The sequence below is a fragment of the Aythya ferina genome (assembly GCF_964211825.1).
Source record: "Aythya ferina genome assembly, chromosome: 4".
NCBI lineage: Eukaryota > Metazoa > Chordata > Aves > Anseriformes > Anatidae > Aythya > Aythya ferina.
Window position 1 is genome coordinate 28470702 of NC_140300.1, and position 144179 is coordinate 28614880.

Sequence of the window (144179 nt, forward strand, 5' to 3'; positions counted from 1 at the left end):
AATAAAGATCCCTCCCTTCAAAACTGGCACAAGGGTTTCTGCCATGTCTGTAGGGTCACCAAATCCAGGCCCTTATCTTGGAATAAAAAAGTCCCCAAACTCGCAGATATTTAAAGGTCCGTGTCATGAAAGCTAGCAGTATTAAAGCAAACACATTTTAAGCATGTTGTCTTCTCACCTCCTTCTGAACCCCTCTGTGAAATTACGAGGCTTTATATTTTCCTTTCTTTGAGGTCTCTTTTTCAGCTCCCCTCCTTGTTGTGTGAACGACCCGCACAGAGCAACAGGGGAAAACACGCCAGATAACAGATACACAAATAACACTATCTGATGTGCAGATACGAAAAGTTATCTTTTTATATCATTTCTCAGAATAACCTAAACTTCATGCAGCCTAGAAAGGTTTCTTAGAAGTCTGAGGGAGTCCTGCGAGGGCAGTCAGAGTGGAGCTCTTTCTTCTGGTGTCCTCTCACCATCTGGAGCAGGAGCAAGGCCTATGGGGCTCCTGAGGCCTTCCCCTAATTTCTGAGCTCCCACAGCAACTGTACAATGATAGACACGAGAAAGAACGTGGTTTGATATTGTTTATGAGAGTTTATAAAGCTAGTTTGAAAACATATCACAGAATATACAAATGAAAAAAGAAATGAACCTTTGCACCTATGTCCTCGGGCTTCATTTTATTCTGTGACTTCGGGGTGCTGCCTTTTTCAGCCGGAACATAACTTCCCGGGCTATAACCTAGCTTGCTCAGTGTATAATTACCATGGCAACCACGAGTAGAAATTTGTAACAGAACTAGTTAGGAACTGACCTTTTTTTTTTTTTTTTTTTTTCTTTTTTTTTCAGCTTCAGTGCATGTGTTTGCTATTTGCATTTGGTGGTGTGTTTGGGGTATGCACTATGTTTTTGAGACAGGGAGAGGAAGATCCTACATGCAGAGATTGTCTTCCTTGTTTACACTGATATTCTTGGCCGCAGTTCGCTTTATCTTGGGCTGTAAGAGCTACAGCTAAAGTTAAAGGTCATGCTGCACAAAAAAATACAGCAAAAAATCGACCCTGCTCTAAGGATCCCACAGTCTAAACACACAAGGCAACCAAAACAAAGAAGGAAGAAAGCATCATTGTTACGCAGACCATATAAGCATATTCCTGGGGAATAAACTTCCAAGTCAGTGAATTTCAGAACATGATGTTTCTTTCTTTAAGATTTATTTGACCCGTACGTTGCAATGTGGTTGGAAATGTCGGGCGTCTCTCCACTGGAATATCCACACAGAGATACTGTAAGTAAACCTGATTTTCACCAAGTATCAATGGTTAGAGTGGCATGAACATGTCCCCAGGTAAGCATCTGGAATAGCTCAGCGTGTTTCACCAGCTTTCTGATGTCTACGAACATTACAGATATCCTTCTCATGCCTGTTGCTACTGATGGCATTAACGCTTTTCTGAGTAAAGTTCACCCTTTGGTTTGGCCTGTGCTGCACTTATAAGGTGCTGCCAGCATGGATGGCAGCTAGCAATGTGAGTAAATAATAAAATCGGATCCTGACATAGCAAACTGCTGAAAACTGTATTGTAGAAGAAAGACCACAAATAAAACAACTTTTTGTTATACAGCATATTTTGATTGGCAAAATAATACAAACTGCACTGACACAAAACCTCTTTTCTGAACATGAGCTGATTCAAAGCAAGAAAGGTGTGCAGTTCGTATAAAATAACAGCAAACTTTGTCTAATATAAACGGGGTTTGGAGGCCAAATTCACAAAGATATCCAGGTACGTAAATCCACTGAAATTAGGTGGAAACACTGTTTAGCAGATCAGGCCTTAGCATAGTTTCTCTCTATAAACTCTCATGTGTGAGCTAAGGAAGACATGGCAAACCTTATTTCTGCAGCCTCAAAATGAAGTTAACATAAAGATTGCAGATGTATACAGATGGAACGAAATTCACTGGGAGACCTTAAATCTGACTATGTATATCTTGGGAGCTTTTGAGCTTTCAATATTCTTGCAGTACCTGCCTAGTCTTGCTTGGACAGGAAAATTAACCCCTCAGAGATAACATTACAGACCAGGTTCACCAGATGGGAATAAAATCGCGGGTACCTGTGTAACCTTGGCATCATCATTTTGTCTCTTCTGTGTTTCCCAATCCTGCCTTAAGACTCCCAAACATTTTCTATTCTCCAAGTAGCATCTAGTTCAGAAATGAATTTCTGTCCAAAATAAATAAAAAATTCCCAAACCCACATAAAGCAGGAAACAGGGTAAGAGGAGGCAGCACTTGCATGTTTATAACTTTAAAACCCTGCTATACGAGGATTAGCGGGCTGCCTGGAAATGCCACGTCTGCCAGTTTCTGAAGGCAGACAAGCATTTCCTCAGACTGTGCACTTCTGATTTGTCAGCCATTTCACCAAAATTGACCGGAGACCCCAAGAGGCAATAAAATTGAAACTAAGCAGGAATGACTGAAATAAAGAAACGGGAGCAATGTGCACTGTGGCTAGGAAATCCTGGCTGAAGTTATTCCCAAGTTTATCTGATGACTCTCTGTTTTCACTGTTCAAATGTAATTTAAATGGGGAAATTCAGGTACCTAAACATAATGCCTTTGGAGATGACGGCAGTTGCTGGAGACATCTAAATGTGTTGGCAGTTTTGACATGGGATTTATGGAAGGATTTGTGCCCTGCTGGAGCAGCAGCTGCAAGCCAGACGGGCAGCTCAGAACATCTCAAATGACATTAGACAGCTCTTATATTTAGGCACCTGAATCTCTCTAAATGTTCCTTTCTTGGAAATAAATGTTTTAAAATCCATTCAACGTTGCTTCTAAGTTACAGGAATGGTAAAACTGTGTAATCAAATACAGATCGGAAAGCGACTGAAAGAAGTCACCTCAGGCAGTCTTAACATGTCTTTTTGCAAGTGTGCATCTTGACACAGTCCTTATGATAGCACTTACATTTTGCTACAAAACCCACGTCTCGTTCAGTCTTTGAAAGGTAGACGCTCACTCAAACCTTCCCATCTTTTAATTACTGTGTACCTTTCAGACTCTGCAGCGAATATAAAATTATTAATTTCCTCGTGCAAAATTATTAATGAATATTAATGAATACAGCTTTACAGTAGCTCTCCCTAAAAAAAAAGAAAAATAAGACCTCAGTTCTCAGTTACTGGAACAGCTGTGATATCAAAATGCTTAAACCAAAAACAGGGATAGGTAGTGTGGACAAAACACCTTGATGCTGCACCTGTGTCATGTTCACACAAGTCTCTAGTAAGCTGAGTTCAGAAAATCATCTACATTGGAAAAACTTCAAGATCATCATGAATCAACAGGTTTGACCTATTAATATGTTTCAGAGTTGCCTGCTACAAGCCATGGCAAATTAATAAAGATTACAAAAAAATGTGTTATAACACCTTATTGTAGGGAAGGATATTAATAAAAGGGGATCATAAAGTTCAAGTCACTACGTTTACATTTGCAGTGTAAGCAAATTAGGAGAAGGAAGACAAATTATTGTTGTATAAGAGATGAAATGGAGACAAATGATTCAGCTGAGAAGAGGTAGGAAGGGAAAGGGGAGGACAGAAGATGGATGTCTGCGGGGATGCTCACTTCTCATCTTTGCAGCCAGGACTTGCTGGAGGACTTCTCGAGGAGACACACTGAAATGTCACGGAGCCTTCTGCAGTGCAGAAAAGCTCCATGGTTTATGTTTTATTTGATCACAGAATCTCTGTTCCTGATATTAATATAATCAGTCCTAGAATCCAAGCCTAAAATATGTCCTATACTAAAAAGGCAGGGTTAGCCCCTGGAAAATGGGCAGTGGTGGGGTGCAATGTCTCAGAAGCAGCAGTGAATGAGCAGAGAAGAAGAAGCTGAAGTGCTGCTCGCTGCTGCAGCTCAGCAGAAGGGAGCAGGAGAGAGGACTGAGTGCTGATGGCATGCAAGAGGCCAGTAGAGCCATTTGCTGGTGAAACAGGCAATCCTGCCTGGGAAGGATGCTCCCACACAGTCCCTGCAGCCACAGACATGTTCTGCAAGGCTCTGGGCAAACCCTGAGATGCCACAAGCATCAGGTCCACAGGGGACTGATGAGGTTAGTCATTAGAGGTCTCCACTGTAACATGCCCCCTCCATGTTTTTTCTGAGTTTTTACTCTTTGGCTAATAATCATGATGACCATCATGATGGCTTCACCAGCCATCCCTGCACTGAGGGCCTGGCTGGAGTGTTGCAGTCCAGCCAGATGCTGTGGTGCTGAGCAGAACCAGGCTTAAATCCTTTCAGACACAGTCAGTAGCCCTCTGGGACAACACTCAACTGCTTCAGCTATGCGTCTGTCCTTCTTTCCTGCAAACCACTGTCTCCTTCAAATTATGTCCTTCCAGCACCTTCAATAAATGGAATAGATCCTGTGGGGTGAAAAAAAAGTGTTGTACAGACTGAGGTATGAAGTATGTGAATAAAGCCAGTCAGATGAAAGCTGTCCAGGAACTCTTAATTTTGCCATTTCCTAATTTATTAATTTAAAATTCTTGAAATGTGACATTTGGGAAAAAAATGCCATTTCCTATTTTCTCTCTTGGAAAAAAAAAAAAAATCCAGACAAACCACAGAAAAAAAAATAAAAATAATTCCATGATCCATTACGTGACTCTATCTTGACTCATACTGGTGGGGTTGGGACATTTTGAATCCATAACAAATCTTCTATCCTCTGTCTTTTTGCTTTTACATTAAGGTTAAGAAAGGCATGCTTTTTATGCACACCTCTGAGACAAGAAAAGATTCAAGTCCTGTCCAGGAGGGTGATGTGGTCTAATGGCCCCATGATCTCTGCATTTCCTCCTCCTCCCCATCTTATCTTCCACTCGTGCACACTTCTTTCACTGTTTCTGCCCCCTCCCATGTTAGCTGCTGCTTTCTGTTCTTTTATCTGATTTTCTGGCTCTGTTTTTTGCCTGTCCTATCCACAGCACTTTCTGTGTCCCTTCCCTTCTACCAAATGCGTTTCCTACCTTGGCCTCTGCCAAGAGGTTCAGCCCCTACAAATACAAAATGTCCAGGATATAAAGGAAATCTTTGCTCTGAAAAGATGTAGCAATGAGCATTGCAGCAGCATGTGTGGGTAATGCGATGGCAGCAAATAAATAGGAGTTAGGATAGAAAGGGTTTTGATTAATGTTGTTCCTGGTTAAATTGCTCTAATAATTTTTGTTGTATATGTGAGGAAAGATTTTGTGCCACATGTTGAGAAAAGACTGTTTGTTGGGCTGCTGTTGTCTTTACAATGTATGTTGTTGGCTTGGCAAGAGAAATGCAGTATTTGCTCCAGAAGCACATTTCCTACGGCAAATTTAATATTGAATTAACAGGGGGCGAGATCCATAATGAGACTGGAGCTCCACAACGCTCATTGTTGTAATGACTAACCAAGTCACAGACCCTCCCCGAGACCCAGAACAACCATCCAAACTGTTTTCACAGCCTGTCATGCTCTGAGACTGAGCTCATACTTGCTTGGAATCACACCAATGGCAGCCCCGCAGCAAGGACAGGTCACCTCTTCTACCCAACACAAGCACACAGGAGGCTTTATAGGGTGTCAGGGACATTTACACCACCCAAAAGTGTGCATCAACAGGAGGCAGAAACACCACAGATTGATCCTCGCTTGGGAAAGTTCGTGCTTCTTGCTCTTGGTAGATAATGGTAATGGAGATGTATTTCCTTGTGGTTTTTGCTCTTTAGGAGCACAGATGGGGCCTGAGCTCCTCAAAGCTGCTGCACATGGGTGTTTGGTACTTCCTTTCTCTCTCCTGTCCTAGCAGTTTTTCACTTGGTCATGTGTTTCATTTGTAGCTGGGGTCCTCCAGGGCTACTGCCAAGAGGACCAGGAGCTAAACCTCCTCCCAGTGCTCATCTCAGTGCCACAGTATGTGTAAAACCTTAGCTGCAGCTGCAAGGCTTGGCATGCGTACCCCTGAGCAGTTGTGGAAAATGTACTTTATTGTATCCTTGATGCTAGGAGCTGAGCCAGCTTCCTTGCCAGAGGTTGCACCCTTCCCAGGGGCTGCACGCTTCTCTGTGTTAAATTACAGTTGTTCTGGTGGAAGAGGCTGAGCCGTGCCTACTCCAGCCACACTTTGCTAGTGGTTAGTGTGGGAGATGTTGGTTCATGTCTCTCCTTCATCCCAAGCAAGGTGGGGATTCAAAGCTAGTGCCTCAGTGCCATAAGGGTTCATCCATCAACGACCTGAAGATACAGCTGCCTTCCTTGCTGCCTTTCATTGAATGGTTACAAACCCCTTACTCACAAGGAAAGACAAGGTAGGAGAGGCTGTGCAGAAACTTGTCAGGACTTCACTGTGAACTAGGGCTGATTCTGAGCAACTTCTGGAAAATTGTGCATGGTCACTGGGAAATGTGGTCTTTGCAAAAGCTGGATGTAGCTTTTGATGTTCACCAGTGGGTTTCAACCCAATAGATACATATGTAATAAGATCCAGTGGCAGGAAATCGATGATCAACTTGATAAGTCTTGAAATGAGCAGATTTTTAAAGGTGAAGGTGATTAACCACTAGAAACCATGTGCTTGTATCTTCCTGGAAATTCTTCATCACTTCATTTTGAATGTCCTTCCCTTAAGGTAGACAGCTATCATCTGCCACCAGTTACACCATGCACATTTAGTTCAGATCTTGCTAGTCAAAGTAGATCTCATTTCATTACAATAGAGAATACTTTTTCCTCTTGCCCCAACCCATCTGGCTTACCCTGTTTCCTCAATCCCAGTTCCAGTTTAGTCAAACCTTGTGCCATAACTTCCTTCTTCCTTCAAAAGGAAGTCACAAAAAGTTAATATTAAAGAGCTTGTGACTTTCTTTAGGCAAAGAAATATTGCAGACAGAGATTTAAATTTAATATGCTGCCCACTTTTGTATTTCTTCCCTTAGCTGTATATTGAAATGTCTCTGCGACTACAGGTAACTATGTTATAACTGAATTTGCTACAGACCAACGGATCAGGCAACCATGTGTCATCACAGAAGCCTGTGAGGAATTTCCTGAATATGAAAGATACCATATCAACTCACATCTATTATTTTGGTGAAATCTGAGTGTGATTATTTTTAGATTTTTTTTTTTTTCAGTAATGCAATTCTGAAGTTTATTACATAAAATGTCATGTTTAGCTTAATGCTATTTGCATTTTAGCTTAATGCTATGTGCCCTCCTTGCTTGCATGTCTGTGGTAGGGGAGACCAGAAGGGAGCTGGAGACCCCACCTGTGGGCTGGGTCTGCCATGAGATGGGATGTCTATGGTTGTCTATGGATGTCTCTCTGAATATTTTTGGATTTTGGATAGTGAATGGGTATGCAGGGCTTGGTCCAGGAAATACTGGGAAGCTGATTCTTGATCTTCACTTTACTCTTACAACTTTCTTCTTTACCTGTTCCTCTTTCTTTCAAGCAGCTGGAGAACCTTTTGCTGTTTCTTTTAATATTCTCCTCAGGTCTGACTCAGCTTGACTTTTGGCAATACTCCTTTTATTGAACACAGATTTCTTTGCTGATCAAATCCTTTTGCAATACTTCTGAGCTCTCTGCTACTCTTAATATGACTGCTGAGATGCTGACTCAGTTTGCTTAGTCTGGAGTCCTTCATAAAAGATTTTCTTTTGCTTAGAATAAAAGTTGCAGATACTACAGCAACTTTGGTTTAAATGTGAGCTACTTTCCATTCTTGTCATCTATTTCTTCAGTCAGTTGAATTAATTTCATTCCACAAAAGGTACCTTTTAGAAATTGAAAAACTTTTAAGTCCTCCACCAAATTTAAGCTGAATCAGGTTGTAATCACGAGCCACTTTTTATAACCAGAACATGTAGAGTATAATCTACATTTTCTGATGACTTCTCTATTATCTAAGCACTTTTTCTGATCACTTCCCTAGAGCCCCTCTTCTTACTTCCTTGCCCCAGTGCAAGTAGACAAGGCTCTCCTGCATTTCACTCCCCAGGGGTGTCCTGTGATTACTCTTTGCCTTTCCCAGAAAATCCTGCTCATATGCCTGACCACAAAACCAGGTGAAGAACCTGCTGTCCTTCCCTCTCCCTCTAAACAGGGAGCATCTGATCTCTAATCTCCCTGCAGGAAATCAGGATCTCTTGGTAAGACGTTTCCCAGTTGCATGGGCCAGCTGCACCTGGTTGCTGTGACCTGTACACACATGAGTGTGCCGGGCTTGGAGCGTGAAGCTACAGGAACCACCTTTTTCTCCCCTTGTGACCAAAGCATTGTCTTATCCAGGCTTTTCCTTCTTATTTCCTGCAGTCCGGTCGATCTGTTGTGTGTATGCCAAGGCACAGCCCTTTGCACCTGAGCTGTGGACGAAGCCTGGGCTGGGGATGAGTGTTCCAGCTGCAAGACAATGCTAAGAAGGGCATGGCATTTTAATCTTATTTCCTGATGCACCTCCTAAATCCTGACGGAAGATTGTGATTCTGAGGATGATGTCTCATCATTAGCAAATTAGATGTTGTAATCTGCTTCTAAATGAATCTTCTCAGGGGCGTTACTCAGGGTCAGATTAAAATTAAGTGAGGGAAAGACTGATTAAAACATAAGGTGAGTTTCCATTCTGTGTCTCTGGTGGGTGCAGCACAAAACCTTTGAAAAGTCAAAGGTACTTTTATCCACCTTTTTTTTTTCTTTCTCTTCCAGCTCTTCCAACCACCCCAGTATTACCATGCAAGGTTGTGGGAAATTGGGCTCTCCAAGGATTTTGTCCACATTAGTGGTGATTCCTTTAACAAACAATATCCCAAGATAGATGACACATTGCTGAGTGAGAAAAAATTATTTCAACGTCTTCTGTTAGTTGAGTCTTGGTCTGGCTTCTGAGAGGGGAACAATCCAGGACAGCTCACAACAGGCTGACAGAGGCTGGTTGCACATCACCAGGCACCCAGCTTCTTATCTGGGGATGTCTCCTGGCCACTTTTGTGTTCCCTGACCCACATCAACCTTTATTTACCTTTTATAATCTTGGATTAATTCTGGCTGAATTCAGATGACTGGGACACCAGGCTGATGCCATCAGAGTAATATAGAGCACTGCAAATGGGCCAATAAAATAATATTTGCTTTTAATTTTGACTGAAATAAATGACTTAGTGAGCCACTGCATTTCAAAGCTTTGCTACAGCAGATCAAAACTGTCCTGTTAATTAACTGCCATGTTAATTAATTAGACGTGTGTTTAGCTGCAGTCAAATAGCAGAGTATTTATTTTTCTCACGCTTTACAAATGGCATTAGCATTTCAAGTTTATTGTCTCCTATCTACTGTGACTGAACACAAAGGGTGTTTATGATGAACAGTGCTTTAAACTGTTCTGTTTCATTCTCCTTTCTGCTCCCACCCCATCCACTGGCACCCAACCTGGGGCCTTTTCTTCCATGCCCACCTCCGTCCCACACGGCCCCAAGACCACTGGGACAGCTTCATGTTGTATGGCAAGCAACATTTCCCCAGACATCTTGAAAATATTCAGCTTTATATGAGATTCCTTACAAAGTGCTCTGATAAGAGTCATTAAGCAGTGAATGCTGCAGAGTGACCTGTCTTCTTTCTCCAGGGGGGTAAACTGAGGCAGGGGGCAGTTGTCTGTGTTTATACAGCAGGGAAGATGTGCCACCATAAAAAGCCCATACTTGATGCCTCAACACACCGTCCTGTGAGGCATTGGTTCCCATCTCAGCTCTAAACTCTGTGCTTTGGTTTCTGCTCCTGTTTCACCTGTTAAAGCTCCTCGTAGTCTTGGTAACTGGAGAAATTGCTCTTCCCCACCGCTGGCAAGTCTGCACAGGGCTCTCCGAGCCAATTAATACTATCTTATTTAAAGCCCTCCTAATCTAATTAGGTGTCTCTCGTGAACGTACCAGCAACAAAGGCTGCACATCCAGAACTACTATGCGATGCATGGAACAAAGAGCGTTTGGAGATTTTTCTGTTCGGGGCCTCTTAATGTAAGAGCTCCAAATAGGCTGGGTGATACATGACATTTTCATGCCAGTGAGGCGTGATCCAGTTCCTACTGAAGACCATAAAAAAGGCCCCTGCTGACATTTGGCTTTGACTCAAGGCCTACATCTTTATCAGAAAGCTCTGCTGTCTGCCAATTTTTGGAGTCTAATGCACATATTCAGGAAAATGCAGGGACAGATACAAGAAGCACACTAATGAAACCAGACAGGTATATCAATAATCCAGTTTAAGTCTTTTTAGATTAATATTTGGCACAATAGGCTCTATCACAACAGATATTCTCCTTATCTCTGAACTCTCAGAAAAAGAGATTTAAAATTTGGCTGATTTTGTAGACATCATGATGGCATTAGCATTTATTTCTAGGCTACAGGATATATTGTTGCTTGTAAGAAAGATAACTACTTGAAAAATGTCTGTGTTGTCACTTGGACCCCAGGCTGATCCGGCGATGAAATGAGCTGTTGTTAAACAAAAGCAAGATCTCACCAAGAAATGTCCACAGTTACTCAAGGTGCAGCATTTTCTTCTCAGAGTCTGGTAGAAATATTTACCTCCATTGCAGAGTGCCAAACAGCTTCTGCTGTACCTGTTGTCTTTCTTTTAAGCATAGATTTGAATTGTATAAAAGTATTGTATTAGTGCATATATCATCACATAGATCTAGGTATACGGCTAGTAGATGAAGGTGTGTGTATGTCATAAGTCTCTCTACAGGTCAACTTGAAGCGTAGAGTATAAAAGCAGGGATAGCAGGGCAGGAGGATAGTTGAGGACAGGTTCAGATGAGCCTCGTGAAAGAATGGAATAAACAGGGAGGGACAAAGCAGGCTGAACACATTCAGAATCTTGAGGCAGTAGGAAGTACGGACGTCCGAAGGACACACTTCAGGCAGGCTGTAAACCAAATCCAGGATGAACAGTTATATCCTGCCAGCTACGTGCAAAATGGCTGGGGTTTCAAAGCCTTCTTTTTTAATCACATGGTGGTTTTTTTGGTGAATATATAGAGGAAGTCAATTGTAGAAAACATTAAGAAATCTTTCATGATCAGGTAATGGAAGGTCCAGGATGAATGAAATAACTTTGGTAAATGACTGGTAGAAGTTATGGGTTGGTTCTACTCTGATTTCCACTGGTATGAAGTAGAAATGTAGCCCACCAATGTCAGTGGGCTAAATCAATGAAAACGGGAGAAGAATTAGTGCTTTCACAATGTTCCTCAGTTTCAAAGTCCTACTACATTACAGCAGTGCTTTCAGATCCAGAGCTGCATAGATGTAAATGTGTCTTACTATTAAATGTCTGCTAATTTTACGCAGGGAAATAATCCTTGCTGCTCTTTGTCCAGCAGAGTTTTGCATAACCTAAGGTAAGTGAATCAGAAGTGTGATTTAAGAACAAGGCTAGACCCTAAAGAATTTAAAACTAGAAGGGACATTAAACTACCCAAACTCATCAGAAACGGCAGGTGCTTTTCTCTATATTTCATCTTTCTAGAGGCATCTTTCTCCAGCTGCGTAAAAGGAATGGAGGAGTGGGGGAAGATTGGAAAAAAAAAAGCAAAAAAAAAAAAAAAAAAGCAAGCAGAGTGCTTGAAGGAGAAATGACATAAAAGAAGAATGAAGAACTACAAGCTTAAACAACAACAAAAATAACAAAACAAACAAACAAACAACAAACAGACAAACAAAAAAAAAAAGAAAACCACCCCTTAGAGAGCAAGCATTACTCACAGGAAAATTACATTTACTGTGTCATGGTTAGATGGAGAATTTTTTTCTTTGAGCTCCATTCTAATCCCATCATCTTTGTTTTGGCAGGTTTTCTCTCTTTTAGGGCATTAATACACTTCGACCATCCCACCGGATTCTGCCTGTTTCTCTGAGATGTGGTCACATAAAACAAGATAGTGTGGATATCAGAAACATTGGGAAAAAATAACTTGAACTCAGGGATACTACTCACCCTGCTTTACCTTCACTGAAGCCAGGATTTTATCTAGGGAATAAGATTACTGAACACAGCACAACCCTTCATGTACCCTGGGTGCTCATGTCATCAACTAATTGCTCTAGATTTCTTTCTCCAGATTTTACAAATGGCAGAGACCATCTATGAGAAGCAGGCAGAAAGGAATTGTCTGGCTTCAAATGATTCTTCAATGGTCTTTGGGTTTAAAAAAACAAACAAACAAACAAAAAAAGGTTTAGGGTCCAGGTAAAGGGGTGTGCCTGTCACAAGGCTGTAAATATGAAGAACTGATCTTTTAGCAACAGGTTACTTTCTCCATTATTGACAAATATCTTCTTAACAACAAAATGTTGACTTTTCCATTTTGTCTGTATTCAAGAAATTTCTTCTGAGAATGAGAACTTGCTTTCAAATTCCCATTCAGAATTATTCATCGTCACTTTACTCTCATTTGTCCCTGTGCCAGTGTTGCCATCTTACTTAAATAGTACTTAATCTTTTAATGACTACCTGGTGATTAGTCATTTAACAGATTTATACAGAGCAATCATAACTCCATTTTGCAGTCTAAGCCGCCCACACTCCTTTATTCTGTTCTTGTGTGATGAGTTCTCCATTTCTCTCTTCTTTTTAATGACCCTTCTTTGCTCTTCTCCCACTTTGAATTTACGTTTTTGAGTATGGGCTTGTGTGGAGTGGTGTAGATCAGACTGTCACAGTCATTTGTACAATAGCATGAACACATCTTCACCTACAAGAAACACCAACATTATGCACCCCACAATTACTTCTGTATTTTTCTGTCTGCATCACAACAGATCATCTAGCCCTGAGCACTCTTGTCCCTGGTTTGTCTTTGTGGCTTTGGGTCTTAATGCAATTCAAAGAGGAGTTTTGGTGTTCTGAGTGAAAAAGGTCTGTTATGAGGAACCATGGAGGTCAGCCAGGCTTCATTTAACTTTCACAAGGGGAGAATTGCAAACTGGTAAGAGCTGCAATCCCTTTACTCAAAATAGTACTTCTGAGCCACATGTACCTACAGAAGAACAGATACAGGACCATGAAGAACATAACATGATGTAGTATTGTGCTCTACTGGTCTTTTCACAAGTTGTACTGGCACTTAAGATGCCAGTGGGGAAGTCTGGGACTTTGGGAATGACGGCTGTCACTAGACTAAGAAGGACGAAGGAGTTCTTGACTATAAGGCACTAGTAAGAAGGCAGTTGCTGGTACAACCTTCTCCTTACTGCCTGAATCATGCTGCCTGATACAACTTTCACAAAGAGTGTTCATATTGTTTAAAAAAATGTGCATGCAGCCCCTCTCCCTGTTAAAAATCCAAAGGCAGTGCTCCTGGAACTGCAAGTGGTAGATACTTGGTAGTTGAAATATGTTTGAGAAGATTTCCTGTTATCATCCTTCCTTGCTCCTGCTGTTCTGCTACCATGTTTTTATTACAAAAGAGGTGATGATTCTTAAGAAATAAGGAGACGGTTATTATACATTGGAAAATGTCCAGCATTTCTTCTAGGATTGTTATTTAGAACAAGTCTCTGGCATCTAGTCCAGTCCTAGTGGTAGTAAGGGAAAAGTCAGATCTAGCTGACAGAGTAATGCAAACCAGATCGGTGACTTGTAGTTAACAGCACACATGGTGGAGGCTGCAAAATGTTAATGAAGAAAATAAGCTCAAATTCCTTCAGCATAAATCATGGTGAGCTGTAACTGAAGCAGGCTACAACCACAGTCCAAAGTGCAAATCTCAAAGGAATAGCTGTTACCTGTTTTTTATAATGTCTTCTTTACCCAGCCATTAGAAAGACAGCAATGATAAAATGGAAATGATAATGCCTTCCACCTGAAGCAATGCCAAGCATGAGTTTTAGGGAAGATAATGAGCTTGATGGGAAGGCCACTTTGAAATGGGCTGATGGATGGAAAAGCCCATTCGCCAGGTCTAAAGTAGCTTCTAGATCAAAAATGAGTCCACTGGTGTGGAGTTTATCTGATCATATGTGGATAGCTACAGTGCAAATATCTGCATCTGAGCTGGTTGTTTAGCATATTCATTGGAAGAAAAGAAGCATTTGGGGGGTTATGATTCATTTGATCCTAAAGCAAATGTCTACAATATTGATTATTCTCTAAAATTATTCCCTAAAAATACCTGTTTCTATTGACTTTTAGGGGTTCTTAAATTGGTAGCCGGGAGGAACACATCTGTATTGTAGATATAAAGATATATGAGATGAGTTTATCCTGTTGCCTGCAGCTCATTGACAGTTTGGGAAACCTGGAATAGATATTGCTGTTCAACAAATAATCTCCTATACTATCTATCTTGTGAACAATAAGACCTTGGGACTTGTGCAGGATCTTTCCAATGATTCAGCTTCTCCTACAAAGGGACAGATGTGCTACAAGTTATTGGGTACTGCAATCTAAATTACTAGTGCATTGTACCCAACAAACTTTCTTATTCTTTACCCAGATAGTAACATAAAAGTTACATTACAGTAAAGGAACAGAGAATTGGAGAAAGACAAAAAGGAGTTTATGCTAATTAAAATCAAAATAGATCAAGAGTATTTTGGAAACTGAGGTTAAAGATATTATTACCATGCCAGCTTGAGCTTGTACCTTGCACGGAGCAGAAGTACTGCACTAGAGTCACAGAAGATGTATAAGCATATTCCTCAGCTACAGTGACAGTGCAAATCCGCCATAAAAAATTGCATGAAAAGATTAAGTTACATTCCTGCAGCAGAAAGGAGAGAAATAGTTATGCTCCTCAGCAGACTACAGTCAACTGTTAACACTGCAGTCTAAAAATGTTGTTGCAGGTATTGCAACTGCTTGGAATTTGCCGTGGCCTCTGTGCAGAAACCAGCAAAAGGGAAAAGAATACACGTCTTCTGTCAAAAACAATTTCACTGGGGCATGACGAGAAAGATAATCTACCACAAGAGAAATCCACACTGAAAAATACTAGCTGTAACTGAATGAGTGTCCAAATAGTATATATATACATATATGCTTTTGTCACAGATAGGGAAAAAGGAATCAGCTACTGTGAAGTAGCTAAAGTGGAGTTCAAGGGAAAACAAAATTATATTTTTCATCTCTTTCATTTTGTGTGGATGCAGCAGGCAGGTGGTGAAAGGTAGTTGTCTTTGAGCAAAAATGTCTTTTTCCTTTGCACCTTAAACTATTTTTCTTCAAAGTATGGTGTTGCTGGATAAGTGCTTCTTAAAGTATAGAAAGTGAGGTTTTTTGTTTTGTTTTGTTTTGTTTTCCACAGGTAAGATGGCACCACCTGAGAGCAATGCCCACTGATTTACAGGCAGATACAGCCCTTGCAAGACTAACATGACAAGGGAATCTTGACATGAGAGATTCACTTCAGACCAAACAGCTCTCCTATCAGCTGAACACCACTCAGTTGGTCTGAGTGGACCAACAGTAGAAGTAGGTGCTTGCAGACAATGAACATGGTCTCAAATCTTACTCCCCCAAAACATAATCATAATCCACACTCAAAGAGAAAAAGAATTGCTCTAAAGAAAACAAAAAAGATGCTGATGAGCTGCTAGCTCTGAGCCCCATGTCCCAGTAAAGCAGTGACCTGCACTCTTTACTATATGGCACATTTGATTACACGGAATAAACCCTTTCTCAAGCCCTGGGGAGACATCAGCAGCCAAACTGACTCCAGCAGCCTCAACCCCAGGAGGAGGAGTCCATGTTCACAAGTCCAGAGGTAGGACTGAGGTCCCAGCTTTTTCACAATGTGGGGATTTTCTCCTGTTGCTGCATCAGTCCCTGAAGGTGAGAACACCCTTGGTTTCTGTGCTGTACCTACCGAGGAAGCAACCCCAAAATGGGGGGTTCACAAGTAAGCAACTGAAAGCAGACAAGCCAACACTGATCTACTAGTATTTATAAACACACAGGGTTCCTGTTATTTGCTGTTGTTTTTTTTTTTTTTTTTTTTCTTTTTTTCTTTTTTTCCTGCTCTTTGAGGCTTGTAGTATATGCATGGCACATATCTGAGCTTTTATCTACAGCCATTAGGACTGGAACTTTCCTCTTTTAAATGAACGCTAAGATTCTCACATAATGACAAGAGCTGGGGAAAACATCAAATATCATGAGACATGTGAAAAACATCTTAAGTTGGCAGTACTGCACATAAAAAGAGATAGCTCTTGCCTTGAAGAGCTACAGTCCAAACATGAGACAAAGAGTGGTGGAAAGTAGCATTACCACAATTTTACATATACAGCAAGATTAAGGAAGAACTCGTCAAAGGTGAAACTAGGCACAAATCTCTGGCTAGAGATCTAGCTATTGGGATACATTTCTTCTTCGTTATGCAGTCTTAATCGTCATAGGGAAAATAAAATATTGTGCACGTTGCCAGAAGACTGTTTTCCTTGCTAAAACAGGCAAATTATGCTATTGTTGTGACAAATCATACTAACAAATTGCTTTAGTGGGCCATAAGCTTCACAAATAGAATTTGTTGCAGTATGGGATGTACGTATTTTTCAGTGAAACCAATTAAAACATTGTTACAGCATCCAGCAAAAAATAATTTTGAAATAGATCCAGTGAGTATTTCTCGAATTATTTGCGAGGGTGTGTGGAAAAGCAAACAAAATCACATGCCCTGCAATTCCTCAAAGCATCAGGAAGGTGACAGGCTGTGACCCTTCCTCTTGCATTGCTCTGCAGAATCTGGTCGAAGCACTGACCAGAGCATAGCACATAATAAGCCCCTCTTATCCACTGAAGTGACTGCATCATTTTCACTATGGGGTTAACTTGCTTCAGTTTGCCAGATTATTATAATCAGAAACCTAGCCAGTTCTCAGCTGTAGCTTATTTTGACAGCCAATGACAACACAGTGTTCCTTCAAGTTGTGGGAACATTGATTATGGTGGTTATAGAGATGAGGTAAAGCTATATGCACTTGTTCTGTATTATTTAATGAGTCATTGAAATTAATAACTGTCGTGTCTTATCTTGCATTACAGTTGAGGAGCACATTGGTTATAGCCAACAGTAAGTTGAAAGTCTGGTTGTTTTGCTAATAGATCTGTTGTACTTGTGAGCAGTGCTGTTATTGCTCAGTCCCTAGAATTGTACTGTTTTTGTGTTCTTGTAAAATCTCATAATATCCAGAGGCTATTTTTTAATTACTTCATTGTACCTTCTTTCAAATTAATGGAAGTGAATACATCTGTGTTAGTATTAACACAATTCAATTAATCATATTTTAATTAATTTGCTGGTAGTTGCATGGAATAATGAATTGATTAGAAAGGCAACATATGCCATCTTCATCAATTACTGAATTAAAAAACAAAACCAATACTAAAGTGAAATTTTGAAGGTTTAATTCTTATAAAATCTCTGAACATTTTATCGATAAATGGTATTATAATAAAATTATCTAATTAAGCACAACCTAACACTGTATATATACTGTAGCTCTTCATGGCACTTACCATTGCAGCTTTTGTTGCTGCCTGATCCTATTCCAGTTAAGCTGTCATTTAAAGCATGAAATGATGAGTGCATAAACTAAAACTACTTGATAATTACTTTGTGCTGCTTTTTCTTTTTTTCTGTTGAAAAACTGCTTCTGAGAGCTGACCATGAAAGAGCCTGTGCTGGTAGGACATGATGTGTGAAATGCAGAGGGCCTTGACTTCACCAGAAACTTGGCCCTGGTGACACTCAGTGTGCTTCTTTTGGCTTCATTCGGGGGAAGCAGACCTTTTGAAACATACCATTACCATATTCTTCCTTCATGCATTGTCTTGCCTGAACAGGACTCATGGCTCCACTCTGGAGTCCCTGATAAAAACACACAGAGAAAGAATTTGAAAGACGAGGGAGCACTTTAAGTCCTGTGTGAGATTGGGTTTGTCCTTTTTTATGAACTTAATAACAAAGTACTTTTGAAAATTGTTTCTTCGATTGCCATAGATAAGTACCATAAAACATACCCAGCAGGTAAATAGATATTTTCACACCAGTGTTCACTTCCCTCCCAATTTGCTCAGCCCAGAACTACTTCCATCTCTCCTTTCCCCGCACACAGAGCAATGCTGTGGTCAGTCAGAAATCTCATTGTTACAAAGTAGGCCAAAGAATTCACTTTCCTCGAGAAGTCAATCTGATTGATTTTTCTTTCCGTGTCTATTGATTACAAACTTTAAGGAACATTGCTATTGTCATGGTTGCCTCAGTAAGAGAAGATGGAAGGGAGACATAATAAAACTGTCTTCAGATATGTAAGAAGTAGCTGGAAGGAGGACAGAGAAAACAATTCTCATCCCTGGTGGGCAGGGCAAATGGTTTAGGGGCTTAAATTGCAGCAAGAGTGGTTATGTCAGCCAACAGCAAGACTGTTCTCAGTGATGAAGCACTGGAAGACATTGCTAAAGGGGGCAAAAGTTCCTTAGCATTGGTGGTCTTTAAAATGGGCCCGGACAATTGTCTCTATCAAATTGCTTAGGAAAAGATATAAGTGTCTTAGGATAGCAGAGAGATCTGAGAGATTCTCAGTTTTCTTTCCAAGCCCTGGTGTCCTGTGGGAGTTGGGCTCCATACTTGGACTCTCCTGAGGCTCCACTACAAGTCACTGTCAAAATGGGCATAGCTTGCTGTGATCACCTAGGGGCAGGATTTTGTGGAGGTACCATTGGGGGTACCATTGGCAGGCAGGAAGGAAAGGAGGTGACTGCAAGTTTCCACCACCATTCCCCTTTCCAGCCCTTTCTTGGCTCCCATTCTTGCACTGCATATTCCATCTGCCCCCAACCCAAATCCAGCCTCGCCCCCACTACCACCCCTTTGGAGCTGCAGTACCACTGCATGTATGCATCCTGCCATGCAACCTCACCGCTGGGGCTGCTGCCTTTGTTGGGCACAGGTGGGACATTTTGATGTCCATGTGCTATGCATGCTACAGAAGCAGGCAACCTTCCTGCACTGGCCGATGCTACAGATAAAAAAAAAAAAAACAAAAAAAAAAACAAGTAACGCCACTAGACCATTCAGCAAACTCCAAATAAATACCATGGGTTAATGAAAGAATAGAAATAATTAATTTAATTAAGCAGTACAAGTCAGGACAACTTTTTTTTTTTTTTTTTTTTTTTTTTTTCAAGGGAGATTTGCCTGGAGCATGAAACTCTGAGGAACATCCTAAATATGGCATTTTACTATCAAGTTTTATGGGCACAGGACAAGGAATACAGTGGGAGTCTACTTTCATGGTCAGCCAGATAAGAGGATCCTCACTTTCCATGTTGGACAATCCCAGCCCTGCGTGGTACCAGAGTCCTCTCTGAAATTTTCACACAACATTTCTGCTGGGAACACTTCAATACCTACGTGCTTTGTGGCATCAGTGCGGCTCCATGGACAGCATCAGCTGGCAGCCTGAGCCTGCTTCTTCCCTGAGCCAAGCACGGTGCTTTTCCACACCTGCAACACCCGGGCTGATATTTTTCTATGCTATACCCCAGGTTGAACGTCTTCATGCTCAAGGTGTCCTGGTTCTGGCAGTAAAACCAGTGCAGACTAGGGCGGCTTGGTGGCTGTTGTCAGACGTCTCAGCGCTCTGTGCCGAAATGACATCTCGTCATCACATGCAGACAGGAAGCAGCAAGCAGGCGAGAGAGAAAATATAACAAAAAGGATTTCTGTGTCTGCCAAGGGAACAGTCCATGCGCAAAATCCTGGCTGCTGAAAAGGTAGGCAGCAGAGTCAGAAATGACAGCTTTGGTTTTTTAGTGCTCTCTTCTTATCTGAATGTTCATTATGTATCTATTAGTGAATAAAAAGTAAGTGAATGCAAATGTCACGTGGATATCCTTACAGGTTTCCAACAATTAGCTTTTTCAAATGGTAAATTTCTACATCTGCTTCTGCATTTATGCATCTAGATTTTAGCTAGCTCTATCACACTGAAAGCACATCATATTTTCTCTCTGATTTTCAATGTATTAAAAAAACACACACACACACACATAACAACCTAGATATGTTAAATGTGTGAATTAAAAATCACTCCTTTTTTACCTTACAAGTGGAATAAAAATTGCTAACATTGTCCTCCATTTTTGTTTCACCTTTGAATTGAAATTCACACTCTTTTGCTCTTAAAAAAAATCCATAAATTTACTTTGTGACAGTTGTAGTAAACTATAGCACTTTAGAAAAGACCTTCTGTGTTTTCTTTTAACATAGATCTTGTTCCCAGTAAGATTTATGCATAAGCAAGAGGGAAAGTCTTGCTAGGTTTTTTGGTTAAAAATTCCCCCAGATTTTAAGCACTAAACTGATCATAGGCTGAAAACTTCTGAAAAAAAAAAAAAATAAATCTCATGAGTTTTGTCAAACTTACAGCCTTCCAAAAAAAGTTTCTATTTTTTGAAGCAGTCAATTCTTGTTAAAAAAAAAAAAAAAAAAAATCTGTGTAAAATTCCATTTTCCTGATGAAAAAGATTTGGACACTACATTTGACACTTACCTAACCAGTTCCTTAGGGTGCCTTAGGAAGTTATTCCTTTTAGCCACAGATGCTGGGGGGCTTGGAGAGGAATAAGCAAGCCCATAGCAGAAAACACTCTACGGGCTGAGACTCAAGACTTCTCTCTGAGGAATGCTTCGTGGTGTTTTCTTGCTCTCTCCTGTGTCTCTTCACTAAATCTCCCTTATTTTATTTCAGTTTTTTTTTTTGAGGAGTTTTTTTTGTTTGTTTGGTTGGTTGGTTGTTTTTTTTGTCTCTAATAAATGAACAGTTTTCATCCATAGTATATGGTTTGTGTGCGTATGCAGCTGGAAGACAGAAGGTCCAGTTTTGTTTTACACAGAGACTAAGGGTGAACAGCAAAGCAATTCAGTTTTGGTGCAGAGGACCTGATGTTCATGATATAGATGGTTATGGAAGTTTTACTTCAGACTAGCTCTAGTGTGGCCCTCTCCTTCTTTTGTGGCTGGGTCCCAGTGGCAGTGCTCCTGGCCAACAAAATCTGGTTTAGATCGATCCCAGAAGAAACCAGTTTGTGCTTTCCAATGCAGCTTCAGAAAGCATGCCAAACAGGGACATTCAGATCAAAAGGGCATTCCTGATCTGAACAGAAACACTGGTGTTGTGGCACCCCGAGCTGGATTGAGGTACACTTCAATGCAGAAGTTGCAAGGCCACCAGAAGAGTCCTGTGCCCAAGTATCTTCATGGATCTTAGATGTGGACCTTTTGGGTGGGGTAAGATGGTGGCAGGTGGTGGTCAGAGAATTGGAGATACAATCACCCTAAACCTGGGCTTCTCAGGCCACTAAAAAGCAGAATCAGCTCCCCACATCTCCTGTTCATGGTGGCAACCCACAGCCAAGAAGCAGCAACTTTTTGAAATGTACTTATTTCATCCTTTGTGTTCATTGGACTGTGTTTTTGTTTTGTTTTGTTTTGTTTTGTGGGGTCACCTGCAATGGCAAAAATGGACATCAGCTAGTGCCAACTCTCAGCTGAGTCTGAGGGGTGACTGCTTCATCTGGCAGTGAATTAAATTAAGAAGCAATAAAATCAATCTCATTCCATACAGGAATGACTATACAGGATTTTAACAAGGATTCCTTCACCTTTTCTCAATTTACAGGTCTGGTGAGTTCAGACCAAGGTAAATCCTACATCTCTATGTGTGTACATGCAGACTAGCTCCCTTCCCCTTCATTCAGTACCAGTGTGATTGCACTAATTTTCTCCACTTTCTCTGGCAGTGGGGAAATTCAGCCATTCTGTCACAAATTAAACGCGTTCTTCATAGATAAGGCAGTCATTGCAGCTTCCTGCATGGAGCCCAAAATTTTCATCCTATTTAATAATCAGACACTGTAAAATGGCACTTTAAATGTATTCACAGCTTTCAAACATCTGGTGCATATTGCTGATGTGCAGCAGACGACTAAGTTTTATTTATTTTGGAGCATAATACCACAGCCTGACTATTTAAGAGAGAATATATGAGAGAGAACATCCCAAACAAAGGCTTATTGGTGAACTTACCTGCCACTGCCCTTTATTCATCTGCTGAAACAGTATGTACATATTTGCATAAGTTGATCTGCTCAACAACAATCAAAGCCATCAGCATCCTGCTATCATTAGTTTTTGCCTCATTTATGCAAAAACTCCATTTATATGGGTGAGCAGTATGGATGAAACTTACTATTTCAAAAGTGCTTGCAAAGGAAGGGAGGTTTTGTCAGAAGTGTTTAGTCAATTTGGAACCTGAGAACTATTTCTATAAATTTTGGCTAAGCAATTTAAGTATTTATACATCTTTTTCAGTTTCAGTCTAAACATGAAATTTTTCATGCTTTATAGTTTCTGGAAAAATAGTACTACTATGTCTTTTCCTTTTATTTTAATGACTTTTGTAATTGATTGTTCTAATGCATGTGTACTTTAAAGATATATTTTATCTGAATGGGAGTATCAGTGAGCAGGTAACAGTTCTGTGGATGTTTGCATTTGGGGGCTGATATGAAACAGTTTGCTTGTATTGGTGAATGCAGTCCTAGCATTCATGCCATATGGACTGGTGAACACATATAGCCTACAAAACAATAATCACCTAGAAGATATCATTCGCACCTTCACTGCTAACAAGAACAAGAAGCTCAAAAAGAAAAACAAACAAAGAAAACAACAACAAATGTATGTTGTTGTATGATAACTGAGATCTTAAGAATAGCCATACAGTCTGAGACAAAAAAATCTTGCCTCCAACAATAGTCTGTAGTCTAGTTCCAGAAATATATTATTTTAGTTTGACAAGGTTTGTTTTCCATAAACTAATTTGGACTGGAATCAGTTTTATTTTTATCCGTAAAATCAAGTCCTATACTCACAATGCAACATTTTGTTTTGCTTCCAAATAGTTCTGATATGCTTGTAATATCAAAGCTTCATGCTATGGGGTTTTTAAAATACTGACATGCCATTGACTTTCTTCCAGTCTTCTGGAAATCACTGGAAGTTTTCCAGCATGCTGAAAATCACCATTTCTGCTCCTCAGAGCTCTTCACTCATCTATCTTAAAAATCACAGGTGTAGGTTATCCAGACCTGCTGATTTTAGATGTTTAATCTTTGTAGCTGCTACTTAACTTCTTCTAGCTTCATGCTTGGAATGCTAGTCCACACATAGAGCTGCAATATCACCAGATTTAAAGTAGTACAAATTTGCATGCACACTGAACCAAAATGCTCTATCAGAGATAGCCCAATATCAAGATAAAAGTCTTAGCACTATTTCTGAGATCTAGACCCTTAGTAACTTCTTCAGTGGTGCTGTGCTTCCACTTTCTCTTTCCACTTGCCTTGGCAGGTATATTTTCCTCCAAGACGCAGGGAAGACATGGGTAACGTTGCACATAGCTGTGTTTGCCTCTCCAGTCAGACTGGCCAGGTCTCTATCTGCAACCCAAAGTGGGAGTCAGCATGTGTCCAAACCAAGAGCCATATTCAGACTCAGATAGCTTCTGTACTGCCCCTACTCAGACAAATGCACATACAAGCCAGCATTTCGACAGATAACAATGCCCTCTTTCTCCCCTGACCTCCCCCACATTTTTTTATTTGCAAGCAAATAAGAGGAGTTCAGTAAGTATATCGGTTTAAGCATTATTATAAGCCATCAACACTTTGTTGACACCACAGTTTATGATGGGAAAAAAAAAAAAAGAGAGTGCTCTGGGTCACCGATCAGGTAATGACAAATGTTGCATGCTGTCGATGCTATTCTAGTTTAATGTGGTTTACCTCAAATACTTAATGCTGGGCATTATGTGTTACACACACAGACATACCACGCAAGGAAAAAAAAAAAAAAAAAAAAAAAAAAAAAAAGAAGCTTATTTCATTCAGAACAATTCAGGACAAGACATCTGACTTAAATTTTTCTAGCATGTAGGTCTTGCCATAGCATTTGTTTTTGAAGTGGAATATAACTGCAGCTGATAGAGAATGTTTTGATGGGAAATTTTCTCCTGAGAAAATGCAGATTCATAAACATGGATTTTTTTTCATTGAAATACACAGGGAAAGAAAATCATTTAGGACCAATATAGAAATCCTGGGTCAGAGGGAGAACCCCACAAGTGGCTGAAAGGCTAGTTTGGATGGGAGATATAAGTGTCTTTCACATGATCTCAGCAGTGCATCTCAGGCAATGAAACACACTCAGGCAGAGCCAGCACAGCCAAATGCTCACTGAATGCTTGAAAATGGCAGTTAAAGTATTAGATACAGGTAACGTTTTTCAGTACAGAACTGGCTGCAGATATTGCTGATCAGCTCTGGGTAAATTTCTGGGACTGACAGCTGAATTCTGGTGATAGTGAGTATTACTGAGCTTTTGCAGTGGATAAGCTGTTGGCCTTATACTGGTTAGGGAAATTTACCATGCCAAATAACATTTGTCACCTGCAATAAAGGAGTAATGCTTTCCTTGTCCACATTTGCAAGTTACTCAGCCACATGCCATTATAGCACATCAAAGAGGCTGTGCATTACCGAGCTTAAGAGCCAGAATCACTGAGTGTGACTGAAAGTGTTCATAAAGAGACCTAAAATTTCACATCGCCACAGAAGCTGTGGGCAGGGGGGGCAGGAAGTAGTGTGCTATGATTTTGCTATGTCTCATCAAAGCAAGCTTCTTCTCCAGCCAGGCTCCTGTCACACATGGTGCTCCAGTCATGGAGGTGGCAGAGCCCTGGAAGCAGGACCCAGACCATGTCTGAGCAAGTGAGTCCACTGAAGGGCCTAGCAGGGCCTGAAGGGCCTGAAGGACCTCTGAGAGATCCGGGTTGTGTCCAGCCAGCTTTGGGTGCAGACAGAGCTAATGTGTGACGGTTCCCTCACCAAGCTGGCAAGCCCTCACATTTTCATCAAAGGGAATCTGTGTAATGAGTCCCTTCTGATAAATGCTAAAGCTGTGGAAAAATCCATCTTCAAAGTTTTCCTCCAAGCTTTGTATCAAAGACTTCTGGAATAAGAAGCAATGAGGCTGCAGGTTTATGGGATCTTTATCCCAACAAGTTTCTTTCTCTATAGAAACATGGATAAAACATAGTGGTAACTTTTCTCACAGTAGGTTCTTGTCTCATTGCTGAAAAATATTTTTTTTTTTAAAAAAAAAAGGTACTAGTAAATGCCTGTCCCCATTCAAAAATCACTCAGTCACAGCAAACCCTCACTTCCTGAGACATCCCTAACCCCTGAGATGTTCCTGGGCATCATTGACTACTTATGAGTCCTTTCCAACTCAGAATATTTTATGATTCTATATTATGATTCTACACTGTGATTTTGGGGTGGTCCTGTGTGAAGCCAGGACCTGGACTCGATGACCCCTGTGGGTCCCTTCCAACTCAGGTTACTCTATGATTCTATGGTTCTCTCATCTGTAATTTTAGCATTATCAGTCAGCTTGCAGTGAGGTCTCCAGGTGTGCTGAAGTGCTGATGTAGTTCCATGTCCATCCCTACACCAAACTTGTCCTGTATCTGAATGACAAGTCCCCAGATGAGCTTAAAACTCTGCTCTGAACTGCTTCTGAAGGTCACAGAGTCAATCTCCAGTTTCAGGATGAGCTGACATCTTTGGCCTCTGTGCCTTACAATGGAAGGGCAAAAGTATTTACTTCTGACAGCTTCCCTTCCTCTTTCTCTCTTTTTTTTTTTTTTTTTTTTTTTTTTTTTTTTTTTTTTCCCCTGGGAGGGCATTTATTTAGGAGCACAATGTTTGTTTTCTCACCTCTACAGACAAAGAAGTGAGCCGTTTCCTCTAGGTAAACTGACTTTAATTGCAAGTGGTTAACATCAATCATTGCACCCCTGTTAGAAGTAACCTGCTCTTTACCTGGCACTGGGAAGTTCTCTCCTGTTGTACCTCAACAGCATCAGCCTGGAGTGTTGACTGTCCTTATAACCTCCTGCCTTGTTTATTTACATTACAGAAAAGATCAAGCAATTCTTTCAGTGGTGAAGATTCTCTCTTTTATTTGCTTGTCCTGATTGCCACACTACAATATACATGTATAGCTGACCAGAAAAACTGCACCTGGAAGTACATATTTAATTTGATATATGTCCATAATCAAGTGCATTTAACTACAAAGAAATGTATGTCTGAAGGTATAATTGTTACTGGAAGAACATCTGAGACTTATTGCCACAGGCTCTAGAGATGCAGAAAATGCTCAGCAGTCCAGTGACATAATAGTGATTAATTATGCCTGCATTTCTAAAGTATCTTTAACATACTTCAAAGGGGGTGCCAGAAAGACCCTTCCTTTGAAAACTAAATTTCCTTTTCAGACAAGTGGACAGAAACAGAAGACTATGTCTAAAAACTTGGTATGCTAAGCATGACATTTATTTATTTATTTATACTCATCCTAAATGGTACCAACAATAATTGTATTCAATTCATGAGGGATCAAATAGAGCAATCTGATGGAGGGAACCCTGAAACAGCAAGAAAAATTAATGGAAATAAGGCTTGTGTCAGTCAGAGACCTGAAGGAGTTCAAAATAACAGAATCCTGGTAAATCTAGATCTCCCAAGGGGTCAGCTAATATTGATTTGGCTGACGTCATCAGAATAGGAAAGCATACTGTGATTGCTTGTACAGAACAGTTACAGTTTATAAGCTTTAGAAGAAAACTTGGGTTCTCATGTCATGACCACAGCTCTACAAACAAGGAATGATTGTGTTTTGAAAAGTTTTTCCCATGGAGGAAGAAAGGCTTGCTGGTTGTGAAAACATGATAAATGTCCAGTTTGGTTATGCTTAAGGCTTTCAGTTTTCAATTTGCATAGCATTTTTTATGCCCAAGCTAATCTGAATTCATTTTAAGAGTGAGACTTTGTAAGGTGCTGTATCAAATGTTGCTGTTGTTGTTGTTTTTAATTCAAATTACAAACTACCAGGTTTTCTTCAGTTGTTAATTTACCAAAAGAATTGAGAGCCTCCGAAGAATAGCTATCAAGTTTCCCAAGTAAAATTTGATCTTTATGAGGAAATGCCTGCACAAGTCTCATTCTTATTAAGTACTGTTGAGCATCCAAGATAATGAAAAATTAGGCTACGTCTTCCTGATTTCAAATGGGTAGCTCAGAGGCGAAGGGCGCTTTGAGGACGCATCACGCAGACGTTGGATCTGCGAGCTTGACATTAATCGTATTTTTTCTGTCATGCTTCACGCTTGCTGTATTGCTACATTATTTGCATTATGCAGTAAGCCACAGTCATAAACAAATATATCTGAAAATCTGTATTGTGAAGGCTTCAAGAACTGCTTGAAGACATAATTCATGCTACAACACTCAGATGCATTGGAAAACTGCTAGTAATTATTGGAAACATTTTGAACTTTGCAGCAATTTCACTCTTCTCCCACCTTTTCCTTCACAATCATTTCCCTTTGGTTTAAACCCTCATCATTTTAGAGATGTCTGTAAAAAGCATTCTGTAAAACCAATATTATAAAGTTTTCCTCCAAAACTAGGTCTGCTGGAGACATACAACATATGCAGAGAGAAAGTTAATAAATTATATCATATCTGAATCCAAAAGCGTCAGGCAATGTCTGAAAAAGCTGCAAGTGCCCAGAGGAGCTTCCACTGCATGTTATGGTGCTGGGCATATTGGACATATCAGAAGTTTAGTGCCTTTTCCAGACACCTGGGAGAGAAAGGGAACTTCATGTTCACATTTCTTTGCAAAAATTTTTCTGCAGGAAATACACGCTGCAGAATCCACTTGCCACTGATGTATGACAGCTTAATAGACAGGAAGATGTTGGAATCTGGAAGCTAACCAAGCTTTACTTAGGTCCTTGTTTTTGCTGGAAGAAAATGCTGGACTCAGATCTTGCTGTCTTGCTTTCAGGGCTCAGATGGTCAAGGCCAGCCTTGCACAGCATCACATGGATTGACCTGTGCTAAAGCACAGAAAAGGGCTCTCCTCTCTAGTTTCTATCCAAGAATTATGGAAATTCTCTCAAAATGCAGGCTTTGTGGTATAGGAGTTAACAGAAAAGTGAGGAAAGACCATGTGCAGTTCGCATGTACAAATTAATGCCACCTTTCCATGTATAAATCCATGTTCCTGCCACCAGCCACAGTCCTACTCATTAAAATGACCCCATAAAATTCGAATCCACTTGAATAAATGGGATTCAGGCAGTATACCTGCCCACAGGCTCCTCTATTTCATCTGGAGGAATACATGTAGTTATTAGCCTGCTTTATTCCAACCTTGCGCGAGCAGGATGAGAGGTCAGGACAAACGATCAGTGTCTCATTTATAGTACACTGCTGCTTTCCAAGCTTGAACGAGCTTGCAGCAGCTCTTTGCGGGGTCGCCAAGCCTGGCAAAAACTCAGCTGTTTATGCTAATATTTGAAGTTGCAGTGGGATTCCCATGGGGAAGCTCCTGCAGCTCTGTCCTCCGATATTAACAATGAAACAATGCTGCCAAAGTGCATCAGCCAGAAGAGTATCTGCTAGAATCGTTATTTCTATAATCTGACATCAGTTTTAGTAAACTTTGTCTGTCTAACGTGCCCAGCGGGATTTTGCAGAGGTTAAATCCTTCTCACACACAACTGTGGCTTTGGCTTTTGTTTGCAGTTTATAAAAGCGTGCAATGCCATAGTTTCTTAATTAACAGCCTCCTAAAAATGTGAGCAGGAATTTCACCACTTACAAATCCATATTAGCATGATCATAATACATATCATGTTACTAAGTGTTTGTCCTTTTCACCTGATTTTGTGTTGCCACTTTAAAATGTGTGCTGTGTTGTTAGTATGCAACTTAATATTTAGCACATTATCCATAAGATTTAAACACCATGCATGCCCTTTTAATTTTGGTTATAGCTTCTGTGATATTTATACTTACTTTCCCTTTTTCCTATGCTGATAAGTTAAAAATGCCCCCAAGCATTCTGCAGTTTATGTCTATGTGTTTGTTTCCATGGAATTACACATCTCATGTTGCAAGAAAATTTATTTATCTGTAGACTTAATAGATGTTTATTATTTTTTTTAATCTCGTAGATATCAATAAAACCAAATCTCTGTTTCCCTTTTACATTAAAAAAAAAAAAAAAAAAGTAAATCTCTTTCTGTTAATGATCACTATTAGTGGTGGTTTCAATCCCTCAATGTAATAGTCACCTCCTGTGTTTACAACTCTTTCCTCATAGAACAAAGCATCTCATCTAGACAGAGTCTATGACAGATTGTCCCTTTGCTAATGGGGGCTCCAGATATATGGCTGAAGCATTTGCTTCAGAAATGGATTGCCTAGAACTAAATTTTTCCCACTTCAAAGCCGGAGGGTGACCAGATCAATTTACAAATATATCTTCCTTTTTTCATTTCCTTACTGTGTCATCATCACATGAAACTTTTAAAAGGTTATATGAGAAATAATTAGGAAATTCTTGTTTATAATGGAGTAGAGAAGCAAAACAAAAAATAATCAACAACAACAAACCAACAGATGAAAGAAACCAAGAAGCAACTAGGGGAAGTCTACTCTCCTTAACAGATAAGAAAGAGGTCAAACAAAGCAGGCAATTCATGTATGTCTGGGAAAGATTTCCTAGGGTTAGCAGAGATGCAGATTTACTAGGAGTACTGGAAACAGGGAACAACTTCCTCCAAGCTGAATGTACACCGCAAGGCAGGATGGGGAGCAGTTTCTCCCATGCTGCTCAGAGGAGCATCCTGCCCTGAATGCCCACAGAGCTGTTCTTATTTATCAGCTGTTGAAATAACCTGGGAAAAGCCATTGCTGTTTTTAGCTCCTGAAAGTTACTGATTATGCTGACCTTCTATTTTGATGCTGGTAGCTGGTAACTACGTTGCTATAGCTTTTCATGTCAGGAACAATGCATTTCTGTGACCAGACTGTTGACACCTATGTTTGCCTAATCAAATTCAGGTCTTGTTTGCCCGGGGTTGGCACGAGTCAGAGCAGGGTGTGCCCAGCAACCCGAGACAGACTCAGTAAGAGATGTTTCGGCAGCAGGAGCTGCAGAGACCCAAAGTAATGCAAGACCTGCAGTAATGCAAGAGGGATTTGAATGATCCTGCGAGCCTCCCCGTGAGTCATGGGTCATATTAAAGGTAGAGATCTAAGGGTATAATTTTAGGCTCTGATTATTTGTCTCTTTCTACAGCTAACCAAGCACAGTCATGTGCCTCTCATTTAGCTCATATCCAGTCTGTAATCAACGCTGACTAGTGCCAGAGACATCAAAGTCCCAGATACTGCAGCCTTCCCCTGAGTCAAAGGTAATGCTCCATCTCGTTATTACCATGTGGGGGAGGAATTCAACACTGAACCTTTTTTGGGGCCCTGAGGTATTAGCATCATTCTGAAGACAACAATTCCACAGGGGATGAATTTTTGACCTGGGTCATCAATGGCTGAGAAATTTTGCACAAACTATTTTGGTGGATTTTTAGCTAGATGTGGTTTAAGCTTTAGCTGTGCTAGTTGAGTGGGAATACTGCAGCACTGTTTACAACAAGAGACACTGGTCATATGTTGTTTTTTTGTCTAGAAAACCCAAGAAGCAAGTTGCTTTTCAGAACTTCAATTTTGCCACAGGCTATGTTCTCAGAGAACAACGCTACGTTTGAAGCAATACTGAAGTTATATATATGCAATGTGTGGCTCTGTAAAGGCATACTGTAAAGGAATTCAGGCCCAGCATGTAATTTTGCAAAAATAACTGGAACAACAGTCTATCTACAAACTTAATATCCTAAAGAAAAATATTCTTGTTGCCCATTTTCTGCATACTCACTCCACGTGTAAAATGAATATCAGTTACTCAATAATTCTGTCAGTTTAAGCTACTAATTGCAGGATTTATCTGGGTCCAAAATTTTTGCTGGAATAATTATGTCAAGGAGGAGTCAATAATGCACAGTCCTCAGCAGTACAGTTGTGCTAGCGAATGCTGCTAGGCTGGCAAAATCATTCTTGGTATTGCTGCTTCTGCTCAGAAAACTGAGACAATCTCTATTAGGAAATCACTTTATTTTGGTGCAAGTGGTGGTTTTTCATGAGGGTTTGCTGGCATGTCTCTACCAAAAATAAAATTAAAAAAAAAGAAAAAAAGAAAAAAGAAAAAAAGAAAACACAAACCACTTCTGGGGTAGACAAAGACTTTGCAGTGAATTCTTTTTTTTTTTTTTTTCCAGAGATGTCTTACAATTCTGCATTGTACTTGCATGTCTTGACTCTAATGACATTCTAGTTAAAAGTAAAAACATTCCCTGCTGCCTGGTTTCATTTAGCACAGAAATTAGATACAGTTTGTTTTAAAAAGAACTTTTAATTGTAGCTCAAAATAGAGTGAAATGGCATAAAAAACTGATGTCATGGTCCAAAAATATGATTCTATTTTGAAATCTAAATGATATCTTTTCTTATAAATGTTTAGATTATCATAAAAGTAAAAGAGAATCAGAAGAACAGTGAAACTGCTCTTTTATAGATTGGGAAAAATCTACAATAATTTGCTTAACAAAAAGATGCCCTCTAAAGATATGCTTGCTTGTTAAAATTGAAACACTTCTTATATCTGTTGCATATTTGTCTAAAAAGGAGTTAGCAAACATTTTTCTTTTTATCCAGCTGCAGTCAATCAAATGGTACAAGAAGGCTATGAATGAATATGAATTAAAGTTGTCTGTGGAAAACATAGGCTGTGAATATGAATTTAAGTTGTCTGTGGAAAATGTAACATATAGGTTGAGGCTTTTCAAAAATGTTATATTAGGGAATGTGCTAATGTCTACCAGCAAACTGTGCACAAATGGTTCATTTCCAAGACAGGTGCTATTTACTGTAGTGGCATCCACCCAAACAGGTCATACAGCCAGGGGTGACAGCGTTTTGGTAACATCCCCTGCAAGGGGGACCATGCCGATGAGGCACAAGCAGCATTAAGCCTCTGCTCCCAGCCATCCGGCTGATGCAGATGCGGGTGCTTTGGGTATATGTTGGAGCACACTCAACAGCTAGGGACAGGAGGAAATCGCTTTTTCAAACATTTAATGCTTCCTGCCTGTTGTGCAGTGGCTAGAGCTGTAGCTGTAGGAAAGGTAATCTGGTAGCATTTCTAACTGCTGGGGGAGTCATCTCCATCCCCTCCTGTTCTCCTGCCCCAAGGTGCATCCTGCTGGGGGATGCTTTGCACCTGCCATCAGTAGGAGATTCAGTGCAGATGGGCTGGGAAGAGCGTTCTCTGTGCCTGCTTTCTCCTTTAATATGCCCACGAAAGAGAAGCTGCAATTTGTCTCAGACATCTTCGGTAGAAGGAAATTAAAAAATCTGTGTGGAACTACAGTCCAGCCAAAGGAACTGAAAACTTTATCAGAGGCAGCGGCCAGAAGTTGTTAGTTTCAGGAAACAACAAAGACCTAGAAAACACCTGCATGGGCTGCAGCACACTGTGCACCTCTTTGGCTGTGGGGTTAATTTCAGCAACTTTGCTCTCCAACTCCCTTTTCTGTATTATGATATTAGCTAGCTCCCTGACTGGCCACACACAGCTTTGCCCAGCACAATTAAGGGAAGAAAGCCAAACAAGTTATGGAAACGGCAGCACAACCAGCTTGAGAATATGTTGTGCTGGCGCATCTTGGTGATGCAGGGATGCGGAAGACTCTGGTACCACCTACTGCTGCTGGTCCAGCTTACGAATGCACAGTTACTTTCTGTCTCTCTGAGTTTTAAGTGCTCCTGGAGGATTAAGCAAGGTAGTGTGCACCAGGAGAGGAATTCACCTACAAATGTATTTACTGGGTTTGCTGATTGCATCTGGCAATTCTTTTTGCTCCGTACCACTGTTAAGGCAAGGATGACAGTTCTTGAAGAGTGATAGTGGGAAATGGCATGAGAGGGCATCTACAACCTGCAGCCTTTGTGCTACGATCATCTTGATACAAAGAAAGAAGAGGAGCTTCAGGCAGGCATGCATACCAGCCTGCTAGTGAGGCCCAGAGGCATACTAGAAATGAAAATGGTACAAACTGGAGATGCTCAGTAACTGCTCTTTGAGGGTAGTACCTAGCTCTTACGCTGCCCTTGATAGCCACAGAGTTCAAAGCATTTTGTGAAGGAGGTCAGTGCACTTGATAGCTGGAGACACTGTGACACAGAGAAGCTTCACTGACGTTCTCCAAAATCCCAGTGCCAAATGGTAGCTGCAGGTCCTTTTTGTGTCACATTGAGCCAGGGAACCTGCAGACCTGCACAATGTTGTGCCATCCACAGCTGATAGCCTTGAAGTGGTGTGAAGACCAAGTAGCTGATAGTGATGCAGGACATGGATAGATCCATGCTTGTGATGGAGAATCCACGTCTAAATATTCTGGTAGCACTGCTGCAGGTTTATTTACAGAGGAAACTCCTCATTGATCATCTTAATCCACCTTGTTGGCTTTAGGTACCAACTTTCACAACACTTCAACCACCTACAAGTGAGGTGATGAAACCCATTGGCTAGACTCCCTCTGAGGAGAAGAAAGACATCTCCAGAGCGTGACTTATATCCTCTGCTTCAGTTTGGATAACTATCACTCCATAGATGTCTGCAATTCTGCACTGGACATAGACAGCCCCTCACTAGACCCAAGTGAGCTTCTGCCTCAGCTGGCTCTTTACAATAGGGATCCTGCTTTCTTTAAAGAACTAGGAGGAGCAGAAGTCAATGAACTGTCAATTGACACTGTTTTATCCAAGGTAGCTGACCAAACAGCAATATGTCATGAATACAAAATGAATGGGTATTTGACGTACTGAGCAGGTCCCCGTTATCACATTGGGCATAGGCTGCAGTTTTCTGTTTTATCGGTGGCTGATAGCATCAGCCAACTGTCAAACCAAGGTCTGTGAGCTCCTGCTAGCTCTGGATATCTCTAGTGTTTGTGAAAGGATTTCTGAAGTGTTTGGAAAGGAACTTGAGATGCTAATGTTCTTCCAGGTTTTCAGGGGTCAAAATGACACGTTTCATCGTGTGATCATGTTAGAGAAACTCAGAAATCATCTGTGAAACAAAATGAAAGAAGAATTCTAAATATTATTCACCATGTTTCTGCATACTTCTGCTTGCCAGGCATACAGTGGTTGCACAATAAGAATTTTTAACATGGCATCAAGTTTCTACATATAAGATGCCCCCAAGTTTTAAGCCAGGTTGAGACTCTGACTCACATTCAGCGAACAGCACCTGTTAAATTTGTCTTTGAAAGGAGCTATCCTACCGTGCTATTTGACTTCTTGCCACTGCAATAAATCCTGAGCACGTTGTCATAGACTAATGAGTGGACATTTGCCACCACCACATTCTAATTGGTGTATTAATTTCATCCCCGAAGCCCCAAACGAATGATCCCCTTTTTGACATATGAACTCAGGCAAAAGCTGGGGGGGGAGCTCGCCACTCTCTGAGGTGTAGCTGGGTACACAAGCTGCTCCTGGGCTGACATCTGTGTTAACAATGAGCCATATGTGGTCTGCACGGAGAGGGTCGCTAGCACAGCAGAGACCATGCATTTCACAGATTGCACCTACAGCCAACATCTCGTGTGATGTTTAATATAAGGATAAATAAAGGCGGCAGCAGCGCAGACTGGGCACAGAACAATCGGCCAGCTGACGTGAGGCAAGGGACACAGCTCCAAGATAATCAAGATATCCAGCCCTAGGAGTAGGAATTGCATTGTGTAAAGAGCCCTGCCTGTCTGGGTGCCCATCCAGAATGGGGAAATCACCTGTAAGTACCTTCATACCTGGCTTCAGATAGAGGCATCATGGCATTTGCTTTGGTATTAACAGGCTCACCCATGCAGAATAAAAAGGGTTTACCCCTGTGTGGGGCTGGCTTTGGCGGCAAGCCTGCCCAAGTTCCTCCTCACTGCTTGTTCTCATCACTTTTCCTCCCTCACTTTGGCAGTAGACCTGTTTGCAAAAGCCACACGGTAAACCAGATCACAGAGTAGATTAAGGGTGAAAAATAACCTTTTTTTTCTGAGGTTCCTCAAAATAGCTGTGGCAGCAAAACAAAGAACTAGCAAGTTCTTTGTGTAAGTTAAAGTGCCACAGCGGGGGACAGAATTAGGGAGAGAAGGGTCAGGACCTTCTTAAGCCCATTTTGCAGCCAGTGTCTCTCAAACTGATGCAACAAACACAGACCTGAATGATATGGGAGTAGTTCAGGAAGGCTGAGGCAGAAACCATGCTATGAACTGTGTAAGTCAACTCCCAGGGGATGCACATCCCCTCAGCAAGAAAGGCTGTATGCCTGGAGGGGTAACAGGCTCCTAAATTGAAACAAAACCTGACTTTTGCATTTGCATTATTTCCAACCAGGAACAGATGGCAAAGGGTGCTGTGTATTTCTGTGTGAACCCCAAAGAATCCCAAACCTCAGGTTTAGTGGGATAATTTCTTGCCCAAAAGTGGTTCAGTGTGATGCCAGGTAACTCCAGCTTTGCCTCTAGTGGCAGACCAATCTATATTCACTTAATAAAGTGTTTTGGCACCTGGGCTGGGGAAGAGGGGCTGTTGCCTACAAACATCTGCAAGTTTTAAGAAGGGCAGAAGTGAAAGCAGGTCTTTTACACTGGAAGCACGAAGACCTGGTGATCTCTGAGGATGCACCTTGGTACAGATGCTGGGAGTCACATCCTAACAGCAGCAGCCACCGAGCACGGGAAATTGTACACAAGCCGGGGTCTGGCCCCATGCAGGGCCAGCAGCTGGGATTAGGGTTTTGCCAGCAGTGTTCTTGAATTTGGGAGTAGAAATGGCACATAAGAGGGAAACAGCTGAACATATCAGAAAAAAAAAAAACAACACCACACATATGGCCTTTAGAGTATATTTTTTACACTAATGCGGTTGTTTATATCAGATACTTCAAGAAAAATGTGCAGAAACATCTACATAAACATTGTGCACCTGGATAATGCATCATTTCAATATCAACTCCCTAAGAGAACTGTGATAAAATAGAAAAAGCATCCTAGAAATTGTATCCGAAAACTCATTTGACTGAATTTGAGTATATTAAACTCCTATGGCCCCACTAAATCTGCTTAAACACAGAAAAGGAGGGGAAAAATGGAGAGGTAGCTATTCCATTTAACAGACTATTGCCTCGTAAGGTCCAAATTTAAAGCCTCCTAAAACTAGACGATTTCATTAATATCAGCAGGCTTTATGACACCTGTCTCACAGTGACAAATACCATTTCGATTCCTGGGCATCTTCATGAACTGACTTTTTATTTCTGGCTATCCAGCCTGGACCAACTAAACCATCAAAATGCAAATTCATCAAGTGACAATTCCAGGCATCCTTCCCAGGATGCTGGGACAGCCAACATCCACTGGGGAGGTGGGCAAAAGTGTCTGCAAAAGCTCACTTACACTGAATAACAGGCTGCAAATGGAAATTTCCGAAGGTGACAGAATCATCTCAATTTGAAAACTCTTATAGATGCACTTATCAAAAAGGCTGAAAAACACTTCTACAGGTTAAAAAGAAAAAAAAAGAGGATCGGATGACAAATGTGATGGGCATGACCTTCCAAATGGGGACGCACCCTCGACTCCCCCTTACTCCACCAGTGGCATGTATGTTTTTCCTGCCACCTATCAGCACTGGGGGTTTGGGGATTATAATATACACTGCATTAGCAAATAGACATCGCTGACAAAAAGCCCCAAAGGCCCCTGGCAGTACAAGATAGCTGTATGAAAATGGAATAAGGCTGATAGGAAAATAATCTCTTGGAGACTTTTGGTTAGCAAGAGCTGTGAAGTTAGATTGCAACGAAAACATAAATAGGCTCATACCTGCTGCACGGTACTCTGGGACACTGCGGCACTGCCCTGCTAAGGGTGAGCTGCCACACACAGAAGGGTAACAATGTCCTTAGGACATCCCTACGGTATTTCAGTTTAGTATTGGTTCCTCAAAAAAATTTGCAGGGGCAGAACAGAGAGGCGATGGAGAAGCTGCTAGCTCTGTGGGTACTTCATCTGTTACCACCTCAAAGACCGATGCGCTAGCAGAAAAGTGCCTCGGTTTCTAAGAAGATCTGTTGCCCATGACTTTCATGGGAACTGAACAAAACTCAGCAGAAACTGCAACAAGATTTGTGGAGAAGCAGATAGGGAGAGCAGACTTCTCAGTCTTTCTAAGAGAAATATTAAGTGGGTCACATGTGCTGGCTGTCTACTATTTTGAGAACCTCCATCTCTGGAAGTCTTTGATGCTAATAAGTGCCGGTTGTTTTGAAGGGCAGACACTGGTACCCTTGTTCCATATGAGGTGGCAGGGCTGGGACAGATCTGCCCTGCTGTGCACAGTGAGACCAGCAGGGCAGGCCTGAATCTGGGACTGTGAGGGCACAGGAGCCTCACATGATGCTCCCCTGACAGAGACTGAGGGCTTCAGGCTGGACATGTGAGAGAAGTGCTTGCCGAGGGAGTTGAGAGAGGGAATTTGCCCCTGAAGCACTGCCCAGGTTAGCGATGAGTTTAGAGGTGAGCAAAGGGCAGCCGGCACATTTCCGTAAACGACACGGGGATGTAAACAAAAGCGGACCTTGTGAACTTTGAAGGCTCGGAAGGACCCAAACAAATTCTGACACAGTTTGATAATGATAAATTAAAATATGGTAAACACAGATACTTGGAGAGGTAATGCAACAAGCAAGAAGTGATAAAACAAGCAAGCTTCTCAGTTCATCTATACAGGGCGTACAGACACGACGAACTCCCTGTTCTCCAAAGCACAATTTAGACACATACCATCTCAACCAAGGAGGGGTCATAGGCTTTACATGCAGGTGGATGCAGCCTCTTATTTATTTGACCCCCAAAATCATACACAAAACACTGCATTTTAACAAAAATGCCAAAGGAGTCAACTGGATCTCATGTGGCTTTAATCGCCTCAGAAGAGAAACGCCTGACAAAGCCCCTTTCCAGACATGCATTTAGATTTCAGATACAACAAAGGCCTGTGAGAAAACACAGAAGGATTCTTTATGAACCGCAAAGCAAAGTTGGTTCTTGTCACAAGATGCAGAGCCAGGATATGTTTCCAGCAACCGAGGAATTAATATCCTGTTCGGAGCAGGCAGAGAGGGCGAGGAAAAGGCTCTGTGGGTTCTCAGGTCAAGCTGCCACACATGGGAGATTGGGCAAGGATAAAGAGAGCAGCTAGCTGAGAAAAGGGGAGGCTTTTCAGGAATCTGAATCAGATGTTTCTCTACAATTAATTTGGTATGTTACACTCACTCAAAAAAACAACCCAGTGACAAAATGAAATAAGACAAGAAAGCACTTGAGAGGACCTTTCAAGCTAAGGTAGTGCACGGAGTTACAGTAGTTTTACAAACTAATCCTACAGCTGTAGCTCGCAGCAGTGGCTGGGGCAAGCAGAGCAGTACGTGATAAAGGCGAGAATCATACTCAGCCGTTCATAAAGACAAATCTTTTTTCCTAGTAAGAGTGTAGGTTATAAACTAACAAAAATGCCATCGAGAAGATTAGAGCCTTTATTTTCCACTTAAGCTTGTAGTGATAAGACAGTTTTTACAATAGTGTGCTGTGCATGTGATAATGCAAGATGTCTTTTAAAACAGCATATATTTCAAGCTTCAGTGATGATTGTATCTAGGCTCTTGACATTTGATGCTGGAAAACTCTTTAATTAACTAGGATAGCAATGCAGATTTAAGATCACGGGCACAATGGGATTTAGAGAATATTTTACAAAATTGGATTAAAAGGGGAGTAAGAGATACCTCCCACTTTAGTAAGACTGAATGGATTCAATTTGAAGGCTCATATTCCTGAGGGGAATGCGATAAAGGTGTCCACTTCATCTGCATTAATTTTAGAGTCTTTCCTGCTAAAAATAACAGAAATTTCTTTTGTAAAGCTGCATGAAAGACATTAAAATCCTACTATATATAGATGAAGTCTGAAGACATATGCCTGTCAAACCCCACACTTCTCCCAACTCACCCACCCTTACTTTCCAGTGTGAGGATACAGAAGATTGGAAGTTAATAAAACTAAAGGCAGTGGGACATCCTGAAACCTCAGACCTTCTAGAAAAGAGGCCCGGAGAGAACACAACTTGCCATGGCAACAGGTTAGACTAGCAGATTTCACATGTTGTTTTTTTTTCTAATTCATTTTAAAAAATAAATAAATAAAAGAGGCTTGGATAATTCATAGATAGACTTTTGTGGATTAAAGTTAAGATAGAGCAGAGTGATGCATAAGAATTTCTGCACGGTGATCATATGACATTCCTGACAACGAGGCTTCAGAGCTGCCGTTTTAGATCAACTCAGAAGGCAGAAAGTGAATCACTTTTCACTTTACAGAAGTGAAGCAAACTTACAAGCCACTGTTTAAGCCAGAGAGCTTTTACAACAACATTGGTAAATCGATAGATGTTTCTCATAATTTCTCAAAGCCTTCAGGAATCACAGATGAGTTAATTCTGGAGCTCCCTACCTTGCTGGGGCTTCCATTTTATGTGGAATAGCGATGTCCCACAGAAAAATCTATTAATCTGCAATTTAGAGACAGAATATATAGCTTTATAGAAGGACTCATTATTGCTGTTTATCAGGAGGGATTCCTGCTGGCATCGATTGGCTGTATCAGAAGGGCATTTTCCTCTCTTCCCATTAAATATGTTATGCCATAGATAAAATAAATCCCACGGATTATTTATGCTGTAAAGGTTTAGAATAAAAAGGTTTTCATAGCCCTTGCAGATAAACTATTTGAAACCATCAAACTAGTTAATTTCCAAATGGATTTTCATTCAGATATAGAAATAATGCAAGTCCTTCATTAGGTCACCCGTTGTTCAATGACATTAGCTTAATCTTACGAATGTTATCGATCTGGGCAATGTTTACTTCAGTAAGCAGCCCCACAGATGTGTAAAAACAATCTTGTGAATTGACTAGTTGAAGGAGCTGGTCCACAAATGTTAAATCACTTCAAGGATTTCAAACTGAAGTTAGCTTTCCAAATAGAGGATTTCAGGTATTTCTCCAAGCCTATCATTTTTATCTCCGAATCTGTATCCATTCTGTGCAAAGTCTGTGGATCTCTCTTTTTCCTCTAGCACATCCACCTACTGCAAGTTGGTTGCAGCAGGCAATGAGAGGAGATGGCGTTACCTATCCCAACATACGGCCACGGTGCTATGGGGACAATTAGAGGATTGTGTGAGGTTGGCTGTAAATGCAGACAAGAACCGTGTTGCCTTAAGCTCACATATTTCAGATGGGAGTGGTAAAAGGACTAAGAGAGTCCTTCACTGTTTAAGAAACTTTTATTATTATTATTTTCTTTCTATAATGCAGAAAGAACATGGACAAGAGAACTTACAGCTTTCAATGCAATACATTGGGATAAGGTGAAAAGGGCAACTATATTTATTGTTATGATTATTAAAAGTAAATGAAGTGGCAAGGTTAAAGCCAATTCACCTGTGTCTCCTTCTTACAGTAGCTATTTATAGCCAGGCAAAATAGATGGAGAATATTGTTGCCATTCTGATTTTGAGATGTCTAACATTCAGCTAATGCTTGTGGAGATGAAGCACATGATGCAGGGCCATGCAAGTTGAGCTTCATGTGATCAGGGATGTGCAGGACATAAAGGCAGGCCACTAACCGAAACAGCACTAATCAAGCAGAGCAGGGAGAAACCTGTCACAAAACCAACATCGCATGTTCCTTGATAATGTTTTAGGGGAAACCTCTCATAGCATATTCTTTGCTGCCTTTGCGTCTTTAAGAAATTAAACTGTAAATGTTCCAAGCATTTACACGTATAAAAGTCCTTTTTTCTCTCCTACAGAAAAGAACATGGAAAATCTGGAGTGCAGATTTTAATTCTAAAATTTTAAGTATTTCAGCTTTTAATTTTTTTTTTCTCACTGCCCAGAATTAATTTGATGAGGCTAGCACCTAGTAAGAAATATGACTTAAAAATTATGTTTGATTTTGAAATTGTCAGAGTGCTAACAAAAATGTATTCCATTTTGCAGCAAGGGAAGTACTCACCCATCAAAAGAGACTGGCTGTCAGAGATGAAAGAGAGTAAAGAAACGGAGAGAGCCATTTTAAACATATAAGACAAGACTTTCATCTAATGCTGGACCATATGGGACAGTGCTATTAACCTTGGAAAAAAATCTGACAGTGCCAAAAAAGAAAAGAAATAAAAAAAGGAATAACTTACCTTCAATAACTTTTCTGATCTGTACTGACATGTTTCAAGAAGTCTACGTTTATGTTTTGCCACGGGTGAGGGCTTTGCCATGTGTCCCCTATCCCCTTCTGTACATTCAGGGCCGCGGCTGTGGCTGTGCCAACAGTCATGACCTTGCCCCGCTGCCCCCTTGGGTGCTGCCAGCAGGACCCTGGCCACGGCCATGGGCTGTCCCACAGCCAGCACTGTCCAGGATCATGCATTGCCTGCCTTCCTTCGCTCCTGCGGAGTGGCACTGGCTGACAAAGCAGCGTTAAGGCAGTGTTAAGGCAGACATTTCTGCAGTTTGCGTTATTTCTGCCTGCAGAGCAGCTCCGCTCTGGCTCCGTAGCTGCAGAAATAAGCAAGTGCTCCTGGATCCTCCTTGTCACTTGTCTCATCCGTGCTTAAAAAACTCCCTCTGTGGGATTCCACCACCTCTTCTCCACGATGCATTGGGAGACTAAATTCTCCTTCCCCTTTGCAAGTGCTTTCCTAACATTTAAGCTATTTCTTTCTTTTCGTTTTTTTTTTTTTTTTTTTTTTTTTTTCTTTGCTGTGAACTAAATGGATTACTTTTTATCTTGCCCTTGAGGGACGTGAAAAAAACAATTGCTTGCAATCCTCTTTGTAAGAACCTTTCTTTCTCCCCGTTTAAGCTCCCTGTCAGCCTTCTCTTTTGCGTACCAAACCGGGTTATTTCCACCTTTTATCCTGTGGCACGGGACACACCTGCGGCTCACTTCTGGCCCCTAGCAGGGGCCACCCCACCGCGGCGACCACATCGGGAGGGCAAAAGGCTGGGCCAAGGGGGCCGTCGAGCGAGGACCATGTGCATCCTCCGGGGCTCCCCCAACCCCAACCCCTCCCAGCAGGGGGGGGTCCTTATTCCCTAAAGATTAAAAATAATTAATTGCGGGGGGTCGAGGAGGGGCTGGGGAGCGGCTCTCTCTTTCCACCGAGGCTCCCGACGCCTCTCCCTGCCCCTCGGGTGGGGGGTGGGGGGGAGGGAGGCGTTTCCCCCCCACCTGCGCCCATCCATCCTCGTGGCGTCGGGGCGGGCCGGGGTTGGAAGGGGGGGGCTCGGGGAAGGACGGGGAAGGGGGGGAGGCGGGCGGCGGAGGCGGGGCCGGCGGCGGCGGCGGCGGCGGGGCCGGTTGTAGTCCGCAGCCCTCCCGCGGGGGCTCGGGCGTCTCGGAGCGGCGGGCGGTGCGGGCGGCAGAGCCGGGGGGGGCCCGGCGGCGGCATGGAGGGCGCGCACCTCGGCCGGGAGCTGCTGGCGCACGCCGCGCTGCTGCTGCTGCTGCTGCTCAGCCTCTTCCCCGCAGGTGGGAGCCGAGGAGGAGGAGGAGGAGGAAGGCTGGGTGTGGGGGGGGGTGGCGGGGAACTTTAGGGGACACCGGGGAGGGGAGGGAGGGGAGAGGTGAAGGGAAGGGGGGAGGCAGAGAGCCCGTTTGCGTTTGGTATCGCCCCCCCCCCACCACCCCAGTCGCTTTCGCGGGACGCCCCGTAGGAAGAATAAAAATCATAATTTGAAAAAAAAAAAGTCCTTTGTTTGCGCTGCGCGGTTCTCCGGGGTTGGGAGGGGGCTAGAAGCATTCCCTCCCCCCCCCCCCCACTCTCCCAACCTCTCCGGGCCGGGCTGTTTTGACAATAAACTATCTCTTCATCAGTACAAAATGTCCCCGCGGTTTAGCGCTGCTCGAACAATAGGCAGGGGACGGCCGCCGCCGGCAGGTGCTCGGCGCTGCCCTGCCGGGACGAAGCGCGCTCGGGGGTCCCGGGGGGAGCCGCGGGGGTCGTGGGCTCGGTGCCCGGCTCGGTGCAGCCCCGGGGAGAGGCGTCGGAGCTGGGCTTCTGAGCAGAGCCGAGCCGCCTCCTAGCGAGAGGGGCTTCGGGGGTGCCAAAACTTCGGTGTGCCGGGCGGGGGACCCGAAGGATCCCGTCTGCCCGCAGGGCGAAAGGGGTTCCCCCCGGCTCTACCTGGCAGGGCTGGAGATTTGAGGCTTTATGGGGTTGCAGTGCTCGGAGGCTTTGCACGAGGCTTTCGGAGCTCGGCAGGTGCCCGGGGAGGCGGCTGCTGGTGAGCTGCACGCCCCGGAGCGGGGAAGCACGGGCTGTGCGCCTCCTGCTAGCTGGCACGGAGCTGAGAGGCAGGAGGAGATGAGATGCTGGGGGCTGCACCGCCGGGCTCTGTCCTCCCCCCGGCCACTGTGTTGGGTAAAATAACCTGGAACCGCTCCCGTGGTGATTTACGGGGCTCTGTTGTAAGCACGCTGCTTTGGGACGTGAGAATTGAATAGCCACCAACTTTCTTTGCTTCGTGTACTTCTTGTATGAACTTAAAGGTTATCCTTCCTCTTATGGCTTAACTGTCCTTAAGGAAAACTTGGGAGGCTGGAAGCATCTCCTGGAGGGCGTGAGAGTGTGGAGGGGCAAGGAGAAACTTTCCCTCCGTCCTTCATCAGGTTCTGGGTTCAGACACTTGTGGGAGACATTTCACCCTGAGGGCATGTTAGGCAAACTTGTGTAGACCAAAAATACACGGTGTGGCGGGTAGAAGTGACTTGCTGCCAAAAAAAGACTACCTGCCTTTGGGTAGGTGCCTGTAACACCTGTGCATCACACAGCCATAAGACATCCAGGGCTAGTTTTGTGCCACAGGAGGAGGTATCAGACCGGAGGCTTGTGTCCTGGCAGAGCTGACTTGCTCAAGGACTGCTCTGGAGTTAGCACGTCACTGTGCTTGCCTCGCTGCAGATGCATGGCTGGATGAGCTCCCACGGTGCTCATTCAGACCTGTCCGCTATCCTGTTGTTTATTCACATGCAAACTTATATTATCTTTTTTTTTTTTTTGGCTTTTAGTCAAGAGCTTCTTCCTTTGGTTGCAGATAGGGAAGGAGGATGTAGAAAACAAAGCTTAACGGAGCTACTCGGAGTAAACCATTCATCTCTTCTGTCCATAGTCCCTTCCTATTCTTTGTTTTTCTTGCGTCCTAACGTATGCTTCCACTTTTCCTTTCACATGGGGATTGCTGGGTCCTCCTTTTATGCACTTTTCTGAAATGATCTTTTCTCTGTGCCTCTCCTGTCCTCCCCCGAGGCTCTCCCCGTCCCCCCCGTGCTCTGCCAGAGCCTGCACAGCATTTCCATCCCGCGGTCATGGAAGACTGGACATGATTGCTTCCAGCATCCATCAATATACCCTCCTTTCAGTCAGCTGCAGAGCAATAGGAGGCTCTCCCCGTGCCCAGAGGGAAGAATGTCTGCTTTCATAATGCTCCCCGGTACCTGTCAGCTGGGGGGAAGGAGGACTGAAGGAGGAAGACTGAACTTGATGAGTTTTCTGATTGCTGTTGCTTAGTCGCTGCCTTGACCCCCTCAACCCATCTGAACACCCAGCCCTCCCTACTCCCCCGTTTCCACCTCTCCTCGTCTTTTTCTCCTCCCTCCCCTGCAGCAGTGCTGATTCCCCTGGGCATAAACGTGGCCCAAGGCCACTGCCAGGAGCAGAGTGGAAATGTTAAAGATTGCTCAATACTCGACTCTTTTCCTTCCGTTACAACTGGGAACCTTCTCCGAGCAAGTGCCTAAGTGATTTTTCTTCAGGCTTCATAATGAAGACTGGGATAAATTTGCCAAGAAGCGAGACTCACATTTGCGTCCAGTTTAAGTACCATTCACAGAGACTGGAGGCATTTCCCTGTGCTCTTTTTGCGACTGAGAGCCTCTCGTCGACAGACGAGCGCAGCTGCAGTGTGCTTGGGTTACTCTGGCTCTCGGTGGGCTTTCTACCAAGAACCTACTGTCACCTGCCAAAACAATAAGACTGCTTTGCAGGTGTGTGGGTCGATTCAAGGGTCCTGACGCACCTCAAGCAGGGACATGTTGCACCAGGACAAAGGTGGAATCAGAAAGGATATGTCTTAAGCACATGTAAGCCCAGACAGGGGCAGATTTCAGGAGGAACATCTGAGTCATGTCCCAGTCAGGAGGAGTTTCTCATAGTAGAGCTTGGCCTTTTCTCTCTGCGGTCTGTAATGAGGGGCTCTAATGATACCTCTGTATTCTCTGCATTTCAGCCTGCTGTATTCTTAACTGTAATTCCTTGGTTTTTAATCTATTCACAAGATTTTTAAGGCATAGCTGTAGCTGTCAAGCTAAATACCAAATATTACACATCTGTGGTTTGAAGGAAAGCTTCTTTCTAGCCTGAACTTTCAGTAAACAGGCTGGTGCAATCCGAGGGTAAGGAATAACAAATTCTGGATGAAACAAGAACTGCACAGCATCAGATTGTTTCAACAACATATATGTTTATCTACAATACATGACAACTGATCCAATCTGATATCGGTCTCGTAGAAGAGAGGCAGTAATCGCTCAAGGTTAAGACACTTTTCAGCTGTTTTTTTTCTCTCTGTGTCCGTGAAGATGAATGCCATTGCAGAGATCAAGTGCTGCACATTGTCTTGCTGTACGTATGTGACACGCATTATTTTACAGATGTTGTTTTCTTTCTTGTGTAGTACAAACATCTTCCAGGATTTTGACTCATTTCCTTAAGTCTCTTTCAGCTGTATAAAGAATGGCTGGAGGAAATGAGGTCTGATGTCCTAACGCGTTGTAGTTACTGTAAGAACCCTCGCACTTTAAGTATAAAATGTTGCCTTTCTGTAATAACTTAATACCTTCTGAATATTCCCCTACACAGGAAAAAACCTGCACTTGTTTCTGTCCTTCAGAAACTCAGCTCCCCCTGTTGAGTCTCTTCAGCCCTAGAACAGCTTGAGGTGTTCACTGTGACCTTAGGCAAAAGAGATCTGATGCTAAAGACCAAGGGTATTAGAAAGTGGCAAACCAAACCAGTATTTTATGTCTTTGGGACATTTATTAAAGAAAATCTGAAGAGAATGCACATGCAAATTACCACAACTTGACACGAAAGGCATTTGAAATTTGTCTATATTATTTTACTGCGGAAGTGTTGTGCTTTGCTCTTTAAGTAAATTTTTGGAGACAAGAAGGGATTTTCCAAAGGGTGCCTGACCCTCTTTGACAATGTGACCCACAAACGGCCATAAACGGACATAATTTTACGCGTGTAAGTAGTCTCATGGGCTTGTTGCCAGACGTAATGGCAACTGGAGTGTATTGTTTGTCCACTGGCCAAGATTGCTGCAGTTAGTGATAAAAGCGTAAGAGGAATGTAAACATCTGTGTTTGAAGGGAGCAAGCGACTCCTATTTTCTAGGTTATACCAATTAGAAAACACAGTAAGTGTTAATCTCTGAGAGGGTTTACTCTTGGGGATTATATCGATTTATTCTGAAAACCTATGTTTTCAGATAGACCCTTAAATGGATTTTTAATGTTCATGCTTGTGTCACAACAGAATTATTTTGTACAGCATGTAAGGACCTTGGTTATGTTATCTTTTACAGCAAACAGGCACACAAATAACAGATAAGTTTCTAATGTTGCTAACGTGCCATGCAACTCCTAGGCTGCTCGGTACAGATCCTTTCTGAAGACTGTAGCTAAAATAAAGCATCATTTAGTAGCATTATCAACTGCAGGGAGTTTTGTCATTGTGGGGCTGACAACATTAAAAGTCTATGATTTTAAATGTCATCTGACAGCCAAGTCTCTGATCGCGTAATATAATCATTAAATACCTGATACAGAGAAGAACTCAGTACTGTCTGCTAAGCACTGACAACTGTAAATCTAAGTGATAAAGAGGATGTATGGGCTGATTTAAAGTAAGAAGAGATGAAAACTATAGAAGAGAAATTGGAAAGTCATAACGCATCTCTTGTATATTCCTTGAGGCCTGACAAATGCCAGGTTAGTTCTGCATTTCCTTTCCTTTCCCATCAGTCATTGTCTTACGCTGAGTGCTTCTCCATTCACACTAGGTGACCATGCTCTTCAGGACATGAATCAGACATCTAGGAAAAGCTTTGTGCAAAAGCCACACTGGAAAAAGAAATGAAACTAACAGGTTATGAAAGAAACTGTGCAAATATCCCCCTGTCATTCAGAGCCCGTGTGTTTCAGAGGGGCAAAAATGACCTGAATAAGCTGTGTAAGTCAGCAGTGTTTTGGGTATTCACATACCTAGGCAGCTCAGAACTAACTAGGTTCTTGCTGAACAGCATCATGAGATTAAAAACTGGTACTTGGCTCTCTTAATGTTTTTTTTTTTTTTTTTTTTTTTTTTCCTGTTGTTGTTCAGGAGTTAATGGGTGCACCAACGTCACAGGTTGACGCTTATGTCCACAGCCCTCAGGACTGGAAACTTCATTCTTTGCTAAATGAAATCTGACTTTCTCACACATTCACCTGACTCCAGCAGCAGGGTTTCTAAGAAACAGAACAAATATTAGAAAGCTTCCACAGAGCTAGCTGTAAGAGTATGGCTGGAGGGGACCTGCAGAGGTCATCTGGTCTGTCCCCTGCTATCTACCAGGGTCAGGCATAGCATGTCTTTCCAGGAAGACTTCTGGCTGGCTGCTCTAAGACAGACTTGCAGTACAGATTTTCCCACTTGTTTGTTTTTGTTTTATAATGCTTAACTAATTGTTGGAGTTCAAAGCTTCTGTTGATAGATATTTAACCTCATCTCCCTTGAAGTTGCTGAGTTCTGCTCTTTTTTGCCCTGTTCTGGTGGACATACTGAAGTGATCACCATCTTCTTGATGATAGATAGCATTTCATGTATTGTCAACTAACATCACACCTTTGACTTTTCTATGATGAACAAGTACAGCTTCTTCAGCCTTTTCTTTTGGTGTGTCTTTTGTAACTCATCCTCCTCTTGCTGTTCTTCTCAGTCCTCTCCAGCTTGTTTGCATGACCTCCAGGGACGACACCTGACTGCAGAAAAGAAATGTAGTGCTTCCAGGTTTAACAAGATAGTTATTTCCCTGTGTAGTGTGCTGCAATTTGATTCAAAGCATTGTAAATCTGATCTTAATCATGATTTAAATCAGCCAACAGTAAGCCTCATTCTAATTGTTTTGCATTTGTACTTAATCATTTTGTAAAGAAAGGTTTAACCTCCTTTATTACCATTGAAATAGTTTTAATTAAATATAGCCTTTGCACTTAATGTTATACTCAGTTTGATTAATCACAGTGCATGTATTTAAGCAATTATGTAGCTTGTTACATACACACTTATTCTGATTCTTCATGTGTATGTTTCAGTATGAAGACAGAAAGTGTTGACATTTCTTATGTATTAGATAATTGATTTTTTTACTTATGATTTGCATCAATTACAATGGAGGAAACCAGAATTCTGAAATGTTCTTCTGTTAGATAAAGAGCACCACAGAGAAGCCAGCCAATTCCAAAGAAAAAACTCATTGAGAAATGTTTTGAAATAAAGAATTAATGTCTGAAAGCCCTATCTGTAGTCAAAACTGGCGGTTTCTAGTCACTATGCTGCAAAAATTTCAGAACTAGTCGATCTCATCCTCTTTTTATTCCTAGAATGGAAATGGAAAGAAACATCCATGTATTTTTTTTTCAACTCCTTTACACTAGCTCATTTCTGAATGGGCAAGTCGCTTAATTGAGTTGGACTGAATGAACTAAGTAAGGAAAACATTTTCTCTGCACTTGCAAGGAAACTCCAGATGCCAAAGACTGGTTTATCACTGCTGCACAACCTATCTAGAGGTGCTCAGTTAATGACTTCCATCAATTCAATTGTTTGATTATCTTTAAAATGTTAGCAGCAAGTGTAAAGCTTGAATAATATTATGCCTTTTAATTTTTCAAGGATTATAAGAGGTGTAAGCTTTAATTCATATTATAGTTTCAAAGTTAGTTTTGAATATTTTTACTTCTTTAAAAGGAAAATATGCACTATAAAATGCCACATTTTTATTTTTTAGCATAGTATTAAAGTAAAAATGCATGTTAATGTGGTATTTGTGCCGGAAATGGTTCTGTTTGTATACCTTGGAATTATATAGATGCTCTTATGCACTAGCAGCTAGTGCTGATGCATTCAGTTCTGCTTCTTAGCGACTGCCTGATTCTTTTCTTTACTTTTGCTGCCTCTTGTTTGCTATTTTATGTGGCATGGAAGCACTTTCTGTGCCTAGATGAGCATAACTTTATAACTTTGAAAAGAAATCATGTTATCTTCAACAAAATAAAAGCTTCCTCCCAGTAGCATTCATTGTAACACAAGCTGTTGAAGTTTCCTATTCCATAGCACATCTGACTTCCAGGTATTATATATAAAATTGCTGACTGTGCAATAATGCTAATATCATCATCTGTAGGATTTGGGGAATGCAGCACAATAAAAGAGGTCAGATTGAAGCTGCTGGAGTAAACTCCGCATTTCTGGTCTCCTCCTATAAACTAGATACCATCAGAAAAGGTACAGAAATGGGATTCCTTGCTTAGGCAGGTATTCAAACTGTACTCACAGCAGGATGCCATCTCGTGCATGTCCATTAATCTCTTCTGGGGTAGGAAGGAGGACAACTGTTTGAGTAAGTAGCTACCTACATGAATGCCATGTATGCGGTTTGTGGTAGGGCTATGTTAATAAATTAGGAGGTAAAGTACAACTCGCAAGAAAAATATATGTGGGACTTCTGTGGACACTGGAGATTAAGTTAAAAGGCTGAGTTATGTATCTCCTTGCTAGAAGATGACTTGAGAAACGAAACTGGATTGTCAGAAATATATCCTGATCTCTATATTCAAGGCACTTCCAAGACATTGTCGCTGACAGTCTTGCTGGGTGTTAGCATGATTACCTGAAACTGGATTTGTTCATCCTCAGAGGTCCTGAAGAACCTGTGAATGAATCCTCCAGAAATCTTCGTGCTCACAGTTTCAGCAGACATGTGCAAGAATATTTCTCTAATGCTGTGTCCCCCTTTAAAAATACATGTATTAGAGGTGGTGTTGCTGGTAAGACAGTGCTTTTACACAATGTTTACACAGCATCCTAATTAGCAGCAAAGCTTGTGCACTAGTTAAATGAAGGAAATCTAACTTATTTCATCCATTCAGTGATTTCTAAAAGCTTGAAATTAGTTTATATGGACAAATGTGGAAATACTCCAAAACAGACTTCTCAAATACATTAATTTGCCATGTGGATGGATTACATGTGATGAAATGACTTGTACTGCAGTAATAGAGGTATATAAATACCTTATCCACCTTATCACTGAAAACAATTTTTATCTCATGATTCTGCCAGTTTTTTCAGCAAGGGAAAAGAGAATACAGTGTAATATGTGCATAAAAAATAGCTCTGCCTTTTTCTGCAAAATTTGGTGAGCATGTTTATTAATCTGAAGTTCTTATTTATTGCTGCAATCTTCTAGGAAAAAGTACTGAACTAAGTACCTAGAGAAAGTAAAAAGCAATGCTCCTCTTTGTGGTATTTAATGTGGTCCATCATAAGAGCAATGATAACATAATTATGCAATTATTGGTATATTTTCCCCTCTGGAGGCCTTATGTAGATGATTACCAGTGCACCTTTTAATGAAATTGCTACTATTTGATAAAATTACTGCCAAGATTTTAAATAATTATAATTTGCGTTGCCAAAAGTCTTACATCTCCTTCCTCAGTTGAGCCTGTTCCAAATAGGAATTAGTTCAGATTGCAGAACGATTCACTTTTCTCCAGTTTTCTCATTTATCTTCGTTAAAACTACCTTTTCACTGAATTTTGGAAAACATGCTTTCAAGCCCATGTTGTTCATTACAAGGAACATTTGTTCAAAATGGAAGTTGAAAGATACTGCACCTTTTAATGTAAATGTCAGCAAAGAGAAGTGAGAAGAAAAAGCTATCAAAGAAACAGACTGGATGAATGACAGCTGAATTTGAATATACCGTGTATTAGTGCACTTTTTGATTCCCTTTAATTGTTCTCCTTACTTACTTTATAATTTGTATATTTTATGTGTCTACCAGCTGCAAAAAAAGTGTGGGAACAGCTGTTTAATAACTAATTTTGGAAATTAGAGGGGAAAAAAGAAATATTTGTGTAGAAGTAAGGATCAGTGTAAATGCTGTATATTTCTCAAAATTGACAAGTGTTTTGGCAAGCAATTACTCCTTCTTTCCATAAATCCTACTTAAACGTGTGTATACACATTTATTTATCTGTCCTCTGTAATTTTACTTTGAATAAGAATTAGCAGGTAGTTGCTTTAAGCTCAGACCTTTCTTTTTGTTTAAAAACTTAAGTCTGGTTTTGCTTGTGAACACACTGCCTGTAGATTCCTTCTGTGGTGGGAAGTTTGGGTGTGGGAGACCATAGCATGTCTACATCATGTAATAAAATGGATTAATCACCTAGAGTAGGTTACTGCTCGTTGTGCTTCAAGATGAATGGCTGGGCTGCTATAGTGCATATGGTTCTGTTCTGGTTTCAGTTGGTACAGGTGCTCATGTAAAACAAAAAAGCCCCAAAACTGACTACCCAGAAAAGCAATATTCAGGCAGGTGTTGTATGCAAACATGGAGAGAAGTACAGTGTTTGCTGCCGAGGCCATTTGGTATGTGTGCTGACCTATAGTTATGTGTCTACCTTTGAGAAATGCCTCTATTAATTGCGTAAGGCATGGCAATCAGAAATGGCAAGCTGCTTAGTATAGTAGACTGCAAAAGTGTCTTGTCTGCATGGCTTGAGTGTCCTCACTCCTACAAGGAAAAACAAAGCTGGGGGAAGATGAATATGTCTTCTGCCTTTGGAAGGTACAGGTACCTCCCCCAGCTTTCTGCTTTGAGCGATCATGGCCCTGTAAGCCATCTCTTTAATGTCTGTTTTGCAGGTCATGTGCAGAGCTTGGTCTGCTCAGCCTGCTTCTGAAATAAGGGAGCAAAGTACGATTAGCTGCATATGCTAATTGCTCACCCTGCAGGAGGACCTGCTGGCTTCCGCCCACAAGCAAGGGATCAGCCTGGGTGCTCATGCTTGTCCTGTCCTGTGACTGTCTCTCTTGGAGAGTGGGATCTGCAGGGGGTTGGAGAGTTGGCTGGGTTTGTCTTCTGCCCAACCACATGTTGCCACCTGGCCGTGATACTCGCTGTTTCCGATTAACCACATGTCATTTGGAGGGCAGGTGATCTCTCTTTGGAAGTAACTAGGTGTCTTAGTTATCTGAGCTCAGTTATCAAAGCTTTTGATCTGTCCTGTGGAGTCCCCTCCCAGGACTTGAGATGTTTAGTGATGCAGTTCTGTGTAAGAGCAGTCTCAGGACATAGAGCTGAAGTCTTTCTATGGGATGGCACTGCACAGGGAGGTGGCGTGGCAGGGGTGTCTTGCAGCCAAGGTCCAGCCACACCTATGGTTTCTCACACTTAACCCTTAACAGATAATAAAAACAACCTTTGTTCCAGGCTCCTTCCACTTCCTCTCTGGAGTTCGTTATGGGTGGGAATCGCCTGGCTCCACACTTGCTCTTTGTGTTGGGAGATACCCATTTCTCCATTCCTCTGGCTTCAGAAGAATTCTTTTTGGCTGCTCCTTTGAGCGCTGGGCTTCTTCCTCTTGCTCTCCCTACAGCCCTATGCTGCCTCTCTGCCCCTAAAGGGCGAAGGGTTTGGGACTGGGGAGGGGGTGACAAGGACACTATGTGAGAAGACAGTGATTGCCCTCATGCAGCTGGGTAAACACCAAAGCTCATCCTCCCCCATTTTTCTGCTTGGTAACTTGGAGCCTCTGAGGATGCAAAATTTCAGTGCAAGTGCTAGCACAGCCGCTGGGAAAGAGAGCACTTCTACTTGGGAAATGCACAGCACTGAAAAGTCTGTTGGTCTGCAGATGGCAATGACTCTGTTAGATGGGTTAGAAGCAAAACGCTTGGGTCTGCATGGCAGCCTAATCAGTCTAAACCCTACAATACATGATTGCTGACGGTTAAGTTAGTTTTCAGTCTCCAGAGTGAAACTGGGGCAGCGGGGCAGGTCAGTCTTTCTATCAGTAAGGAGTTGTGGCATTCATATGTCCTGAGACTCAGCAATACTTGCGAGGAACAATCATGTCTTTGGTCTTTTTTTTGGTCTATGTTGTTGAGGAAAACACTAGCCTGGGTGTTGGCATGGATGGTTTCTTCTGCAAAATAAGAGGGTATACTGCTAGCCTTGTCTTCCTCCGTAGTGTAGCTGTAGTGGTATGTGATGCAGCTTTCAGATCAAATCATTGAAAACTGACATTTGCCATTGCAAAACTTTTCATCTAGCATAAGGGAGAGTGTCTGTTTGGTGAAGTGGAACAAAACAAGTAAGCATATGATAGCATCTTTCCTTTGAAAAAATCTGGGAGGTTTTTATGCACCAGAGTAAATTAAAGTTCCTTCAGCGTGATTAACATGTGAGTTTTCCACTTACTTGTTTCTTTGGGGCATAAAATGGCAGGGAAAAAAAATCTTACTGAAATGGTCTTAAATTTGGCTGTACAAAACATCTATCAAGTGCATAGTGGCTTTAACAAATAAGAGACAGAGTTGGAAAGGTACTGCTCTTCAGTTAGACCAACTAATACAGAAAAACAGACAGGCTTCTGCTGTCTGTGACTTTTGCATGTGAGTTAGAGTTACTTTTGCTTCTGCTCTTTTAGACCTGCAGGAGGCTTGTGTGTCTGAAACCATATTCATTTTTCCAGCAGTACTGGGCATGCTGAAAGAGGATATTACCTCCCTGCAAGCCATGTCGTGCTGATATCCCCAGACCACTGTATCTACAACAGCGCCACTACTTTAACTGATAAAGCCTATCTCTTGTTTCTGCTCTCTTATGTTGTTGTAGATGAGAAACTGAAAAATGCAGCGAGTGAGGTCTGTGTGATATCTCTTGAAACGAAGTCAGTGCCCAGCTCTGCTGTTGTTGGGCTGCTCCACCTGCAGCTGCTACAGAAAGTCTGGGTTCCCAAATGTGTGCCTGGGGTTCCTTAAACAGCAACACTGCATGACAATAGCAAAATAGGGGTCCTTACAATGAGGTGTTTGTATGTGGTGGCTGTAGTGTGAAGTTGTGCTGTGCCCTCATCTTGGAAGATGTTTGAGATAAGTTTAACTTGGAAGGGGGTAGGGTAAGGCACAGTTTTTTGGTAGCTGTTATTGTTGTTTTTTTTTGTTTGTTTGTTTTTTCTTCTCTGAAAGCTATCTGTTGTGTTGTTGAAATACTACAAACTTGTTCCTTTTAATGTTTAGATAAGAGTTGAAAAAGGAAGCAGAGGGACTAAGCTGCTGGCCTAAGGTTTTGCAGGAAAGCTGTGGCAGAGCTGGGAATAAAATCCACCCTGCGTGACTCTTTGGCTTATCCCATGGCAGTCCCATGTCCTTTGTTTGCCTGGCAGCTGGAGACAATCTCGAGTTGCTTATGAGCATGATGGGGATGTGCACCTGATGTGCTTTCCCCTGCTATGGCAGCCTTGTGGCTGAGGCTGAAAAAACTCCCACATAAAAACAACTTTTTTCCAGGTTGATGAACTCCTTAGCCAAAGGTTTTGTGTTTGCACATCCCTTAATTGTTACAGGAACATTCTGCTGTCCTTAATCATATCCCTGCAATTTGACCTGAATTTCCTATTGGTATTATCTAGAGCCGTTTCATTTTCTAATTCCTCCAGCCTGGTTTTCCAGATGTTCCTTCTGCATGCAAAACTCACCAGTGCCGTACTCCCCCTCTTTCCTCCCTCTCCCTCCGTTTTTAGGGCTTAGGAAACTGCTTGTAATATATTCATGTATTCTGCTTCTTTTTGCAGTTACGCAGCCTTGTTCACAAGTGATCCCAGCATTGTAATTCTTAATTAAGATTTGTTATTTTACAAGGAGAAGCTAGGATGGAATTGACTGTTTTTGGCTGTGGGACACAGATTTAGAACATCCAAAATGAGCCTTGGGCTGTCCAACTCTGAGCTTTGCAATTTATTTTGTTTGTTTGTTTTTTACATTGTTAATCAGTAAGTATTTGCCTTTTCCAATCTATTTTGCTAGCATAATTACCTACCTGCTGGTTGCCCTTGAGGACAACTCCAGAGGGTCATGCAGAGCCCCCCAGTGTGGTGTTCTTGCTATGGAACACATGGGAAGGGTTGGATGTTTCATGGTGGGACCATGGCCAACAGTCTCTGCTAGTCCACAGGAGCCATGGGAGCAGAGGATGAGTTTCCTGTCTTCCCCTTGTCCTGTGGGGCCCCTGCGGTCAGGTGGGCATCACTGAGGTTGGGACACTCAGCTGAATAATGAAATTGTGGTCCATCTCCTTTTCCAAGATGTAAGGAGGTAGGGAGAGAGCATCAGCATGCCAGGATGCATTGTTTCTATGTACCTGACCTACCCCTGGGAATTTTCAGTTGGCACATAGCCATGGGTTCCTCCATCCTGTTGCTTAGAGAGTTGATGGTCCCACTGGTGACTGGTAAAGTCATGGTCCTTCCTGGGGTCAACATGGAGCCCTGGGAGGAGACAGCAGACTGCATCCCATGGGGTTCTGCACTTGGAGATCATCCTTAGCGTATAGAATGCCCTCAGACAGGATTCCCAAGTTCTTAGTGTTACCATTATGGTTATATGTTTATAGCTGGTGTTACTGGAGCGCACAAGAGCAACAGCGTGCCTGGAAGAGCACCCTTGTACTTCAGGTGCAGTACAAATGGAGCAGTCTCAGACATGAGGCATTAACAATCCGTGAAAAAATCAAGAGATGGCAGATGGACATATGCTGTGGGGATTAATACACTGGATTACAAGTTGGTGGTTAAACTCTCAGATTTCTGCTATTTAATTATTCCTCCAAAAAGAAGATACAAAGTCATTCCTTTCTTTCTAAGCACTGTTTTAATTCTCTTTTAAGAATAGGAGATATTTGGGTGTAGAACACTAAACACATCTGGTAGTCCTTCCTTTTGCCACCTGTCGTCTTTACGCTGCCATATTTTCTTTTCTTGAAGACACCTTGTTTCAGAAGATGACAGGTAAACGTTAGGCTGTGGGAATTCCTTGCACAAGGGATTAAATCAATTTGTAAATTGTTTGGCAGAGAAATTCTAGGCTGTGTAAAAGGAACCACAAAAACATTGTCTTGAAATGTGCAGGATGGCTTCAACTGCAATATCGTAGCTTGTCTTGTGGGGTACCACAGTATGCTCCTTTCATCTTTGCCTTTCTTTCCCTGGCTCCAGTATGCAATGTATTTCTTGTGCCCCTGGATGGAGTCATGCTCTGCTGTGTTGTTTACCACCTGTAAAAACTACCCACCAACTTGCTAGATGGTCTGTAATAAATGTTACACAATTTGAACGCCTAACCTGAATGGGTATGATGAATGCTAAGAAAAAGAGTAGGTAAAAGTCACAGACATCACATAAAAATACAAAATGATGTTTTTCTTAATCTTTCTGGCAGTTACTATTTCTGGGATGTTTGTTTATGTGTTCAGTCGTGTGAGTTTGTGTAGAGGATTAGTGGACCTTGTGTGGAAAATTTCTGGTGGCACTGGAAAAACGGTCGCTGTTGGACTGCCTCTCAGGTTGTAAGCAAATATAAATCAGAGGGAGATGAGGAGCAGACACGGGCTCCCTCCAAAACCCATACCACAAAGTAATTAGATTGTGGTGGTTTGACCATCCTTTGCAGCCCACACTGTCCTAGCTGCTGGGTTTGTCAGGAAGGGGAGCAGTTACCTGACCTGGTCTCAATCCACTTGAAGAACAACTAAAGCTATGAGATAAGTGAATTAAGTCTGGACTGCATAATCTCGTCCCAGCAAATTATCTGATTGTTTTTCTTGAGTATCTGTTGTTATCTGCGTGGGCAGGGAAATTCAGCCTCAGAAATGAGAAGACTCATTTTTTTGAATGCAAGTGGGGATGTTTTTTGAGAAATGTTTTCCTCTCTCAGACATGGATATCACATGTCAAGTCCAACTGTGCTGTATTGTGCTACACGTTAGAGGGGCACGAGGTGATGGATATTGTTAGGATTAAAGAGCTGGTCTTCGGAAGAGGAAGGGTTTGTTGCTGCAATATCCCTCAGCATTCGTGCACATCACAGTGATCTGTATGGTTCAGATGGACCATCCACACTCCTTTTGTAGGTCGGTTTTGATTTTTGTCTATGCACTGGTTGCCTCAGGTCTGTCCCTCACCTCTGCCAACCAGCTGGTTAAGCCTTACTTTACACCTTCAAGTGCAATAGGGCAGGGTAGTAGGCGGGTTTGGGAAGGGGGAGAAGCCCCATGCCTGGCTGCATGGTGTGTTACAGTGGGCAATGCTGAGGCTGCAGTGAGGCATAGTGTGAGAGCATCCCTCACCTATGCAGACATTTGCTGCATTGTTTTTGTTGCTGCGAGTGTGTCTCTGTCCATGTGGTCAAGGTGTCACGTTGGGGTGGCCGTTGTTGAGCAGGGAGTGTGAGGTGGGGATCCTAGGGGTCATCCTTCTGCTTTCAGAGAGGTGTCCAGTGGGTTTCCCCTGGCCCCTTTCACGTGTGGAATTAGGATCTGGGTGACACTGGGCCTCTGCAAGCATCGCCCCTTGTGCTCGTGGAGGAGGGCTGCCCTTGCACGGCATGAGGAGGGGGAGCATTGGTGTTTGCCTCATGACTGCAGCCTGAGGATCTAGTGCCAGAGTGGGTATAAAGCCCTGCACTTTTACTATTTTGCTCTGATTTGAGGGGTTTGCACATCAGAGGTCTCCTTGCCTCTGCCCTGCTCTCAGTCTGCATCTGCTCTCCTGTATGCCAAGCCACTGCTGGCTGGGATCTTCACCCCTGAGATGCTGGAGTTTTACCCTCCTCAGTTGAGCTGCCATGCCACAGGCTCACACCTGCTCTTTGAGGTGGCAGGTTTGAAATTAGAAGTGTGTTTTTTCTGCTTTTTTTTTTTTTTTTTTTTGTCAATTATTATTTCTAGGATGCTTGCTTATGCATTCAGTCATGGAAATATATATGCGGGGTTAGTGGGCTTCATGTGGAAAATTTCTGGTGACGCTGGAAAAATAACTGCCTGTTGGGTTGAGCGCTGATAAATGAATTTTAATCAGAGGAAGGTGGGGGGAGAATGAGGGCTCCCTGCAAGACCCAGACCACAAACAAAGTAATTAGACTGTGCAGGTGGTCTGACCATCCTTTGCAGCCCACTCTGTCCTAGCTGCTGGGTTTGTCAGGAAGGGGAGCAGTTACCTGACCTGGTCTCACTCCAGTATGCACCTTCAGAACAACTAAAGCCGTGAGATAAGTGAATTAAGTCTGGACTACATAATCTCATCCCAGCTAATTATCCGATTGTTTTGCTTAAGCGTCTGTTGTCATCTGTGTGGGCAGGGAAATTCAGCCTCAGAAATGAGCCCAGAGAGTGTTTTTGAATGCAGACAGTGTTTTCGGTGGCGTGACTCTGCTTCTAGATGTGGATGTCGTACAGTCGTGCACAGCTGTGCTTCACATGAGAGGGACGTTAGCTAACAGCGCTCATTGCAAGTTAGGAGTTGCTTGTAGGACAAAAGAGCAGCTCTGGAAGGGGAAGGGCTTGTTCCTTAATACTGCCTCAGTACTTGTGTACATCATTCGGATATTCAAGCAAGTACTTAGTAGTAAGAATTTATCTGCTTTTTCAGCTATTAACTCCATTTTGTATGTTCACTAAGACTTTCCTATCAGGGTATGCTAACACAGCAACCCGCTGCTTGACTGATGTAAATAGTGAAGCCAGAGAAGCCCGGAAGTACTTCTTTCTCCAAGTACACCATGTAAGCTGGGAAGTGGTTGGGAATTGTGAATTGAGGCTGGTAATTTTACACCACTTTACTTTCTGAGAGCTTAAAAAAGTTGTTACGGTATATTTGGTGAAAGAGATGGTAACAGCTCACTTTGAGCAGTGTTAGTGACTGGGAGCTTGGTGCCTTGGTGACAAGGTTTTGGTAGTGTTGGGATTGAAGCTTGAAGGATATTTCCCCCTTTTTTCTTTTTCTTTTTTTTTAAACAAATGTCAAATTACTACCTCAAGAAAAGAATGTGGAAAGTAGGTGGTGGCTTTTTTGTTAAACTGGACGTTTCTAACTGTATGAGTGGAGCTTCTGAGTATGGGAGGACAGTTAAAAAAAGATAACTGTTGAGCAAGGAAAGTTTAGTTCTTGGCAACGTACTGAGTAAATGACAAAGAATGATTAAAAGTGCTGCCATGTAGAATCAGGCTCATATGTTCTTGAATTTAATTTTTAAATAGCTTGGGTCTGTTCCCATTCAAAAGCCAAACCATTGCAGAAACTGGTGCATCTGAAACTAGTTTCAAATGGTTTTTTAAAGGCCATTTTCCATCTGCAGTGGTTATTTGCTATGTGTGCACTAGGTCTTGCAAGGCAAAAGGTGGCTGTATACTTGCAAGGAATGCCATTGCAGCTTAGTACTTTTAAGAAACAACCCCAAAAATATTAACTGCATGTATATAACTAGAAATAACAATTTCATTGCAGGAAAAAAAAAAAAAAAAAGCATTGTATTGACAGGCATTGTATTTTGTGGTTTTCTTTTTTGTTCTTTTTTTTTTTAGGTGGTTCACTGCCTCATGAAGAATCTTCACTGGTTGTGAATAAAGGGGAGGAATTAAGGCTGAAGTGCAACAAGGATGGACCTGTGACTTGGAATTTCCAGAACTCAGACCCATCAGCAAAAACAAAGAGTTCCAATGAGAAAGAGTGGTACACCAAAAATGCAACAGTCAGAGACATAGGCAGATACGTATGCAAAAGCAAAGGGAGTATTGTCACCTCTTTTTATGTTTTTGTTAAAGGTAACTATTACTGAATGCTTTATTTTTGCTTCCCCCATCCCTTCTCACTCCCAAAATAACAGGATCATAAATGCTGGAGGAGGAAACATGTTTGAGTTGAGGCACAAGGGACTAATAGGAGAAAACTTCTTTCCTGCCCAGCAGAAAGAAAACTTCATCCCAGCTTTGCTTGCAATGGCTTTTTCACCAGAGCAAATTTCTGAATGAGTTTCTTTTTACATCCTTGTTGCTTTGTGGTGAGATTTTATACCAGAGCTGTTCATGTAGAAACTAGTCAAGTGACCTAAATCAGTTGTGTGAGTCAGTTGTACTATAAGGAAACAAGCAACATGTACGGAAATGTGTTTTCTAATTCAATGCTATCCATCAGTATGGAGTCATGTAAGGTTTGACACCAAGCTCTTGATTTATTGAGGCAGTTAGCTATAGGATTTGTCTTTTTGAGGCTGTGCTCTCAGGGTTAGGCCAGCAGGCAGCAAATGATTCCTCTGCCTCTAGCTCCTGATCTACCTTGTGTCTGCTCAGATACGTCTTAGAAGGGAAAAAAAATCCTCTGCTCTGACACATTTTCCTAATTCTTCCTTTTTGTCCAGTGTGTTCTTCATATTTCTTCTGTTCTTTTGTTCACTCCCAATCTGTGGCTTCATCAGCTGTCCTCAAGCTGCCAGTTTACCATGCCTGGAATTCCCTTTTCCTTTGTAAGGAGGACAGTTGCTTTGCTTATGCTTTGCATAGTTCTGGTGATCTTTTTTTTTCCCTGCTGATGTAAAGAAGTCCTACAGTTTCCACATTCTTGGAGATAGCATTCTGCATCCAGCAGGGGTTGCCTTGGAGAGCTTTCCTTGAACCCTTCCAGTCCTTTGGGAATTACTGCAAGGTTGTTCTCCAAGGTGGGGAGATACCAGCACAGCACAGCAAGGAGTATTTTCGCAAGGGAAGGTATCAGATGGGCACACAGCTTAAAGTACAAAGCCCTTGAGTTGTCCAAATAGCCATGCAGCTACTGTGAATGATTTTTTTTGACCTACTGTATTTCTTTGAGACTATGACCAAAGGAAATCTGGCATGTATTTTACCCATACCTGACAAACATTGTTGACTTTATCTTCCACAACTGTTTTCTTGAAGGTCATGGTAATTATCTGAGACAGCTGTGATCATAGATACATTTGTGTCTTCCATTACTCAAATGACTCCTTCACCTTAGGATAGCAGGCAACCCTCCTGCTGAGCGTGATTGCCAAAACATCAGAGAAGCTGTGTGGCCCTTATGCAGCGTGTTGTTAACTTCTTTGTCTTAACTGTGTGAAAAATGTGCAAGCTTCACTTTGACAAATTCTTGGCAGTAAAATGAATGTTTGTGATGTTGGCCATTATTTTGCAATAGGGTGGCCTTTAATAGGGCAGCCTTTATAGCTGTGTTTCAGTGACACCTTATGACACCTTGAAAATAGTGCCATGAGCACAGCTGCTTGTGAGGTTGCCACAGGCACCCACAGTTTCTGCTTGTACAGCTGGGAATGAAGAGAAAACAGGACCAAAAGTAAAGCTGCAGAAGGAACGCCTCAGTCCTACACAGTCCCAAGTGGCACATAAAGTGGTGACAGGTGTTTATCTCTTATGCTGATTTTGATCTACTAACAATGAGTTTTCTGTGTCCCTATGATCAAGGATGACGCAGTTGTTGACAGACTTTAGGCGTGTGTCTCTTTCACCTTTCTGCTTTGGCAGAAAGTGCCTGTGTTGTATCTACAGAAGCAGTTTGTGACCCTGTCCAAATAAGTTCAGTGAAGATCAAGTCTATTCAGACACTTTTATAAGAGCGAAAAATCCCTTGATCTTAAGTCTTTTCAGACATGAGCAATGGCAAGCACCTCCGCAACTTGTGCTGGGAACCTGACTTATGCCCAGAAGGCAGGTGCTTCCCAATGTGTACCTGGGGTGGAAAAGCTGTGAAGGAAAGAATATGACTATGAGCAGCCTTGTTTGAGCCTGGATTCCCTACAACAAATCCTTCCATGTCTTCTGACCATGACGTTTCCCTTCCAGAGGGGGATGGAAGATGGGAGGAGAGCTCCTCAGTGATTCTGCTTACCCCAACAAGGCCTTCCCTGCAGGTTCAACTGTTGGTGAAACAGGTCTTTGTTCCTTTCTTCTATTTTCAAGAACTTTTTCCATAGCGAGCCGTGCTTTCTGTACAGTGAAGATACTTTGGCTCTGTCTGTATTGGGGAGGAACTGGACTGTGAGGAAACCAATCCGTAAACTTGCTGAGACCAGGGACATTAAGATGAGCACTTCTAGTATGCAGTTTCCTAGCTTAGCAATGACAGCTATTTGTAGCATTTCTCTGTGTGCAAAATGTCACACTTTAGGTCTGCTCAGACATACTTTACACTTCCGTTTCTGTTAGTAGTCTCCATTCTCTAGGTGTAGACTGATGCTTTAGTTTTCTATGTTTTTAGTTTGTGGTTTCTTCCTGGGCAGCAGTATTGAAAGGGCTAAAACTACTCCTCACTCTCACTTAGAAACCAGATACTAACTTCTGTGTTCTGTGATGAACCACCTTTGTGATAGAAAGCATTCCCCAATGGCCTACCTAAATGTCCCATGCTTCATATTCAGTCTGATACATCTTGTCTTAAACCAAATGCATATTATCTGTTATCTTAACAGACTTCGCAGTCTTCTCTGTTGTCACAGTTTGTTGATCTCTAGTGACTCAAGTTGTTCAAGGCCACTTTACAGGAAGAAAGAAAACTGTTTCTAAAATTCTAATTCATGCTACCTTGTAGAGAGGGCAGATGGGAGCTGAAATATGCTTTTACAGAGTGTTTGTCACTACATCATCCCTTATTTTTGTGTTTGCTATTAATGGCCAGGTTCTTAGCGTTTCAAGGTCATCGGCTATCATGGGCTTCAACATTGGTTGTAATAGTGTTTAAATTACTGTATGTTTGTGTACTATGGTTGGCCAAGATGAAATGCTTTAGAAAAGTTATTTTATGAAAGATTACATGATTATTTTTCAATCAGATATGCTGTTTCTATGCCTAGGTTTTTCTGCAGAGGCTAAAAATACCCCTGGTTTCAGGGAGGAGAGAGAGAGAGAGAGAAATTGTTTGGTGCTTCCTCTAGTAGCAATGTGTGTTCATTTAGATTATGTATTTTACAGAAGTGAAAACCATAATTTTGGTGCTTTTCAAGTTCCATTTGCTCATAAATTTCTTCAAAATCCTCCTGTGGGCATGAAACCTTACAGCCCTGCCACAAGCTAAAAGCAAATTACTTTTAATGGTCTGTGAAAATCTGTTTACTGTTGTTGGGGGTGGATGGTGGGGGTTTGGAACTACACAAAGCACAAAAAAAATTCCATCCCCCAGTAAAAAAAGCAGTAGGTTTTATTTTTAGTGCACATTATTCTTTAGCGTGTCTGGTACTGAATGCTACTGCACATCTCCTGTTGTGCTGCTCTTTTAAGACAAAAGTTAACGTCTCTTAGTAAACGTGAATTGGGTAATACTCAGTTTTACTGGCTAAATGTAAAACATTCTTTGAAATAAGTGCCCAGCTGCAGAGTTAAGGTTATCAGAAGTTTCCACTGCAATGTCAGCTGTTCTTACAGGTCTTTGTGTTCCTTCACAGATCCAAATGTGCTCTTCCTTGTTGATTCTCTCATCTATGGAAAAGAAGACAGTGACATCCTGCTGGTGTGCCCACTAACAGATCCAGATGTTTCGAATTTCACCCTGAGAAAATGTGATGGCAAACCTCTCCCCAAAAATATGACATTCATTCCTAATCCACAGAAAGGCATCATTATAAAGAACGTACAGAGGTCATTCAAGGGCTGCTACCAGTGCTTGGCAAAGCATAACGGAGTTGAGAAAATATCGGAGCACATCTTCCTGAATGTGAGGCCAGGTAACACAGGATTTTTGTCCTCTTGTAGAGCACCTGATTTTCATCTTCACAGGAATTGATGGGAAGTGCTCCAAAGAGAAATCTCCCCTTGTGTCCTGAGCTTGCTGCAGGGAGGCTCAAGGTGGTGGCTCATCTAGAGACTTTTGGAATCTTCTACTCAGATGTGCTTCTGCACCAAGGGATTACTTTGTGGCACCTCTGGCTGCTGTAGGCAGCCCAGAGAAAATTGGTAGTCTTAGGAAGTTTGTTCTGGGCAAGTTGTGTGAGGGTACAGATTGTCATGTGAGACATGGGTTGTGGCTATGCTGGGCAGGTTTGGCCACGATCACTCATGTTTCCTGTTTAAGGTGATTTCCAGGTGTTCTTTTCACCATGTAAGAAACTTGGGTTGTGCTGTTAAACCTGGGGGACAAACCAATGCCCTGAGGTTTGGACAGGCTTGTGCAGGCAAAGTGGAGATTTGGATGCATGACTCACATGCCTGCTGCCCATAAGTGACAGCAGGAAGAACTGATAGATGACCTTGAAGAAGAGGGATTCAGCAGAGAGACAGATCTTGGGGGAGCACAGAGTCATCATTTGTCTCCGTCTTTATGAGTGAGGATGTTCACGACAGCAACTGTGCTCCCAGTACAAATGAGGAATGTGATGTGGCTGGGCAGCCAGATACACCACTTAGCTCTGCAAACACCTTGATGAGGCTTTGTATTTTACCTTCAGGTGAAATAGGGCAGAGTGGTAGGTGGGTTTGGGAAGGAGAAGCCCCATGCCTGGCTGCACAGTGCAATACAGGCAGGCTTTGTGTGGAAGGTTTGGAGCCTGCTATCGCACTACATGTTGTTAATCTGCTCTATAAATACTCCCAAGAGAAGCGGAGGGAGAGACTGTCTCAGTGTTTCCTCAGGGGCAAGTACGACAGTTTACTCTCCGTGTAGTTCTTGGGCTCCTTAAATATCCCTTGCTCCAGCTGAGTGTGTCTCCTCTAGCACATGTGGGCAATGCTGGGGCTGCAGTAAGGCCTAGCAAGGGACCATCTCTCGCTTATGCAGATTTTTGCTGCATTGTTTCTGTCACTGCAAGTGTGTTTGTCATGCGGCCAAGGTTGAGGTGGCGGCTGTTGAGCAGGGAGCATGAGGTGGGGATCCCAGTGGTCATCCTTGTGCTTTCAGAGGGGTATTCAGTGGGTTCCCACGTGGAGTTAGGAGCAGGGTGATGATCAGCCATGACAAGCATCACCCCTCGCGTTCATGAAGGAGGTGATGCAGTGGTGTTTGCTTCTTCATGCCTGTGGTGGTGTGCCCTGCTTGGTCCTGGGCTCCTCCTCAGCAGTAGGAAGGGGTTGACAGCAGGGGCTGACTGAAGTCTGCAGTTTGATATGGCAAATTGAAGAAGTCTTCTTCCTGGTGATTTGGAATCTAACAGAGAGAATTTTAATGTCTTCTAATGAATAATAAGAAATTTTAATTAATGAGAAGAGAACTAAAGTTTAATCAGTACAGGCATCTCTGGCATTCTCCTTTGACTAAAAAAAATCAAGTCCATTCTTGCTGTCTCTGGTGTTTGTTCTGTAACAAGTTTTTTTCCAACTGTTTTTTCAGGAATGGCCAAAGAAAGAAACTGCTTAACAGTTGATTGACACAACTGTCATGTCTCTGACATAGGAGAATGCAAGTTGTCATATTGGACTATTTCATTTTTTATGGGGTAGAAGCCTGCACTTGCTTAATACAATGGTGACTTCAGACAACAAGGCACTAACTTGGCATCCATCGCCAGCAGCCCACTGATGGTAGGCAGCAGTATGTGGCCTGGAGGACCTGGGCAGTCTGCCCATGTTCTCCATCTGGGAGGAAGTGTGCACTGAGTGGAAGCATCTGCTGAAGGCCACCAGCAGTAAGGCAGCACTGCGGTGTTGGCATTTGTTGTAATAACTGGGCTGTAGTTTTAAATCAGTACCAGTCCCCACTGTCTCCTTAGCTGAAGACTTAAGTGTTCACCTTTTGTAGGCAATGCTTTTGTAATCAGAAGTATGGCACTTAAACCCCACAGCCTGAACTTCTGGTGCAGAATGTCAGAAGAGGGTCCATGAAATGGGGAACTGTGCAGGCGTACTCAAACATACACCACCCTGTTACTGTAACACAGGGAGTGCTTATGTCCAGCCCTTCTCTAAACAATGAGGGGCATTATGGCTTTTTTTTTGTTTTTTCTTAGAAGTTGCTGGAGGGTGAGAACACAGCATGCATTCTGCACTGGCTTCCTCATGTCTCTTGGGTGCTGCTGTGGTGTGATTTTTATGTGGGCATTTATATCTGAAGAGAGCAAACATGGTTCTTTGTTCCCTTCCATAGCCGCTTGCAGCAACATGAGGAAAACATTATTGTTAAAATATGAATGGATGAAAAGCATGGCATTTTCCTAAGTTTAATATAATTTGCTTAATACTACAAAGTCTGTGTCAGAGGCAGGAAGAGAGTCTAGAATGCCTTATCTGATTTTCTGCAGTCACAGTTTGAAATTGAGTCTTCCTGCATAAAAGCCCTAGTGGGAGGTTAACTTCTACTGGTGCAAGCCTGGAGTCTCACAAGTGAGGAAATTTTAAGGAAAGGATTAAGAAAACAGAGAAGAAAACTGTGGAAGCACCAGAGCTGAGGAGCTTTGCTGAGATAAGAGATACATAGTCCTCAAGTGTACTTGACTTGTCAAAAGGCACCCTGAAGCACAACAGGGGTACAGCTAGCCCACAGGACAGTAGGTCTGCAGTATTTCTCAAAACAGACATAATCCTGGCTGCTTGTAACCACCTACCTTCCAGGTGACAAAGGTGTCAGTGGTCCTGGCTCCAGCCACCCCTGCCTCTGAACCTTCATAGTTGTAGCGCTTTCAGAGACGGGTGTGCTGAACACCTCGAGCTGTACCTGTCCTACGTGGGGAGAGAAGTTTCCAAGGAGGTCCACCTCCTGTCAGGGCCTGTCAGGGACCTGTCGGACAGTACTTTGCGTCAGCTGTTCTATTTTATATTTAAAAACTGCAATTAATGTTAGGCTGTGGTTCTTCAGTGACCGATCCTGGCTGTATTTTCAGTTATAGAGTGCAACATTTTAATCACTGTCATGGAATGTCCCATTGTCTTATTGATGGTTCAACATTTGCAAGTTTATTCATGCAAGTTGCTAAGCTCTAACAAGTATTGTCTAACTTTAGGTTTAATTTGAAGGGAGATTGAAGCTGAAATGTGCTTGTTGTAAAGAAACAACTGTGTAATATGTTAAAGAAATTTGAATACCTCTTGGAGGCCTGAAATTTTATTGGAAAGTTAATGACTGTTGATTTTTATCCCCTCTGGGAAACTCCAAGGGTAATGAAAAGTAATACACTTATAAATTGTTTTCCAGTTCACAAAGCTCTTCCAGTCATTACCTTATCTAAAAGCTATGAGCTTCTCAAAGAAGGGGAAGAATTTGAAGTTACATGCATAATCACGGATGTGGATAGCAGCGTACAAGCTAGTTGGATCTCTCACAAAAGTGGGGTGAGTTCCTTTAGCTGCATCATGTATGCCTCAGCACAGTACACTACCTGTCTGTAAATGTTCATGTGCTTGTCTTGCATACCTGACACGGGGTTGGTTTGGATTTGCTGCCTTTCCAAAGATACCACATCCTACAAACTGGTGAGGGTCCAACGACTGGCCCGTGCCCATGTAAACCTCCAGAATCATTGAAAATTTCTGGGAGGGAAGTTATCAGTGCTGGCTGTTCTTTACAAACAGAAGCTAAAGTTAGGCACTTCAATGTGAAGTTTAGGTGACCTCTGTTGGGCTGCCTAAATACGGAAGCACGGAGTGCCTACACATCACATTGCAATCAATGGGAGCTGCAAATATCAACACATGGACTGCAAATTACATATTCTAGTCGTTATCATTAACAGTAAAATACCTGCTAATTAGCATGGGATTGTATGTGACAGGAATAGTAGTAAGCATTCATAGGAATGATTAATTCATTTAAATTATATGGTGTGCTTCACTAACTGGGAAAGTTTTGAAAAATGAACTAGGGAACTGTCTGAAGTGATCGCTGAAGTTGCTGCCCGACATGCCCAAATTCAATTATTAGCAAAATAAATACTCAAGGAGAGTTGGTTACTAGCAGCACAGCTCTGCTGAAGACCAGCGGCAGAGAGGTCCCCTCCCCTGGTCACCCAGCATGTCCTGCAGCTCAGTGCTTGAAACACAGGGCTATGAGTCAAAAAATTGTAAGTAAGAGCAGGCCCAGGCATCAGCAGGCACTGGTTTGCGTTTAAGGACACGTTTTAGTTTTCTGGCTATACCCCAAAATTTAAATGATTAAAAGCCCTTGTGAAGACCTGTTGGTAAATCCTCCTGTATACTCTCCCATGCTAATTGGCTGGGCCTTTACTTTTGCTGGTAGTGACCAGAATGCATAATTTTTAGTCCAAGTGTGCACAGAAAAAAAGGCCTCTGTGATGCTGTGATGTTTGGATAAATCACATATCCTCAGGCAAACAGTGAACTGGAGGCCGGTTCCCTGGGGTGGGTATCTGGCACAGCTTCTCTCACTAAGTGCTCATTGCTCCAGAAATCCCACCTCGCGGCTCTGGGGGCTATTGAGGTCTCAGTGACATGAAGGCAGCGTGGGACCTGCAGATGGGGCTTTTGGTCCTGTGCCAAGGTCAACCGCAAGTCTTTCGTTTGAGAACTGCATTTCTTTCCTTGTCCCTCCCCCTGCTTTTCTTTGTTATGACTGATGGGATCGGGGTCTTCCCTTATGTTTTCATGCTTTTCCCTTTTCATTTTATGAGTAAAAGCCATGAGGAAAATATTTTTGACCAAATAAATTTGACTTTTCTGTCCTTTCTGGTAAATAGCAGGGGATGCTGTCTTTTAAATATTGACTACCAAATTAAATTTTGTACTGAAACAGAATACATAAAATTCACGTTTAAACAGATGCAGAATTTTACCTGAATAGGTTAAAGGAAAAAACTGCACACCTGTTTCTTCATGTGACAGAGGTTATCACCACTTCTGAAAATTAGGAGACTTGCTGTAAGCAAGCACCTCCATACAAAACAGACTTCTGTAGGTGGTTATTATTACTCAGAAGGAAACAAAACTGTGTAGAGAAAATAAAATTCAACCAGAACTTCCTGACACCTCCAAGAATTGAAATCACTCTACAAGAAAATCATAGCAAGTGAATTTGGATTAATCATTGTGAGTTTATCAGTCTTTCCATGCACACTGAACAATCTCACAGAAACTAAAGTCAACAACTGAATTAGTTATTTTTTCTTTAGTTCCAGCACACATATGTAGACACAGAGTCATCATGTACTCAGTGCTTTGGAAAGGAAAAGAAGTGTCCAGCTGCCTGTAAGATTAGCAAATGTGGATTGCTATGGACAGAGAAGCAGAGTGGGTTCCAGAGCAAGGATGCTGTGTAAAGCATACTGCCAGCAGGTCTCTCTGCAGTATGCCTGCAATGGGGACTTGGGGCATAAAGTGACCCAGCTGAAAATGAAACACCAGTACATTAAATTCTCTCTTGTATTTCTCTGGGAAGCATTGCAATCATTAGAGAGTTTGGTGATTTTTAGACACCACTTGTGTAGTGAGTCAAACTTCAGAGTTGCAGCCACTTTTCACAATAGCTGCAGCCTCTGAACGTTATGAAAGTCAAGGCATGCAGGTCATTTTCAGCAGCTCTGATGAAGACAAGCTGAGAGAGCTGCGGAACCTTATAGCAGCCTTCCAGTACCTAAAGGGGGCCTAAAAGAAAGATGGGAAGGGACTCTTGATTAGACAGGGTGGTGACAGGTCAAGGCATAGTGGCTTTAAATTAAATAAATGGGTAGATTTAGGTTAGATATAAGGAGTAAATTCTTTACTGTGAGAGTGGTGAGGCCCTGGCACAGGTTGCCCAGAGCTGTGGATGCCCCATCCTTGGCAGTGTTCAAGACCAGGCTGGATGGGGCTTTGGGCAACCTGGTCTGGTGGGAGGTGTCCCTGCCCATAGTGGGGGGTTGGAACTGGGCGATCTTTAAGGTCTCTTCCAACCCAAACCATTCAGTGATTCTATGATTCTAAGAATGTTAGTGCAAATAAAACCTTCTGTTGGTCTTCATCATCATTGGCATTAGAAGTTCAGAGTGAGCTGAATCTGGCTGCAGGCACGACACCCTTCTTTCCACAGGACTGAAATATTTGAAGAAATTTGTGGGTCAGCTTTGTGTTTTGGACTGGTCTGCTTTTGGGGCAGGTGAAAACACTTGTTCTTGCCTGAGGAGGGAGGAATGTGACTACAAAGTGCTGTGTGCCCTTGGGGCTCCTTGGATCTTTTTGGAGCTGAAAGCACCTTCTGCCTCAAAACATCAGGTGGGAACCTGGGCAGTTTACCTAGTGAAAAGCAGCAGAAGGGTGCCTTACAGTGCAGTTCGGGGAAAAAAAAAGAAAGAATGAAGAAAAGGAGTAGTACTGGAGGAAGTATTATCTCTCAAAGACAGCTGATCACACACTTGTTTTGCATGGAGAGATTCTAGTGACAGGTTTGTCGTGATGGCTTATTATTCTGGTTTAAAGTTATGAATATTAATATAGCGAAGTTATAATTACTTCTATTTTTAATTTATCGAGGAAAGATGCTGCATACACAGTGTTTTAGATGTTAATTGTTTTTTACCGACAGATTGTTACAAGCAAAAGCAGAAATTTGGGTGATTATGGATACGAAAGGAAATTAACATTGAACATCCGTTCAGTGGGAGTTAATGATTCTGGAGAATTCACATGCCAAGCAGAAAACCCTTTTGGAAAAACCAATGCCACGGTAACCTTGAAAGCATTAGGTAAATAGTTCTCATAGAAATCTTAAGATACCTAGCTCTCCCTTCCTTCTATCTCCTTTCCCCCAAACCTGAATGAGTAAATTGCTTTATTAAAAGGTTACTGCAGACTGGTATCATACTGAAATGGTTCAGGAAGGGCTATGGAGTGTGCGACTACTTTAATTTCTGTAGCACTTTGCATGTGATTGGATTGCGGTATTAGAACAACCACCCAACACTGTTTCCATCTCTCTGGTTTTTCTCATCCTTTCTGGTTTAATTTTAAATTTAATCCAGTCTTAATGAAGCAAGTAATTTACCTTTGCGTGGTACTATCCCTACGCTTTAGTAATTTGGCAGCACAAGCACAAAGCGTATCTTCAGTACCTGCCTTCCAAGCGCTGGAAATTTCGCTGACATCGGCACGTCAATGTTTTTTTACGTGTGAGAAGTTATATATGTATCTCTATTTAAAATAATGCAGTGAGGAACACTGAAGTGTGCATAGGCAGCACGAAAATTGCTTTGGAGCTCACCACCATGGTAAATCCACCATCCATCACTTCCTTAGGCTTGGGATAATGTCTCTCAACAGTGAGCGAAGTCACCTCCTCTCCTGGTTTAATAACGGACTCATGTAGATCTCAGCTGCTGTATGTTAGCGTGTATGATACACCAGGCCTTTGAATTTTTATGGCTGCCCAAAGTGCTAATTTGATAGTCTAATTAAGGACATATGCTTGATAATTCTGACCGAGTTTGTGTAGTTGGCTAAAACACTTCAAATTCTTCACCTTTCAAGGATGTAGCAACCGAGGACAACTGAGACTGCTCTGTTCTTTGAGGGCCAGGCCTTGTATTCTCTTCCTTACCAAATTTGCTTTTCTGGTGCACAAATACCCCTGCAATATAGCCTGTTTTGCTTTCCCAATAACTTAAAGAAAACAGAAGCACTTGATCTCTGTGGGTCAAATCTCCAGCATAGCTGCGGAGGTTTGAGTGCACTTAACCTTGCTACACCATTTGAGGGGGTAGGGCTCTTAACGTGTTTTCTTAATTTTTTTTTTTACTAAAGAGATTAGATTCATATGTCAAAGAGTGAAACAGTGTTAAGTATGAAAGAAAATCTTTTCCCTGAGGAGAATAATGTGAAAGCTTTTATTATAAAAGGAGGGAAGTTCTTAACTAGAGGAATTCTAAAGACTACTGCACATGCAAATGTGGTTTTAAAAAGGGTTGACTTTGGAAAGTCATGTGAGTAAAATAAAGCACAGCATTATAAAATGTAAAAAAATAAAGCAACAAGTTTGTATTTAGTAAAAAACAGTTTGTACTTAGTAAAAAAAAAAAAAAAAAAAAAAGCCAGAGAAAAGCTGGAATATTTCATTTTCATGATACTTTTCTCCCCTCACCCTCTCAAATTTGACCTAAAATAAAATAAACTCTGTCTCCTGGATTCCTTTCACCGTTCATTGTCAAGTTGACTATATTTATCTAAACCGTGCCAGCTCCCAGGATCATGGGAAGTGGTGTATAGAACATACTGGATTGTATCAGAATCTAAATCACTGCGGCTTTAATGTTAGCAAAAAGATTTCTAAGAAATAGTGGTATTTTGGTAAATGTTTTAGTTACTTTTATAAAAAAAATGGTTTATCTAACTATAAACTGTTTATAGAACTTTGTTTTGGGCATTGACAGCATGATTATAAAAAGGTTTTTTGCACTCTCTTGGGCACAGTTTTGAATATGGGTTGCATAGGCGACTCTATGCTTGCACAGAAAATAGAAAAAAGGTCTCAAAGGGACTAAAAAACTTAAATTTCCAGATTTAAAACCTTTTCTTTTTTTTTCCTTTTTGACAATAGAGCATACTTTGTATCATACCTGCTTGCTATGATATGAGTGTATGTCTTCCTTTCTTCTCGGAAGCATCTGTCAAGTGCTCTGTCAGCTCCATATGCTTTCACCAAGGCCCGTTGCCTTCTGTTTTCATGAGCTCAGGTGCCCAGCTGGCCACAGCAGTTTGATCACTGGAAAGTGGAGAGAGGCAGAGATCTGAGATTGATTTGGGGGCTAAATTCAAGCATTCCCAGGAAATATGTTTCCTTGTCATTGTAGTCCGTCTGTCAAACTGGTAATTCCCACATGAATTTTTGTAATAGGACTGAAAAATTTGTCTTTCAAAGTGAATAATCCTGAAGCTGACGAGTTTATTAATGAAATTAAAGCCACTGCAGTAAGGATGCCGCTGCTCCACATGATACTCTGGAACAGAACTACCCAGTGATAAATGGTATCTGCCAAAGAAAAGATTAAGACCCAGCAGTAGATGAACAGAAATGCCTTAGTTTAAGACAATCGCTATCCAGGCCTTTCGACGTAGTACATTTTTTTCTAATTACAGTTTTTAATAGCTTCATTTGTAATGTCGTTCTTAATTACACTTGACAAAGAATCATTAAATACTGTACTATACTGTCATAAATGATCAATTTATCTTGCCTTTTTTACTGTTTCTTCCCTTCCATAAAGTTAGTGACTGATTTTTTGAAAAATGTAAACACTTGAGTAGAATCAAGCATGTGTTTGCATTTTTCCAAGAGCAAATAAAGGGTATTTATCACCAGGAGATGGAATTCTTTCTGTTAAAGCATACAAGACTGCTTTAAGTTGTGTGCCTCATTGCTATATATAGCTAGTGGTCTTGGTTTTAGCAGGTGAAGGTTGAAGTTCTGCTTTGTAGATAAGGTTTCCCGTTTCACAGTTGGACGTTTGATCACTGATCTTGAAGTAGCGTAAGCGTGGTTAGAGTAGTGGCAATCTCCTAAATGGCCCTGAAATTGTTTTTCTTTTCCTATTATGACCATCAGCTAAAGGATTTGTCCGTTTGCTTGCAACAATGAATACCACAATAGATATAAATGCAGGACAAAATGGAAATTTAACAGTTGAATATGAGGCATATCCAAAACCGAAGGAAGAAGTCTGGATGTACATGAATGAAACACTGCAGAATTCATCGGACCATTATGTCAAGTTCAAGACTGTGGGCAATAACAGGTAATAAGAATGGCTTTAAGTGCTATCGATTTCCCTTTGAAACAGCAAACTAGAGTCTGTTCTGGAAATATGAAAATGTAGATGGCAAGAAAATTGTGTTTTAAAAGGTCTTGCCTTACACGTGGCTTACCACAGTAATGGGTGTGAAGTCTTGCTACCCTGGATATGAAGCAGTGTTGAGTTAAGCACACCCTCTGAGAGACCAGTCTGCCTCACAACTCACCTACAAGATATCATTGTTGCTCAATAAGTTGAGGAATTAAAAGTTTGTGTGTGGAGACACCCTCTACCACCACAGTTGAGCACAATGCTCCGAACAAAAGTTTATGCTTTTATTTCTGCCATGCACTGTTTCTTTCTGGAGTCCTGGTCCTCCAAAAATCCCATGGGGGAAAAAAAAAAAAAGTAGTCTTGAGTGCTATGGGGCAAAAGGGATGATAATTCTTGGTAAGTGTGTCTGTATGAATGGTGTAGGCAGGAGAAAAGAGTGCACTAATAATTCCCACTTTAGCTTTTTGTTCAACAATTCCCCATTGACTTTAGGTTGTGAGCATCGCTAATGATTTCTTTTTCTTTACAGTTATACAAGTGAACTTCACCTTACACGATTAAAAGGAACGGAGGGAGGCATTTACACATTTTTTGTGTCCAATTCAGATGCCAGCTCCTCTGTAACATTTAATGTCTATGTGAATAGTAAGTAAAGTGAACAGTCTGAAATATTTCATTATCACAGTCATTGTATTTTATACAACATAATGTATGCACAAGATGTCACAGTGTGGTTCAGCATATGAGAGGCTTTCTGAAGTGAAGCACATGCTGCAAAACTATTTAAATGTCAAGATATAAAAGTGCAGAGTACTTACACAAATCCACCTACAATCCAGCATGACCTTACATTCTGGCAAATGTATTCCAGAGGTTACTGGAGAGCAGATAGATAGTTTACACAGGAAAAAAACTATAACACCTGGAAAGATGGTCTCAGAAATGAGCATGGACCATAAAACTTTGATAATGTAACATGGATCAGGATATACAGAGTTTATACGTATACATGTAATTTGCATTTTTGGCAGCCAAGATAAGCTATTAATTTTCTTTAAATTGTTTGAGTTGGATGTGAAGTTTGAAAACTTGACAGAAGAATTATTCACTTATGCCTTTTGGTATCTAAATACATCTGCATAATAATATACATCTCCATTGTTTTAGAGAAATCTGTGTAGCTTTACAAACGCACATGCTGTCGTCTTTATATGCTTGTAAAAAAATAAAAAGCATCAGTCTCAGTTCCAAGAAGCATTCTTCAGGACAAAAGCTGAACTTCAGAATGAATTAAATGAAACGTCCAGGAAACTCCATCCTTCGTAGCAGAACCATCCTGTCAGAGAGTTTCACACTCTCAGCCCACGAATATTGGCAGCTGCTAAAGGCAAAGCTTAAGGAGGGGACTGAGGGCAAAAAGGAGAAACTAAGGCAAGGTAGACAGTGGTGCTTTCAAGCCTAGGACAATGAAATATGTAGGAAATGAGTGGATGTGCTGCAAATACGTCATTGGAGTGCTTTAGCAGTAATAGATCCTTCTCTGGGCATGGGCTGATGCAGAGGACCATTGAGACTTCACAAATGCATAAAATTCTGGATACTACTTTCTGAATTCTGCCTAATTATCATTGAAGTTCAACATTTGTAGTGTCAATATTTGCAATGCTGTAGTTTGGGTCTAGAAATGCCACTTGGGCTCCTTTTAGAACATGGCATTTCTTTCTTTCTCTATGAATGTCATTTGTGGTGTTGTACATTTCAGTTCCCTAGCTGTGATTTCTAAGCTGAGGGTGCTGGCAACTTCAAATATCCTTTGCCACCTTGGGTAGGAGTGGATCATAGTCACAAAAGGGAATTCTACTATTGTACAGCATAGTTGAGCACAGTGCTGAGCAAGAAGTTTAGTTTCTGTGCAGGAATGGAAGAAATAGCAGGCTGCCCATGAAGCCATCAGTTCCCTTGAGGCTGGATGATGTGTTCCAACCAGTGGCATCATACACGTGCTTGGAGCAAAGGGCTGTGGGCTCATCAGGCTACTCAGGAGCAGTCTGGGCAAAATACGATTTAAAAAAATATAAAAAATAAAGGTTTATCACCATCAGCTGTCAGTTCTCAGTGCAGAGCTCCATGCTGCTGCTGCTTTTGAGGAATCTCCTACTTGATAAAAGGCTGAAACCCCTGTGGGTCGTGGCTAGGAAACCAGGCTAGGAGCAACACGGTGAATCAGTATGGCTGTGGCAGGAGAGAATGTTTGTGATGTAGTTCTTCTGAATGGCTTGTCTGTGCAACCATCAGTGTTCAGGTCTCCTTTCTTGCTTCAGCTACTGGTCTTGTAAGCAGTAAGATCAGCCTTGGGATACAATGAGGGTATTGAAGCCATCTCAGTAGAGCCCTGTTTACCATTCAGTGTGGCCGTGGTTGACTACAGACACTGCTGAAACAGATTTGATACACTTGACTCAGAAAGAGTTTCTTTTGGCATTTTGATGCAACTACTGCAAATATCTTTTTCATTTTGAAAAGAGGAGATGAAACAGATTGATTCTTCTGAGGGTTCATTTTTTAGGAAAAATAACCTCCTGTTTTCAGTAGCATGTAAAACGCTCATTGTTCAGGTATGGAACCCAAACTGCACAGCAATATAACATATTTTTTGAAATAGAGTAACTACCACAGGAGAGTCATGTGGGTGGGCCAGGTACTGGTCTAATTATGTGTTGTGACCTGGCATTGTTGTCAGTTGGGATTTTGCATAAGCTGCGATCTAGCTTCTGGTGTTTACAAGTCTGGCTCGGGCATGTAATCAGCAGAAAGCAATCAAACAGGTAAAACAGGATTCATAATCAGGAGGATATCTTCACGTAAACACAAATCGATGCTGAAGCATTTGCTGAAAGACATGAAAAACCCTGTGCAGAAATAGTTGCTTTTCATTTAAACACATCTAGCAATCGCATATGCTAATCTGAAACAATACTAAATTGCTAAAATAAAATGTAGTCAGTCATAGTAAGTGTGACATAAAGTAGGGAAGGAAGGAGCTCTGACATTAGGAGCCAAAAAGAAAATTACAACTTGACAAGCAGCATGCTGAACTGAGTTACAATTAAGAAATTGTAGAAGTCTCCAGAGTGGCAAGATACTGTGCATCTAGTAATTAGCGGAGGAATCTTCGAACTGGTATCTCTGCATTTAGTGCAAAATAATATCTGGATTTAATTATAGTCAACAAAATACTATCTGCGCAGTTGGGACTCATACTGCAAGGAGAAAACTGGTCATGGCACTAGAGATCATGTGAAACCAAGATCAACATTTTTCTTGTCATTGCAATATGCAGTGAGCAAACAAGGAGTCACCATGATACTACAAAAAGATTCAATGCAGTCCAGAAAATGTGACTGAGGAGGAAAGCTCTCTGGCTGCGATAATAGACAATACCTATTAAATGTTATTTTGTAGACATTTATTTCTCTGTGCTAAATGATGAAGAAGTTGGTAATAAAAAGCAATTGATTCCACTATGTTGTCATGCAGAGCACTGAGTTAAAACAGGAGTGACCTCTTATGAGTCTTCTTTGCTGCATTCAGAATCAACATTAATAAGAGCTGAAAAGCAATTCATAAATTCAGCGAGATTAGAGGTTCAAGACATTTTTAAGAAAGTGCTACAGGTGCTGGGACAGACGCACAGCCAGAGTTTTATCATGTTGTAACGTTGCCTAACACATAGCATATACCTAAACAAACTGTTTGCACATGGCTAATTACAATTTCACAATTTAACCATGTTGGTAGAAGCTTCAGAAAGCTGAATTATGTATATTCCCTGAACGCTAAGACTGTGTACGATGCTGCGTGCTATCAGAAAGTTCTGCACCAAATCAGTAATGTTGAAAACCCATCTCAACATTTTGCAACAATGTTCGGTTCTGGGTGGTTTGCATAAAACACAACATTTGGATTTAGAAACGAAAGAACATTCGGTTCCTGTAACATGAGTCATGAGGAGATGCTACGTGATTGAGAGTATACGTGTGTTTTATTGCCTCTAATTTAATCAGTGAGTAGAATATTCATTAAAAACTAACACCGTGCAGTCTTTGCGTGTGGATTTTATCTGCAATAAATCATCTTTCTTCCACTGTCATCAATACAGCCTCGCAACTTTCTAGAACATTAGAAGTTCATCTTATATTTTGTAAAGTTTTATTAACTAATAATGGGCTATTAATTTGTACCAGGTGAGCAACATCATTGGAATATAATCTGGTTTTGCCATTAACTTTATTTTTAACATAATTTGCAAGGAAGCTAAGATAGCTATGGGAGATGAAGCTTCTAATTCAAGTTTCCCAAGAAATACAACTTTCTAATATTTGCCAGAACCAAGTAGATGTTGTCCTGGCCTGAAGGCAGCATCATGGCATGAGGAACCAGGCAGCTTTGTAAACCACCACAGCAATCATGAATTATTGCTTGGACAGCTAATGTAGTCAGTCAAATACTAGCTTTCTCTACATGCAGCATTTCAGAAAGTGAGCCAGTTGGGCATTTTGGTATTGGTTTTTTACTGGGATGCCTTCTGTGGGGATGGGGACAGGTACTGGTTGCATTGCACTGCAGTTCCTTTTCGGGCTGTGCTGGTAATATTTGATAAAAAGAGCAGATGCAGAAGAGATGCGGTTTGACCCATTTAGTACAACTGTGGAGAAACTGTCTTTTTTAGAGGCTGGTAAAGTCATCCTCTGCAGGAACTGGAACTGCCTTCTTGTTCCAAAACAGATGTGTCTTTGTTTTCTTAAACTCTGGGCTCTGCTGTTTCAGGATCTTTCATCAACCCCAATGCATGGTGGAGGTTAGGTGTTCTGAAATCCAGCCCATGCATTCAGTGTAAGAACTGAAATTTACCCAGTGACACAGAACACCAGTTCAGGCCTGGATGCCCTTTTCCGTGGGAAGCTCAGTTCACCTGACTCCGTGGGTGATAATGCACACAAGTTGCTAGGGTGATGAGCACGTGGCATCTCAAATTCTGTGTTCCCATAAAAATGTGACTCTCATTTGTGTTTGTTGCAGCAAAACCAGAAATTCTCACTTTGGATATTCTCAGCAATGGTGTTCTCCAGTGTGTAGCAGCTGGGTTCCCAGCCCCTACCATATACTGGTATTTTTGCCCAGGAACCGAACAGAGGTGAGTTAAGTAACCAGAGCTTCCAGAAATGACTCTACATGCCACATACACAATTTATAATTAAAAATTAAGACTTAAAAAATTACTTGGTAACTGTTACATTGCATCACTGTTTTCATCATTTTAGGTATTGCATTATTTGCAGTGGTTTGAGGGGAAGGGAGCAGTACATTTCATTACTCCCCTTTGTATTCCAACGTTGAAGAGGGAATAATCAACATTTTCTGCTGAGGAAAAATAAAAGCCAAATTTTCTCTCTGCTGCAGGCTAGCTAAGGTTTTTATCAGTTTGGCCCCAAATGGCACACATTCTCAATGCAATTTCACAGAATGACAATCACAGAATCACTTGTGAATATGGCTGTTATCTTTCGTCTTATTGTGTAATGATATAATTTTTCAAGACATAAAGTAATTAGATTTCTATTCACATGAAGCATATGACAAGTAAACAAGTCTGGAGTTATTATGAATAAAACCTGATGTCTAGTTGCCATGCTTCTAAAAAGACAGTACAGTTTCACTGTGAAGTGAGCATTTGTGAAGCACATTTTAAGATTTTTGTTGACTTGCACTGTGCTTGCAGATCTCATACTAGCAAGTCATGTCTCCTACCTGCATAATATGTTTTATGCCTAAAATAATTATCCTAATTTTTGTAATGTGTGCTCATATAGTGAATATGTGACATTGTTAACATTGCAATTAATTTTAAAAAAGGGTTGCAGACTTCTGACTAGTTTAACTAGCAGCATCTTGAAAGAACAAAACTGGCTGTTTCCTGGCTGCATATAAGCTTGGTGGTGTTGTAGGTGCATTATGGATTTTTCGTGGATTTTTTTGTGCTGTAATAAAGCAATGCCTGAGGAAAGTGTTCAAGAGTAGGAGATGGACCACAACTGCTTAAAGCTGAAACTGGAGATGCAGAATTTATGGTTACAAAACCCACGGTGGACTTACACACCTGTGTGTTTCCCTACTCAACAGCAAATGCAAAAACCTCATGGTTTCCACTTGGCTTGTTTTATAAGTTTCATCCACTACATAGGAGACAAGGAGAGTTGTGAGTAGGCTGGGTTTTGAGGATAAGATCTCCATCTCAGTCCCTTTGTGGAGTAGTGTGGTGTAATTACCTGGTGGTCTTGTTGTGACTGTCTGCCTTCACAGCAGGCCATGTCATTCATTCCAGGTAGCAGTCCACAGCAGGTAATTGTCAGCATTGTTTTCCCCAGGTGTTTTGATTCACCCACAATATCTCACACGGACGTGAAAATCGGTTACACAAATTCCTCGGTGCCTTCCTTCAAGCGGATCCTGGTTGAGAGCACCATTAACGCCAGCATGTTCAGGACCGCCGGCACCGTCTGCTGCGAGGCTTCCAGCAATGGTGACAGGAGCTCTGCTTTCTTCAACTTTGCTATTAAAGGTATTGTCTGGAGTGAACAAGGCAGTGAACATGAAGGAATGGTTAATGCTGTTCAGCCCTTTCTGTCATGCAAGAATTCATCTTTTAAGTGTGCTGCTTTTGCCATAATAATGTTGATGGTACTGTGGCTGAGTGTATGATAATATATTACAGTACATGTTCTGCCTGCCAAAGTATTGCTTTCACTTCTCAGTTAATATTCTGGTATAGTATGTTTGCTGCTTCAAAACTACCAAGCAGTAGTTAGCCGTTTTCTCCTGCCTCTGCAGCATGATCTGGCACAGGGGCAAAGCACCTGCAGCATGGCACCAGGCTGCCTTCTCTCTATCCCTTTTTCTCCTCCTGTCTTTGTTTTAGCTATCATCTCTTTCAAGAAAAGTCTGCATTTTTGTATGTTTTTTACCGCGTCTCAGGAAAATGTGTTCCCAATCTTGACTGGAGCCTAAGGGCCCTGCTTTTGTAAAAGGAGTAACAGCAACGTACTGCAGAAGTGCCTTATGAGTTTTGTAGCAGTATTTGTGGGTTTGTTAAGAAAAAAAACACATACTAGAACACAGATGACTTGAAATATGTTTGTAAATCTTTACTTGCTTTGGAAAAAAAATCACGTGTTCTGCTGCTTCTTTTTTTCCCTGTTATAGCCAGATACAACATATAAACAAATAAGCCAGACTTGAGGTAGAACAGTATTCTTTCACTACTCTGTACAACATCTGCTTTTAAAGACTAGGTTTTAGAGATCACACTTGGGGGTGGGGAGGTAGGGGAGAGAGAGGAAGAGAAATTAGGACTTAGGAAAAGTCCCCTTAACAAGCTTCTTTCTGTGCCCTAAGCTGACTGTAATCGCACTTTAATTGATCTCAGTGTTGTGCCTCCTGAGCTGGTGAAGCTGAGGCTCTTTGGGAAGCACGCCGCGTGGTTTCTGTGCCAGTTCTGGCCAGCACTGTCATTCAGGAGAAGTGGCTCTGAGGGACATGGAGTGCATCTGGGAAAACGGAAGCCCCAGACTGTGTTTCATAAGAAAGAATCAAGGAAAGCTTTTTCACCTGATTATTTTAAATGTAGTTTTTCATGCTTGGTATTCAAGCAGAGTTTTCTCTGTTTCTTTTCAGAGCAAATCCGTACCCATACCCTTTTCACACCTTTACTAATCGCATTTGGAGTCGCTGCTGGACTGATGTGCATCATAGTCATGATCCTGGTATACATATATTTGCAGGTAAAATCAGCAACTCCTCTGCCTGAGTTGTTAAAGTGTAGGAGTTGCCTGGGGAAGCTTCAGGAGTGACAGCCGTTCTCTTTCCTTTTCAGAAACCCAAATATGAAGTTCAGTGGAAAGTTGTTGAAGAAATAAATGGAAACAACTATGTTTACATAGACCCAACACAGCTTCCTTATGATCACAAATGGGAATTTCCTAGAAACCGGTTGAGTTTTGGTTAGTTTATATTTATTTAACTTCATCTGCAAGGTGAAACCTTCAAGTCTCATATGAGACTTTGGTTAAACACAGCAGGGTTTTGTCAAAAAGATGTGCAGGAATGCAAATAGCGATAATTGCTCGTGCTTACCTGGGGACAAAAAGCAAGCAGGTGTATATACACTATCTTCTCTAATATTGTAAAATAAAATGCCTTCCCTTCAGGAAGAAATGCTCCAAGTTCTTGTAAAGATTTTTTTTTTCTTTATTAGGCAAAACCCTTGGTGCTGGAGCTTTCGGAAAAGTTGTAGAAGCCACTGCTTATGGTCTATTTAAATCTGATGCCGCAATGACAGTAGCAGTAAAAATGTTAAAACGTAAGTTGCTGTAGTACGCTGCCCAATTTTTTCTAACTTCCTTCTGGTAGGTGTGCTATTTACTGAACATTGCGTTTTGCTTTGCAGCAAGCGCCCATTTAACAGAAAGAGAAGCCTTGATGTCAGAGCTAAAAGTTCTCAGTTACCTTGGTAACCACATTAATATTGTGAATCTACTTGGAGCTTGCACTATTGGAGGTAGGGTTATCAGCGGATATTGATTATTTGTGCTCCTTTTTTATTGTCAGAAGGAAGAACCTTACAAAGATGAATTCAGTGCTGCTAAGTATAGAAATCTTAAATACGTGTCTTCCTTAGGCAGGTTGCAGATCATCACGACTATCATCTGTGAATTCCTAAATCTAGGTTTTAGGCTCATCATGCTAACAGTGACGAGACCACTGTAGCTGCAGCTAAAAATGAAGTTCGCTGAGAGGTGACAAAACGTATAACTTAAGTTTTTTTCCTCCACCACACTGTTTCTCAGGAACAAGAAAAGATAAAACTTGCTGGTATTCAGGGGGAAATCAGCAGCCATACCTTGTACAGTCTTCCAGTCTTTTGACTGAAAAGTCAAAAGTCTTTTAACAGATCTTCTAGTCTTTCAAACAGAATGGCAAGTGTATCTGTTAATGCAGATGTAATGTTTAAGTACTTGAAAGTTGAGAAAAAGAGTTTCCCAAGTGAAGCATTGTACAACCCAAGTATTTTATATGCAATAACTTTGAAAATAAATATAAACAATAAACTTTTAAAAGTTTGTTTTCATATATAATGAAAGCTACAAAACAGCTGAAGTGTCAATACAGAGTGATGCTGTCACGTATTTTTAACTTATATGCTTTTGAGTATGAAAAATGTTGTTCCTTACAGAAGAACTTGCTCTTTAAGTTCTTGCTTCATTTTTTCAAAGAAAAGGAGCTTGTAAAAATTCATAGCTTTAAACAAAGGCAAAGTGTTTCTCACTTTCACTTCTAATGATTTAAAAATAGGATGAAGCAACTTTAAGTAGTCAGCAAACCAGAATCACTGGCCTGAATGCATATCTGTCTCAGACAGCTGAAGAAATCTGGGGTCTGTGAGCAAATCCCACCACAAACGCTGCTTTCACTGTTAGTAAAGCTATAATTATGAACTGCAGAAAAATGGAAATCAGCTATTGAGGTTAGGAAATGGTGGTACAGAATAACCTTACAGTTGAAATAACATGCAGCATGATTACATATTCAGGGGCCATAGCTGCAGTCATTCACTCAGAAAACATATATTTGATCTATAAACATCCGTGCTGGAGATGACTTGATTCTCCTTTCCAATTTCATTTTAATATTCTAAGACCTTGTGCAGTGTAGTTTTCTGTCGCAGCAGGCTGTTCTGTTTGAATGATTTTTCCTATTATACTGCGGAATATAACACTCTACATCATTTCCAAAACATTACTGAAGGAGTGTGAAGCTCTACTGTAAACAGAAGTGAATCAAAAGGATTAATGTTTGAAGCTTGAATTACTCGAATGTTTGGAACAAATAACTTCCTTCAGGAAGTGAGCAAAATCAAACAGATGTGTCTGGCCAGACACATTATCACATGAAGAAAGAGAAAAAGACTTATTTGTTTAATTTTTTGTACAATGCTATACTATTGAGGGGGGTGAAAATTAATTGGGAGTGACACAGCTTTAGCTGGACAATAATCTGTGAAAGGGAAGATGCTGGGTTGCTTGTCTGTAACTTTTCAAGTCTAGACAGCATTAGGCAGTGTGATCTTTGATAGGCCAGCCTGTGTGCTTAGCTGAATGCTGTCTTTGTGTAAGGTTTTCTGCCTTGAAGACAATGCTCACCTGCTTTCTCAACCTCACGTACATCTACAGGACCCACACTGGTCATTACAGAATACTGCTGCTATGGTGATCTCTTAAATTTTCTGAGGCGGAAGCGAGATTCCTTTATTTGTCCAAAACATGAAGAACACACAGAACATGCAGCTGTTTACGAGAACCTTTTGCAGCAGGCAGAGCCCTCAGCGTAAGTGTGACCTGCTGAAATGTACTTGTGTTTTCAGGAGATTGAGAAGGAGGGGATAAAGGAGGGGATATCGAAGTTCATTAGGGATGAAAAACTAGGAGAAGTCTTTCATGCAGCAGGCTTTGAAGATTCTTTGCTGTGTAAGGAAACAATTTAGTTAAAGAGATGATTTGTACAGTGGGTGGCTTATTCTAACAGAGCTCAATTCATTGTATACACTCTGTGGTTTACTTCTTTATCAAATTTCCTGTAGTTATTTCATGCAGCTCCTTGGCTCCAATCTTCATATGTATTTGTGTTTATCATTACTGTGTTCAACATTGGCAGTGCTCATTTAGCAGCTTGAATAACAATCCCCCCAGTGTTGTGGTGTTAATATTCTGGGTTCTCACAAGTTCCTGCCTTCAGAAATGACTTTCTACAACCAAAACAGTGCCTTACAGTGTTAGAGGCAAGCTGCCCCTGGTAGCTCACTGGATTGTGTGATGCTCCAGCCCATGTCAGAGATTGTTCTTGTACTTTTATTTTTCAGTTACTTCATCTGTATGTTTTTAGCAGTTCAGTTTTAGATCAAGCCCAAGTTCTTTCTGAGTACATTTCCAAGCATGTTTACTGCTAACTCCTTCCTTTTGCAAAGTGAGGGAGACATAATTTTCCAAAACCTAGGATCTGCTACAATACCTGCCCATTTTTTATTTTCAGTCTGTTCACTGCCCCAGTGGGCCCATCACTCTGTGTTGGCAGGCACAAAGCAACCAGGAAGCCCCTTAGGAGGTGATAACATCCTTTTTTTCCCAGCAATGCATAGTGCTAGTGAATCTGTTTGTGCTGTGGCAATAAATGCATGGATAGATGGTGATACCAGGGAGGTTGGTACCACAGATACCATGAACACAAAGCTATGAGTTGCTATAGGAGGTCTGTCTTCTTCTTAGTACAAGGATATCACTGTTTGGGCTTATTTTGTAAATTGAGGTATTAACGAGGGGGTATTTACCAAATTCGTGGATTAGTATTTACAGTAATGTTGCAGCTGCTGAATGTTTCACATGTGTTTGTGGTTTGGTGGTGACTAAAGCTGTCAGTGATCTCATAGCTACTTTCCATGTTAGCAATGTGGCTGCACTTATTGCCCATAAACTAAACAGATACTTCAGGATAAAGAAGGACTATGGTATAAGTTCTAATGGCAGGAAAGTGAAAAATGCCAAAGTGCATCTGTCGTTTCTAAAGGGGCCTAACTTTATAAACCATGCAGTATGAAAATTAGTACAGTTGCAATGTATATATTGATAAGAAAACTTAAAAAAAACACATAGCAAATGACTTTCCCAAGCCTTGGCTGACTCTTTGAAATACATGTGAATCCACTCAGAGACTTAGGAAGCTCTGAACTTGGTATTTTTTACCATTTGTCTTCTGCATTTCAATTGCCACTTCAGTTGCTGAAATGCTAGTAGAAACTGGCCCAAGCAGAAGGAAGCCCTAGCAGGTCCTGTGAAACACTGGGTCATTAGTTTATAGAAGCTGAAGTCTATATAAGTAGTATACGTAGGAAAGGTTTTGTTTGCTTACCTGATGCATTGTTATGATAACCCTCTTGTTATGATAACTGATAAACCTCTCTTTCTGTACAAGTCTTTTCTCATCTTTTTTACTGCCCATGTTTTTCTAATCATCCCTAAAGCATTGTATTCAGAAGGTCAGTGTAATCATCTTTCTGTTTGGATTGCTTTTGAGGTCTTTTTACCTAAATTGTATTTCTTTTCATCTGCTGCCTTTGCAGCGATGCTGCCAATGAGTACATGGACATGAAACCAGGAGTGTCATACGCAGTCCCCCCAAAAGCTGATAAAAAAAGACCAGTAAAGTCTGGTGAGTACAGTGATGAAAAATTGCTGTTAGGAGTGTAGAGAAGACGACTTTATGGATTTTTTCATGTTACTTCTCTGGTGGATGGGGACAGTTAAAAAAAACATGAGAAGGCTTAAAAAAGAACAATGTGCTAAATTACAGTTTTCTATTTTTCCACACTTAAATGAAGTGTCACTATTATATTTTGCTTTGAGCTATTTATGTGGCTCTAGTTGTAGTGCTTATTCAGATTGCTGATCTGTTTAACATAAGACTGTTTCTAGATGATTATACCTGGTATGCTCAAAAGCTGTTGATGTTTATATTGTGTAGGATCCTACACTGATCAGGATGTTACCCTTTCCATGCTGGAAGATGATGAACTTGCTCTAGATGTTGAAGATCTACTAAGCTTCTCTTACCAGGTGGCAAAGGGCATGAGCTTCCTTGCCTCTAAAAATGTAAGTTAATGTCATGTGTTGGAAGACAACAGATGAACTCATCCGAGCTTGGGAGGTGATTCTTGTAGGTTCGATCTTCAGCTCTTCACTTGTTTTCTGTAGCACACAGGTAGTTAAGTGAAAACTTTTGATAGCTTTGGAGACACCAAAACCTGCAGGAGTGAGCCTGGAGGAGTTAGTTTTTCAGGCTTCTCTGGTGTATGGCAATTAGATGGAGTTCATGAAAGAACCAGAAAAACTTAACATGTGGACATCCTCAAAAGCAATTAAATCTTGAGAGTTTAAGATTTATTCTCTGTGGCATTGCTGGAGAGTTTACAGACTAAAGAACATTGAGAAGATGGCTGATCTGTTTGCGTAAAAGCGCCTTGAGTATCTGTTCAGTTTTAAACAAAGCTGCACTTCCATGTCTCACGCTGAATACTGCCTTAAACAGGGCAGTCATCACACTGTATACTTTTTTTTTTTTTTTTTTTTTTAACATTATGGCTTAATGTACAAGGTACATCTTGTTTTTTTTTTTCTTTTTTTAATTTTCTTAAAAAGACAGAATCAGCCTAGAGACCCACAGATGATCTTCATTGGCTACACTAAGCATAACAGACACTCTCCAGGTTTCTTGGGAGAGGCACGGCAAAACAGAAAGGGTCTGATAAAGAATACAGGTTTTAAACACTGCATAATTCTGATCTTTCTGTGGCATCTCCTACATCATTCTTCAAAAATGCTATTCACTATGTAAACATTGTGACAGGGTAGTACAGGTGCACCTTGGATAAAGGGGGCAAAAAAAAAAGGAAAAAAAATCAAAACAACCCTTGAGCAATTGATGGTAATTCTGTGAAACTGCATTAATAGTGGGAAATGTGGCTTTCATTCTGCTGCAAAGCAAGCCCACAATAAAACTTGATTTTTTTCCGCCCATTTCTCCTTCCAAACCCTTAGAAGTATTTTTTTTCTATCTGTTGCCAGCTTCAAAACGGACCCAACAGACAAACATGTTGCATTACAGATTTTAATGGTCTTTACCAGACTCCTGCATTCTGCACTATTCAGGACGTCCAGTGCTTAGCACGCATATTTTTTCTCTATTCTTCCTTTCCTCCAGAATAACCCCAGGATTCACTGTGCATCATTCCCAGTGATTATTTTTGTTATATTTTTTCCCTTGATAAAAAAAAAACACACTGTGGAGTTGAGTAGCAGAAGTGATAATGAATATTACACCACAGCACCATGAGCTTGGGAAGTAACATGTAGTATCTGTTCGACAGTGCAGAATTAATGGCTTTATCGCACAATTAAGTTACACTGTGCTAACAGTTTCTGTGCTTGGTCCTCTTCAGTCATTGTGTATGTAGAGGCTCTTAGCTTCAGCTAGGGAATGCAGAGTGGCTTGGGATGATGGGTAAGATGCTTCAGATTGCCTCATGCCCTTGGGAATGGTCCACTCAGCCCAACATCACAGAGTGCCCAGCTGCTTTTTTGCAACTCATTTTTGTATCCAGGCTCAGAGGCATAAAAGTGCCTCTGTGAGAGAGGAGGAACAGCAGTCTGTCCTGGGGGTATAAGTCCCTTATCAAGCACACGGTGCCTTGATCACAAGACTCTTCTTCCTCCCATAGACAAAGTCTGTATTCAAGGCAAACTGCACTGCTTCTGGAGGAAAAAGGCAGAGAAGCTGGACATTTGGGCATTCCAGCACTTCTACTGCTTCAGTGTAGTTAAAGCTCTCAGTTTTAGGTATGCGAAGTGAAGATAGGGATTGGGATGCAATGAGAGTCCCCCGGGACACTAATTGTCATTAAACATAGTTCCTTCTGTAAGCATGCCAAGGAGGCAGAGATTACATTGCTTATGTGACTTGCAGTTATCATTTTGAATTTGATTTGCTTAACTGTCCTGATATTTTAAGTAATTTTTTTTTTGGTAGGGAATTCCACAGGTTTCATATTTCAAGGAAAAAACTGCAGAGAAAAATTGAACAATTCAGCTACTTTTTAGACAGCCGTTCCCTGCATATTGTATACCATCAGCACAGCAGGAGCTTAACACTGTCCCTTCTAGATGAAAAAAGAGATCATTTCATTAGAGAAATACATCCATTCTCTAAGAAATACAGATGGGCTCTGGTTGCACACAAAGAAAATACAACTGCTGGAAAACTCAGCCACCCGTCTGGAGCTGCAGTTGCAAACATGTGCACACTTCTCAGATGAGTGCTGGAACATAAGCTAGCAAGGTCATCAAACATGTGACGTTCATAGAAAGATATATTGGCCTGTGAAGATTGACAATATTATCAAATATTTAGGCCTGCTTATTTAAACTCTCCAAGGTACTTAATACCTTAAGTTTTTCAGAGGAAAACTTTTTCCAGAGGTTTTTGAAGTAGGATTCAGTTTTCTAACTTGTATGCTTTGAATCGTTACGACAATTTTCCCTATTTTCAGCTCTTTCCCCTCAGTCACAATAGCCACATAATAAAAGACTGGAATTATTTTAGAGACAAACCACATTTTCTTCTTATTTGTCCCATGTTAGGAAGCAGGCCAATTGCTTCTTATCAAAAAGTCAGAGAAAAAATTCTGTCCCTGGCATAGACGTTAAGTACATTAAGTACATTAAAATTTAGCTGCAAATGTGAATTGCTGGAAAATTCAAAGTGACTGCAGGTGGTTTTTTCTAAAATAAATAAATGCATAGGCAGCCTTAACTGTGTGGATCAATGTCATGGTAGTAAACATACTATACCAGAATTTTTAATCATTTGAGTACGCTTATTAACATATGGATTCATTATGACTTTCAGCTTGCTACAAAATGCATAATGTAGTAAGTTTATAGCTAAGAAAGCATGTAACCAAGCAACAGTCTGTTAAGAATATTATAAAATAACTTTGTTTGTTTGTTTGTTTGTTATTTAGTGCATTCATAGGGATCTGGCCGCAAGAAATATTCTTCTCACTCATGGTCGAATAACAAAAATCTGTGACTTTGGCCTGGCAAGAGATATAAGGAATGACTCAAATTATGTGGTCAAAGGAAACGTAAGTATATGTGATGCTTTATCCACCCGTTTTAAGTTAGGGGCGTTCTTGTCTCAACTTGCAAAAAATCTTTCTTAGACCAAAATCTAGATTTCCCAATCCTGCTGTTAGGTTTGTGCTGGTCAGGAATATGAAAAGGGGCAATTGCTGATGTAGATGCATGTGTTGACAAAAGCCCTCATATATACATGTTGTTATGCTGGAAAAAAACATCTGAATGCATGTCATGGTGGAGGAGATGTTTTTGCTGCACCAGTATAACACACCATCTCTCTGTTACATATGAATATACTAGAAGTTACAGCTCTGTGACTAATTGCACATTTTGTTACTGCAATATTCTGACAGGTCAACCCTAAAAAAAAAAGATTTGAAACTTTTGCTGTATTTGTATGTTACTGAAATAGTTTATTTTTGAAATATCTAAATATTCAGGGGGTTACATCCTGGTTTTTACTATAAAACATCACTCAGACAACGGAAATGGGATTCTAAAGTCTGAATTTATTGATTAGGGCATAGTGAAAGGTTAGAAAGCCTTAGTTTTCTCTGATTCTATATACAGATTTTAACCCTGTATGAATAACAACTACAGCTTTAACTCGCAGCTATAGGTCAAATCCTGTAATAGTACAAGACAACAAATGGAAAAAGTATAAAACCTATTCAGAAGAGTACCCATTACACTAGTACCTACCAGACACTTTGAAGCAATGCAGATTGCATTGTCAGTATTTGAAGTCCCCTTTAAAGAGTAGTAAAAGAAACCCTGCTACAAAAGAAAATCAAGCCTGTCTGTGATTAAAACTGGAGAAGTATGCTATGAGGTAGAGGTCTTTTGCATCTGAAACTTATTTTTGCTGCCTGTATTAATGTTTTAGGTCTGCATCAGGTATGTGCAGCTATCTAAGGCCTTCAGGGTACGCTCATCTCACACTTGCACCATTTTTCAAAGAAAAAAAGGTCCTCCCCATCCCAGCTGACTGCTCAGCAGTCAAGGGTCAGTCACTTGTTATGGACTTGACATGATCTGAAGGTTGCCCATCCAGGTGTCTGGTATCTTCATAACTGATGAAGAGAGCAAATCCCACAAGTCTCAGTGAAGCGGTTTACCAAGCTCAGTTAACCTCTGTTCATGGCCCCTCGGGTATCTTGGATATCTCTGATGCTATGCTGTCACTCAGCAGTCCCTTGATGTCCCAGGTACCTACAGCATCCCCACTGTAGGCTCTGGGAGAGAAGGTGTTTTTGTGTTCGTCTTTGACAATAAAGTTGGTACCAGCCCCTGGATGGCTAGAAGTTGAGATTAGGGAACGATGGGAACCCAAATAATTCAGGAGTGGCTGTATTGTCAAAACATTGAGTGGCATTTACTGTATAAAAGCTGCTTTCAGGCTCAGGGTCAGGTCAGGAGCTGCTTGATCCGTCAAGGCTGGTAGGAGTGGGAAGTGCAGATCCGCAGCTTAGGCGGGAAGTGGGCAGTAAGTAATTAAATTTTACGTGTCTAGGCCACACTTTACGTTTCCTGAGTTGTCTGACAACAGGATTTTACTTAGCCTGAAAGGGTCAGAAGAGGATAGGCTGCAGCTGCCCTGGGAGAGAGGAAGCAGTGGCCGCAGAAGGCATCTGTTTGCATCTGGCCTGATCTTAACCCAGATGAAGGCGTGCTGGGGCAGGATAAATGCTTAGGACAGAAGTCTGGCTGGCTCCCACAGTCAGACAAGAAAAGGGCAAAGTAGGGAGAGGAAAGACTTTGTCTGTTCCCACAGAAATGTATGAAATATGTCAATATATATTTGTATCAGGTGAATTTTCTTTTTTTATTATTTTTTTTTCTCATACATCAAAGAGCTTAAGCAGTCTTAATTGTTGACTAAAGCCTTGAAACACTGTATGTAAGGTAGCTAGTCCACAGAAGACTTGAGTGTTTGCATAAGAAACCATGCCATGTTCATAGGGATTATTTTCCTCTGACTTCCTGCTATTCTTTATAAACCATCGCACAGTATGTAGAAAATCAGAATACAGGGAACTGCACAAGTTTGGTAGACCCATAGAGAGATGAATCAGTAACAACAGTGCAGCACATGGAGTCTCTAAAACCAGGGATTTCCATTTTTGGCTGGATTCTTCTATTGAATTAAGATGTATTTACAGCACATAAGTATAAACAGTTGATTTTATGTTGTAATTTTTTTACGCCTTATGACCATTGTCTTAATGTAACCCTTTTTCCCTGGAAAGGCTCGTCTCCCTGTGAAGTGGATGGCACCTGAGAGTATTTTCAACTGCGTTTACACTTTCGAGAGTGATGTCTGGTCTTATGGGATATTGCTTTGGGAACTCTTCTCTTTAGGTAAGCTCCATCAAAATCTGTACTTCAGGGGACTTCCATTTCATCTTGGTTTTGCTCCATATGTAGAAACCCCATTGCTCACCTCTTCTCCCAACAGGCAGCAGCCCATATCCAGGGATGCCCGTGGACTCCAAGTTCTATAAAATGATCAAGGAGGGATACAGGATGTTCAGCCCTGAGTGTGCACCCCCTGAAATGTAAGTGAGCAACCAGCACCTCCAGTCACCACACATAAGCAGCAGTGCAAAGGAAGGGAACCTTCCACATTTGCATGAAGACTCTTTGTACTGCACCATTTTTTCTGTTTGTTTGTTGTTTTTAATTATTTTTTAAGTTCTTTAACATTTAAAATAATTCATGTAGTCTAGCCAGTGTAGTATATGTCAGTATTGCTACAAGCAATGTAACACACTCATGCCTTGTACCATCTGATCACTTTGTCTTGGTATCTGCTCCATGTCAGTAACTTATTGACAGATCACAGCATGTATTACACATTTTTAATTCCGATGAAGCAGTCAGTGAGATGTATCATCGGGCTGTACAGCGTCTGCGTTTGTGCTGTATTTCTGACTGCAAGAGGACTGACTACTTATCTTCTTCATGAGCTGTCTCCAATTCACTGTGTTGTAAATGGCTTGGTACTTAGCAACCTGTCAAAGAAAACTGTGTCCAGAGACTCTCATTAGCACTGACTCCTTTGTTGTCATAAGCACAAGCGTTAGCAGTGCTATTTCTTTTCTTAAAACTCATTTAAACAACATTAACTGTGCAAATGGGTCACATTTTTCTGTCAAATAACAATGCAGGTGAGATAAAAACTCTTAGGTTTCCTCATCAGCAGTACTTAATTTTAGTGTCTTTGCAGGTATGACGTAATGAAGAGTTGCTGGGATGCTGATCCTTTACAGAGACCCACATTTAAACAGATTGTACAGCTGATAGAACAGCAGCTTTCAGATAGTGCCCCCCGGGTAAGCTTTAACTCCAAAAAACTGATGATCTGTATGGAGCTCAAGCAGTTTCAAACAAGACATTAGACCAGAGCTCAGAAGAATACAGAACCTTCATTAGTTTTCCAGTGTTATTTATATAGCTCTGCACTGTAAGTGTGGGTGATAGGAGAGATGTATGGGCTACTCACTTTTTCCTTCTCATGTCGTTAGGCAGTAGGTGTCTAAGCAGGTACATGAAACAGGGACCACCAGCTGGAGAAGACTATACAGGGTTGATGTTTCTCACTCAAAATATACTTAATAATTTTGATCTTACAAAACGTAGTGCTACTGCTTAGACTCATCTTTCTTAAACTATGAGAAAATCTGTTCATCTGGGAAAAATCTCAGACATTAGGTATATTTAGCTGTAATTAGAAAAACTTTCTAAAGGAAGGAGTTGAGCTTTTGCTGCTCCTCAGCCTCTTATTTCACATAGCTGTATTTATATAATCCGTGAGGTATGTTGTGACAAGTATATTCACCATTCTTTTGGCCATTCCCTAGTAAAAGCATGTCTAGAAGGTAACTGGACAAAACAGTGCAAAGAAAAAGTGGAGGCACATCAGAGACTTGTATTTTCTCTCACAATACCACTGAGTGTAACTGGGTCTTAGAAAAGCAAGTTTAAACTGTGGTTTAAAAATAAAGCTTCCTTTTACCTTCTAGATGTCTTGTTTGGGCACAGAGTGCATGGCTTCCTGACAATTTGAGAAAAGAGGAAACTGAAAGCTGCTGGTGTTCAATTGCATCCTGCAGCATATTTTTGGCAGGTGCAGGCATTATCAAAACAAAAACAAGAATGTGAAGAAAATATTACCGAGGTTTCTGGGGGGCATTCTAGTAATAACTAGAGCTGTGTTTTTTCAAGCTCAGTTTAAATTTAGTATGCTGCTAAATTTAATAATAAATAAATAAATAAATACAGTATGTTGCAGTGGTTTTAGTAATGGAGATTGGGGTCCTTGACACTTAAAAATGCTGTTATGCCCAAGACCTGTTCAAACTGTGTGTTTAGATTTGTAAAGAAACACCTGAGCTGGATGCTCCTCAGGTGGTGTAGCAGAGTGGGAAGTGGCTCACAAAGGTGAGCTCTCCAGGTACGTGTGAAGGGACAGAGTGATCTGCAGGGAACTGACAGCAGTGTTTGGCTTCTGCAGGTCTATGCAAACTTTTCAACTCCACCTTCCAGTCAAGGAAATGCTACAGATCACTCCGTGAGGATTAACTCAGTGGGTAGCAGTACTTCATCTACTCAGCCTCTCCTGGTACGTGAAGATGTTTGAATGGTGCCTGGAAGAAGAGGAGCCCAGGTGTACTCGCTGTTTGTATTGTGCAGGGGGTGAGAGAGGGAGGACTTCAATAATTTCTCTTACTTTTACTCACTACTACCACTGTGTAGCTGAAATGTTGTTGTAATACTGTTCTTTACCACACACTGTTTCACATAAACTTAATCTGTTGAGCACGGTTACAGGCATCATTGCAATGTTAACTGAAGCTGTATATATTTTGCTATATTGTGTGTATTTGCAGTAGAGCCCCAGATCTGAAGGAAAAAAAAAAAAAAGAAATCCTGAGCCATGGTGTGGAATGAGATGACTACAGATCAAACCAAATCTGCAGCAATCCTTCTCTGGATCCATGCCTGGAAAGCATGTAGTCACTCTCTAGTTAATCTTGTTTTGTTGAATTTAAGAAATAAACATATAAAGCTAACTGCTTTGCAGCCCCCTTTCCACATCCAGCCAAGCCAGAGAAGCTTTCCCAGACAGATACTGCAGGTCAGAGGCCAGCAAGGGGTCTGTGTGTACCTGGGCAAGAGAGGTGTATGTCCAAAGGACGTGGTGGTCTGCACAGCAGCAAACACACCAGAGGGCACTGGGGCTTGAACCAGTGGTAAGGAAAAGAGTGTGGACCTCGGTCTTCATCTCCTACCTGTGCTGTCAGCCATGCAGACTTGTCACTAGGTTTCTGTGGGTCCACATCCCACTGGCCTGTCCCTGCTGGGTCACATCCCACCACAGAGCATCCCCCACAGCTGAAGCCGGAGGGATGAGATACTTGATAAAAGCCGAGTCCCAAAGTGTTCACCAAAGATAGGTTGGACATGCTGAGATGGTCAAAATACAGGAAGAGGGTCGTTTACAGTAAATGGTGTGTTGGGAGGAGAGGCAGTTTAACGAGTCATCTTATCTTGGAAAGAGCAGAAGCAAAAAATTCTGTCCTGGGGGCCCTTTGCTTATCTTGTCATACCCAGGTGAATATTTCTCACAGGCCAGCTTGGATAATGCTCACTGGAAAGGGCTATTCCCCCCGTGACAAGTCATTTCATCTTTCCATCTCTATAGCAGTGCTGAGATCATAATGAAGAAGAGCTTAACTGGGAAGCACTGAATTTTTAAATGGGTGCGGTCTTGTTTGACAGATATGAGGCTTTGGGGTCAGTATCTGTTGTGCTTAAGTATCTTGTAACCCCTTTTCTTCCCATCAGAAACACTGCTGGTTCTTTTTTTCACCTTTGTTTCTGTCACCTAGAAATTAGCATTGAGAGAAGCATTTTTCAGAGACAGAGTACTAGTTAAGTACCTATTTATTTACAATGCACTTAAGCACTCTGTAACTTATACTTTACCAGGAGTTTGGTTGAGTTTACATGCATTTTAAATATGTAACTAACTGCCCAAATGCAAGATAATTGTAAATACACACACTATTTTAGGTAATGTTGAATACCACACTCTTTATATACCTGTGCATTTGGTTTATTGTTACAGGAATTTGTCTTTCAGAGTTAGTCAAAAAGTAGCCATTTGCACTGAACTTACATAGGCTGTTGCACCTTTCCAAAGTTAGCCAGTTGTTTGGAGGCACTCTTATGCATACTTGTTGTTGAGCATTTTCAGTTTAATGCTATAAAAGCTCTTTCGTAGTGTGTTGGCTTTCAGAGCAACTGTAGACAAACTAGTTGTTATAATTATAGATGTCTCGGTACTTAATGGACACTTAGCTGAAAGAGGTTTGGGTTTTTTCGTTCTTAAAATTTATATTTTTATAATTTGGGGATTTTTGAAACTTATTTTGCAATGGCTTGGTGTTCTGAATGGTTTTATGCATTGTTTTTGTAAATATGGAAATGTAGCAATAATGTCCTTTTGACTATTCTCAGTCCTTGAGTCTCAAAAATATTTTTTTATATATATATGCAAAAACTATATGTATAAATATGTAAGTGTTTGAAAGTTTATGAAACACTTATGGATATGTTGCTCGGTTGTAGAATTGCAGTTCAGAAAAGTTCAAATAAATCTGTACATCTGTATTCAGATGCTACCAATGTGTACTATGTTAAGATGGAATATTTTCATGTAAGTCTTAATAAATTCTTGGGTTGATGCAAAATCTCAGTGTCTGGCCGCAAAGAGGTCAAGTTGAGCATTCTGAAGCACCTTTTCGGATGTGTACCAGAAAACCTTGATGGCTTTTCATTATGGAAGTTCTTTTCCTGCATAATATGGGTATATGGGATGAATACTTGGGTACTTAGACACAGCTTGATGCTGGAAAAATTTGAAAGTAGAAGGTCGATCCTGCAGACCGTTGATGCAGTCTATGTGTCATAAACAGTATTACTTAAAATTAGACAAAAACATCTCAAAAAATCTCCATGTTATTCAGGGTGTGGTCGGAAGGCAGTTGGAGCCCCTCTGCACACACACGTGCAGGTGTACACACTCTTATTCCCTCCTGTATGCTGGCACTAGTGCTTGTGCTGGGCTGGCCATATGCAACATCTTGGGGAGAACACATATTTTGGTTAATTTGTCATCTTTAACGAGTCAGTTCTATTGCATCTTGTTTTCCCAGTTGTAGGGGGTGATGTTACTGACCTGCATTTTGGGATGTTTGTCCTCGTGAAGTCAGGACTGGTCAAATGTCCATTAGGCTTAGAATGAAAAATAGCAGCAACTGTGATATATTCCTTAGCACTGTCTGGGTTTTAGGGTCCATAAAGAGAAAACATTATGCTTCCCTTGCAGGGCCAGGTACCATGTATCTCAGGGGACAACCCCTGCTTTAGTTACTGCAGGACTGAAGTCTGAGTTATCTGCTCCATCCTGTGCTGCAGTAGGCTTTGCATTGATAGGGTTGGCTCATGATTTAATAGTAGATGAAGAGCATTTAGGCAAAGTTGTTCATGATTATCCTACCAAAAGCCCTGATAATTTGTTTGCAAGACAGACCTCAACCTTTCTGGTCCCTAGATATTTCTGTTCTATCAGCAGACTTGCGTGAAGAGCTCCACTCTTTGAGAGTTTCCATTTTAAAACAACTTTTTTTTTTTTTTTTTTTTCTTTTTCACCCAGGTCTTGGCTCTGTTTGTAAAAACTAATTATGAAAATTCAGAAATAATTTTGTTGGGAGGCAGGACATGTAAGCTTTGCCCCTACCAGCCTTAGCATCATTTTTAATAACACTTAAGAAATTACCAAGTCTGTGGCAGAGTTTGAACCATTGTTGTGCCTGTTGCCCCAATTCAAGCAAAGCAGACTTCATACTGAGACATCCCCATAGCTGAATTGGTACAAAAAAAATCAGGAATTCTCTTAACATCTCCAAAAGGGCTGTTTCTGAAGCAACCTAGAACCCAACAGCCCTGCTTTTTTTTTTTTTTTTTTTTTTTTAAAAAAAAAAAAGTCTCCTATTTTCTTACTACAAGACTTGCAATAATTACTTCCTCTGTTCTTGTTCACAGTCACACAGACCATTTCCTGCTGAATTATTTTCCTACGCCAGTTCTAAGCAATTACTTACATGGAAAGGCACCTTAGGAACACATTTAATAGATATTTTATTTGCCCTTTGAGTCATTATTGTACCCAGATATAAAGAGAAACCACCAACGTGTTACCACCATGGACCATCATGGACCTAATACCTGAAGGGAGGCTGTTAAAAAGATGGAGCCAGGCTCTCAGGATAGCCAAGAATATGCCAATGCCAGGACAAGGGTGGACAATGCCAGGACAGTGGCCACAGACTGAAATATAGAAGGTAGCCTCTGAACATCAAGAAACACTTAAAACATTTCCTAGCTAGCCAAGTCACCAGGGAACAACCTGTCACATCCTAAAAATGTTCACAGCAATCACTGGAAAGTTTGGACAACAGCATCCTTAATTCTACTGTGTTGTAGGCTGAAACTGAGAAAGTGAAACGTTTCCCTCTTCCTGTACATGGATTAGGAAACTTCCTACTTGTCCTGTGGGGAGGTCTGAGTCTCAACAGAAGAAAAGGAGCAGTTGCATAGACTTTTTAGCCCCTACTTTAGGACTGAAAATATAGTATAATAGAAATATGAAAACCTACTCTGCAGTTCTGTTGTGGTTTCCACCTTCAATTGCCATGTTTCCTGAGCGCTAATTTCTTAAGAGATTACTCTGTAACTAACAAGTAGATGACAAAAAAAAATGCTCTGAGGCTGTTTTCTGAAAAGTTGTCCATATTTCTTAAATTGATTATCAGTCACTCTTTCTGATGATAACTATTATCCATCAGCTGCCAGCCAGGCAGCAGAGATGATTTACTAGCAACAATTTCTCCTGTGACTTGATTTTTCTGCCCATGTCCTGGAAATCATTTCAGCTAGCTTGTGATGGGCAGTAGGAACCAGCTGACCCTGAAAGCCCTGCGTGCTCCTCTCTAAGCAAAGTCAGCACCATCAGATAGGGCTTCTTGTGATGGGTTTAATGCCACCCAACCACCAGTTACCATGAGGGAAGGTGCAGTGTGTAGCTTCTCCAATCAGTCAGTATAAATCAGTGTGAGTTGCAAATTGCTGTGGTGTTTTCTTTAGCTGCAGAAAGTGCAAAATAATCTTTGACTTCCCCTGTGTGTATATATTCTGAAAAACACAAGCATCAATGGCTGGCTGCACTTTTGTGGGTTATGCTACTCTTGGCTGGTCTAAATATCTTTACCAAGTGGAGCGGCTTGCTATCGATTGTGGTTGCGGTAGGTTTTGGTGTGGTCATCAAAGAAGGTGCCTTAGAGGGGCAGCTAAGCACTCACTTGGGGTGACTGAAGGAATAAGTGACACTCTCCTCGCCTGCTTGTGGTATGAGGAGCGCTGCTGAGCAGGGCAGTTGGTTGACCTGGGTCATGCTGCTACGGTGGCTCAGGGACAAAGGAAGTGATAGATATTCCTCATGCCTCTGGGGCAATAGCAACCCCCAAATGCTGGATTTGTTTATTTCTGTTCTGAGTTAAAAGAGGTAAACAATTGAAACTCATATATGAGATGAAAATGCTTTTGTGTTTTCTCCTTCATTTTTCATTTAAGAACTGTTTGCATTTTACTTCTTTTGCTGGAAGGCAATAACCAAATTACCTTGTCATGTTGGTCCAGAACTAAGTTTTTCTTGGAAACTTCCAGAGTTCCTATACAAACTGTTCTGGTTTACAATTCACTTTGGCAGGGAGAACATTGCTGAACCAAAGCACCCAAACAAAATGCTGTACTGTGTACTGCCTTGGTCTCAGGCAAAAAAAAAAAAAAAAAAAAAAAAAAAAAAAAAACAAAAAACAGAGCAAAAATGGCAATTGCTCCACCAAAATCAGGAATGGTTTGCAGAGCCACCTGCCCACCTGAGGACATCTGTGAGGTGCCGTATGGCTAAGAGCAGCAGCAGAGCAGCTGCAGACACAGCCCACTGAGCCTTGAGTGCTGGGAACCATTTGATCTATACCTTCCCCACTCACACCTGCAAAGGTCTCCTTGCTCATCCCATCATTTGCAAGTGGCTTCGCTTTGAGGAACAGGAGGGATTACTCATGCGTTACTCATGCCTGCCCTGCCTCTCCTCTCTCCTGTTCCTCCTTTTCTATTCTTACCATCTCAGAGGTGAGATGACAGATTTTGTCAATAATCTGTTAAAATGGGATTCCTAGCCAGGTGACAGTTCTTGTATCAAGTTAGCTATTTTCCCATGTGCCAACCAGTTGGCCAGTCTGAAGCCATGAAGTTCATAAACTTTACAGCCTTCTGATTTTAAGGTCGCCCACTGTGGCCTTAAGAGAAAGAAAGAAAGAAAGGAAGAAAATTCTCTGCCGCGTACGGGGCCATTTGTAACACTCAGAGAGGCAAAAGAGAAGATTTGTCCATTCCATTTTAAAACTCCAGTTAAAACTAATAGCAGGCTTCCCTCCCATCATTTGCCTTGAAAACTTTGAAATCACCACAAGATCAAAACTGGTGTAGTACATTTTGGCTATTCAAGATGACAAAAAATAAGACTGCAAAGGGCAATAGGGGAGGAGGGGAGTTAAGTAGGTTAAAAACCTCTGTTTTAAAAATAGAAATAAATGTTTACACAGCATAGTTGTTAACATCCTCGATGAAACTAGGTAGGATATAATAAAATCTCTTCATTACAGTTAGGTATCTAAGTCATTTTGGAAGTGCTTTTGGAGCTTCTAACCCTTATGGGCATGGGGATCTATACAAATGTGAGCAGTACTGGTACAAATCCCCCAAGGAAATTAATAGAATCCAGGGCTATAATCACTTTTCAAAAGCCCCTTGAGATTTCAGAGGGCTGAAGGCATCGCCTGGGAATGCCCAAGCTGCCGTGCAGTGGAGCACCAGGTCGCAGGGAGGCAGCTCCAGCAGCAGCAAACGGGCCATGGCTGGGTGCTGTGGGGCAGTCTGCATCCCCTCCACCATCCTCTATTGGCTCATGAGAGCTTTCTAAGGGTTTTTGGTCTCCTCTGATTGATTAGCAGCCATTGTTTGAGTTTCACTTTGAGTTTCTGCAGAAGAAAGGGCCAAGCAAGGTGCTCAGGTGGGGCAGCAGGAGCTCTGGGTCCCCAGTGTGGAGAAGAGCAACCCCAGGGGCACTGGCCCTGGGCTCAGTCTTTGGGGCCATCTGTGGCACTTCAAGGGTCAAGGACGAAGCCAGCACTATACCTCACAGGCCCCCTGCACAGAAGCCACCAGCGTGTGATGGAAGACACGGATTTCTCCAGGACTGGTAGGAGTTAACCTAGGGGATTTGCCTCACAGGTGGCCTCTGTTCCTCTGGCAGTTAATCCCAGCGGGAAGCATATTACCTGCTTTCTTACAGGCTCTGTCCCAAATAACTGGGAAGAGAAAAAAAAAAAAAAAGATCTATAATGCTTCTTTCCTTATTTTTTTTTCTATTACTGCTTAATCAAGCTGCCTCACAATCCTCGGATCTTGCTGTGTTTAATATTTTTTATTTTTCTACTAAGGCCTAACTACGCAGTGTTGGGGAAGATATTGTTTTTAGGCAAACTGTTCAATGCTTCTTCAGCAGCAGGGAGGCTCCAGCTCCCTCCTCGTGTTGTATTATTTTGCTCCTTAATGTGCTGCAGCTGCAGAAAGCGCCATCCCGCAGGCAACCACGCTGTCGAGACGGGCAGCATGTTGTACACGAGCCCCTTTGGCCTTGCCCTGCACTGCTTGAGGAACAAACCTCCCTTTAATCATCTTCATAAACTATTGTTGCAATTGCGTAGGATTCCCAGGCCGTGTGATCATCATGTGTGCTACTCACCACCCGGGCACTTTTCTAATCAGCAGTGATAGATGGATGTACCTCCTCGGGATCAACCAGCACTGTCAGCCTTGCCCTGAGCAAAGCATCTGTGGATGACCATATGACAGTGCTTTGGACCTGCTCTTATCATTTACATAAAGCAAAGAGCACTTGCAGCATCATTTCCTGAAGTGAAGGAGAGGGGAGGCTGTAGCAGAGCAGCAGTTTGTCCTGTTTTTCACTACAGAAAATTATTTAGGACTAAATACAACACACCTGTTTTCTCATGCACTGCCCTCAGTTCAGGAATGGGGAGAGAAAAATGAGGCTCTTGAGAGAAGTTCAAAGTATTTCGCATTGCACAGTGCAGGGCCATTATCAAAGTAATCACAAATGATGAGGGAAGTATCTGTTAACCAGCTGGAATGAATTTCAGAAGCCTCTGTCATTGTCTAGTATCTGGACAGCCCAGGAAATCATTTGTACTGTATAAGAAATGCCTTAAGAAATAACATTGCAGTATGGCCGAAGGTATTTTCTGTAGGTGCTGTAGAGCAGCACACAGCCAGTGTCACCAACCCGGAGAGCCCATGCAGAATCATCATTTTTTTCACGATTTCTCTTCATGATACAGACAGCTTCTTTAGAGCAGAGCCTAATTTTCATAGTCCACAGATATGCAAAATTAGGGTTGTGGGCAAGGACCGAAACACCTTTTTGCAATGCAGGAGCAGGCACAAAAAGGTTGTTTTGCACTCACGTGTGGCCAGTGCAAAAACAAATCAGATGTCACAGCAAACTGCGGACCCCACTTGTGCTGTGCGATCGTTACAGTCACATGAGAAGCTATCTGGATTGCTTGGCACCCGAATTGTCATCTGTGGTTACGCAGCGGCCTAACCACAGCGATACCTGCAAATATGGTTAAAGCTGATCTACAGCGTATCAGCTGGAGGAGGAAACATCTCTGCTCCTTCACAGAAGCAACTGGAACAAACGCTGTTTTGTGACTGCTCTGTGACAAAAAACAGCCTTTGGGATTCGGTGGAAGTTTTAGAAAACAGTCTAAAAACAGCTTTGCAGCACTGAAGTGTTGTTATTCTCTAGGATGGACCTTGCTGCAGCTGTAACTACTAAATAACTTGACCATCAGATAGATGGCAGTTTTGCATTAAAAAAATAATAATATTTTTTTTTCTGGTGGCAGATTAAACTTGAATTACACACATTTGTCCAGGCTCAAATTCATATGAAAATACAAAACTGTACAAGATGTCAAGAAGAGGAGGAAGACCAAGGCTTCCAGTGCACAAGCTGGATGGCTGTGCCAAGCTGGGCTGACCCAAGGCAGAGAGCAGTGGGGCTCCTCCTCAAGGGGCTGGCAGCTGGCGAGGCAGATAAGCATCCCATGCTGCTGCGGTTGGGTGTCCCGTGAAAGCCAGCACTGCTGAAGGTCATTCCCTCCCCAGTGGGAAAAGGGGGGGTTGACTTTTTGTGAACCCACGTGGAAGGGGAAGCCGCACAGCAGCGCTTTGCGGGAGGGAAGGAGCCCTGCGTTAGTCTTTATGTTGTGGTAGGGTCGTGAGAGTGATTGTGCTGGGCCTCAGGCCCTGTCCTGCTGCTCTCAGCACTGCGCCAGTTTGGTGCCTTGTGCTTGTCCCGGCTAACTCTTGACAGTGACAGAAACTCACAGAGATTGCACTTTTGGCTGCCAACTCCACCACTCTGCAGCGCACGACGCCAAGAACAGGGAGGTGTTAGAGATGGGCGCCCTCTTGAGCCTTGGGCGTTGGGATAATTTCCCTTATCACTGTCCCTTGAGAGCCCTCCTGGCTGGCAAGGCAGGCTGGTCGCATCGTATGACACCACAACACTTATCTAGAGATGTCTGAAACTCCAGCCATGTCCCTGGAAGAAGGAATACTGGCCTTTGGTGTTGCAGACTTGGGCAACGGCCCCATCAGCTGCCCCAGGGAGGCTGGAAACAAGTCACCTATCACAGGCACCTCATGCAGGGAATATGTCTTCTTCTGGTAGTGACTGACAGCTAGCACCCTGCAGCGTGAGGCTGGGTAGCTCTGGCTTTCCATCCTGCCCCACATTGACATAGAGCTTTGTGATGGATATCTTTCATGAACTTTCTCTTCTAAAAGACCAAAAGTCAGCAAAGCATTCTCCCAAACAAAACTATTAAAAATATTTCCCTACTTCCCTGAGCAGCTTTGTGCAGATTTTATGCAGTTGGTAATGAGGTTCCAGGTCATTTCTTATTTTGTGTACCATCTGCTGCAGTGGGAAATAACCAAATGTATTTTATAAACACCATATGAATATGGTTCATTTTGTCTAATAATGCCTAAATCCTCTCTCCCAGTTAAGTATATGCTGAACTTGAAAAGACCATTCCTGAACATCAGTACAGCTCCTGAACGTCTATCACTTCCAAGCAGACACATCCAATATGATTCTTTTTTGCAATATATTTTAGCATTTTACCCTGACTGGAAAAAGCGGGCTGTACAGGGCTGCTGTGAAAGCCAGTGACAAATCTATGCATTGAGACTTATGCATATTATGCATATTATGACATGACTATGCATGACAGACATTGTGGAGACTACAAAAAAAAAAAAAAAAAAAAAAAAAGTACCCAAGAATTCCCATTATTTTTCCACCTATTGTTTGCGCAACATTTTTCACCCTCGTGTCCAGAGACCTCTTGTCATGAAGAAAGACGGGATTATTCTTTTTTCAAAATTCCCACAGATGGGACAGAGAGCCTTGCCTAGACTCTCCCTTCACCACTGAGGATGCTCACAGGTACCAGAATAGCTCCTGCCAGAGCATCATCTTCGTTCCATCCCCACCAGAGCTTCCCAACACCCACCTCTAGCACCCACCTCTTGTGCATCTGCTCCCTTTCCCATATGCCTCGTTGCTCACCGGTGGAAGCAGTGAGGGGCTGCAAGGGAGGGCTCTGCGGGACTGACAGTGTCTGGAGGTGCGCAGCGAGACCGCTCCAATGCACAGAGCAATTTGGGTAATTTGGGTTGGAAGGAAAAACCTCTTCCTGGCAAAGAAGTAGTTGGCTTACTTGAACTACTGGCAGCAGCATATTAACGTACCTTTGAGTTTTGTTTTGTTTTTTTTTTTTCTGCAACTGTAATTAATTGATTCCTTTGTAAAATTCTAGATCATGAATAATGAAATATATTAAATAAACACCGGTCTGATACTGATGCCTTTGCTATTCCATTAAGGGTCTCTTATTGAAGCAGAGACAGTTACCATCACATTTTGTTTGGAGGTTTCAGTTCAGGAGGCAAGTTTTACAGGCAGCACAACCTGGTATCTGGTCCTTTAGCAGGTATGACTGTGTGCTTTGTGGTGCAAAGAAACAGCTGAATCCAAGTAGCAACATCCCTCTTGCCTCCTGCTTCTTTTCCAAACACATGGGTTCAGTGAACAGCAGCCTGTGAATGTGGCTGGAGGCTGATGGCTTCAGAAAGTTTGTCTCACAGGGTTTTGCTTGTTTAGCTTATTTTCTCCAGACTTCTTTCTCCACCTCTTCAGGGCTTTATGGAAGCCCAGTGAAGTCAGGAGCAATTCCTGGCCCCTCTTTAATCTCCAGGTCCTTAGCAGCATTTATCAAAGCCTTTTCCATGGCCTAAGGGCCCTGGGCAGAGGAAGGACAAGGAGGAGGCAGGTGATGCCTGACACCAGGAACATTTCATCTTGGGAGCAACTCTTCCTCCTGCCCCAGATGACATTTCTGAGTGCCAGCCTCTTCCACCGGCTGTGAACTGATTCTCTTTTTGATGCCCTTATCTTCACTCTGCATGCCATGACAGACCATACCTTTTGGGGCATTTCCTTCTCCTTTTTCTAAAAGTTCCTATTTAGAAAGAGATTTTAAGTAGCCTCTTGCTAACCAAATTAGCAACTTCTTTCTTGCATTTTCCTCTCCATTGTAACATTGCCTTGTTTTCATTTCAATGAGTTATTTACAAAAATAAAAAATAAAAATAAAAAAATCCCAGAACAAGATCATTCTCCCTCTTTTAGTCTCAGACATTACTTCATCTAATTGCAATGCCCTGAATGAGGATCTAAGCATAATCCTCAGCATAAGTGGGGTGGAGGAGAAGGGAGCACATTTAAGATGCCTGCTACATCGGTCACCACACTCTTTGCAAATTGCCCCCAACCTGAGGTTTGTCCACAGTGAAGTTACACTGGGAAGGGTAAGCAGTCAAGGGAAAAATAACCATAGCTATTCAAAAGATGAAGCTTTTTCCTGGTCAAGTGAAGAAGTTAAAATCAGGTGGGAGTTGTCACAATTCAATAAAGAAATCAAAAGGGTGTGGTGCAGTCTGTTTCCCAAATTGTCCCCTCCCCTGTCCTCCTGTGGGTGGCTCAGCCTCACCAAGTGATGTACCAGCCATGCTGGCCTCAGCTGGGAGCAGCTGTAAGGCATCAGCTTGGGAGGAAAAAGCTTTGTCCTTGAATTCCAGCAGCAAAAACACATGGGAAGGCTGAAAAAGATGTCTATAGGGCTGTCTTCACCAAGTCCTGCTCTTTTTGGCATTGAAGCAGGTGGAAATAACCAGTTCAAAGGTGGTGACTTCTGAAAACCTCAGACAGAATATCTCTATAACAACCCAAAAACTGAAGCAGATAAGCTAACCAGCTGCAGTTTTGTTCTGCTTTCTACTGCTGGATTTTCCCCTGTTCTTTAAGACAAAAATCACACAAAACAAATCTCTCTCTCTCTCTCTTTTTTTTTTTTTATTATTTTTTTTAGTACTTCTTTATCCCTAGATATATGTTTAGACTGTTCCCATTTTGGAGGTCAGCTTTTGCGTAGTCCATTACTCTTCAAATCATCACCCAAACAGACTTCCAAATTTCAGCCTGGCCCAGATCACAGCTTTGATTTATTTACCTAGTGAAATAGGCACATACTTACAAAACGTGCATAAAATACCATCGTGCTGGAGCAAAGAATCAGAATCAACATTTGAAAAGCAGATTGGGAAGGCAGCACATGTGTTCATGTGTGTGTGTGTGAATGTGGGCCCTCTGGGAGCGTAATTTGTCCTTTTTGGCATGGTATGATGCTAATTGCACTGTGCTGAGTTCTCTGAACATGGATTTTGTGTGGGGATTTTTCCCCTCCTGAGTATAAGACCATTTAGACTGCATGTGTTTTTTTTAAAGTAAAATTAGATGCCTGCAGAAGGTTTACAGTAATTCACTTTCAATTTAGAGCTGTTTTTTGAACCAGAACAAATAGATGAGCATCTGTTGCCCTGAAAATTACACAAAATGTAGTCACCATGCAAAAATCAAACATCTCTGAAAATGATTATTTTGGCTACATAATCAAGCAAGCAATTATTGCATTATCTACAAAGTATGATCATACATTATTAATATATTTTCAGAGAAAAAGGTTTTAGTAAATGCAGTTTTTCTGGCTTTTATGATACTAGAGACCCAAACATAATTCTAACTGATCGAAAATACTTCACAGCTTGTCATTTCCCAGTTTCAGATTCACTTTGGTTGGGCATGATAGACAGTAAGGACAGAGCAGGAAGAGCAGAAGGATATGGACATTTGTGTAAGTGATTACAGACATCCTTCCTATGTGTCATGCATATCCCAAGCTGGAGAGCCAATTTTCCAGTGGAAGGGGATTTAATGAATGCAAACAGTATAGTGTGCTGTGCTATATACAGTACATTGTATTCATAAGTTCAGATATACAACTGCACATGCATTTTTCATCAAGCACCAGAGTTTCATGTGATGCAAAGAGAAGAGGGGGGAACATTTTCAAAACTGGGGAAAGAGTGTAAATTAGGTGCTTGCTGACCTTGAAGTTCCGCACTGCTGCAACTTTGCAAACTAATTCCCATCTTCAAAAGCATCTTAACGTGGGATTAATTTCAGTTAATTTCAGCTGTCTGGAAGTTAGACACGCCAGTGAAGCATCCACTGCCCACCCTGGCCGTTATTTTCTGGAGCCAACATAGAGACTGCTTCACCTGTCTTGGATGCTTACCCTGTGACTGGATGAATCACTCAAGCCTGCAAATCCGGCATTTATGCTACTGAAGCCATGGGACGTGGATCCTTTAATCATTAACAGTTTCAGAGAGCTTGAAAATGACTTCTGGAAATGAAAACTCAGTTTCCAATTAATTTATCTCAAACCTAACCTGACCTAGCCATGCAGGCAGCTTGCTGAGCTGTACATCAGAATCTAATACCAGCAAACTAGAAGAATCATTTGCAGCCAAGTTTTGGGGCAGGATCTCCCTGGGTCCTACTCTACTTCCTTTTCTAAAAGGTGCTTGGAAGCATATCCTAAAGCATCAGCAGGAAATACTTGCGCCTTGTGGACACACAACTCAGACCACTTGGGACTCATTAGTCAAGATACCTTTGAAGATAAGCTTCTTTAAGAGAAAACATAAGCAAAAACTACTGAGAAGAAAAAAAAAAAAAAAGAAAAAAAAAAAAAGTCCAAAACTTCTCTTAGTGCCAGCAAGTCTAGTAGAAAAAAGTAAATGTTATGTGTGTGTGTGAAAACATTGGCAGGCAGGCCTCACAATAATTAGTTATACAGATTATCACTAATGGGTGGCAGCACCAAATGCCATGGGATAAATTCATCCTTGGCATGAGGAGGGGTAATTAATCCTAAATGTACCCTTGTGATATAGGTAAGTAGTATTACCCTGGTTTGACAGACAAAGAGAGGTGATGTTTTGCCCTAGGCAATTCAGCTTTCCAGAAGGCTGACGATCATAATTTATAGCGGAGAATTACGCTATGCACTTCAGATGGGATTTCTTGTAACATCACCACATTATCCCGTAAAGAGATGCAGGGGGTAGTTAGCAATTTTGGAAAGCTGATCCCTAGTCAGAAAATTCAGAAAGCATGTTCATGTTGTACGTGGGGCTATCTGGAAAACCTTTAAATAGAACATTGCCATGTGTGTTCTGACACTAATGCCACTGTGAGGGAATTTTGCTCTTCAGTAACGCAGTGATCATCAGTTCAAAGTGCTCCCCAGAAAAGTGCTGCCGGGTGTGCACAGCTCTTGGTGGATCTCCCCAAGGAGGGAACATTTTAAAGCTAAGACTTCAAAGATGTGCTGCCCATGGCATGAGGAGACTTAAACCATATGCTGTATGTTTAGCATCTAATAGTTTCAATACGCAGCAACTTACAGCTGGGCAGACAGATTGGATGGTGAAGGGATTTCGTACATAGAAAGCCCACAAGTTACTTGCACTTTCTATCTTTTCATCCAGTGCAAATAATTTTAAATAATAACAATAAGATCCCAGAAGTCAGGACACAGAAATCTAACTTTCTTGGCTGAGAATGAAGCTTGGGAGCAAACAAGATCGAGCACTTTAACTCAGATTGTTGTAAGTTTGTAATGGTAGGGTATGTTGTAGAAAAAAATAGCATGTTATTTCAAGACAAAAACACAAAGGACCCGAATTATGGCTGCATGATCTTTTTTCAATTACACAAGAAAATATATACACATGCATTTTTTTTGCTACTTGTGGGCAAATTCTAGCTGTCTCAGTCCAATAGTTAACAAGCAAATATTCCTTTTCTTACAAGCTGCTGGCTTCTTCTTTTCTGAGTTCTGCTGCCAGAACTCAGGGTCTTTGTAAGCTGAAAGCATTTAGGAAGGTACTAAAATACATTAAATTAAAATGCTTTTTAATATGCGTAGGTAACCTAGTAAACTAAACCCTGGTGTTATACAATTGCACAAATGCCCATGTTTAAAAACATCCTTCAGGACTCAGGCAGTGTCTCCTTAGGGGACAGGCCTGCCTGAGTGCCATCTCATCCCTTTCTGAGCCACGGTCATGCACAGGGCTCTTTGCAGTCTGCAATATTAAAGGTTCTGAAGATGCTGAGTATGATTCCATCCATACTTAGAGAAAGTGGGGATGTGAACCACCCAGATATCTTCAGAAACTACAGAAAACAAAATAACGGATGGTCATTGCTTCTCCTATAGTGGCAGTAGTTGCCTCTGAATGAAGTTTGAGCTCTGAAGAAAGAATAAAGGTTTTAAAAAATCTTCTAAATTACAAAAGATTCCAAACTAGGAATCCCATGACCGATGATGTAGGAACTAGTAGACTACATCTTCTCAAAATTAGGTACCGCTGCTGAGCAAAACACTGCTGTGCCAAACTCCTTAGGGTGCACTGGTGTGCATACATACATGTACATGAGAAGGAAGAGAACCCCCCCAGCCCACACAGTTTCAGTTTAGCCCCCCGCAACCATTGCAAAATGTAGGTGGTTGGTTATATTTTTGGTTCTACTGAAAGGAAGCAGAAAGGCCCTTGCTGGGAGAGCTGCAAGGCCTGCTGGTCTCGTGAGCTACAGATGCTCAGGAAGCCCAGGCGGCCGTGCAGCCTGTGCATAGGAAGCTCTGCCTGTCAGCCACCTCCAGTGGGGCCCTGCTCACCCTGTCCCCATCCCCGTCCCCCGTCCCCATGTCACCACTCCAACCCCCGGCGCTTATCTAAGGTATCATAAGGCTTCCTTGCGCCCCGCCTGGCGTGTGGCAACCTGCCGCCGTGTAATTGCGTAACGAGGCAGTTACATAAGAGGGGCTTAGGAAAGGGTCGGGTAATTAACAGTGAGTAACTGCCATGGTGTTCTGGCAGCCTGAGCCCGGACAATTGGTACAGGGGGAGGAAAAACAGCACAAGAGAATCTGTTTCCTGAGACGGTGCTTGAATGATTTAAATCGTCGTTAGGCCAGACCAAAACAGCTGGTCCTCAATCATTTGTCTATTTTAGGAGTCGTTCTCTAATCTTCAGGGATGGGCATCTATGTAATGATGGGGTATCATTTATGAGTCCAGGAAAAGCACATCTCCTTGTTGTTGCAACCTCTTGAAGGTCTCCACAGTCATGTGTGTGCAACTGTGTCTTGGTCCAGTGCAGCCCAACGTGCTTCTTCACAACAGGACCAAAATGATGCTCAGCTGGCTGGCTGCAAAGCATTTGCCAAGAGGACCTGAGCACAACTGTGAGCACACCTACATGTTTACTCAAGAACAACACCATACCAACAGGGAATAGACCACAGAAGACAGCAGCTGGATCTTCTGCCTCTGAAGCTGCTGTAGATGTGAGAGAGGACCCTGCTGGGGTGAGCTGCCCCTTCCACTGACAGTTGCACATCTGAGCGCAGGGAGCATTTTACAGCAAGGCTGGCTTTGCAGGTGAAGTATCACAGTGGGATCAGCAACAGAAGTTCCCTTTGGTGTCCCCTCCCAGGTGCCTGAACTGGGGACAGTTTTGTTAATTTGGTTCCAGACTCTGTAAAAAAATAGAATAACATGCCCAAACTATGTGAAATTAGGCAGGTGAGTCTGCAGATAGTCATACGGCAGCTACAAACCCCTGGACGGATGAGATGTTGGAAATCAGAAGATATCTCACACACTGGAATTCATAAAGACTTGACCACTACCATGTTACAGCAATTTCCACTTGCAAAGCCCATAATACTTCTCATTACAGAAAGCACTCTAACTCCTAACATCAAGAAACTTCAGCTCACATGGCTATTGATAATCATAGCAGAAATGCAACACAAAGAAGAAATGTTCATTTCTGCTGATGAAGTAGGAATGGATTGGGAATGGTCAATGGGGTCCATTAGTAGGCACACAAAAATGCTCCACCTGGGAAGCCAAGAGCAGATTTCAGTCAAGAGCCTCCTTACGCTGCAATCACATCACCAGATTTTGTGCTGTCCACAAAGCAGGCTTGTCCCATGGCAGGAGAAAGGAGCCAGCCTTGGCATTTCTTCAAGCTATGCACTTCAGAGAGATGCCCCTGTTCTTCCTATGGGGTTTCCAGTGTCAACCCATAGCATTTGTCACCTGAGGCTCTGGCAGAGGACCAGGATCTGTTTGGGAACATTCTTCAGTCTTTAGGGAATGGTGAGGTGAACTCCATGGAAAACTCATTCAGGATACTGCCCCAGCCTCAGCATTAGGGGCGAGCAGCACCCCAAGCTCTGTCCAGTCTCCTTGGGCAGGACCAGTACTCTTTCCTGGGTATCCTAAGGTAGCATTCAGCTTATAAAGAAAGTCTTCTGTTACTACTCATTATCTGTAATAAAACAGCATTAAGTCAGAGCCTGCTATTAACTCTTTAGTTCCTAGACCCAGATTCTTCTAGCATGAGTTACACACTAATGCAAAATGCATTACGCTTTTATGGCAAAATCCCACCAACAGCACCAAGAGGTTAATTAAACTAGAGAGAAGAAAATAAAGAGGCTTTTAAAATGAATTATTCAGGAGATCATTAAAAATCAGGCACACTGAGAAGCATGATACTTAGAAATCTTAAATGTAAACACGCATTCACAGATTAATGTGAGATTAAGAAAACAAATACTAGTTGTCTATGCATTCCTACTATCTAGTGTTAAACAGCATAGTTAGTCTGCATGCTAAGAAATGTTTTTAATTGTGATCAACATTTTTGGTGCAGAGGACTACGGAAGGTGAAATGGATGCTGCAAGGAGAGAAATACCAAAACCCAGAAGGCTCCCTGCTACAGCTGAAATCTTGGGTCATCCTTCCTTGGGGACCACCTCCTCCTCACTTCAGGTAATGCCTACTAGACCCTAACTCTAACAAGGCACTGGGTTGACACCAAGCGTCATGCCTCTGAGGGTAGAGCCTGGCAGATGAGGGGTGTAGGCCGTCACTGTCCACCTTCATGGACTTGCCCTCTGACCTCTTGGTGGTGCAGACTGAGATGTTTGTGCCATGGTGCTCAAGTGGGGCACCTGTCCAGCTGCTCTTTGACTCAGAAAAATGAAATGTGTGAAAGCCCAGGTTTTCTAAGGGAAGACAAAGGAAAGCAGCTGCCGTATCCCAGCAGCATTGTCCCTGGTCTGGGCAGGGAGCCACGCTGCAGGGCCACAAGAAGGGAGCTGTTTCTTTCTTTTGCCACTGATCTTGCTGCTCTTGGAGCTGGGTTTGGCAAGGTTCACCCCACTTTGACTCCACACCAGCACCCCAGCCAGTGAGTCGCTCCCAGCCATCAGATATATGAAAAGTCTCTCACACAGATGTTTTTTCTCTGAGAAGACTCTTTTTGACGGATGCTAGGGAGATCAGCAGATTCACCAAGATGGGCCCCTGTGGTATTTTCTGAACACTGGATGCTTTATTTGTCTCATCTTGTGAAGCTACAATGCTACCATTGGGAGTTTCAGCTGCATAAGTACATTTTGCACTTTGAAGAAACAACAAATGCCTGAATTAATGTGAACTTTCTGGGCCTGAGTTTCATATTTAGCAAGTCTCCACCGGGCACAATAAAACGTGAGGTTATAGTATGTATAAATTATACTTATGTCCCATTTGTGATCCCTTTACAAGGTCAGAAAGATATCAGAAGGTACACAAACACTAGGCCTTCAGTCTGGATTGCATCTGTTTGAGTAAGGCAGGAGATGGAAGGAATCTGCAGTGATAAAATTTGGTGCTTATCTCCAGCTCTGTGAGACCTTTTGTCTTCAGCTGTCTTGAGGTACAGCCTGCAGATAATTTTTGAAGTTGTAATACAGGGGGAGAAGGGATAATGCTGTATCACTGTCCCATCCTGGAGCCATGCTCTGCAACCTGTCTCTCCCTATATTTAATAAGAGGATTTGACAGTACACACTCTTGCATGCAATTTATTTTTAATTACTAACCAGCTGAAAACAATTATTTCTTTACCTTAAAAGTAATTGCATTCCAATTCCATTGAGAAGTGGCTGCTGTGGAGATGAAGAGATCCTGCTTTCCCTGAGTCAGCTCAAATATTTGAAAATAAGCACTGCAGAAGATTTACTCAAATTCTTCTTGAATGGACTGATTCACAGTTTGGATTTCAGGTTAAAATGAAATTAGAGAACAAGGCTTGGGGATCCCAAGGGCATGAAGGACTTTTGCCACAGCATGGCAGGTCAAAACAACACATATTTTGCAACTTTAGGCACCTACATCAAGTTTCTGCCATCTTCAGGGAGGCATTCTTGTAAGGTCAGCTGCTGTCGTGAGAGGTTTGCTGTGGTTCTCTATCCTAAACAGATCGGTGTAGGCACTTCCTTAGCCTGCATTTGACCTGGGTAAAGAGACTGAGGGATGAGTTTTCAGGGGAAGCCTGAGGCCATGTCTCTGATGAGAGGTTTTAGGGCCTAGCCTTTTCTGATTTATGACAGTGTTTTGTGATGTTTCACAAAATCTCTACTCCGCTGAAGAATAATTACTGTTTACTAGAGACGTTCCTGCCTCTCAGTGCAGCCAGGGACACAGTCTTTCATTTTGGAAAAGTCTTCCTTTCTGATCAACTTTTCTGGTTTCACCTGAAATTTCATCCAAAGTTCTTCGGAAAATATGTTCTTTGGTTCTGTGCAGGGATTTCTTGCTACAGGCAGGCAAGCCAGCTGGCTGAAATGGAGGATGCTTGGTGGAGTTCATGCGCTCCAGCCCCTCCTCTGTGACTGTGGTTGTTTTCTTCAGCTCTGCATTTCAAGAGTTATTTCTGAAAAATAGCAGGCACTGTCAGAGCCTGGCCTCTCTGACATTCCTTCTGTGTGCTGCCCAGCCTGGCACAGCCAACTCCTCTGTTTGGTTTTTCTACACTGTCCTGCCTACTGCCTCGCCCCACAGCTTCTCCAGCATGCCCCACTTTGATGCCTCTCACCCCAGATTCCCCAGCAGACATGAACTGCTGATTCACATGCACCACTGTGGTCCTAGAAAGCATTTTCTCCAGCCCACAAACAGCCAGGATATTCACATAGGCACTTTTAGGAGTGTTATTAAATCTCTGCCATCTCAGTTACCACTGGCACTTTAATTCTGAACTCTTCACACAGTGTGGTGGATATCTTCCATCTGTGCAATGCCTCTGCCTTAATCCATGTGACTGTGGCCTTAAGTCTGCCTGGTCTAGCGAGGCCAGGGTACAAAGCACTCAGTGAAAATACACCCTGGGGTTTAGTTTTTTAAGTGTACAGCCATCTAAATTCCCTGCTATTGTGGCTTCCAATGCAGATGTGTCCCCAATGTGCAGAATCTTTTCGCTCTTCCGTTGAAGGAAAAAAGGCAAGTGACACGACAAGTGCTGTATGCCAGGGTTTGTTCTAGGGAAGAGGATGGGGACATGTGCCAGGACAAGGTGTCACCATTTAAATAACTTTCCTGAATATTCAAGTGAAGCTGGTGGCACAGCAGCTCTCTGCTCACTCTTGGCATGGCCCTGCTCAGTAGCTCCCTGTCTTCTGTCGTTTGCTGCTGAGTTGTCTAAGCTCATTTGTCCTCTCAAGATGGTATGAGACACACGCTCTTTTTTTCTGTTGAGACTTAAAATCTTAAAATGAGATCTTAAAAGAATTGAAAAAAAATATTTTAGCTATTGGTTTTCACTAATGTCAATTGTTAGCATGGTGCAGTAATTAAGCTAAAGCTTTTATGCCCCTTTACACCACCAACTATTGCAATGGCCAAGGGGAAGATGGAGTGATGGAGTCACAGTTCAATACCTCCAAAAGAGTTTTGTTTGTTCCTTCTTGAGCAAAGACAATCAGTCCAGTTTGAAGGCAAAGTAAGACAGACTTCTCCCACTCCTGCAGTGGGGTGGGGTGGCTGGTGTCACCTGGCAGCCCTGGAGTGACCCCTGGCTCTCTCAAGACCATCCATCTCTCTTTGTGCTCTCAGGTTGCAATGCAGGATCTGCAATTCCCCATTCATTGCTGGGAGACATTTGCTACCCTGTTCTTAAAACACTCCATGCTGGAGTTTCCAGAGCCTCACACATTAGTGCTGCACTGCTTCACCATATTGGTAGAAAGTACGGAATAAAATTTAACCTTAGTTTGCTTTGCTGACATTTCTTGCCATAATCACAAGGCATTTGGAAAGTAGTTTTACTATGGTACATTTTGCAATGATCTTTTTTTTTTGGTATTTGTTTGCCATTTAACTAAGCTAAGCAAAAAGTCCTCCTTGAAGAAATACAGCTAATAACCAGTGTGCCCATACAGTAGTACAATCTGCACAATTAGGAGGAGGTGGGCTTGCTACATTTGAGTTGAAAATGGCTCTCAGTGAGTTTCCTGCTGTTCCTGCATTAACTTGTCTGGTTTGGGTTTGCTATCCAGACTGGTGATCAGTCTGAGACAGCTTCTGTTTTGTTTTGTTGTTGTTGTTATTTCTTGTTTTATAAAAAAAGTAAGTAACCACTAAACCTCTTCTGTGCTAGGTAAGAGCATGGTGCTTGCCTTTGGTCCTGGGACAGAGAGGTTGTTCTCTCTTTTTTGTTTTCAGTGATGCTCTCTGCATAGCAATTAAGTGGACAAATTTTTATTTATTTTTAAAGAAATCCATCGATCAGGCAGGTGGTAGTCAGCCAAAAGGTTAATTATTTGTAGACACCAATATGTACAGTCATCTTCACCCAGCTGCCAGATTGGTGATGTGTCAGGAGGGCAGGGGAAGGGGGAGAAGGTCCTGCCAGAGCCTGCAGTGCCTGCTCCCTGAAGGTAGTTGCAGACAGCACATGAGTGCAAAGGAGCCTTGAGGACATAGAAATGCCTCAAAAGAACTGTCAACTGAGGCCCATTTCTCCCTAGGCTATCAACAGTGGAAATCTAGGATAGCTTTGGAAGACATTACACTGACCTTGCTACAACTCAAGCTCTTAAAATACTGAATAACCGTCTTGATGTTAAATAGATACCTATAATTTCAAAACAAATGGTTCCTCCACAGCATTGTGTGGGCTCATAGGAGGAACACAACGGCCTACTATTCTCAGGTATCTGTAATGATAATGTAAAAGGACTTCCAGGGCATTGTAGAATGCAATAGAGTATCTTCAAGGACTTTTTTCCAGTACTTACAACTGAATGAAAAATGTTTAATTCACAAGAAAGAAGCTTGCTAAGCAAGATATGGCATCTGCACAGAAAGAGCATACAATCTACCAACAGGGTCAACATCACATTATGCTGAGGACTCCCACCAAAATACATTGTTATAATTCTAGCATTTCTGGTCTCTTGGATGTATAAATCTGCAGTGTGAATAATGCCATTTAAACATAGTAGGCAAAGTGTGGTTTCAAAGCATGAAGGCAATAAGTTTTCTTGAGGGAGACCTTCTCTTTCTTTGAGAGGGTGAGCATTTCCTCTCTTCCTCCAGCCTCTCTCAGAATTTATTTGGAGGAGGCAGACTCCCACACTGGAAAATAACAACCCTAAACTGACTGAAATGTAATAATATCTTTACAACTGAAAACAGATATGAAAGATACATTTCTTGAATGGCACCATAAAACTCATGGCTATAACTGTCATTTAGAAAATAAAATCAAGTCTTCATTATCAGTGTCCTTTTTATCAGTCCAGATATTTTGTAATGCTTCCATATCACCTTTCCAAGTCCTTTTTTTCCCATAGGCTTCAGATCTGGAACCAAATCTTAATCCATGAAAAAGAAAAAAATATATATTTTTTTCCCCAGGAACTGTAGCTTCAATAAAAAATTAGAAAATGTAATCTGTGTATTAGAAGATTCACAGTAGGTTTTTTAATTATTATTTATTTATTTATTTTTAATAATACTTATGGTGGTGGATGTCTGCACTGTAGAACACTGGAGCAAATTGATTTTTAATAACTAGCTACTGATTACCTCCAATGCCTTACATACCTGTGTGATAGAAACATTAAAACAGCAATATCCTGCTACATTTCGACTCTGCTGAAGAAGAGCTTGCAGTCATAGCTTTTCAAAAAAATACTGCACAAAATTAAGCCTCTGGGCTGTTTGTTGCACACAGCCCCCCCCAAAGTAGCTGATACAATAGTTCCTAGTCAGCTTGAGAGAGGGAGCCAAGACAAAAATGCAGTACTTTAATAAATATCTCAAAGCAGGTTTTAATTAGTACACAACTTGTAAATAGCACATTAAATATTTTTGAGTATCATTTCTATTTCAAGAAAACTTCAGGTACTAAGTATTGCTGTTTTCTTTGTGTTAACTTCTCTTCCTCCTCCTTCTCCTTCTCCCTTTTGCTGAGATCACAGATATTAAATACAAGATCTTAAATCAATATTTACATTCCTGTTCTTTAGCACAGAAATAGAGACTTTTCCAGATCTGAGCTTCTTGGCTTCCTGAGTCTCAGACAATACCCTCTTGTGAGGATCCTCCTCGTGCATCTCAGTTTGTGCATCCATACTTCTCATAGGAGCTGCACAGCAGGATCCTCCAGAGCATGTGTTGTCTGAGACTCGAGAGGGTTAAATGCACTGCATTGTACAGGTGGTTGCTCTGAGATTTTTCTAGGAAATGTAACTCATTTGGGTCTTTTTGAATTCTTGAAAAGAGGAAAGAAAATGGGGATACGCTGTCTTGGCACTACCTGTGAAGAACCGTGATCACGTTCATGTGTTCCACAAGACACAACACTATGCCTGCAAGTGTGAGGCAGACACAGAAAATAAATTTGGTTCTCTTGCTCAGGAGAGTCACCAAACACCACAAAACCCCATCAGCAAACAAGCAGGGGAACAGCAACCACAGCTAGGGGAGCTCTCAACCTCTTTGCTGCTCATGAATCAGAAATCTGTTACAGAGCCATGCAGAACTGCTAAGCCCTGTACTGCATGTATTTCTACAGACTTTTTTTTGATCGGCTGATGCTATTAGTTATAAGAGCAGAAGGCAGGTTAACAGGATGTTAGAAAGGCTCTGCTTTACTTGGTTCTGCGCCAATAATCGTGACCGTGAATAAGCTGTATGCTCCAGGAAAGCTTCAGACCATCTTCAATTCCTTCTCGTCCTCTTCAGAGCTTGCCTTACATTTGACTATATTTATAAATCCCTGTTTTAAAAATAGCTGGTTTCCTTCCTGACTGGGACATATTAACCACATTTATTGGCTGTCCTGCATGTTTTACATTTGTTTTCCCCAGTCACGTTCACAGCTAGTAAATGTGTACATATAGGGTGGCAGGCAGGTGATCACTTACAGGGAGAAAACAAGCATGTCTGTCTGGGAACGTCTCTGTTCATATGCCAATGCATTCATTTATATGTGAATAATAGTTATTCATATAAATAAAAGATTTTTCCTATATATCTATGCACACAAACAGTTTCATGAAGGCAGGTGAAAAGGATACAAGCATGGCTGACTGAATCATGAATCCTTGGATGAAGAGTTTTCCATCAATCACCCAATCATCCACTCAACACTTTGAAAAGCATTTATCAATGTGCATGGTACCACTACACAATATACCCTCCTATCACATACTCTAACATGAGCACCCTTCAACCACTGCTCTTTGGCCACAATTCAGCAGCAGTCCTGCAGCACATGAAGAGCAGAGTAGCTGTTGGTACAGTCCTACAGCAGGTGTCAGCACCAACTGATTTCTCCCCAGAATTGCTTGTTCATGGTTATTTCCTGGTCACAGTGAGATGCAATCTGTGTACAACTCCATCAAACTGCTCAGGATCATTGAAATGTTCAAGCCTTGGTGCCTCCATGCAAAGCTGGGATAAATATGGTAGCACCATCACCATCCACAGGCCTAAAGGCAACACCTACAGAGAGCCTCTGGCTGTCCCCAGTTGGGATGGCTCTGAGGTTTATCTTTGTTGGAAGACTTATTCAGCCCAAGCATGTATAAAAACATTATTTTGGTTCCCCATATGCTGCTCTTGGTCAGAAATGGTAATTAAAACCAGTGATTGATTCTCCAGTCCTATGGCTGCTGCACACGCTTTTACCCCCAAAATAAAGTGTGCATAGCATGCTCCTAATATTACCCAGTTGTTATTTGCTTTATTACTTCAGGGAGAGGAAGATAGTTGAGAATAAGGATGAGCAGAATGATAGCATCTAGGTTTGCAGTGAGATGTCTCTTCAAACTTGATTAAATTGAAGAGCAACACAAGCTTGGTGTCCCAACCCAGACAGTCTGTAGCCCAACGAAGGTCAGCTCAGGCACAAGCTATGCCTAAAATTTGAGAGGAGGGGAAATAGGCTTAGTAGTTCCTTAAGCTTGTTTATATACAATTGATGTCTTAAAAAACTTACTTATCATTGTAGAGTAAGCTTTCCACTAACTGTAGATCAGGGAACAGGCATGGCCGTACCCTCGGTGGAGCAGCGTTGACTTCCACCTTTCCAACCTCGGTTTTCTCATAGAAAATCTGACTCATATCAGGAAATATAAGGATCCACAATTAATATTTTTTCCTTTTATTATTATTTTTTTTTTGGCATTTCAGGAGCAAAAGTGAATTGCTATGGATTCAGTATGATTTGAATTAAAAAGCAAGATGAAGCCTCACAGGATTGATAGCTAATCTCTGTGAAAAAGAGCTATGAAATTAAATGATAGTTTCAGGGCTAGTTCTGTTCGCTTACTTAACCTGAATGCCTTGTTAATACCTATTAAAATGAAATCCAGTGAACAACAGGCTCTCATGTTTATGGGCTGTCAAGTTAATTTCCATATAGCTATGCTGTCTTCCTTGTCATTGTTGGCCAAGGGTTAATTCACTGCAGGAAAAAGGGCAACAAAATACATCACTTTAATCCCTTTCTTTTGTAGAGATGAAGCAGTAGAAAAGGAAAAGTAACAACTGGGAAAATGTAAGATCCGGAATTTTTTATATAAACTTGTCAGCCATTCTTGACGTCCGCAGTAATAAACACTCTACAATAAACACTGAGGGCTTTTCTTAAATCTCTATAACGTAACAACTTTGAGAGAGGAAAAAAAATTAAAAATTGTTCAAAGGCTTTTTCTGAATGCATTTGCATTTCCAGGCTTTGTTGTATTATCTACATAAAATGAAGCAGTTGCTCTTTTGTTGCTTAACCCTTCATGGTATGCTCATCAGCACTGAAATAGAGTCCCATGGCTGAGACTCTCAGAAGATGTTGGGAAATTGTGATATCCTGACTGCTAAAATCCTGTGCTTTTGAAAGTTTGGTGCCAAAATCATCCCAGACTCCTCAAGCCAGTGTTTCATCCTCCATTTATTTCTTTCACCTCTGTAGTCTTTTACTCCAGAACTCCTGAACTTGTGCTCAAATGAGGCTCTCAACAAACCAGTATTTCCAAGACTCCTGCCATTTCTTATTCCCTCAGTAATCACAGCATTGAATATCCCAGCAGTCCTCCCCTTACTGAATCTTGTCATTCTTCCTATATTCTTAGCCCCTGAGAGGTTCCTGTTTTCCAAGTGTAAGTTTTATTGAATGAAAGGCAAAAGACCCCTGCACCAACATTTGCTTTTTCTATTATTAACTGAGCAAGGCTGCTAATGCTTGGGCAGATTTTTCACCAAATAAACCAAATGAATGAATGAAATGTTCAGAGGCCAGATGTTTTCAGAATAAGATGGGGCGTTCAGTTCACACAATTGTTCTGCCTTTTTTGTTTTCCTGCATGGTTCTTTCCTGTGGAGTGTAGGATATATTAACTTGCAGCCACAGAGTACTTGAAACACATCTACTGGATCAGCCTAGCACATCAGTGAAAGATGGCTAACAGTCTTCCTTTTCCTGTGCAGCTGTTGTTTGCAGAAAGGGATAATTTTTAAGTTGATTTATTTACCTTAGACATTTTTTTTCTTTTAATCAGTGAACATCAGCATGCTAATTGTTACTAGTAGCTTTGAAACAATGAATATGCCTCATTGATACAATTATGATTTTAATAGAAAAACATCCTTGTCTTGCAGGTGGAAAGCTCAGAACATTTGTCCTCAGGAATGTTGATATCATGGAGTTCCCAGGTTGGAAAAAAAAAAAAAAAAAAAGTAGCAACGGCCCATGTATACAGTTAGAAAAAAATCAGCAAGTCCTCAACTTGGTCTTTTAACATAAGGGATAAAATTTATATATGGTTATCACATTTTTAGTAAATCCCTACCTGCTCTAAATTGTTGCTCAAGCACTCTTAAGACTGCCCCTCATGCTAAAATGAAGTGGTCTTCCCCGGCAAGCTCCCCTCCTTGCAGCAGGTGGACTCAGGAATCCCCCAAACTATTCAGCGAGGTCACAGGAACCCACCTGTCTTGAGAACCAGCTGCTTCAGAAGCACCACCGTCATTTCACACCTGCTAAAACTTTTTCTCATTTTCCCAGATTTGGGAGACTTCACCTTGTCTCTGTATGTGGAACACCTGGGTGAAGTGTGGCTCCATCCACAGCATAAACCACAGGTCCAGGGGTGCTTTGGCAGTGGGTCAGGAACAGGCTCACAGCCCGACCATACTCACCCTATTCTTCCATTTCCTGGTGCTTCCTACAGAGCTCCTCTTTCTCATTCACTTTTTTTATTTTTTTTTTCTTTTATTTCTCTTGTCTTACTGGCAGAGGCTGCCTCTCTGTGGCAAGAGCTTGTATGCAAGGAGGTTCTGTAAAATCCCCCTGCCAGAAGCTCGTGAAGTGTGTGCAAGGGAATTAGTGCACTCTGGGGATGTTTTTCATTAACTTGCCAAACCCTGGAAACCACCTTAGAAATTTCCCTCCCAAGCACTGTGCTTTGAGGAACCGAGGGCTTGCACATCACATCCTCATTAACTGAGCAGAGCATTGTGTTTGCCACAGAGATGCAGAGAGAAGTACACATGGACTTTGTAATTATTAAGAGGAATTGAGACATTGAAAGCAAGCAGAATAGAAATGGAAATGCAAAGCCCAGGCCCAGGCACCTACACCCCCTTTTTGTGTTTGGGAAAAGTGAGGTGTTTTAGAGGTGTAATCCCAAAACCACTGTACACAGGCTGGAGATCAAAGTTTCTGTAATAAGCTTTCACCCTGCTGATTAAAGTCCCTCCAAGCTTTGCTTCAAGCATTTCAATCTTTCTTTGGCTGTAGCCCTGATCTTCTCTGGGACTATAAAACCGATACATTTTTTTTGGCAGTATCACAACACTAAAAACAGTGATGCTCTGGGGAAGGATAGGAGCCTCCTTTCTACATCCACTGTAGCACATTTCACCAGCTGAAGATTTCAGAGCAACTAGATCAGGAAAAGGTCAACATTTTACTCGTGCAATACAAACCATCCCTGCCAAACAAAGCTTTTTTTTGGCTTTTAACATTCATCTGCCTTATGGGGATGAGTCTGGCTGTACACAGAAATGAATCAAATTTCCACTGACGTGTCTCGCGTGGGAAACTGTCAGGGTATTAAGATGGAAGCTCTCCTCAGGAAATGTGCCCATTTTGCCATCTCACTTTGCCAGCGCCCTACCACTTCTTGCCTGCAGGCCCCGTTGGTTCCTGAGGAGAGCAGGCTCTTGTGAGCTGCAGCTCCAGGGCAGCTGAGGCTCTCAATCTCTAGCACACTATCCGTAATTATCAACTACAGGGGCTGATAATTATCGGGGATGGGAAAGAAGGCCCAGTCAAACAAAATGTATTTCTGGTCTGTTTTTTAAAGCTCTTGGTTGATTATAAATGCTATGGTACAGCTAACAAAACATTTAGGTTATCCCAAAGAGACTTTTTTTTTTTTTTTAATTTCAAAAGAAAAGAAAATGGGAGAAGTGGTTGTTAATTCTCTGCTGAGAATGAATGGTGGCTGCTCTGAGGCTGTGAAAGGCAGGACTGTCTGCAGCACATCGGGCATGAGCACTTGGCAAGAGTCACCAGGGCTCTTTATCTGTTTTCCCCACTCGGAAGAAGGAAAGCTTCTTTTTTTCCCTTTCCTGTTTCTTTGCTTGGAGAAATCTGTTACTTCCCCTGAGATTTACATCCTGGACTATGTAAATCTTTGAACTGTTCTCTGTAGCATTTCACTATGGGAGCCTCCTTTCTGAGAAACGAAGCTTTGAGAGCATGGGACAGCATTATTTATTCATCTGACATTAGTAACCTATCAGGCAGCGTTCATCAAAGAACTGCTCAAGTCTTTCAGTCCTACAATCACAGTGTTACTCACAATATGGGGTAATTTTCCTTAATTAAATCTCTTGATATTGTTTAACACAATGGCCTAAATATGCTAATGTCTGTCTGATTCCACTTGCTCTTTAAAACAAAATTCTGTCTGAACTGAATACTGCTTGAAGTATATTTCCTAATACATGTTCTACACATAAACAATTGATAGAAGTAAATACCTGCATTCTGTGCAGGCCAGTAGTGGTTATACTGTCATTCCACAATCATGGACAGTCATCACTAATGTTTAAATTATTCACTGCTAGGATGTAAAAAGGAGGAGAAATATTATATGTAAAAATATGTAAAAAGGAGAGGAAGAATATTTTCAGCTTCAGAATATGCACAATAACACATACAAACACATATAGGTAACCTGTGATATAAATACATGTAGGCATGCATATAATTTGTCATTTTTGGTTACCTTAGTTCATCTATAAATAATATTTTTTTCTTTAAAGATGAGTGAAAGAGGCAAACATCTAAGAAAAGAACTGAGGTCTTTTTACCACAATGAATCTTTGTACTCTGCCCATGACTATGGAGTGTCTATACTTCAGGTCTTGTACAGGCCCCACGATCATCAGGGACAGAAAGGAAAGAAAGGGGACCCCTGAGAAGGGGCAGCAGGGATTCCTGCTTATACCTGAAAGCTCTGTGAAAGGAGGGTACAAGCAAAGGGAGGATGAGCTTCAATTAGTAAGCAGTTAAGTACAGTCCTGAGAAAAGAAAAGCCAAATTGCGCTTTATAGTTAACAAGGATTCTTCTCTGCAATTGGATGCAGCTGCTGCTGAGATGCATGCAGAGCAGCCCTGGTGTGCTTTGGAAAGCACCCAATGCTGGGCAACCTCCCCAGGCCTAGGGGAAATAGGTGAGTACCGACTGCTTCATCTCACACTCAGACCCAAGCACTGGCTGCCTTCCTTCTCCCATTCCTGTTCTTCTCATCCCAAAATGACCAATGAGCCTTGTCCAGCCAGTAGAGGCCTAAGGAACTGGGGAACATGGCTCTAGATGGGCCTCACCAGGCTGGCCCTACCATGCAGGGCTTTGCTTTGAGGAGATGCTGATGACTTGTCCATCACCCTGCACTAGCCCTGAAGTGAAGGCATGCCATCACTTCATGAGTGCTGCCAGAGAGACACATTTTCTTGGTGGTTTATAAATAATTGAATTTTGCTCTTCAGGCAAGGCCTTTAGTTTCCTTTCTTTTTAAGCCTTCTGGGAGCTTTGTTGTTGTTCGCAGGCTCTCTGGTTTGTATTCCTGTCAGTAAGTAGTGGAGAACTAATCTCTTCCAGAAAAGCTTTGGCACCATATTAGTTGCCACTAATGGCATCTTCCTCATTCTTGTTGTAGCAGTTGCACCTGGTGGCCTTGAGGAGGGGCGACATCTCTGAACCATGCTCATCTTGCCTGGTGCTAGATGCCCACCCCAGTGGCAGCTGCCCACCTCTGACCTTGATGCCCATGTGCCCATCCTGCCAGAGGAGATCTAGTCAGCTGAGATCTCACAATCCATCTGGTCAAACCTAATAAACTATTTCAGGCAAGAGTAATTGCTCTCTCTGTTTCATTGACTGTGTTGACTGAAGGGTGCTTAGACACTAAGCTGGAACATAGAAGGGCCTCAGAGGCTTCTAAGGTTATGTTTAAGCTATCTTTCCCTTGTGACTCTGTTGCATGTAACCATCACCTGATTGCTGACCCAAACATTTTAAAATCAGAGCTTTCAGTCTACTGTATTTATTGAAGTTTGCTTAAAAATACAGAGAATTCTGTGTTTGCTCAAAAATGCTGAAGTGCAGTGTAAAACTCACAAGCTTGCTGTGCAGGAGAAGCAGAGGCAGTCCCATGCCAGTTCCCCAGTTTCAGCAGCTCTGCAGTGCTGCTCAGTCTGACTGGACTCAGAATAACAATTTTGTTATTCTGAAGTCTCCAAAAGACATCACTGTATGTGGGAAATATGTGGGGGACTCCTAAAGCTTGTGTTTATCTCCTTGATGCAGAATAGCAGCCCATAAGCTTCAGAAGAATGGCAGTGAAACTCACTGACGATAATTCCTTATTAATTCAGACAGAATCAAGACTTTGATTGCACATGCTTATTCAGAAACAATCACTTTATTTCAGTGTATTGGGAGAAGGGAGCACACACTGCCTGTGGCTGCATTACTGCATTAATTCTCATGTATTAGCTGTTGACATTGTTTGAAAGACAAAAGGCATTGCTTCCAATGAGCTGAGCTTTTTACTAAAAATGAGCAGTGATCTGCTACTGTATCCTTTCTCCTGCTATCTACTCTATACCCTGCAGAGGGCAAGGGTGAAAGATTACAGCCTGTATAGTCCAGTCATTGTTTCCTTTTCATGGGAAACAAGACTTGTCAATCAGCCAAATAGCATTTGATCATCTCATATGACCTAACCAGGCTTCCTTGTGTTGCGTGGCCATGACCCAAACCTCAGGTGCAGACAAAAGAGAACAATCCCATACCTCAGGGACACATGCAGAAGACTGAACTGTGGTCCTGGCTACACCATCTCAAGTCTCTGCAGGAATACATGATGCTGGGCATTGTAATTGTGCCTTGGTGAAAAAAGGGAAAGGGAGCTGGCTCTCTGGACACTGTGAGAAAGGGCAATCATTAAGCCTGCAGCTGGTCGGTCTGTAAGGATTTTACATGAGCAAACAGATTTTGCTTGCAAACTGAATTTAGAGCCTGGTAACAGTGGCAATTTGTAACCGAATAACGTGAACAGTGGTTATATTACCACAGCCATCCTAATGGCTTGTTCCAGTCACTGCCCATGTTTTGATTGATATCTTCACTAATCATTTCTGAATAAAAGAAATTTCACTCATCACTTCATCTAACCACTGGCGCTGGGGAGAAAAATGTTTGCACACACATTTTTCCAGCACATAAATTGATCGATTATTCCAACCAGTAATAGCAATAAGGCTCCTGATGCCCATCTCTATTTTATATTTAAAATCAAAACAAAATAAAAACACAGTAGAATACCAGACTATGACACTGGTGTAGATTTTTTTGTGATGAATTAATTCCTGGTCTGAGCACAGGGCTTTTCCCTTCCAAGAGCTGTCACCTGACAGAGAGGAAACTGTGCTTGAAGACATGAAAGTAAACTACAAACAGGAGAAAATGCAGTGTAGGCTTTCTGAAAGACAGATAGTGCCACACTAACCCGGTATCTTCCTTTGACAAGACAGCTGAGATTCCCAGCAGATTTGTTCTGTTTTGATTTCTGTGAAGCATCTGACATGGTGCCATGCAAGAAATATCAATTAAGGTAGGAGCTGTACCAGAACTGCAACTTGCGGAGGCTGCAACTTGTGGAGTTTGCTAAGGGACAGAAAAAACAGAGACTGATGAGAGAGGAGAAGCATGACACCACAGGGCAGTCACCAGAAAGATTCATCAAGGGTTAGTTTTAATTAGTGGCTGCATGCTCTTGCAGTGTGGGAAGACCACTGCAATAAGTCCCAGCAACTCAGGGACAACTGAGAGATCAGGACTGAGCAGCAGTAAGATGGGAGATCTCTCATTCTGGGTGAGCATTTCATTTCTCTGTGGCAGAGAAGCCAGGCAGTTCTTCCACAGCTGGAGAGAGGAGAGCTGCAGGGCAGCTGTGAGATGCTGTGGTTACCTGCCCTACCCAAGCACCCAGTGAGCATAGCTCATCCTGTCAGATCACTGTGGAGATTTCATGTGCTGACCCAAATACTCTGGGCACCATGAGAGCTCCCTGCTTCACCAGCACTGGGGGACACCAGCAAGCCAGGAGCTGACAATGGTGTTGGCTGCAGAGGTCTCCCTGTCAATAACTTGCCCAGATAATGCTGTCCTGTGCCTAGGAAGATGAAGCAGAAGCTGCTGACATCCTTTTCTGAAGACTGGGATTGCCCGGGTGACACGTCCAGTGCGACACAGTCACAACATAGACCTGGAGAATTCACCTCCAAGGAAGGGCCAAGTGGGTTTCCATGTGTGTATGCTATATACAACATACAGCAATATAAATTTTACATTGATTACTTACATTTCCCATCAGGTATGTCACAGCAGAAAGGATAGAAAAGAATGAGGGATAAAACAAATTTTTGCTATGTTATTGTAAAAATCCATATACTTTTTGTCAAGGAATTGCAAACAACCCTTCATTAGAGTTTTACAGGTTAATAGCCCTGCAGTTTAACCTTGTTTTGTGGTCGTAAACTTTGCTTTCTAGTCTTTCTTCAGCAGCAGGCTAAACTTAGGTGTGGGAAAAAGCACAGGAGGATACGATAATACCTTCTCCACCTCACTCTAGACAGATGCAACAGGAATCCACAAAACAAACAAAGCAAAACAAGCAAACAAACAAACACACAAAACCTGTAAGACAGAGATATAAAGTATTGGAAAATGTAGTTTGACATCTGTAGAGCAATTCTCATTCTTGTGCCTACTTGCACTGAAGACTGCTCTCCCAGGGACAGCTTTGATGACATTTGTTTTCCAACAAGAAAAAAAAAAAAAATAAAAAAATAGAACTGAAGAAGTGAGCTCCTCTGAGTCCGATCTTGTGTGAGTTAAGTCCATCATTGATCATTTAGTCCATCACACAGAACTCAGCATCACTGAAATGTAAGTTACTCAACTTTTCGTGAACACTCAGCTCCAAAAACCTCCATGAAGGTAACTCCTGGCTACCTTTCACTACGATGAGCACTCCTTTTGCCTCTGACTTGCTGTTTCTTAAGTGAGCCACTGAGCCAGAAATCTGCCCATTTAGGTATCCCCAAACCCAATGCTCCTAAAGAGCTTTGCCTGCGGCATCAGGCACCTCTCGATGCACCGAGGGAGGCCTCCAGTGGACAAATGTGCAAAACACCACGGCTCTGCCCATTTTTATGCTCATCTGTCTGACCATGTTTCTATTGCCACTCAGATGTCCTAAAAGCTATTGTGAGCCAAATCTTTTATAAACACCTTTAATTTTAACACAGAGCAAGTGAGTGACTCTTTCCAAAATAGTAGTCTCTGATTAAGTCATTGGTTACTGGGTAGTTAACGCAAACAAAAGCCAAGACAAATCTAGGATGCTTTATTTAAATAAATAATGTCATTTGGTCGAATAGCAGAGGAAGCAGATGTCTTATTTACATCACTGCATCAGACCTAACATAAAATTTGGAGACCCAAATACTTCCTAAATCATCAGTGCTGCCAAAGAAGCAATGCAAAGGCACACAGTGCCCTTAGAAACCCTCCCCAATGTGAAGCAGCAGCAGTGGTGGCAAAGCACTTGGCAGAGATGCTCTGGCCAGCAGTGATGGGATTGGTGAGAGAGCATGGCATTAAAGAGGTTTGTCTTCAGAAGGGATTTAGAAGAGGATGGAAGAAGGAGACTAATAAAAGGTGAAATAAAGATTCAGGTAATGCTCTGAGTTTAAGAGCATGTTACCATAAACATAGAGCTATCAAAACCTGGCTTCCCACAAATTTACATTCAGCATCTTCCACTCACCAGCAACAGCTACAGTCCTTCATACTCCTCTGAGTAAATATTCCACCTCTGAGTAAATAGTGCCACCGTCTCTATGTCACATCCCTCCGTTCACCCTGTCACACCCAGGTCCCAGCAGCTGCACAAAGAACAGCTGCAAAAGCCAGTGCCTGGATCTCCAATGTGCACGCACTTTTATTTATTGGCTGCTCAGTGCCTACATACTTACTGCCCAGTTGGTAGTAAACATACCAAGAACAGCTGGCTTCATCAGATGACTCATCTCTCCGTGGGGATACTCGCTTGGTTTTCCTTCCTCTACCTAGAGACTGACTTTCATGGAACATAGAGGAATTTCATATCTTTGAGATTGCTGGTTTTCCACCAGATCTGTCCAGTGGGTTCAGAAGTTATTAGCAGGAGACAGACAGTGTAATCACACATGCTTTGTTTCTTAGGAAACCAGACTAAAAATAAACCATGTCAGCGGAAATCAGAGGTTACCCACTTTCTGCCAGACTGCTTTTCAAAATCTTGTTGGGCTTGGTATTTCCAGATACTTACAAAGAGGTATGAGTGATAAATGCCTCTTGTTATCTAACATGGACGGTCACAGTTAGGTAACTGTATCTCTCCTGTCATTGGACCCTTCCAGTTTTGTGTTTATATTTGCCCTGTTCTTGCCTATGTCCATTATTTCTTCATCACTTCCAAAGTGGATCAGTGAAATCTGCTCTACCTAAAGTTGGTATAAAAGGCATTTATTTGAAGTCCTGTCTTGCTTAAGATAGAGATACATCTATTTGCAGATTGTGTTGGACAACATATAGCACCATACGTACAAATGAAACACAGCAGCAGCAGCAGCCAAATGTCGTGCAGTAAAACCTCAGCTTGAAACAGAGAAGCTCATTAGCTCCACGCTTCTCATCCTTCTTCAAATGTTGATTTATATAACCAGAGAGAGAAAAGCAAAGATGAAGACACCTCCACTAATGGATAAATGCTACCATAAAGACAGCCTTCATCAAATATCTCTGCAACTATTAAGGCAGGACAAAAAAATAAAAAATAAAAAATCCACCTAAACTTGCAAGAAAGAGACTGAAGCTAGACCTGAAAGCAAACTGTCCAAGAAGAATGAATAAGCAAGGGAAAAGGATGGCCACAGAGAATATGAAACTCCTACCATTGGAATAGGAGTGTTCTGGATGTTTTTAGGGAAAGGATGAACAAACATCTGCTATGGTCTATCCTATATATAATTGACCTCTTAGCCTATACAGAGGATTGGATTTAAAACTCTTAGCTCAGATCCATCTTTATATTTTTCTGTTTTCTGTTTCTGTAGCTTTTCTATTCTAAAGAAGAAACCAATAGAGAGAATAAAAATTTGAATGTAGCATCATTTTTGTACCAGGATGGGGCAGTAAGTACTGTCAGGTAGTTTGTTCATACCCAAAGATTTCTAAAGACTGAAAAGAAAACAAAGAGAGAGGAATGCAATGCAGAGAATAGAAAGGAGCCTGAGGAAACATTATATATATATAATATATATATATATATATATATATATATAATTTATAATATATATTAAATAGTATATATAATATATATATTAAAGGATGTATAGAAATAAATATATAAAATTATAAAAATTATATAAAATACATTAAAATAAAAAGTAAAATATATATATTAAAGTATGGAATAGGGAAATGACTGGGGAGTCAAGACTAAATAGAAAGAAAATATATATATGGAAGTCTTGTCGTTCAGACACTAGATGGCTCTGCAACCTCGAAGAAAGTCTGCTGTGCTGGATGTTTTGTTGTTTTCTGGCAAAATATAGTAACTGGACACAAAGGTGAACCTAATGCTTTCAGTCTGTCTTTATTAAAGAGGAAAAGAAACACTGCAAGAGAAGATCTCTCCTAGATTAAGACTTTTAATTATGTTAATGTATTTTGATTGTATGTGCTTCATAATATCCTTTAAAATATGTTATTGAAGATTATTGTATGCATTGCATAAAAAATACATTGTTTTACTATATATGCAGTATAAAGGTAGGCTAGTTAAAATACAAGAGAAAATTGTAGTCAGTCTGTAGCTGTTTTAACTAATGACTTAATATGCCATAAATAATTTGAACAGTAAGTATTGTCCACATTAAATTTCATTTGTTGGCTCTTTTTACAGAAGTTATTTTACGCATGAATTTCACAATGTTTTCTATGTCTGAGGATATTTCCCAAACTTATGCTCATTTGTGGGTGGGTTGAGAGTTTTTCTGCTAATCAATACCAGTTCGGGCCAAGGAAGAAGATATCAAGGAGGTGAAAATCAAAGTCCCCAGGACCTCCTGTAGTGACAGGGTGACTGGTTTCTGAACAGATATAAGTTGAGATTTAAACTAGTTTTGCAAAAACTACTTGCTTTCAGAAAGCACCATGTCCTAAGTTAGTATTTTATGTGAATTCTCAGTTTGTTTTAATTTTTCACTTGACCAGATTCTCATGCTTATTTTTACGAGAGTTGAAGTGCATGAATGACTTGATTGTCATAGCACTGCACATACACTGCTGGCAGAAGGAATCATTTTAGTAAAAATCACTAACTTCATTTCAGTTTCATAGAAGAACAATGAATGAGCAGTGAGCTGATGGGGCATAAGGACAGGCAAACTGAATGTAGTTTGAGTTTGGGGAATTTTAATTTACTTATGTCAGAGAGGCAGTAGGAGATCCACTGAAGTCAGAGCTTTCTAGATTTTGTTGTAAAGTGTTGGTGCTGAGAAAGCCATTAAGATGAAGGTAACAGGTTATTGGAGGAGAAGTTAACAGTAGGCTCAGACTCTCTCAGGAGTCATTTGGCACAGAGAATGTCCTTCACGTCTCAGTGTGTTATAATAAGCCACTAAAAACTTCCTCAGATTTTTGCCACTTTCTAGCTACCCTTCCATATTTTTGTTGGTCTCCTGGTAGGGAACTACACCTTTTTCAAATCTATCCAAAACACTGCTGTTAGGGCAGGTCATCTTCCTTTTCTGTTTTTCTTCCTTTGTCACTTTTCTCTGAGGCCTGTCACTGGCTTCCTGCCTCTTGGTGCATCGTATCAAATCTCTGTTTTCTCATTTTCAGGGGCTTATCCACTATTATCTGTATGCATCCAGGTTCCAGATTTTATGAAGAGGCCTTACATGGGCTTGCATAAATAGCAAGCTTATCTTTTAGAAACTCATTAAATCTCCTATTTCAGATATTTACCAATAACAGAAACAATACATTTGAATGATACCTGAATATGTTACTCACACTGTGATTTTCAAACCAAAATTTTCTCATTACACTCCTTAGTCACATGGTTGAGAGAGAAATATTTCTTCAGACAGGAAAATTTAAAATCTGCATTATTGTCGTATTACCAGGTACACCTTCTCTTAGTTTTGTGCCAACCCACTAACGATGGCTTAATTAAAAAGAGTTTTGATGTTGTGCATCAGAGTGAAGAAAAGACCTAATAATAGACTAGGAGAAATCTGAATGAAGATAGGGGTTCTGGGAGGCTGCACAAAGCGAGGTGGAAAAGCAGTGTGCTATGGCATCAGACTGTCATGACTCCTCCAGAGTATCCTTCAGCATCATATACATGGAATTTAGCAGTGCAGAGAGATAATGTCAATTATCTATTTCCTTTCTTCTTGTGATGTGATTCCCCTTTAGTAGCTACGTGCTTACATTTGTCACCTCCTATCCACCTCCCATCTCTTCCTTTTGTGTTACCAGCAGAGAAATCCCTGCTGAGAGCACCGGATCCTGACACATGTGTAGGACATGCTCTGGTGGAGGATGAGATATGAACTAATATTCTCCATGCTACTGTTGCTCAATGACTCCATTAGTCAATAAATATCCAGTGTTTTCCTCCTGAAATCAGGTATATACAGCATTAAGTACTTCTCCCATGGCTAGGAGAGATTTCTGTATTGCAAGAAATATTATTTAGTTCTACATTTTTTGGAATGTTTTGGTTAGTTTATTGCACTCTCCTGTGAAACTTCAGTTTTGTCTCTACATGGTTTGGCCTGGGATAGAGTCAATTTTCATCATATAGGCTTGTATGATACTGTGTGGTATTAGATGCCCCAGCCTCTCTATCCCAGCTATGGAATAAAAGTGTGAAACCATTGGTGGAGAGCTGTTGGTCCCATTTATTAACATCACCTTTATTATTTTGTGTATGTGTTAATGCAGGAGAACAGAAGCAGGATAGGATCTCACAGCACTAAGCAAGCACCATACTAGATGGTGAGACGCATCCCCTACATCCAAAAGCTTTGTACCAGTCTCTTTGCCTACCAACATCATCAGATGGAAGTGGGTTTGTTAATGTCTTTTTTCCATGTGCTGAAAGCGACTCAACAGATAAGGAGATGAAAAGACACTGCTTCTCTTCCTTGGCCTCAGGCAATTCAGCACCCTGGTATGAATTTCACCTGAGCATACAAGAGCTGTAGAGGCAACACATGCTTCCTGAGCACTTAGAAAAAATACTGCCAAATTGCTGATAAACTCTGGGTGCCACTGAGTTTGGTGGATTGGTATATATATATATCTACGTATAAATAACTCCAGGATAAAGCAGCAAAGCGAACTAATGCATATTACACATGCAAGCTCAACAAAGTGGATTTTAACACCAAGTGCAAATGATGAATGCATGAATCAGGCCTTGCTGCAGAACGAGGGCAAGACTCTACTACATGAACTGATTCTTGAGTCAATACCAGTGGAAATATCATGCACAAAAAATAATCCTTACCTGTAGCAACCACAGAAGTTTAGCATGAACTTCAAAGGCATATGTAATGGAAAAGGAACAGCACTATTTTTCCCTATGTAAAGAAGTAATGGAGATGTCCAGGTCTACGACCACATTTTAATGGGGCCATTGCAGTTCAGAAGAGAGCTGAGGTGAGAGAGAAAGGCTGGAAAACTGAAGGGTGGTTTGATTATGCTGAATTTACCTTTACAGGGAGAAGAATCTAGGGCCCAGAGGTGAAGCAAGAACTTCAGGTGGAAGCCAAATCTGTCTAGATCTGATCACAGCACTTGATTGAGGGCCATTATCAGTGACAGCAGGCTGCCAGGGAGGTCAAACCTTTTCCACCTCTGGGTGAAATCAGATGGGCTCTGGGCTCCTCCTGGGAACTGCTCTCAGGGGAAGCAATGGCCACACAGCAGGAGGGGAGGTGAACCTGTGGTGTGACAGATCCACAAGCCAGGTAGTGCTGAGGGATGCTGTGGGAGAAGGGCAGCACTCAGGGGGCAGATGGCATGCCAAATCCCACCTGCACAGGGGCGTTGCTTCTGGCATTGGCCATACATGGACTCTGTGCAAATATTGCTCAGTGAAACCTGAGGATGTCCTACACACATACATACACAAAGTATCACACAGTGCTCCTCACTCTGTGTGATGGAGGAGGATGCCAGCAAGTAGAGAGGAGAGACTGTCCTGTATCTTGGGCTGTCACCCAGACCTGTATATTCCTTACTCTTGCTCCTATGCTTGTGCCTGAAACGTAGCCAAAGTATCTCAGTTTAATTTTTCTTTTCAGTAAGTAACAGCTGTTACTTACTGCTTTTTCTCCCCTTGGGCTTTTTTTCTTTTTTTTTTTTTTTTTTTTTGAATAACAAACTTTCCAGCAACTCTGCGTTTGAGAGCTGACCCAGCTGCAGACCCAACTGGAGGCCAAGGGGCTATGACAAACTTAATTCTGTGCTGCAGTTTGAGGGAAAAGAAACACAGTGAGCTCGGGCTGGTTTAGCCTCTTCAAATAAAGCTGCATGAACTTTCACACTTTATATTGTTTGTTATGATGTTTTCAAAATGAACCACAGATGTTTTACTTTTTTTTTTTTTTTCCCCTGGTTGAGTCACCTATTATCCAGGCCAGATCTGGGCAGCTCAAACAGGAATCACAACGAAGAATTCTCCAAAAGAAGGTCAATAGTTTGTTTGATTTTTAGGTCATCTTCTGTACATACCTAAATAGATGAGGAAATAAACATAATGTCTGTGAGTGACATGGTGCAAGAGCTGAGGAGGCAATTTGGAGGCAAAATGGAGGCAAAAGCTGGGGAGGTAAGGATCGTATCTCTGCTGCTTGTGTTCCTCATAAATGAAATTCAGTCAATGGGGATGAGTGAGGACTGAATTTTGCCCACAGCTTGCAGCTTGTCTTTAAATATTCTGCTCTGGCTTCAGCTTAAGGCGAGAGGAGACTGAAAAGTTTCAGAGGCAGCCTTTGATCTTAACTATATATCTTCAGCCCTTTTGAGCAAGTGGGATCCCATCAAGCAAATGAATTCAGAAACATCACATAAATTGTCAATGTGATGGCAGATGAACAGAGACGTGGCATGAAAAGTGCCATGTGTCACAGCAGATCATGGAGAAGCCCCTTGCTTTTCCTTTTTGGAAGAAAAAAAAAAAAAGTCACATCTCTGACAAAAGAGCTCTCTCTGGGTACTTTGCAGTAACAAACACAACTGGTTAATGCAGCATCCTTTGGGCATGACACTGATGTACAGAAAAATAAAAATAAAAAAAATAGTTCTCTGGAAACAGTTAAAGTCACTCTCATTGAGTCCTTCCTAGAAAGGAGAACAGATATCTGGCTACAGAATGCTATTTGAGTGTAGTAGCTGTCAGTCCCATTTGAAACAAATGTTCCCATCCAAATACATCCACTGTTTTTTTACTGTGTGCTTCGTATGTTTGTTTTCAAAGAGCTGTGTAATAATACATCCAGATCTCCAGAATACATGTTATAGTTTTAACAGAGCATTGTCCTTGGAAAGTTTTCAAAGTGTTTCTGTATATTTGCAGTATCTGTAGTTAGCACACTCAAAGCCAGAGTGATTCATTTCCTGCCCAGCGGTCATTTGTTGTTTCGTATATATATTTTTTTCTTGGCTGCACCTTTACAAACACAATGGGAAAATCACTATTTGCAGATAATGAAAGTGGAGGAATTAAAAATTAATGCATACAGCAGAGAATGTCAGATATGGAAACTTATTTGTAAATGTCAGTGCAGAGCAGTGTTTTGTGTTAAACAACCATGATCAATGCCTACATCTTTGCAGTTTGGGGGTCAGTAGTTTGGAACTGGCTAGAGACTTGGGATACTTGGGATACTTGGGATACTTTCACCTTGAGCAGGTGAAAGAAGAAACCCAGACTATTAGTTAATAACTGATATTTCAATGTATTTTAGTTTGCAATGAGTCTGTGCTAATCAACGATGCTTTACGGATCTAGTGGCTGTTGATTTCTCATTTGAAAGTGCAGTATCTGTGGAGGTTGTTAGGTGGTACACACACAGGTAAGGTAAGTCCAGCATTTGTCAAAACCATGTCCATGATAGTATGAAGTATACCTTATTATACATTGGACAGCTTCCCTGAATTCGGTCTATTTTTACTGAAGAAAAACCTAAAGAAGCTGTTAAGCTCTTCTAGATGATTAGGTCAAAGCAGCCGCTGCCCAAAACAGGAAGTGTTTTAAGCTTTTAACCAAAGCATTCACTTAATTCTGTTGCTCTTGTGTTTGTTCATAACTCCCAAGAAATCGTCACTTGTTTGAATTGGTATTGGGAAAAAAGCAGCTGAAAGGTAAGAGTTACTAAAAATAAAGACACAGGAAAAGCAAACAGTGAACTTTCATGTTAGTGTCCTCAGAAAAGTTAAGCTGAGAGGAGGAGTCATACATTTGATGAAGGACTTCTGGGTAAAAGATCTGATCTCTTTCCCATATTAATTTGTGAAAAATCAAGGAAAAGAAAAAAAATATTTTTTAAGATGAAACGATACTGTAACAGATACCTGACTCCATCCACTGGTTTTGTCTTCCTGAGAAGTCCCAAACTCCAGCTACTATTAGCTAGTGTCAAGGACTGTGACTGGTTTCTTTTTGAAAGATAACGTGACTTGACTGTCCTCTCCAATCAAGAATGAACAAATAGTAGAGGTTCTTACATATCTTAAAATTGTTCTGTGATGTATGAATTCAAAGAATGATAGAAATAAGCAGTGGAATTTTAGCAGAAGAGTTTCAAACTGAATCTGAAGTCTTCACAAAAATAGTACAGAAAAGGTATTTTGCCTGGGCTTTTTCTTTTTTTTTTTTTTTTTGAATATAGATAGAATAAGTACACTCTTGGAGAAATGGGAAACCTAAATGCAACATTCCAAGTTTGGAAAAGTAAAGACAGAAGCCTAGCTGTTATGGACTAGCAATATGGAGACACCAGGAAAACTCTCCTTAGCAGATGCCAGTTGCCTCAAGGATTTAGGTACCTCTGTCACCTGCTGGAGACACTCACCCCAGTGCTTTTCATGAGGCTGTTGGCCTTCCTGGCTGCAGGGGCACATTCCTGGCTTGTGTTCAATTTGGTGTTCTTCAGGACCCCCAGGGACTTCTCTGCACAGCTGCTTTCCAACCCTTTGGCCTCCACCTTGTACTGGTGCCTGAGATTATTCCTCTCCATGGGCAGGACTTTGCATTTCCCCTAGTTGAACTTCACAAGATTCCTGTCTGCTCATTTCTCCAGCCTGCCCAGGTCCTCGTGGATGCCTGCATGATGATCTGGTGTATCAGCCAGTCCTCCCAGTCTGCACACTTCCTGTGCATACACACTGTCCCGTCACCTAGGTAATTCCTCAAGATGTTAAATCTGCTAATATCTGTTTATTACAGCCCACTGGAAGATTAACAGAGGTGGTAGCACCTGCCAATGTCTTTGTGTGAATAGTGTATCTCTCTCAGTGTCACAAACAGTCCCATGGCAGACAGACTGATTACCCTGATCACGTACAGTCCATCAGTGTGTGGCTTGGAGACAGCTGGGAATATGAGCAACGTGGGGAAACAGCTGAGGGTGAAGTCAAAGGCATGGGGGCTTTGAGCTGGGAGGGAAATGGATGACTACCTGCACTGCTGGAGGACCACCAAGCGGATAAGAAAGCTACCAAGGATTTCCAGGATAAACTGGCAATGAACCAACCTGCAGGCATTCAGCTGGTCTTCAACTTGTGGACCAAGGTCAGTGGATGGAAGCCAAACAACTCTGAATGGCTCTGGAATTTGCCATGTTACTTTATTTTTCTGTTGTAGTAGTGCACCAGAAGAGGAAGCAGGTGCTAGTAAGGATGATGGGTGCAGATCACTGAGCCCAGTAACTTCAGCTCTGCATCTTGCTGAGAATTGTTGGTTCTGGCATGGCTCATTACAAAGCACAAAGAACTAAACATTGAGTTTGTGAAAGCAGAGAAATCAATAGCAATTGCCTAGAATATGGCACCCATTCAGTTTCAAAAATAAAGAAATGTGTCTATTTCAAAACTAGATAAAAGACTGGATGCATAAAGAACAATTCTAGGCCTTTTACTGAGCACACAATGTATAATAATAGCAAACACTATAGTCATAACACAAGACATGCAAGAGTGTCTGGAGACTGAAGAATCCCAAAATTGAGCCATCTTTTGCATTTAAAATTGGTAAGAAGTGTATCCTGTTCCAGAAATGGCAAAAACTGGGGCTGAAAACCAAACACTTCACTGCATAGAGAAGTAAAAACAAAAATCCACTTGGATAGCACTACAGCTTCTGAATTCTTAATAAATGCCAGGAGTAGTGTAATACACTGGCAAATCCAAACATGATGATTATTTTAAAAATATGTTCTGTGCAGTGTCTGAGCAATTTTCAGCAAAACCAGCTAGCCTGTTTTCAGAAACTGCTAAGCTTGTACTCCCTGTGGAAGGTACCATACAAAGCAATATCAGAGAATAACCAAGGTGAACCCTGGCACTAGCATCTTGCCTGGGTTTAGGTGCTCAAGTTCTTCTTGTGGAATTAAAAGAAGGAATCTGATTTTCTTGTAGATCTTTGGTATCCTGCAAAAGCAATCAGCTCCAGCACTGGGTTTTCCTCCCAGCCTGCAGGACCCTGTGCTTTGGCCAGCCACCTGCACCAGACAAGCATCAGCTATACATGCAGCCATGCACGTCCGTACTGCTTTCTGCTCCCCGGCCCCCACAGCCTGGAGAAGTCTCTCTAGAGGCACTCCTGCCTGTGGCAGCAGTCTAGACAAGAACTCAAAAAGGATGTTCTTGCTATGTTACAAGTGTATTTAGCAGGGCATGCCTAGACTGTGTTTACTCTGCTTTTTGCTGTATGAAAAAAAAATTGTTTATCACTGATCTCAGTTGGAGCCATTTGATGGTTTCTTTCTGAGCTCACTTTGCGTCCAATTCAATAAGAACTAAAAATAATAGCATGGATAATCTAATTGCAGATCAGTAGATATCCTGGCCACACTCGGTCTCAGAACATGTATCCCACGTACACGAGACACACACACAGCGCACAGGCTTTCTAGAAGCAGTAGCTTTTCACCTAGAACAAGGGTGACATTTGTGAAACACAAAGCCTATCGATGTTGTCCTGCTCGGTTGATATAGTGCAGAGACCTTCTTAAAATAAATAACAAATGTTGATCTCTCTCCTTGATTGCATGCTGCATCTAAGGAAAAAATAAATGCTTAAACCCTTGAATTTCATAGGCACTGGAGAAATCTTGGCGAAAAGAAAACAGGAAAGCATTTGTAATATTAAAAATAGATTGCTTCCTGGAAGTAAGAACCCTGATGATCTTTTTGACTTGTTTTTTTCACATTAAATGCCATGTCATACAGAAACACAGCCAGCCAGCTCCTGATGTGATTTGAAACTTGCCTGAAAAAGAGAATTTAAATGGTATATTTTATATTTTTTTGATGTCTAATATTTATTATATGTAATGCATTTCTGTGTATAAGCGTCCAAAAAATAAATAAATAAATACAGTTACAGGCCCTGATGTGAAAGACTGACTTCAAAGCCTACAGAGAAGTAGCTTAGCCTTAAAAGTAATATGTGCTATAAGCAGGAACAAGATAAATATTCCCTTAGATAACTAATGTTCCTGGAAAATAAGTGTTATTCTGAATAGCTGGGTATTTCCAGGGAAGTTGCCACAAGCAATATTACTGGACAGGGCTGAGATTTCAAAAAGAAAAAAAAATCTTTAAATATACCATATCCACATACATACAGCTACCTTATTTGTCATGATTTGTCACAATAATGTTACAGCATGGCACCCCAGCTGACAGAAGCTGAGACCACAGCAGCCTCATGCTCCACCATCATTATTGGCTTCCTAGCTAATAAAAGCAGGTTTCCATGTCCAGTTTGATGTCAAAGCCCTGCAGCTCAGAAGGTCTGAGCAATTACAAGATCTTGGCTCCATTCTCTTGAAGGAAAAGGCCATCTTCAGAGATGTGGAGGACAGCCCTTTCTCTGCAGCTGCCAAGTCAACTCTGAAGTTCACTTGTAAGTTCCAGCAGATTAACCTAAAGTCTCAGCACCTGCTGAAGGGGAAAATCCATTTGTTTGTCCCAGTAGTCTATCAGTAGTCCATTAGTATAATGGAGATACGACAGATGAGTAAAGTGCAAACATTTTATAGGACATCAGCATTACATGACAACTTGCACACCAGCAGGTAAATACTCAGCGAGAAACAACCATCCAAATGGTTGAAAATGCAAGCTCCCAGTTGCATTGTTTACTGTTCTCATTTTCAACATAGTAAGTTCTCGAACTCAAAAGTTGAAAAAGAAAAAAAAAAAAGTAGATAGAGGCAAAACCTGGAGGTAGCTTTTGGTTTTGATTCTCAGCAACTTATGCTGTGACTCTGAGAAGGTAGAGATAGAAAACATTTTTCACATTGATGTCCCTTCAGAAATAATCTTGCTTATTGTCTGACTCTTAAATAAACTTGTTGCACCCAAATCAGTCTAGGTGCTACTAATGCTGTTGTAGCTTTCTACTCGGGAAGGATTAAAGTGAGGGGTGTCTTCCTCTAAAAGAGACACAGCTGTCTGATTTTCTTTAAAGTTTCTTTTAAAAATATAATTCTTGTATCATTTGAATGTTTTCCTTCTTTCAGTTTCCACCCAAGTTCTCCTCTCAGGTTTTTCAAGGCAAGGAAAATGAGTTTTATTCTGGTCACCAGGCAGTTTGAGTTTCTCTTGCTCCCAGTGAGTTCCCAGTGTAAAGTAAATGCTGCGAGGAAACAGGAAGACATTTCTCACGCAGCCTTTTCTGCAGGGCAGGGTTTCTCACTGCTTAAGAAAATGGTAGTTCCCAGCATGTTCCAGGCTAAGAAGCCTGACAGTCTACAAATGTCACAAAAGATGCTGTGAATTTTGACATGTGGGAGTATTCCCACTTAATCTCTGAGATACGCCTAACTCCAGACATGGCAGGAGCAGTAGCGCAGGGCTTGGCTGCCGGAACACCCAAGTGCTCATGCTGTCATTTCAAATCTCTATATTCATTTTTCCACCTGTAAAATGGGGAAAGGGCATTCTTAAACCCTCTCGTAAGCAGCTTCAAATGAGCCTGCACAAGTACATATTAAGCCTTTTTTCTTTTTTTAAAAAAAATTTTTGATGTTGTTGCTATTTGTTATTACCTCATCTGTTTTCTGGTGTCATTGCAGATAAAAACTTGCATCACTGCAGAAGAAATAGTTCTAGAACAGAAATAAATATTGTGAATGTTACATATTCTACTAAAACTTTTGCCAATATTTCTGAGTTCCAATGGCAGCCTGAAGCACACTGTACCTTTCTGCCCTGTTGTTCTCTGAAATACAGACTAATTCCCCATGAAAGTAAATGTTTATACACATCTAAGTTGTGTCTTCATACTTTGACTCAGATAAACACTGGGCAAAGTGGCTTATATGCTGTGGTTGTTTTCCTTCTGAAAGATGACCCCTAAAGTAACTTCAATCAAGAGAAGTGCAAAGATGAATGATAATTTTCTTTTTCCAAGGGTCTTTCAACAGATTGTTTTAAAGTGCCATTCTTAAATTATGCTCAAGTGTTGTAAGAGTGAATCGCTTGTTTATTTCTTGTTAGTCACTTGTTAATTACAGGGTTTTATTAGTCAAACCCTTTTTTTTTTTTTTTCCTTTTCTTTTTCTTTTTTTTTTCTTCTGTGAAAATATTACACCTCAAGGTAAGGACATTGTCAGACACTTCTATTAACTAGATAAACACAATGTGTTATTTTAAAAACATGCAACTTAATTCCAGGACAGATGAGGTGAAAGCAAATGACATCCAAATGGTGATGGTAAAATCAGTCTATGTGGAATCCTGCGAACTCAGAATCTATCCTTGAATTGACTGGACACGGCTCAGTGTTAAAATCTCATCCCTCCAAGCAGATTTCACACCCTTCAGCCCCTGGGACTCGTCCCTGCTGGTTAGGAGGAATGCCTTCGCCAGCCGGTGTAAGCTCCACCAGAGTTGTGCTTCTCAGTTAATCCTGTACTGGTGCTGTGTGAGAACAGACTAGCAAAATACAAGGTTGACAATCACCCAATTTGACTGGAGGAGAGGGCTCTCTCTTACATATTTTTATTTCTTCCCAAGTCTCTTGAAAAGGTTGCCCCAACTATAACATTCGTCTTGGCCAATGTAATGAGATGGTGTTCACCTTGCTGGTACTTTGGGCTCCTTTGCACAACACTCCTCCAGTCAATCTGGATAGTAGGGCCAGGTGGGCAGAAATATATCTGTTACCTTTTCTACACACCTTTACCTTCCCTCACTTTAGCTAGGAGCTGAAGGACATCATTTTCCTAGGTCAGTTGTCTCCGTATCTGAGCTCATAGTTGTTGACTTCTCAGCCTTGCTTACCAGGGAGAGAGAAAGTGAATGTTCAAGCATGACTTCAGACTCCATTGTGCTCCTGCAAATGTGAATTGGGTTATTGCAAAACACACCTCCTCTTTTGTTCCATTATAAAATCTTGAAAACTAAATAAAAATAAATCAAGATTACCACCAGGGGTAAAAACACAACAGGAACTTGACTTAGAAAAATGGAAACAAAACGAGCTGATTGGATGGATGCAAGCTAGTAGGAACAGAAAGAGAAAAAATAATAATCTGTTTTACTGAATGAGGAACACAAAGTGTTAGGAACTAATTTTAACTGCTAGAGTCCCATTGCCATGCACAAAACCTAAGGCTGGTCAAACTGCCTGGCTTACAAAGGAATGAGTTCATCTTGCCCTTGAAGGACAGCTTCCTGTGGCTTCGGCAGCTGATGCAAAAGAAGATCCTTTTTCTTTGGATAATGTCACCAAATACTTCGAAAAGGGCACATGGCAGAGCTTCCTAATCAGAAAGGAGAAACTTCTGATGAAATCTTGTCTGAATCATGAAGCAGAAAAACTTGTGGATTGGAAACATTATCCAGACCTCGTCAAAATTATTTCAAAATATAGAACTTGTTCATTTTCAGAGTAGGTCAGTGTTACAATAGAAAATATTCATAATTATAGTATAAATCTGTGAAATGTGTATACTTAGATAATGTAACAGTATGTCCTAGTTCAATTCAGAGTTTTTCAAAAAGCTTATTTTGTGATTTTTGAAAAGATTTATGTCAAAATACACTTGGGCCTTTGAACTAGTTTTGATTTTACTAGAACAAAAAAGTATGGAGGTCATCTACTCCACCTTTCTGCCACCTCAAAGTTAGATCAGGGCCGTGTC

General features: G+C 41.5%; 1 protein-coding gene and 2 long non-coding RNA genes across 4 annotated transcripts in view; 2 read left to right on the forward strand and 1 right to left on the reverse strand.

Annotated features, from left to right (window-relative positions):
- The first annotated feature begins 29828 nt into the window (after positions 1 to 29828).
- On the forward strand, positions 29829 to 41494 carry LOC311435871. 2 transcript variants are annotated; one of them, XR_014692465.1, is made up of 4 exons: positions 29829 to 30278; positions 30355 to 30469; positions 39256 to 39368; positions 41295 to 41494. It is a non-coding gene; the product is annotated as an uncharacterized lncRNA (long non-coding RNA). The 2 variants fall into 2 exon arrangements; XR_014692466.1 differs by lacking the exon at positions 30355 to 30469.
- A 1170-nt stretch (positions 41495 to 42664) lies between these two features.
- On the forward strand, positions 42665 to 96665 carry KIT (KIT proto-oncogene, receptor tyrosine kinase). Its single transcript, XM_084517124.1, has 21 exons — positions 42665 to 42825; positions 60048 to 60287; positions 63932 to 64210; positions 67606 to 67742; positions 70924 to 71083; positions 73936 to 74125; positions 74706 to 74821; positions 79256 to 79370; positions 80602 to 80795; positions 81908 to 82014; positions 82107 to 82233; positions 82488 to 82592; positions 82680 to 82790; positions 84463 to 84616; positions 86403 to 86491; positions 86804 to 86931; positions 89859 to 89981; positions 92226 to 92337; positions 92435 to 92534; positions 93206 to 93311; positions 94493 to 96665. The coding sequence occupies exons 1-21, from the start codon at positions 42744 to 42746 to the stop codon at positions 94616 to 94618; spliced, it is 2901 nt and encodes a 966-aa protein (XP_084373250.1). The 5' UTR covers positions 42665 to 42743; the 3' UTR covers positions 94619 to 96665.
- Positions 96666 to 142495: 45830 nt separating this feature from the next.
- LOC311436324 overlaps positions 142496 to 144179 on the reverse strand; it is a 2482-nt gene continuing 798 nt past the window's right edge. The window contains exons 2-3 of the long non-coding RNA XR_014692760.1: positions 143672 to 143798; positions 142496 to 143368 (exon numbers count right to left, since the gene is read on the reverse strand). This is a non-coding gene — a long non-coding RNA (uncharacterized lncRNA). The remainder of the gene's footprint in view (positions 143369 to 143671; positions 143799 to 144179) is intronic.

Bases quoted from the DNA above. Each gene is read 5' to 3' on its own strand.
- KIT (XM_084517124.1), top strand. From the start codon at position 42,744: ATGGAGGGCGCGCACCTCGGCCGGGAGCTGCTGGCGCACGCCGCGCTG. The intron at 80,796-81,907 runs GTATTGTCTGGA...GTTTCTTTTCAG, and splicing joins CTTCAACTTTGCTATTAAAG to AGCAAATCCGTACCCATACC. The intron at 86,492-86,803 runs GTGAGTACAGTG...TATATTGTGTAG, and splicing joins AAAAAGACCAGTAAAGTCTG to GATCCTACACTGATCAGGAT.